Source organism: Bos grunniens, chromosome 20 (genome assembly GCF_055505025.1).
Source record: "Bos grunniens cultivar Pamir isolate PY7600 chromosome 20, Bosgru_T2T1.0, whole genome shotgun sequence".
In the NCBI taxonomy this organism is placed as follows: Eukaryota; Metazoa; Chordata; class Mammalia; order Artiodactyla; family Bovidae; genus Bos; species Bos grunniens.
Window position 1 is genome coordinate 62,418,586 of NC_141184.1, and position 121,896 is coordinate 62,540,481.

General features: G+C 44.1%; 1 protein-coding gene across 2 annotated transcripts; it reads left to right on the plus strand.

The window, feature by feature from the left end:
• Nucleotides 1–27,013: 27,013 nt before the first annotated feature.
• On the plus strand, nt 27,014–120,244 carry MAP1B (microtubule associated protein 1B). Of its 2 annotated transcripts, XM_086361057.1 has the most exons (7): nt 27,014–27,253; nt 35,909–36,010; nt 96,789–96,871; nt 99,307–99,447; nt 105,150–111,636; nt 114,486–114,724; nt 115,872–120,244. In XM_086361057.1, exons 1-7 carry the CDS (start codon nt 27,070–27,072, stop codon nt 116,025–116,027), a joined length of 7,392 nt encoding a protein of 2,463 aa, XP_086217183.1. In that variant the 5' UTR covers nt 27,014–27,069; the 3' UTR covers nt 116,028–120,244. The 2 variants fall into 2 exon arrangements, with proteins under 2 accessions (XP_086217183.1, XP_086217184.1); XM_086361058.1 differs by lacking the exons at nt 27,014–27,253; nt 35,909–36,010 and adding an exon at nt 93,537–93,734.
• The last annotated feature ends 1,652 nt before the right edge of the window (nt 120,245–121,896 follow it).

Sequence of the window (121,896 nt, forward strand, 5' to 3'; positions counted from 1 at the left end):
CTCTAGTTGCAGTGTGCAAGCTTAGCTGCCCTGCAGCACGTGGGATCTTAGTTTTCTGACCAGGGATCAAACCCATGTCCCCTGACTTGGCCAGTGGATTCTTAACCGCTGGACCACCAGGGAAGTCAGAGACACAGCCATTCTCTTGCTGATTTTTCCATTTGGTTGCCAGACCTGCACTTGGGAAAACAGGAAGTGACCCTGTCCCATATAACCGGGCCACTCCACGGCAAGGCTGCTAGACACTGCTTCTTCCCCAACCTCCCCATGCTAATAATGGCTCCCAATTTATGAGCATTTCCTCCGGGCCATGCAGTGTCTGTGGGTTTTATGGGCCTTGATCATCTCATCCTCATAACTGCCCTGTGACATGGGTGAGTTTTATCTCACTTTTACAAGGGAGCAGTCCAAGGTGTAGTGATTAGATAATTTGCTCAAGAAGTGGCTGGGATAAAATGGAGGTTTGGTGCTCACATGAAGCAGAATATTGGGGCTTTTCTTTCTTTTCCTCCTTGCACGTTCTTTTTCTTCCCCAAGGCCCTTGCCTTGCTCTTCAACCCTCTCAGCTTCAACTTTCTAGGGCTGGTGCTTACACTCTTATTGAAAGAAATGATAAACAACTAATTGCCATGAAGTTCAGTTTCTGGGTTTGTGTCAACATCTGGGGGTCAGATGTCTTCTTAGTCAGCAGCTGATGCTGAGAGGAGGGAGCAGGACTTTTTGGTTTATTGGCCGACAATGGTTTCATATTTGAGCTTCTGAGCAAGGCTGAGATGCATTGAAAGAAGGGAATATTTAGAAAAGCCTGAGATCTGAGGGGCCCTCTTTAAAGAACAGCCATCTCCGAGGAGTTTTCAGATACCAGCCAGAGAATCCATTTCCTCCCACAAGCATAGACCTTTGAGAGCACGTTTTAGCCGTGGCTTCTAAGTGCCTATTTTTATCACTGTCCAGTTATCGATGAACTGAAATGTCTTTTATTTTCCATTGATACTGCCATCTTTTGCTCTTTATTTTAGGTAAATAAGATATCATGAGAACAAAATGTCACCACCACATCCACTAAAGAGAATATGAATAATAATAAGGCTCTTTGATTTATTCTCAAGGAGATCTTTTCTTAACTTGTACAGATGGTTGCAGTCCTATTTTGATTTTTTGGGGTGGGACTTTTCAATATCAAAGATCTCAGATGTTTTTTAAAAAAGAGTGTGTGGTTTGCATCTGCATTGTAGCGATTTACATTTTGAAACTATTCTGCTCAGCATCAGGGCTATGTGAGCTGCTATAATTGTGTGTCCTCCTGGCCTGACTCTTCCAGAGGACAAAGATTTCTGCCCAGAAGAGTTGACCAGCCACACTCACAGGTTCAGGCCCGGTTAACCCCTCAGCCCTCGTTGGAGGAAATCACAGAGCAACTGCTCTTCTCCTTGCCGTCCCTGGGACAGTGAGGTGCTGCCAGTCATGACAGCAGCTCAGAGAGGCGATCTGGGGTCTGGCTGGACTTCACTTGCTGGTAACTTATAGTCGCTGCCTGAGAAGCCTGCAGTCACCGTCCTCCCCTCTCCAGGGAAAACTGAATGGGTGATCCAAAAAGCTAAGGTCCTCTTTTCAAGGGTCAAGACACTATGTGCCCTAATTTTTCTTCCTGCTGATTTTGCTCTCAGACAGAATTCTCTCATAGATCATGTTTGTAAGGGGAAATCAAGACGGAACCCTACCCCACGGTCTGTTTTTCCAAGTGAAGGCACAGAAAACGTGGGAAATCATCCAGCTTTGAAGCCAAGAGACCAGATCTGAATTATAGCATAGCAAATGCAGGTGCTCCATAGGTGATGGTTAATCATACTTTATGGTTAACTTTCAAATAGGTCACATGGTCATATGGGTCAAAATTCAAATATGTATACAGCAAAATGTTTCCCACGTCTCTGTGCCTTAGCCATTGAACTTTCTCCTGTCCTGTGTATCTTTCTGGAGATACTCTTTGCGTATACAGTCATCCTTCGGTATCCATGGGGGATTGGTTCCAGGACCCTCAAGAACACCAAAATCCATTGATGCTCAAGTCTCTTATACAAAATGATGTAGTATTTGCATGTAACTTACTTATGCAATCCTCCTGTAAACTTTAAACCATCTCTAGATTGCTGATAATACCTAATACAATGCAAGTGCTATGTAAATAGTTGCCTGTGCATGGCCAATTCAAGTAGTGCCTTTTGAAAATTTCTGAATATCTTTTCTCCAAGTAGTTTCAATCTAATGTTGGTTGAATCTACTGATGTGGAGCCCACAAATACAGAGGGTCATTGTACAAGCAAGACATGTATATATCTAGTTACTTTTCCCCCAAAATAATAACCTGTTGTATTCAGCACCTTGGGGTTTTTTTTTGTTTGTTTGTTTCTCATTTTACAATGTATTTTAAAGATCTTCGATATCAGTACATAAAGAGCCATCTTTTTATGACCACATAGTATTCCACTCAGTGTATGTACTAATTTTTTCTATTGTCCCCCAATGTTGATTAATAATTTTCTGTTTTGACCATTAAAATCTGACTAATCAATGAAAGCATTGAAAAATCTACCTACTTGAAGGTATTTTAAAGTAAGTTCTCATCACACAGCAGTTTGAATGATACCCATGAGACAGTTTTCTTTGACTAGTGTCAGCTGAGGATTCCTGTGAACTTGGACTCGCGAATCCTCCACAGCACTTCATAAGGCACTGGGTGGTTGCTAAGAAGGATTTACCCACTTTTACAGCATTTAAAAAAAAATGAGTGCAAAACATTAATCAATAGCATTTGATAATAACATAGATAAATGTCCATGTGTGCTTAAATGAGGGTTATTCCAATGTTTGCTTTGAAACCACTATAGTTACTATATTAAAATAGAAAACATTTGACATCTGCTCTATTCTGCCATTGCACTTAACTGGGGTAAAATTCCTTTTGCCTTATGGTGTGTATTGCAAACACAGCAGAAAAGGATTAATTGCCTTCTAATTTGGAGCTTTAAAGATTCAAACTGAAGCTATAGTGATTAACTTTAAACAATATTTGAACTATATTTAATTATAGCCTTCAAATCCATTTCCCCCAGTTTTGAAACTACATTATTTATGTCACTGACATAATAGCATCTATTTTTGATAGATCTCAGGACCATGCTCCATCAACCATATTGGGAGAACAAAGGCTCTCAGAACATGTGCTGAGAAAAAAAGAAAGAAAGAAAAAGACCATATGACTGCAGAACTGACAGCAGATAGGATAACTTATCTTCCTGAAATAAGAGTTTGACTTGAAATAAATCACCAGCATGAATGATTGGGTTGGGTTATACATGAGAACACGGTGAGTGGTACTCTTCCCAGGACTCAACTCTTAGGAGCCTGGGAAGTAACTGAATTGTGCATAGGGCCATTCAGAGACTCCAGCCAAGAGGCCACATTACCATGATTCCTTTATGGATGAGAGCTGAGGCCAGGACTCAACTTCCTTTCGTTGTAGCTCCCATGCCAGGCACACTTGGTGTTCAGTGTGTGCTCAATGCACTGAGCTGTGCTCAGTGGCCTCACTGTGGGCATGAGACAGTAAAGGAGTTTATGGGTATTTACCATGTATTGTCAAGCGGGGAACAAAACCAACCAACCAGGGCATAAAGAAGAGGACTTTTTAAATTTTATTATTTATTTTATTTTTATTACTTTTGGCTGCACTAGGTCTTCACCGCTGGGCATGGATTTTCTCTAGTTGTGGCAAGCGGGGGCTTCTCTCTAGTTGCAGTGAGTGAGCTTCTCTTGTAGAGCACAGGTTCGAAGGTGCACAGGCTCAGGGGCTGTGACATACAAGCTTAGTTGCCTGGCAGTATGTGGGATCTTCCTGGACCACAGATTGAACCTGTGTCTCCTGCATTGGCAGGCGGATTCCTAACCACTGGACCACTCAGGAACACCTTAAAGAGGGAGGTTTAACTGAAAAGCTAATGAAGCTTAGATTTCAGGACCGTTCATATGCTCGGCCCCTTCCAAGGTGCTGTGAATATATTTATATCCATCATTTTGTTATGTTTTCTTAAAGAAGGCCTCAAATTTCATAAGCTTCAGATCCATGAGGTCTATATCTTTTCTGGGTACAAAATAGCATATAAACATGATTCCATTTTCAAAGTGAAAATTCTAATTTCCATTCATTATGAAAAATTCTATTCAAAAACAAAATAACGTATATATATATGCAACACACACACACACAAACATACCCACAAGTTAGGAAGGGTATATCCCCAAAATGTTCAAGTCAGTATTCTCTGAAAGTGGCTATTTATTTATTAATCTGCTATTTTCTATTTTACTGGAATGATCAAGTGAATTAGTGCCACATTAAAACTTGCTTTTTCTCCCATATAAAGAAGTACTTCTCTGAACTCACTAATCTTTTCCCACTAAATTTTTACTTCCAGTCTAGCAATATATTTCTCTTCATCTAGCACTAGGAATGAAACTGCCTTTTCAGGTTCCTTGTAATCATAACTCTAACTTGGGGAAGTGAAATGAAAATACATGAGTGAAACTGGCTCCCTCTGGGTTAACATCTTCATATCAGGGAAGGATGTATGTTGCTATTTGGCAGGTTTTTGCAGGAAGCTGATAAGAGTCAAGAGCTTCTGTTTCCCACTTGCCTTGGTTTTGTCTCTGAGCCCCTCACCCACCTGGTCACGCTCTGTCTTCAACGCCAAGTGCCTTCAGCCCTGCCAACTCACATCTCTCAGCATCACCTGGTAAGGAACTTGAAATCTGAAACTCTGGGGTCATAGAGGGGACAGCTGGCCTTCAGGTCTTTGTCCACAAAACTCAGGACAGCAGAGGCTGAGTTCAAGTCTCTATTAGAATGTCTGAGAAAGAGAGTCCTAGAATTACCTTCATCGATAAGAATGGGTGACACGTTATGTTGAGCACTGCTCTTTCTCTCTCTTCCATACCCTCACTCTCAGAGCTCGACCTGTAGACCTTTTCAGCCGTTTCTACATCCTAGACCAGCAAACAGAAGTGGGCAGGAGGCAGTCACAGTTACGTTGTCCTGAGGTCACTACCCTCGTCCTGTCGTATTCTCTGTGACCCCGAAAGAAGACCACACTGTGAGTGGGTGGCTGTTGTCTTGGGGGATTTGACGAGGAGAGGGAAAAAAGCAGAGCTGAGGGTTAAGAGCTGGCTTGGGGACCACAGCATATGTCTATAGAATTTCATTCATTTATTCATTTGCTCTCTCATTCAGTTTTTCAAGCATTCAACAAATACATATTATGTTCTTACTATGTGCCAGAAACTTATATGTTGTGGATACAGACATACGGAGATGAAGCAGATAGAAACATTGCATTTAGATATTCGTAATACGGTGAGATCATTTCCTGGTCATTTTTAGTTTAGTTGTAACTTTTCTAAAAATAGGCAGACATGGAAACATACACCCAATTATACAGGCTAGCAATCTTCTACCTTTCTAGTAAAATTCAATTACAAGTAAATCTGTGCCTCAAAAACATTAGCATGACTGGAAACCCCCTCCTTGCAGTCTCAATTTAGTGCTCTATAGTGGTACCAGCTCCCAGTGAGAGATGAGAGAAAGATAGCACTATTCCAAGAAATGACGGTTTTTTTTTTCTGGAAAAGAAAACACTTAGATAGGCATATAGTGAGCACCTGGTGTCAGTTATCATCTTTGTCTTCATCATTGTTTTAGACAAAAGAGACAGCACGCGCAAAGGTTTGGAGGGAAGAGAGACAGCATGGCGTGTCAAGGAGTTTAAAGAAACTTGTGATCAGCCTCAGTCTGGTGAGGTACTGGACTGGACAGACAGGCAGGGGACAGACCGTGGGGAATGTTGGCCCCGGGGAGCCACTAATGCGTTCTCGGTGTCCTCTACCTCCCCCTCCCCTAAGTAGGCTCTTATTACCATCCCCTTGGACTTCTGCTCAGATGAAATATTACTCGACATCTCTGCTTCCCCTTTCCTTTGTTGCCAAATCCTGGTCATAGCTCTCATAGCTTCCCATCATGCCCAAAACAAGGCTCCCAATGGATCATTCTCATACTTACAAACCTGCAGTGGTTGCCCATTGTCCATGGAATCCAGCCAGCTGTCTCAATGTGACATGCAAGCATCGCTGGACTAGGGTGCAGCTAATCTGTTCAGGGTTCTCTTTTACCATCCTCTGTGTGACCTCTATGACCTTCCCAGGTGGCACTAGTGGTAAAGAACCCACCTGCCAATTCAGGGGACATTAAGAGACACGGGTTCAATCCCTGGGTTGGGAAGATGCCCTGGAGGAGGAAATGGCAACCCACTCCAGTATTCTTGCCTGGAGATCCCACGGAGAGAGGAGCCTGGCGGGCTACAGTCCATAGGGTTGCAGAGTTGGACGTGATTGAAGCAACTTAGCATGCATAACCTCTATATCCAGCCACATGCAGCCTCTTGCTTCCAAATGCCTTCTTGCTTTCAACATCCTCCCTTCTCCATCATTTAGAATCTATGCACCCTTCAAAGCTCTTCTTCAAGCTACCTCCTCTTTGAAGTCTTTTCTTCTTTGAAGATTCCCAATAGGTTGTGTCTTCTTCCATCTCTGAACCTCACTTTATATTTCCTATGAGGATCTTTTATGATTCTGTGCACTGGTCTGTTTCTTGGAGCAATAATATGCCCTCTGAAGTCTTTCTTCTATGGAGGATCTTTTGGGATGAGTACCCTGTAGAACATACTTTAGCAAATACAATGCAAAGATTTGGAACCAGACCCCAGGAAGTGCTCTACCACATCCCCACCACTCTGGTCTGCTTGAGTTTCTGATGAAGGGAGCCTGGGGTCCTCTGGAGAATGAGGCAGGAGATGAGTGGCAAGGGCAGGCTGGAGGCTATACCACACTGCAGCCCACCAGGCTGATCACTGAGGCCAAGGAAATGGCCAGTCCAGGATGTCTTTCAATGTAATAAAGGCTAATCCAGTCATTAGGCTGCAGGTTGGAGATAAGATGGGTGAAAGGAAATTTGCTGAAAGCAAATCAAACTGGTGGTGGTGGTTTAGTCGCTAAGTCATGTCCAACTCTTTGCAACCCCATGTACTGTAGCCTGCCAGGCTCCTCTGTCCATGGAATTCTCCAGGCCAGAATACTGGATTGGATTGCCATTCCTTCTCCAGAGGATCTCCTCAACCCAGAAGTCAAACCCGGGTCTCCTGTATTGCAGGCAGATTCTTTACTGTCTGAGCCACCAGGGAAGCCCTGCAAATCAAAGTATTCCCCCTCATTTTCTTCCTTCCTCTCTTCTTCCCTCCATCCTTCCCTCCCTCCCTTCCTCTCTACTTTCCTTTCTTTTTGTCTACTAACAAGTGTCTCTGGCAGGTGGTTAAAAGCTCGTGGCCCAAGGCCTTGCAGTTCACTTAGATGCTCCAGTTTGTCTTGTTTCTCCAGTTAATTACTGTTATCAACTTTCCAGATTTTTGTAAACTCAACACACTGAATAATGAGGTTAATAAAACAAATAAACTCCTTTGTCATGTACACAGACTATTTCTATAAAAATGTCAAATGTATTATTAGCTCCGATTTAATCATCTTTTCTCGTCTCTTATAAATTTATCCTAAGTAGACCTATCGGCTTTTCAGTGGGGGCTTTACTTATTTGGTGTTAGATTTGCAATTTCTCTGGACTTGATTAGAGTCTATATATTTATAGCTTCCAACACTTCTGCACTGAATAATTTCCCAGTGAATGTGCATCTGGAATCCAACAAATCAGACAAACATGAAGCCCCCGGCAGAAACATTGACTGTCTCTGCCATCCCAGACCTTGGGAAAACCACTTCAACTAAAAAAACTTCGTATTGACCCTCAGTTCACAGGGTTACCAGAAGATTAAATAATGCAAAATATTCAGGTATAGGATTCTTTTTAATAGAAGAATCAGTCTTTAAAATTGCCACACATTCATTCAACAAACACTTACTGGGAGCCTCCTATGGGCCAGACTCTGTACCAGCTCCACAGATACAAATTGAATCAGCCAGATACTGTCTGCAGATCCCCTAGCCTCCCAATGTTTATACACTAATGGGGCAGACAGGCTTTCAAACAGCTTTTTAGATTGCTTTCAGGAGCATAGAAAAAGTAACAATAGATAAGCTTATTTTGGGCTTCCCCAGTGGCTCAGCAGTAAGAATCCACCTGCAATGTAGAAGATGAAGGTTTGATCCCTGGGTGGGGAAGATCCCCTGGAGAAGAAAATGGCAACCCAATCCAGTATTCTCACCTGGAGAATCCCATGGACAGAGGAGCCTGGTAGGCTACAGTCCATGGGGTCACAAAGAGTCAGACATGACTGAAGGGACTGAGCACGCCTACACACAAGGTTATTTTACAAAGACAGAATAAATAGGCTCAAGCCAAACACGTGTTCTAAAAATCGAGTTCTATTTAAAATGCAAATAAACCCTTGAGGCAAAAGATACTTTTTGCTTTTCTTTGGGGTGCAAACTGTCTCTGAAAAATAGCAAATCGTTTGGACTGAATTCCTGTACTACTTAATACCCTGCCAAGAAAGTAAAAACAAACACTGAAGGTCAAAAATGGGGATGTAAAAAATGGAGCATGGATAAGTTAGGGTCATTTCAGGGAGAAAATCAGCAATGACCATGAGTGCTGGGTTTAACAAAGGATCCAAACATAGAACCCATGAGAAACTTAAGGTGGCTGGAAATTTATGGAACACATCAGGCTCTACTCAACTGTGACCAACACGAAAGCCTGGAAATGTAGATGGCTGGGATGTGCAGTCTAGAAATTACTTCCAAGTATTCGGAGAAGGCAATGGCACCCCACTCCAGTACTTTGCCTGGAAAATCCCATGGATGTAGGAGCCTGGTAGGCTGCAGTCCATGGTATCGCTAAGAGTCGGACACAACTGAGCGACTTCACTTTCACTTTTCACTTTTATGCATTGGAGAAGGAAATGGCAACCCACTCCAGTGTTCTTGCCTGGAGAATCCCAGAGACGAGGGAGCCTGGTGGCCGCTGTCTATGGGGTCGCACAGAGTCGGACATGACTGAAGTGACTTAGCAGCAGCATGGGCTAAGAGATGGGCTTCCCTGGTGGCTCAGATGGTAAAGAATCTGCCTGCCAATGCAGGAGACCCATGTTTGATCCCTGGGTTGGGAAGATGCCCTGGAGAAGGAAATGGCAACTCACTCCAGTATTTTTGCCTGGGAAATCCCATGGACAGAGGAACCTGCTGGGCTGCAGTCCATGGGATCGTAGAGTCGGACATGACAGTCTAGAAATAACTTCCAAGTATGGGCTAAGTGATAGGAAACTCAAAGGTACACTCATACGTCCATGATGAGCTCATCATCAAGGTGTAGTGGGGACTCAGTCCAGTGAAAATAGGATGAGGAGAAATAAGCCCTACTGCCTGAGGCTTGCAGAAGGTCCTAAGGTGATAACAGGAGAGATGCTCTCAGCACTTCCTGTAGCTATAGTGATACCTATTGAGTACCTACTATGTGTCTGACACTGTGACAAGCACTTGATTTTTTTTAATGTCATTCAATACTCCTTTGAAATAAGTTACTGTCACCCCTTTTAAGGGATAAGAAAAGGCATAGAGATGTTAAGCAACTTGCCCATGGCCATTTCTGCCATGGATCCATGAACCAGAATGAATTCAGAGCCTCTGTTTATAACCTCTGACCTGCAAAGGGTGGTTGTTCCCTTTCAAAGACTGTATTTTTCATCATGGCATAAAAGAGACACTTCTTGCATTATTTACTCTGTTCTACGGATATGAACATTTCTGAGGTTAGGTTGCCATTGTGTTTGAAAGATAATGTAAAATAAAATGTATCCATTCTCTCTCCCAAAGTGGAGCTACAGCTGGGTAAGTGTAGGGTCAGGGTAAGTTTTATCAGGAGCCAAATGAAAGAAGGATAAAAACATGGGCTGAGGCACAGCCCCTCAGAAAAGGGGTGATCAGGAATCAACAAGGCAGTCATGTTTGATTGGCATGGCCAGTGGGCCAAATTCCCAGTGCACTAGGGCCAAAGGGAGATTCAGAGAGGAGGGTGACATGGGCCCACTTCAGAATCACAGACTCGCAGAGACCTGTTGAGAAAAGAGGTCATTTCAGAGAGTGCTCAGGGCTCAACGTTGGGAAGAAAGGTACAAAAGGACATCAGGGACTCCTCCTGGATACAAAGCCTGCAAAAGGAGAAAGGACTGGGTGTAACCAGTGCCCCAGAGAAATATATCAGCCAGGTCAGGCAAGAAGCCTAGCCTTCCTGGGGCAGCTGCACCTGACGGACAGTCTTTCTACAGGATTGGCATCTCTACCAATTCCACTGCCTGATTCAGGGAGAGTGGGGGGCCTACAGATAACTAGCATCACCAGGAGGAGCTGGGATTTAGATAAAGGGGCCGAAAATTCTGTCTTCTATTCAAGACTTGGAATTGCCTGCAGTAGCCAGACTGCCCCCGAAGCACACATGCAGGGTTACACAGTGTCTTACAGTCAGTGGAGAGGGGTAAGGCAGAAGGAAATGAGTAACAACAGAGAACTGAAGCCTTCATTTTGGAGCAAAAAAAATGTGTTTTCATTTACTCAATGTCTATAGGAGGACTTTTTCCAGGGAAAGCTCTTAGAGTGCAGAGTGGTCCAGAGGGAGGCAGGGGTTCAAAAGGTGGTTCCTCCAGCCCTCTGAGGCTCATTCTCCTTAGCACATACGTACAGCACCAGGGCAGCCCCGCTTGGGATGATCAGACAGGGCCTGGGGGCTGCCGGATGTCCTTCTTGTACCTCCTGTTAATACCGTGTGCACAATTCATTGAACAAAGAGCTAGAGGGCTCCTGGCCTGGGACTAGACATGACCAGATTCACAGTGATCTCTCCTCCTGACTGGGGTTTCAGGTGCTGAGAAGGCCAGACTAGCAATGAAGGACCCTGTTCAAGGTGAGAGACTAGACACCCAGGCCTCCCCTCAGCCCTCCCCTGGGTAAGCCTGCATGGGAACCACTGACTTGGGTGTATTTCTGTTTGAGATTCCCCGTGGGGCAACTGGCCTGGCATGTAGTCTTGGCTTACACAGCTATTCTGTAGCCTATAGCTGTTGACTAGCCGTGTGCTGCCAGGACAGGGTGAGCATATGCGGATGGTTATAAACAGAGCCTCAGAGTCAGCAGGATCCCAGCGCTGTTGACCTTGACGGCACTTCTCTGAGCCTCATTTTCTTCACCCAAAAGACGAGCTCAGGAGAGCGTATGCTCCGTGCTACCCCCTCAGCTTTATCGTGCATCGCGCTCCTCCTCCCTGTGTGCGTCGCACTCCTCCTCCCCGGGTGCATCGTGTTCCTCCTCAGCTTTATCGTATGTCGCGCTCTTCCTCCCCATGTGCATTGCGCTCCTCCCCATGTGCATTGCGCTCCTCCCCATGTGCATTGCGCTCCTCCCCATGTGCGTCGTGCGTGCTACTCTGGCCCTGTCTCTGTTTCTCGTACACCCTGAACTCAGTCCCGTCTCAGACTTCTGGAAGGCTCTCCCCACCATTCTTTCCACCCTGTAGTCTTAACTCAAATATCCCCCTTAGCCATACAGTTATACCCTCCTTGGCCAGACAATCTCAAGGAGCTTCTCCTCCAAATTCAGGGTTGCGTTTTCATTCTGAGCTATTGTCTTCACAAAATTTGCTACTCTTTGAAACTATCTTGTTTACACATTGATTTGGCGCTCAACTCAGTAAGCATTTTCCTTTCTCCTTATCTAAAAGTATACCCCATCTCTCCCCTATTTTTCTTCCCTGCTTTATTTTTCTTACTGATACTTAAAGTGTGATATACTATTTAATCCACTTCTTTCTTTAGTTTGTTGTCTGTCTTTTCCACACTAGAAAATAGCTCTGTGGAGGCAGACATTTTTGCTTATTTGGGTCACTGCTGTATCCTGAGTGTCTAGCGGACACTTGACACATAGTAGGCCGTCAACAATGTTTACTGGAGAGCAGGATCTATTTGTTACTTGTCTGTCCCTCTTCAATTTGCTAATTGTCTGTCCGTCTTCACCAGCAGGTCAACACTACTTAAGCAGGCATTTTATCCCCTGTTCACTGTTGCATGTCACAACTCCATAAGGGTACTCAAGAAATATTTGTTCGCTTCATGAGTGGCACCCACTTCATAGGGATATTTGAAGATTCAAATGAGATAATCCCCATAAACTTGACACAAGTGCCATGCACACTGTAATAGTTTGGTAAAAATTAAGATGTGATTACTATTAAAAATTGAACTTTTGGCATCAAACCCATACAAACTCTTGTGCTTTCTTGATTTGGGCTTCAGAACCCAGGACATGTCATATTTGTACCCTAAGAATTTGCATCACCTTCTGGTTTACAGGAGTTCAGGCAAGATGGGGCCCCTTAAACTTTATCCTGATCTAGGAAATAATCTCTTTATTATTCTTTCGTGGTAAAACACATCTTTTTTGTTGAGTCAGCCTGGAGTATTGAAGCTCAACTGTCAAGTGCTCTGTTAAATTACATCAAAATCTAGGGTTGAGCATTTCCCACCATCTAATAGCCCCCCAAGCCTTGGAAACCTGATTGGTTGTTTTGTTGGGGGGAGGCTGTGCTGGGTCTTTGTGGCTGTGAGGGCTTTTCTCTAGTTGCAGTGAGTGGAGGCTACTCTCTAGGTGCAGCTCAAACCTGTGTGTCTTGCATTGGCAGGCAGATTCTTTACCCTTGAACCACCGGGGAGACCTTGAGTTCACTCTTAAAAGTGGCATTTTAAAATGAGTTTGAAGTTTTATTAATTTGTAACCACCTGACAAAACATATGGCTAGATTTAAAGTAATACAATACAAGCTGAGTTCACAAGTTTGAAATTAAAGAAGTTAAAATTAAAGATGAAGCAAGCCGTGAAGTTCAAGTTCTGTTTAAGAGATCTTCTGTATCTTCTGGTACTCTGGTACTTCTGCTCCTCTTCTCCTGTTCAGATAATTTGAATTTGTTTTAATTATAGCATTTTGAAGAGTTCTCAAAATAAGAGCTGACCTTCATCTCTGTAATAGCAGACACAATTTATTTACCTTAAATTACAAGTTAGTGTATTTTGGAATTTTTCAATCACACATACAGCAAAACTTCTTCTATACAAAACTCAGCTATCCTGAAATCTCAGGGATACAAGGGGTGTTGGGCTCAAGACCATCAGAAAAAAAAAATTTAAAAGAGGCCTCTGGTTAGCCAAATAAATTTTGGAAAATGTATGCACTAAAGCTCATGCACTTTATTTAAGTGGCAACTCAGAATCTATTTTGGCCTTGTTGATTTAGCATTCTAAACTTACTGATTAAATGTTACATAAAAAGGAGGGAGTTTGAGATATTTCTTCAAAGTTATAATATTAATGTCATCAGTAAGTGATGAGCGACAGCTCATCAGCAGTGAAGGAGGCAACCAAACCAAGAACCAAGAACCAATCAGTAAAACTGCCTATATGAAGTAGATACTTGACAATTCATTGCAAGGACAACATCCCAAGAGCTGTCACTGTGTTTCAGCTAATCTTCACAATGAGAAAGCTGAGTCATCAAAGAAAGATAAGTTAGGTTCAGAACACTCTGTGTACAAATGGAGAGAAGTGTTTAGCCAAACAGAAAATTAAGCTATTCGGAGTTATTCATTCAGCAAATCTTTACTGAATGTTTTTATTTATGTGCCAAATACTGTGCTAGGTAGGTCTTGGGAACACACAGCAGTTCTGACTCTCAAGAAACTCACATTTTAAGTCAGGTTTCTAAGTGTGGTCAGGGAACCCCTAGGTCCATAAGATCCTTCCAGGCTATGTTCAAGGTCAAAGTTGTTTTATTATTAATACATACTAAGATGGCATTTGCTTATTTCCCACTGTTTTGGCACTTTCACTTATAATGCAACAGTAATGGTGAGTACGACTGCTATTTCAGCTTGTAACTGAAATAGTTGCTGGTTCTTTAGCACGAATCAAGACAGTGGCACCAAACCTACTAGTCATCAGTGAAGAAAAACACAGGCGCAGTAAAAAAACAAAAACAAATGAAACCCCTGCCACTGTCACTGTAGAATGTCCTTGACAAAGGAGGAACAAATGATTTTATTAAATTTCAACTTGGAATATATCTTTTTAATATTCTGTGTTATGAAATGGAAGTTATGCATGAATCACTTTTGCTGCCTGTCGAAGTATGATGGCTGTCTAGAGGAAAAACACTTGTGGAATTGCTGGAGTTACAAGCTGAAATAGCTACTTTTTTAGTGGTACAAAATTTTCACTTGGTGATTGACATACAAACTGTACAAAGTTGGATATTTGGCAGAAGTTTTGTCAGAAGTGAGAAACGTGTGCTTATCACTTCAACAAAACTAACTATGGTGTTGGTTGCCAGTAATGCAATGTGAGCTTTCAGATGAAGCTTTGAGTTCTGGAAAACTAGAATTTGCAGCTTCCTAAGAATAAAAGACTTGTCTGATGAGAATGGTATCAGGAAGTTGGGTCTTTTAATAGATATATATTATATAATGAAATCATCAGATTAGAATGATGTGTACCTACCTATCAGTGAACCTATCTTTTCCAAATTATCAAAATGTATGTTAGAAAAATCATACATGATTAAAAAAATGCACTCAAAGTGAAGAATAAACCAAGTGGTCTTGTATGTAACAAAATACAAAAATTTCATTGATTTGCTTTCAGATTACACATTGAAAGTAAACTTTGAGAATCTACCATATGTCAAGTTTTAGCATAGTATCAAAGAAGAATATCCACAATTACCTGAAAAGGTTATAAAAATAGCTCTCCCTTTCCAACTATCTATGTGAAACTGGATTCTCCTCATATACTTCAAGCCAAAACAGTTTATCACAACATACCAAATGCAAAGGCATATAGGAGAGTCCATTGTAAAAATGTATGATAATGCCATTTTCTCTCTGAAATATTTGTTTTGAAAAATATAATTTTCATAAAAATATGTTCTTAGACATTAACATCTAATGTTTATTATTATTATTTTAAATGAACTGGTAAAAATATTTTAATAATTTCCCAATTTTAATTTCTAATACAATAAATATCAATACTGATATCCACATTTACAGAAGCTCTTCAGGGTCCTTAATAATTTTTAAGAGTAAAAATCAGCCTCAGTCCAAAAACCTTAAGAATCAATGGTCTAGGGGTTTCCCTGGTGGCTCAGTGGTAAAGAAGCCACCTGCCAATGCAGGACATGCGTGTTCAATCCCTGATCTGGGAAGATGCAATATGCTGCCTGCCTTGGAGCAACTAAGCCCGTGTTCTACAACTACGGAGCCTGTGCTCTAGGGCTGGGGAGCCACAGCTAGTGAAGCCTGCGTGCCCTAGAGCCCAGGCTCCGCATCAGGAGAAGTCACTGTGATGAGAAACCTGTGCACCACAACCAGAGATTAGCCCTGTTTGCTGCCTCTAGAGAAAAGCCCAGGCAGCAACAAAGGCCCAGTATAGTCAAAAACTAATTACTTAATTAAATCACTTTTTAAAAAAGAACCAGTGGCCTAAGAAGAAGACACAGACTTGTAAGTCACTAATTCTAACCTACTACTTTAAGGACTCTGATAGGAAGAAACACAAGATAACATGGGGGGCTAGAGGATCCAGTCCAGTCTTGGAGAGTCAGGGAAAGCTCCCTTGAGAAGGTTATCTGTATGCTAGGACTTGATGGGTGAAAAGTTGGCATAGTAAGAGGGGTACGATGTTCAGGATAGAAGGAGGAGCTTTTGCAAAGGTCCAGAGTAAGTGAGAGTATAGCTCATTTATGAATATCAAAGTTACTTTGTGGAACTAGAGACTAGTTTGTGATAACCTAGACTCTTCTGCTTACATTATCATTTCAATAAAATGAGCATTTATGTACAGTGAAGGATTAAAAATGAACTCTTTCAGGATGTGCTGTCCTCAGTCACTCAGTCATATTCCAACTCTTTGTGACCCCATGGACCGTAGCCCACCAGGCTCCTCTGTCCATGGGATTTCCCAGGCAAGAATAATGGAGTGGGTTGCCATTCCCTACTCGAGGGCATCTTCCTGACCCAGGGATTGAACCTGGGTCTTCTGCTAGGGCAGGCAGGTTCTTAACCACTGCACCACCTGGGAAGCCCCTAGCCCTAACCCAGAAGACTGTTTTGCTTATATCATCATTTCAGTTAAACAAGCATATATGTACAGTGAAGGGTTAAAGATGAACTCTCTCAAGACACATAATCCTAAGAAAGGTGGGAAAGCTGGAAATAGTCTCTGGCATACTGTAAATATTTATGGAAAGTTTAAAAGAACCACCTGAATAAATTGGCACAAATATTTAATTAGAAGTCATAATCTACATTCCATAATGTCTCTAAACATAAGCCAAAATTCAGACTATTTTTTAAAGTTTTTTGTGTTTAAAAGAATTCTAATGAGAGATTAATTTTAAAGTCTGATTTGATTTTGAAATATTACATGTTTAAGTTTAAAGTCTTATGTTCTTTAGAAATACTATTTTCATCCAGATCAGTGGTGGTTCTCTCATGAGCTCGGATCATATCCAACAGTGATTTCCTCTATAAGAGTCATAGATTGTAATGTCAGCTTCTCTACATCTTGGTGGCTTCTTTGCATATGGTCATGGTTTCCTGTTTTTCCGTTTCTGTTCTCTCTAATACTGTCTTCACATCACACTAAAGAAAGCCTTTCAATCAAATGCCCTGGAAACTTCCCCAGGAGTGAGGTTTTGGCAGAAGCCAAGGTAGGCGTGTGTCCCGAAGACCAGTTAATCAGCAACTCTAAGACGTATGTTCACACTCAAAGCCCCTGGTCTATCCTATGGGTTATTCATGAGCTGGAAGAGAGCTTCTGAGAGTAGATTTTTCTCTTTTTTGTAGGAGTTCAGAAGAAGCAGAAACAAATATTTCTGGCTCAGAGGTTAGGCTCAGTATAACTGGTATCTTGGAACAGAAAGCCACCCGCAATCACGTGACTGCCGTCTTTGGTTGGCAGGCTGCTGTTACGTATTATAGAATTAGGATTCACTGTCAGGAAAATGCAGTGGCCAAGGCTGTATTGCTACACTTCACAAACCTTGTTGGAAGGGCTCTATTTATTTAGACACATTTCTGGGGCACTCCAGAAAATATTTAGTTAGCTTCTGTTTGTTAGTCTACTTGCAGGTTGCTTTATCCATATGTCTTCTGCGTTATATGTTGCATATTGTTTTGTTTATTTGTCTATCTTTTGTGGCTCCTCAGAATCTTAAAGGACAAAATAATACAACCATGGGTGGTTTATACTGTGGCATTTTTTATAGTGTATTATACTTTAAGGAAGGGCTTCCCAGGTGGCTCAGTGGTAAAGAATCTGCCTGCCAATGCAGGAGACATGTGTTCAATCTCTGGGTTGGGAAGATCCCCTGGAGAAGGAAATGGCAACCCACTCCAGTATTCCTGCCTAGGACATCCTCTGATCAAAGGAGCCTGGCAGGCTCCAGTCCATGGAGTTGCAAAGAGTCAGATATGACTTAGCAACTAAACGACAGCAATACTTTAAGGTATTATCAAAACAAACCAAAAAAGCCAGCCCGCTACCCAGGAGTGGAGGGCCCCCCTTGGCCTCTCCACTGCTGCTGGCTGCCCTAAAAAAACAAAAAAGCAACAAAAATACGTCAAATCAGCAAAACAAGGTAATTTAAAAGTAAGATCAACTCTGAAACTGTGGTGTGTGCGTGCTCAGTCACTAAGCTGTGTTCGACTCTTCGTGACCCCATAGACTGTAGCTCACCAGGAACTTCCGTCCATTGGATTTTCCGGGCAATAATACCGGAGTGGGTTACTATTTCCTCCTCTAGGGTATGTCCCCAACCCAGGGATTGAACCGGAATCTCCAGAGTCTCCTGCATTGGCAGGCAAATTGAGACAAAAAGAGGTAAGGTAGCTTGTCTAATACACACAGCTAATAAAAGGTGGGGTTGGATGGAAGTCAGGCAACCTTAACCTAAACTCATAGGATTAACCTCTATGCCACACTTGGACAAAATGTTAGTGAAGTTTCTAGAGATGATATATATTTAGGTAACATGACATTTTTCCATCAAATATGATGATTGAATATTTAATAATTATTTTTTAGGATGAGAAGTCAGATTCCAAATATTGGTCTATCTTCCTCACTCTCAGTAATCACTTATTGGAATCATCTCACTGGTGATGGTGAGAGGAATGGTGGATCAAAATCTCAGGGGGCAGCACATGTGGCTCAAAGATTAGCACATTGGCCTTGAGAATGTTAACCTGACCTAAGTAGTCCCCTCTTGCTCACTGTGTGCCCCTGTTTAATGCAACTGTCATGATTAAGGTAACATGCTTTTCCAGATCAAATCAGAAACTTCTTTTACAGTTACGCCTTGGTTTGGTTTGGTTTATTTGTAATCCTGATGATTAATACATTTTGAAATTTCAAATGCTTAAAAAGCAGTCGATTTTTGTATTTGCCACAGGAGGGCATTCAGTTTAAAGGGTTGCGAAACGACAGTATAGTCATGATGCCCCAGGTTATAATAATATCTATCAGTGGTAGTCCCAGTGACCTACCTGCGCCACAGCTTTGCATCCTGGAAAACAGAAGCATGGAGATTCAGAGAGACAATGTTTCTGAAGCCTGCTACAAACCGTGAAGGGAGTACAAATGCCGGGTTACATGTGGACTGTTTTGACTCGGGTTTGCATCCCATGCTCCTTTGGTTCTGGCAGATTCTCCACACTTTCTACTGCCAGTTGGATATTTCTTATGTCACGTCCATCTTCTCACTCCCTGGTATGGATGAAGACACGGTGATTCAAGGGCATTCAAGATGCCATCCCACTCCACACTGAACCTGTGCCATTCACAGTTCTTTCAGCTGCCTTTTGTCCAGGGAACCTTCCTTATCCTCTAAAAAGTGTTTAAGATGCCATTTCTCTCCTTTCCCTGGACTTCTGTATCTGCACTTCTTCCCATCTGGAAAGTAAGCTCTCTGAAGGTAGGGACCAAGCATGCTTTTCTCATCCTGGCCTCCTGGGGATCTACAACAGTATCTGGCACATGGTAGATGGTTATTAAAGGCATGCTGACTGAATGAATGTATGAGTGACTTAATAAAGGGTTAACCCTTTTCTGCACTGATATCAAAACTTGGAAAACTTTCTTTTGTGCTGCTTGTCTATATATAATTTACCTTTTCCCCCTATCACTTTTAAAAACTTCTTATACATACACACAGAAAGAACCCATCTCTGAAGTAACAAATCCATAAGCAACAATGGAATTCTGAACAGAACCAAACTCCTCTCAGAAATGGCAAAACTTGAATACCATCTATTGGGAAATTGGATACTTGCTGACTGGGGATTTGAGAGAGATGGCCCATGGTTTTCCAAAGGGCAATTTTGATTGTATTGCTATTTTAAATCCCAGTGGTTTTCAGGTGTTCTTGTCCAGCTCCAACCTTTTAGAGGGTGAACACCGTGTACCCTGACTGTACTCTCTGAGAAGCACGAAGACATCGTGATACTGGGTCAGACAGTTTCATAAGCAGCCCCATTCTCCCCACGAGCCAGCCCACAGCGTGGGCAGGACTGGGGCACCACCATGCAGGATGCCAGACTCCATGGGAGCTTCCAGACAGGCGTGGCACCAGGAGTTAGGTTCCCACAGTGTTACTTGTGCTAACCAATTACCACCAGTTTAGTGGCTTGAAACAACACACACGTATTATTTTACAGCTTTAGGGGTCAGAAGCCCTAACATCAAGGTGTCAAGCAGAGGTTCGTTCCTTCTGGAGACTCAAAGAGGAGAATCTACTTCCTTGCCTTTTCCAGCTTCTAGAGGCTACCATGTTCCTTGGCTTGTGGTCCCCTTCCTCCATCTTCAAAACTAGCAGAGACCTTCACGTCTCAAACTGTCTCTCTCACTTGCTCTCTCACCTCATCACATCTGTCTTCCGTCATTACATCTTCTTCTCTAACTCAGACACTCCTGTCTCCCTCTTATAAAGACCTTTGTGATTATACTGGGCCCACTTGGGCTTCCCAGGCGGCGCTAGCAGTAAAGAATGCTTCTGCCAATGCAGGAGACGCAAGAGAACCAGGTTCAACCCCTGGGTTGGGAAGATCCCCTGGAGGAGGAAATGGCTCCAATATTTTTGCCTGGAAAATTCCATGGACAGAGGAGCCTGGCGGGCTACAGTGCATGGAGTCACAAAGAGTCAGACATGACTGAGCATTTACACACCCAGATAATTCAGGATCATCTCCCCATCTCAAAATTCTGAACGTAATCACCATCTGCAAAGTCTTTTTTGCCAGGAAAAGTAATATAGTCACCCGTTCTGGGAATTAAGATGTGAATGTTTTGGTGGTGGGGGGCATTATTCTGCCGACTGCCCCCACCCCACCTGCTTTGTTCCTAAGTGGCCTTCAGGGCCTCCCAGCTCCCAAGGCTGAGCACATTCACAGGCTTCTGGAGGCCTCCTGCCACCTCCTTCTGAGTTTTCCTAGTCCTCCCATCTGGATGCCTTCTTCTCCCTTCACGTTCCTTTGAGCAACCTGGACCTTCTTAGTCTGTGACCCTATCGCATATGCTGAAAGGGGGCATGCGTTTTGTACAGGAGACTGCTTGGAGGGTAGTGGATGCTACGGTTAACTCTCTCCTTTGTTCTGTAGCCTTAAGCTAATGCACAGAGAGCAACAGCGTTCCTTTCTGCTTCCTTTCACCACGTCGGAGTGTTCATTTGTTCCTTTCCTGACTGACCTGAGTCAGGAGCCAACCCTGTGCCCTCCTAGGGCCTAGAACACTGCGGCAGATTGTGGGTGCTCAGCTGTAGCTGATGGTGTTCAGCAGAGGACACGTGAGCCACTTCTTGTGGGCCTGGGGCCGTCTGGAGGTTTCCCCCACAGTCCGCAGACAGCACCGCTCACCCCTACCCCAGAGCACCTCTGCCAGGGAGGCATGGCTTCCCTGACCGTAAGCTGCTTGGGTCCAGCTGTAGAGACGACAGTTGTCTCTGAGGAGGGGTCTTTGCCTGTGGCCCAGGAAGGGAGTATGCATTTATGTCTGTCTGCAACTTCCCACCTGCGCAAGCCGGCTTCTTATTGCTTTGCTGTTTGCTATGAGCCCGGTGGTTTTTCTGCAGTGCCAGCTGAGGAGCTCTGTCTCCAGGCAGCCTTGGCTATTTCCACTATAATTCTGTTCCCCTCAGGATGCCATCCTCTGCGTGTGTTGGTATGACTCACTTGGCGCTTGTAATTGGTAAGAGCCTGAGCTTAATGAAAAGGCACCAGACGAGAACTTCCCAGCCTCCTTTTCAGCCACTCCCTGGGTAGGCCTTACCTCAGCACAGGCAGAATCCTACCTCCAGCCATCAAGAAATGCATAAGTAAGAACTGTTTACTTGTCATACAGTAGCTAGGTAAAACTTGGGGCTGAGGTTGAAGTGGGTTAAAGGTCAGGGTAGATGAGGGAATAAAAGCGTGAAATCAAACTTTCTGCTGTTACATACTCAGAATCTATTGGGAAGAAAGAGAGGTTACCAAGTCATTATAAAATTCTGCAAAATCTTCTCTCAGTAAAATGCTGTGGAGTTGAGGAAAAATAAGTGGATATATACCTCCCAGTCTTTATCTGGATAAATCCAAATAATTAAGAATAAAGTCTTAGAGTTCTAGAAAATCCCTGGGAGAATTTTTCTTATATAATCTCAGAGCAAAGGCCATTCTAAATATAACATAGGACTCATAAAGTATAAATGAAAAAAATAGTTAAATTTAACTACATAAAAAATATTCTCCACGGCCAAGGGCTTTAATACATAGAGTCAAAAAACAAGTGTCAAACTGATAAAAAGATATTTATAAATCATATTATAGAAAAAAGCAAAGTTCCTTAATGTGCAAAAGAATACACACAAATCAATAAGAAAAACACGAACCATACAATAGAAAAATCGGCAAAGGGTATAAGGAGACAGTTCATAGACAATGAAATGCAGAAGACCCTTAAACATGTGAAAAGATGGTCCATCTCTCTTATAATAAGAGAAAAAATTTTAAATCAGTTCATAAAAGCTGAAAACAAAATGTAACAATGGAACTTATCTATGTATTTAGTGGCATAATATATTAAAAGGAATTAATTCAAGTGACTTTAAAACTGTATCCCTGTGGCATATATCTAATAACAAGAAAATTGCAAAAAAAAAAAAAAAATCCTAAATTGCTTTCAGTAATCCCATTGATATTAGGAGAATTTTTATTGTCATTCTGAGAGTGTGATCTACAAATTATAAAATAAAACAACAACAACAAAAAACATTTCTGTGTTTTTGGCAACTGGGAATTTTGGTTCTCTAGTATGATACATTCTAAGAAAAAAGTAATTGCAAAAAACTTGAATTGCCTTTAGTAATCATTGTTGGGAAAAATGTTCCATTTTGACCCGGCATTACTGTGAGTATAACTCGTATGTATAATCACTGTTGGGAAAAATGTTCCATTTTGGCCCGGCATTACTGTGAGTATAACTCGTATGTATAATCACTGTTGGGAAAAATGTTCCATTTTGACCTGGCATTACTGTGAGTATAACTCGTATGTATAATCACTGTTGGGAAAAATGTTCCATTTTGGCCCGGCATTACTGTGAGTATAACTCGTATGTATTTCCAGATACAGAAATGAGAAATTATCTGCTTGTCTAATTCTATCACCTTTGGTGTCTTTGAGAACTGAAATTTTTGGTGTAAGACAAAGGAATTGCAGATGTAAAATTGAGGTTAAGCAAAATCTCCAGTCCTTCCTGAAATGGCAATATTGGTATGAACTTATATTTGATCTTGAAAAAAATGTTATTTTCCATTTCTGTTCATTGAAAATATCTAGAAGCAATGACTAAGGTAGTAGCAACAAGCAACTCCTATTATTAGGACTATGGTCTCTAGGTACCATTTCCCTCTTAAGGAACCTTAGTTCCTCATTAGAGAAGTGGCTAATTCTATGTTCTGAGCCAGCTATATTCAAGGTGAGCTGGAAATATCTCATCATATCACTGCCCAATGATGGAAAAGTTAAAATATCAATATGAATAATATTAATATGAATCAAAATATCAATATGAATATAACTTCAAGTTATATTCTTAATGATACAAAAAGTTATTAATCACCATTGGAGGATGTTATGGATGAAAGAGTTATTTTCAAAATTAGTAAATAAAGAGAAAGAATCATGTGTTTATCCTTTCCTTCCTCCATAAGTGTACCTCAGGCTAACCAAGTGACAGGGTGATATTTCTGCTAACAGAAGTCTTCCAGCTGTCAAATGAAGAAAGGATAATAAAATCAGAATATTGTTTTCTGACATTTAATGAAATTAAGGATCTAGGTAATGATCATCAATGGTTGCCAAGATCTCAGGACAAGGTCAGCCAGTCTTTATGTACTTTCTGATGGAAGAACACAATATCACCCAAGAGGTATAATTGCAAAAAAAAAACAAAAAACCTGAAACTGATGAAGCATTTACATTCAACTATCAGTATACAGATAATTCAGGAGATGGAGGAACATGTTAAATACAACAGAATCAATCAGCAAAAATCGGACTGTGAAATTCTGTGGAAAAAATGTTTCTATAATTCAACAAGAAATTTTAAAGGAAAAAAAGAATAGGAACACATAGATTAAGAGATTTAAGACATATCCAGTCAATCAAAACATATAGATCTCATTTGGATCTTGATTTAAACAAACTGTAAAAATCATCTGATTAGAATGATGGGTACATAGAGGTTTCTTATACTATTCTCTCTGCTTTTATACATGTTTGAAATTTTCCACAGTAACATGTTAAATAGTAACAGAAGGAACAGCTAACCCTTACTGAGTACTTATTATATGCATGGTCCTATTTTAAGCACTTTGCATATTTAAGCTGTTCCCCTGTCTGGGAGGTGAGCACTCATCTCTATGATGTGAATGACGAAATTAAGGCACAGACTGGTTAAGCATCTTGCCCAAGGTCACACAGCTAGCAAACTTTGGTGCTGGGACTTGAAAGCAGGCAGTGTGATACAGAACCCAATTTCTAACCTATACTACCTCTCATGAAGGTGGTAGCTTGGACTAGGTTGGGTATAGTCGAAAGAAGTAGGATTGAAGAGATACTTAGGAGGTAAAATTGACCAGACTCCATGCCAAATTGTATATGGGGCTAAAGTTTGCGAGGTGTCCGAGATGCCGGTGGGGTTTCTGGTTTGACTGTAGGATAGGTGGTGATAATGTTTGATGAAATAGGGAAAGTGAGAGGGGACCAGGTTTGGAGGTCGAAGATGATTCGGGTTTGAAGCATGTCGAGCCTGAGGGGCCTTTGGGATACCCAGGTAATGTCAAGTGGCAGCAGGTAAACACCGGCACTCTTATATGTTAGTTTTCCCCTTGCTCCTTACAACTGTTACCTTTTTTCTCTTGAGATAGGGATGGGAGCAACTACTTTTCTAGTTTGTAGTGTCAACATTCAGTTCTTGTTTCAGAGGTGTTGGTAGTTGCGCCCAACGTGATGTCACCTACACATTTTGTAAGATGCTTTCACTCTATTATCCAAGAAACTTGGTCTAAACAGGTCATCAATCATGTCTTGAGTGCTTACTATCTTCCAGCCACTGTATTAGGCATTTACACTCTTATCATGTACTCTTCTTTTACAGAGGTACTCACACTGTTGAAAATGCATTCTTCTACTCAGTATATAGATGAAGAGACTGAAGATAAGAATAAGTCACTTGCCCAAAGTTACAAAGTTGGACAGTAGTAGTCAGCATCTCTAGTCTGTGTTCTTCCATTTCGTCTCTTTTTCAAAGTGTGGGTAATGACTTAAGTGGTTCATTGTCATAGTATGTAATTGCACTAATTCACACAGTAGGAAAGCTCTTCTGATGTTTTCATCCAATCTTCTGTTATGACAATGGAAACAATTCAGGTGCTAGTAATGTCTTCAATACCTTTCTAACACTTTCTGTTTTTAACTTAGGGTATACCTCAGGGTCAGAGTCTTGAGCAAATAACAATAGTGTATAGCAGGAATTTGTGTCATGGTACTTATTTTCATTATGTTTATTTTAGGGATAACTTCTATTTATAGTAATTAGTGTTTCCACCTGTAGAGCAGTAATTTCATTTAAAATAAATTTAAGAAAAGAAATGGAGCTCATGAAAACTGTTACATAAAGAAAAATAAAGATGGTTCAGAGAAATGGAAAGCCATCACTAGCTGACACTGATTTCAATGGCGGAAATCGGAAAACACTGCTCCTTACTACATCTCCTCCCCCTATTATGGCCTTGGTGTTGGCCTCACCTAACAGAAATTGAATACTTTCTCTGTTACCATCTTACTTGAAAACTCATTGTCACTGATCACTGGTGAAAGCAGCTCACCAGTAACTTTAGTCCCCATTGATCAGTCTGGCATATATGATGGGGCCAAAACCATGTCAGGGTTTCAGGAAAGAGATAAGAGCAAAGCGTACATTACCAATAAGTCGGGGTGGTTAGCAGCTAAGACAATAGGCTTTTTGGAAATTTTAGTATATCCAGGTGATTTTTTTTTTATTTATATGCAGTCTAGTATTAAAACTGCTGCTCTAGTTTCCATTCATTCCTCTTTCCTAAGCCTCTAGTTCTCCAGGCTTTTATGATAGTACCATGTTTGACCATTTTGTTCCTTCTTCACCACCACCACTCCCTTCCTGGGACATAAGTTATATTCATTATATTCAATATGTTTGTGAGAAATGGTTGTAGATGGGTTGCCTTTAAACGTTTTTATGAGTTCTTCTAAACATAGACAAAGGCAATAAAATCCCCAATGCTACATGTATTTTAAAAGACGTCACTGTTGCATGAAATAATTTTGCTTGTGTGTTCCCCAAGGAACTGAAAAGTACACTATAGTCACTATAATCCTGCTAGATAGAGACAGTATCTTCTCTTTATTGTTATGCCTGATACTATCTGTTCAGCATATTATTAAGACCAGAAATCTGTATCTGGAATAATAGATCTGTATTCTTCTCATTTCCCATGAGCACTACAAAGCCAGTACTTTTTCATCAGTGGGTCTTGCAGAAGTTCCAAAGCCTGAACAATGGTAAGCTGAGGTTTTGCATTTTTGGTGTATTCTTCATGTGTAGGTGGTGAATACTGGTAAATATGTCTTCCGAAATCCACAACATCAGAGAAAAGACAGGTTCCATCTTCCTGGGCGGGGTACCCTCAGCCCCACGTCAGCTGTGCTAACACAGACCCTGAACACCTGGCTTCATCGCAGACGGCACCCAAGGTAGAGGCCTGGCCTGTGCACCTAGAACAAGGTAAATATCCCGACTCTGAAAATGGAAACCCATCCACTTCTCCTGCACAGGCGGGGTGAGGGTTTGGTGCCGGCAGTGGCCGTGCGTGGGGGTGTAGGTTGGGAGTGTTTTCCCCTCGTCGAGTCCTCCAGCCCCTTGACTCGCGGCCCTGCCCTGACCATTGTCCGCACACCTCGGCCCTCCAGCTTCCGGGCCGCGGGCGAGATGATTTGCTGCAGATGACATCAGCCCTGGGCCAACGGTTGGAAGAGCGGAGGCAGCCACCCCGCGAGGATGTGCCGGGTGGTCCTTCCCTCCTCCTCTTCCTCCTCCTCCCCGGCGCCCTGCCTAGTTTCCATGTAAAAGAGGCGCCGCCTCCCCTCCCTCTCTCACTCCTGGCTCCTCTCCGCCTCGCGCTCTCGGAGAGGGCGGAGGGGGAGGCGGCGCACAGCGCCAGGAGGAGGGGAGACGCAGGGGGCGGAGCGGAGACAGCACCTTCGGATATAATCCTTTCTCCTGCCGCAGACGAGCGGAGCGGCTGGAGCCGGGCACTTCGCCGAGGCTTAACGGGCCGGCAGGATGGCGACCGTGGTGGTGGAAGCCGCCGAGCCTGAGCCGTCCGGCAGCATTGCCAACCCAGCGGCGACCACCTCGCCCAGCCTGTCGCATCGCTTCCTCGACAGCAAATTCTACCTGCTGGTGGTCGTCGGCGAGATTGTGACCGAGGAGCACCTGCGACGCGCCATCGGCAACATCGAGCTTGGTAAGAGGCCCTGCGCCCCCAGGGGACGCGTTCGAGGAGACGCGCAAACGCGACCCCACCCAGGGCACGGCGGCCACCTTTCTCCTCCGGCACGCCCCGCACCCACGCCTTTCCCCGCCACTTCCCGCACTCTGTCCAGATTCCTTTTCTTCCCCCCCTGGGTTCATTTCGGAGAATAATGCAAATTATTAGATTTGCGACCCAGTGGGAGAGTCTCCTAACCTTGAGGGATCCGTCACCAGGCTGGGTCTACAGATTCCAGCTGGCTACCGCCTCTCCCGCTAAATGAGATGCAGGTGTCAAAGGGGCAGAGGCTGCAGTAAAGCCGGAACCGCAGGACACCAAAGGTGTGTGTGGGGGCGGGGGGGGGGGACGTTGCAATTACCTCTTTCATCGCCCCCCACCCCCGGCAAAATGCTGGGATTGCCCATCGTCAGCCGACCCGAGGCTGAAGTACCATGTGTCAGGGCGCGCGTGGGAATCCCTCTAGCCACAACCACCTCAGCCCCGAGAAGTGCCTTTGCTGGCTTAAAACCGCTCCATCTTTTCTTCCCTCGGAATGACTAGGCTAGTCCTAGGGCCACGCCCGCCCCCCCCCTCCCCTCGCCCCCCGGGACGCAGAGATGGAGAACCGCCTGCGCCTCGTTCCCAGACGGCGCCTGCCTCTCTACTGCCCCTGGGGCCTCGGTTGCAGCTTTCAGCAAGGACAATGGGACCCCCAAGTTGCGGGGTGGGGCTTCTCCTTTTAAAAGTCTTTGCCTCGGGAGTGATGGCTTGGGGGTGGGGTGGTGGGTAGGGCCGGCGCCTGGCCCGGTGCGAGCAGTAGGAGCGCGCTCTGCAGAGGCCGAATAGCGGTTCGCTGGGAAACCCTGGGCGGGGCCGTAAGGGTCCAGCGGGCGCAGACTCGGGCGCGCGGACCGACCCGCCCCGCAGCCCCACCCGGGCTGCCGCAGTGCCCCCGCCCGATGCACCTGCCCCCCACACTGCGGCGCCCCCACTGGGCGCGGCCGGCCGGGCGTGCGTTCCGCCGGGGCTTGGGGGTGCTGTGCGCCCTCTCGTCTGCCTCAACCCGGCTTTGTTGCGCTCGAAGTCCCCGGGTGGGCAGCTCTGTCCTCTGCCTTTCCCTTTCCCCCCGGCATCGCAGACCTCCCCTTCTCCCTGACCGAGGTCGCCGGTCCCTCCACAACCCCAGCCCGCGCTCTATTCTCTCGGGGTGGTGCTGAAGCGCGTCTGCCCCGAGACACCGGCTGGTGGGCGTGGTGCAGTCCGCACTGCGGTCTCTACGGCAGCCCGAGGCGGACAAAGGGCGTTCACGCAGCCCTCGTTCCCCACGCCCGCCCTCCACTCCCCATGAAAGACGCGAGAAAACCTTGTTTTAGATGAAAAAAAAATTAAACTCTAGTGGTCTGCCTCTGCATTTGGAAACGGTCGCCTGTGCCCAGAACAAAAGGCTGCAGGGTGGAGACTCGAGTTGCAGACGTGGTTCTTTTGTTTAACTTTAAAGCACTGGTGTTACTTTTTGGCTTAAAAAAAGAAAGAAAAAAATGTGAGCAGAAAGCAGACGTGTTATTTTATTCGGAAAAAAAAAAATGGAAGAATAGGCTAGGTCAATAGTGAAATGCCTCATTTGAGCATCTAATAACCCTTCATTTGTCAAACTATAGTCCTTTGAATTTGATCAGTACTAATTTAGTTTATTTGCACATTTTCTCCTTGGAAAATTTCACACGTACTGACTTTGGGTGTGGCTGCTGTATGAATCTATGACTTTGGATTTTTAAAAAAATATTATTTGTCAGCACTTTTGCTGGGAAGTAATAATAAAGCAGGTGTGTTTCTATGTATAAAAGGTGCATAAGCACCCGATCTGGTGTGAGGAGAGGGACCCTCATCCCCATTTTGGAGATGGGGGCCCAGAGAGGCAGGAAGGATAGGGAGACCAGCTCAAGGTCACACCACTCATAAGTGACAGAATGCCGGCTCTGCAGCATCACTGGTTTTTGGCCCCGTCATGATGTTAGTGCAGGCCAGGCGAACATCACAGGAAGATCAAAGAGCAATTTCTAGAGCTCGCCTTTATACAAAGGCAGTAGTCATCCACTTGTGGGCAGCACCCCATGCAGGGAGGTGGCTCAGCAATCACCTTCCATGTAATTATCTTCCTGCTTTGTTACTCTGCTGATCACCCTTTTAGTGCCCTATTTCTCAGGGGGTTTATTGAAGCTGCTTCTGTTTGAGGATAAACTAGATTCACCCAAGTTATCGGTCACTGTGACGTGGTCTCGACTATTTTTCATGCTACTGGAACTTAGTGATCGAGTTCAATTTTGTCTTCTTGCCCCTTTTCTTTTTTAAAATTTATTGATGTATTATGTAGTGAGGAAAGGCTCAAATCATAAACGAGGAGCTTGGTGAATTTTCACAAAAAGACATACCTGATCCCGATCAAGAAACGGACATTCCTGGGACCCCCAGAAACCCTCTCAGGTGTCCTTTTCAGTCAGCATGCCTTCCTGATTTTTTAGTGCCTTGATTTGGTCAGCTTTTTGCGGGGAACTCTGAAATAGCAGTATTGATCCCATTAAGAATCAACCAAGTGAATGAGCAAAGCCATTTCCTAAGGCACAGTAACCGATGCTGCTTTTCCTCTGGAGATCAACTCTCTTGGGTCCTGGGGTCTTGGATGCAGCTCAAACCACAGGGCCTTCCAGTGCTAAGGGGAAATACTGCTCCTGTAGCTTTTCTGACAGTCAGAGATGACTTAGCAACAGGGCAGGCTGGCTGTTGCTCTGGCCTGATATGATGCTTCCTCAGCTCTCAGGTTCCAGCAGGGCCTCCTCCTCCAGAGGTCACTCTGATACCATGGCTGCGGTGGCTGGTGCCCATGGGACCAGTTGTGTGAAGCAAGATGGAGATGCTCCGGGGGCTCGGCCCTGGTTGTGTGCCGCAGCCTTTCCGCAGGGAAAGCGGTTCATCTTCTGCCCCTCTTGCTTGTCTCCCCTCTCATCCGGATGAGGCTCTCTGAGTCTGGAGACCCTAGCGACTTGGATTTTTGCCATTTGATGATTTAAGGCTCTACGGGAAACCTAGAAAATAAATCTGTAGGAAGATGGCGGAAATGCAAGTACATCAATAGGCCTGAATCAGCCCACCATGGAGGCTGAGTACATGCTTCTTGAAACCTAGTGTTACTGAATCAAACTGAGGCAGCTCACCTGCATGCAGTAAAGCCAATTTACTGACCCCAGGTTGTGGTGAAGGAAAGTGCAGCATTATTGTAAGATGCTGATGTAAGGAGAACGGGGAGCTCGTGCTTAAGACCCCCAAAATCCCCCAAGGGTTTCAGCAAAGCATTTTTAAAGGCAGTGTAAGGGAGGGTGTCCCAGAGTGTGTGATCAGCTCATGCACCATTCTCTAATTGAGAATTAGATTGATGATGAGGTAACAAGACTACGTTGGGCTTCCTTGCTGGCTCAGATGGTAAAGAATCTGCCTACAATGCAGGAGAGCTCGGTTTGATCCCTGGGTTGAGATCCCTTGAAGAAGGGCATGACAACACATTCCAGTATTCTTGCCTGGAAAATCCCCATGGACAGAGGAGCCTGGTGGGTACAGTCCATGGGGTTGCAAAGAGTTGGACATGACTGAGTGACTAGGCACAGCACAAGACTATGTTAATGAGGACTATGTGCGGATGGTCATCAAGTAGTTAATTTCTTCCATTTGATGGTGGTTTTAGCATCTGAAAAATAACTCAGGAAATATACTTCAGATACTAATATCTAGGTATTTCAGAGAGGAACTAAAGCAGAGGGTATAGGGGAGGGGTCTGTCCCAGGAATGTCCCATAAGGTCCTGCTTGGTTACACAAGGACAGAAGACCATCATTCGTTTCTTCAGCTTCATTCAAAATGCATAATGTAGGGTCTGGTCATTTCTTAAGTCTGAAACAACAGTCTTTGCTCAGACTGGTCTAGCTTTATTTAGTTAGTTATGCAGGACTCCATGCCAAACCATTGTCACTCCTTGGCACCTCCTTTGCCCCCTTCCTAATTAGTCTCCAACATAGACTTAACGGTCATCCCCGTTTTTAGCAGAGTCTCCCCTCCTCCAGTTTATTTTGGGATGTAGACTACATACACTCATGTTTTGCAAAACGAATTCTAGAGCCTTGTGAAAAGTTTTCATTGCTTCGTTTTATTTTATTTTTTAAACTAAAACATGTAAAAAACACTAAGTGTCAGTTTGGTTTCACTTGCTGTTAGAGTGTAACTTTCCTCTGGTTAACATTGGGAATCAGCAGGATTTGTTCATCAGAAAGATAGATGTGTGTAACATCTACTGCCCTGGATTTTTAGATGTAAGTTTTGCTAATTACATTGTCATTTATTGAATACTTTCAGTCTACATTGGTTAAGAGAATTAAGAACCCAGGAAAGAGTTAGGGCTTTGTTTCCATTTTGTTTTAACAGGAAAACAACGGGGTGATGGGAATGAAAAGAAATGTTGGGGAATGATATATTTACTATATCCATCCATCTTCATACGTTTCAAAATCAAAAGGCAGATGGATTTCTGCTTGCGCTGCTTAATTGGTATTATCTACTCAAAGAGTTCTATGATCCAAATATAAGCCAGGCCCCAAACTTAAGGTCGTTAAATTGATGAGTCATTGTTAATCTTCTGTAAAGGTGTACCTTTTAAATAAGTTCCAACTTTTACCACCAATAAATAACTTAGTATAAATCATTTCTTTTGCTTGTTTCTAATGTAAGATGCCAGCCAAGACCTAAGTTGTTTATCATCAATGCTTTGAAATGATGAACTCTGTGTAGGATGGGCCTCCCTTGCCTGCATTACATAGAACACATAAATTATGAACATCAACTTGTTGGCTTAAAACAAAGGGGGATAAGCAAATTGAAGGTTAGGTCAAGGGGAAAAAAATAGGAAAATTTTTCTCTAAAAAAGAAAACCTGATTGAATTTAGCATTTCCTTTGTTTTAATTATTTCTTTATGAGTCTAATCTGACTTCAGATCACTATTTAATATAGTTTTACAAATAGAATTTTATGGTTGTAGTTAAATAATTTAGGAAGTTGGGCAAAAAAATAGTCAAAAGTCTATTTCTGAGAGGGAGCAACTAAAGCTCATGGAAAAAAATCAACTTGTCATGGGTCCCAGTAACAGATGGAACCTGGGTACCATTTCAACATGCAATGCACGGCTGTTTCCTCATGCTTTCTATCTGTTGTTTCTTTCAGGATATAGATTTTAGCCTTTAAATGAGAGGCTTTTAAAACAAATGTTGCTTTTATTAAATAATCCTATAAAATGCTGGCATCAGCAGTAAACTTGGTGAAGTCTAACCTGTATAAAGTAAAAGGACATGGCTCTTCCTTATGGTTCACCCTGACTTGTCCTGGGCTTCCTGCCCCCTACCTGCCTGCCACACACACCTTTTTTCCCTCTTTCTTTCATCCGTCAACTTCACGTGCACTTAGCCTTCCCTTTGTGCACTGCTCCCCCTGGAATCAGAACTGAGATGGAAAGGTCCTTTGTTCCCCGCTGGTCATCAGGCTAGAGAGATGGTACTAGCTTCCAGCCCCGGCTCATGCAGGGGAGTTCTCAGGGTGCCTCGCCATAGGCCAACTGCCCACGGGTGGCAGGTGCTCTCTGGGCCCAGTTCAAAAAGTAGAGGTAAGGACTTGCTAGTGGTCCAGTGGTTAAGAGTCCATGCTTCCAATGCAGGGGGTAACAGGTTCTATCCCTGGTGGGGGAGCTAAGATTCCCTCATACCTCATGATGTGGGGGATGGCTGGGCAAAGACGGGTTGATTTCCTCCAACTGGTGGAGTTATTTTGCCCCCATCTGAGAAAGCCAGTAAGGGCATAGTCATGACAGAGATTTGCTGGAGAAGCAAAGGCCCAGGGCAGAACTTGACCTGGCGTCGTTTGGGGAGATAGTCAAAAAAGGGCCAGAAAATTCCATGGCTTGTCTACTTCCCATCAGAGCCCAGGAAGAGCTCCTTCTGAAGGCCTGTTCGGAATCTCTTTACCAGCACCCCACTGTCCCCTCCAGTCATGAACTCGGGGAGGGGTCAATGTGAGAAGGGCCGAAGAAGACTTTATTTTGGTCCTATGAGCTTTAGAGGGTCCGCTGCTGGTTTCCTCTTAGGCACAAAGGGGAGATATATAAACCAACGGAATGCTGTAACAGCTTTCATTGAGAGGTACTATTTCCCTTTACTAACATTATCCAGTAGAAGGTACAAAGTAATTACACAGTATTTTCTTTCTAAAATTGGTATAGAAAGTGGCCTGGTTCCAAAATTTTCCTTTTCAACTAAAATAACCAGTAAATCCATTGTAACCTTTATTTTATAAGTGGTAGTAGTGATTATGCATCCTTAAGATGTAATTTGGCTGGAAATTGCTCCCTTGAAAAAGAGAACCTGAATTTTTAATTTCACTGGGAGTATAAAAAAGAGAAATAATCATTTTATCAGTTGTTTGCTAATGGAACTTAAAAATTACTGAATGGTTTTTCTACTGTTTCATACTTTTTCCACTTTTAAATTGCAAATCATAGAAGCAGAAGTTTATGAAAGAAAAAGCAAACGTTTAATTGCCTGTGTCATGACAAGTTAATTGAAGCCAAGGGAACAATGGCAAACAACAATCTAGAACAAGTCTATGTATAGCCCTAGATGAAGCCATTCAAATAATGTAGCAATTTAGACATTACTTAGAACAAAGGCAGAAAAATCATGTGAATTTAATTTAAATACGTATGTCTCCTTATTAACTTATTGACCCTACTTGACAAGCCAGAAGACAAAGTGGAGCTCAGACCTGGAGCATAGATAATCCAGTCACCAATTTCCAATTAAGCAGTTCAGACAGGGCTTGATGATTTTCCACGCTAGCTGAATATATAGAATATACATGTGGAAGTCAAATATTTTAATGAATTCAGACCTCTTCACCTGTCAAGCTTTCTGTGGAACAAAAAGGAAACCTCTTTATCAATTCTGCGTGAAAAAGAGTCACAAAATCACCATATGCCTTTCATGTTAAAATCTAAGTGTTCCACTAGTACAAATGCAAACTGAGGCTGTTAATGTTTCCAGGGAGACCCATAAAATTTTCCCTTATAATTTAGCCTCTCTTTAGCAATGTTAACTCTTGCACACCTGAATCCTTCCCATGGATTGTATGAGAAATATCTACCTCTATTTAGTGGATGCACATCTGCTTGAAAATATTTCTCATAATTCAGAAAGGTGTTTGGTGCATCATCTGAAGATATTTTAGATGTGTAGTCAACTCAGTTTACAGAATCTTTGTAGTTTGTGTATATACATTGATTCTTTGCAGAATAGGAAAACTGAAGAAGATTTAAATAGGGGTAAATGCAGATATACTTTAAGGATTTAAGAGGTATGTTTAAGTAAAATACTGCCATTTATACTCCCAAGTCTGTATGCATGACTAATGACCAGCAAAAATGATTAAATGATCAAGTGTTTATTTAGAGATAGTTCACCTATGTGATACACCTACATGTTCAAGTTCCTGCCTTTAGTAGATAGAGAATAAATGATTGCCCTTCCAGAGGTTTGTTTCTGGCGGTTGAGGATGCTCCATGCAGGGGTAGAGTCAAGGATACTGTCTACATAATGGTTCTCCCACGAGCCATCTATTTGGGAAGATATAAAAATACACTCCAGAGTCCTGTGATTCCTCAGTTTTGCCTGGCCCTCCCTTCTCTGCTGTTCTCTGGGTTCCCCTCTAGCCCCCTCTTTTGGAAGGTCAGGAGAGAGGAGGGAGGTAGGGCATCAGCACCCCTCACCCCAGCTTCCAGCCTTGTGAACTTTTATGGGAATAGATAGTTCACAGCCCCCAACTCTGTAGAAGTTTATAAAGTATAAAAAGTTGCCACATCTCTTTGCCTCTGGATAAGAAAATGCGGGACAACTAACAATTGTGAATGAAAGAGCTGTCTGCCAAGCTAGTCAGGTAAACGCCTGGGAGGACAGATAGGCCAGATCCGCCTTCTTAGCAAAGATCACACACAGTTTGATTGATATCCAGGGGCTGAGAAATCAAGGTCAAAAATGGGAGGAGTAAAGAAGAATAACCAGATACGCATACAAAATGCACATGCACGCTGCGAAAACCTTTAAAAACAGACATGTGGACTTGAATGCCAGCCCCCATATCTACTTCCCACCCTCATTCTCCGTTTTCTAGCCACGTACAAGTGGACCATGGGAAAGCCAGCAATTGTCTAGTAGCCCCCTAACTGCTACGGAGCTCACCATCTTCCTGTCCTTTCTGCTCCCTCTCAGGAATAAAGCCTGTCATTTCCCTAATAGCTGTTTTCTTTTACTCTTCCAGAAGAGCTGCATTTACATGTTACGAGGGGCAGAAGTTCAGTCCACACTGCTAGTTATCCTTCCCCTGTGGCCTGGTGGAGAGACCTCCCCCGCCCTCCCATTTTGTGGGCATCCACTGCTGGTCACCAAGCTCTTCAGCAAAAGAGTCTCCACTCCCTTCCTGCAAGCCTGAGAAATGCTACAGTGATGTTTTCCAAACCACAGTGAAATGACTAACCGGTGGTCTGTCATCTGTCTTCCTTTCCTTCCTTAGGAATCCGATCATGGGACACAAACCTGATTGAATGCAATCTGGATCAAGAACTGAAACTTTTTGTATCCCGACACTCAGCAAGGTTCTCTCCTGAAGTTCCAGGTGAGGCTTTCAGTTCTGTAGTAGTCAACCTAGAATTCGAAAGAAACAGGCGCTTGGCTGGAAAGCTTTGCCTGGGGCAGGGAAAAGACTTCCTTTTATTGCTAAAGGATTCTCTTGTGTTTGTTATTATCAACTAGGTGACCAAGAAGCCACCTTTTAAGAAAGTCAGCTAACTCTTAAGTTGTCATTGTGTGGGTTTCTATTTCATGGAGTCTTAGAAGATTTTAAGTTCCAGGGTAAATTTAAAAATTTCATACTTATCTCACTGTACTCTGAGCTTAAGAGATTATAGTCTATTTAAATGCGAATTTTACTCACATGAAGTTATGAATACAAATTGGATGCTCCCAGAATTCCGTAAGCACCCTCCCTCTCAAGAAAACGAAATATATGCATTTCTGTATTGTCTATCAATGAAATATGTATCATCATTTCATCATTGCATTATCTCCCACTTAGTGTGGGTAAAAGAGTCTGGAATTCCAAACTACTGTTAAGATAGCCTTTCTTTCAGAGATGAAAATGAATACTACTGGATAATTAAAGGTAAGGACACAAAAATTTGTCATTTATGAAGATTCTGCTGCTAACCAGCTACTTCACTGAGGAGGTAGTCAGACTCACCCACCTTGTCTTCCTCTTGTGAGGGTGACCCATGCTTCTCCCACTTGGGCACATTTGAGGATTATGAACAGTTACTGGTCAGTAAACACTCAACCTGGGGCGTGTCTCTCAAAAGTTCTGCCATTGATCTATCACAGTTGCCATCTGGCATTTTATTTTTTGAATATGACTTACATTTTATGTAAAATAGAGACTACTCTTTTCTGTCTTTATGATTTTGTTGTATGATTGCAAATTTTTTTGGCATTGATAAAAAAATCAGCAATGAAGTTCAGCCTTTTTGACTGATTACTTCATATTCCATTGAGCTTCTCTGATAGCTCAGCTGGTAAAAAATCCACCTGCAATGCAGGAGACCCCAGTTTGATTCCTGGGTGTGGAAGATCCCCTTGAGAAGGGATAGGCTACCCACTCCAGTATTCTTGGTTTTCCCTGGTGGCTCAGATGGTAAAGAATCCGCCTGCAGTGTGGGAGACCTGGTTTCAATCCCTGGGTTGGGAAGATCCCCTGGAGGAGGGCATGGCAAGCCACTCCAGTATTCTTGCCTGGAGAATTGCTGTGGACAGAGGAGCCTGGTGGGCTGCAGTCTATTGAGGTCACAAAGACTCGGACATGACTGAGTTACTAAGTACAGCACGGCAGTATCGTATTCCACTAGCCTTGTGCTTCCCGAGATTTGAAGCCACGTTCAGAATGTCAGCCTCTTCACGCATCACGCTTGACTGCAGCAGTATGCCCATGAGACTGGAATCATTCTTCTCTTTGAGTTTGATCTTAGAATAAAATCCCATGCTTTCCAGTTATCAAATGAATCATAGCTTTCAAGCATGGAGTTGAGTAAATGTGTTAAGAAAAACTTAACAAGAGTTGGTTCATTAAAAGTTAAAATTGCTGCAAAGCCATGTGAAAACCAGCTCTTAAGTAACTTTGCATTGAGGAAAAAAGAGAATGGTCCAGAGCCTATCAGACAGCACATGATTTGCTGAAATTAAGGTATAGTATGTGGTTGTTTATCTCGTTATGTTGTATTTTTATGTCTTGCATATTTACATGACTTTAAAATCATCTTATGAAAAGAAAAATAAGGAAAGTACCCTTTTCCAACAAGTATGTTTCAAAATGTAAAATTCAAGCTTTTATCCTCTCTCTGTAGGTTGTTCTGGCTTTCTTACTATGACTTTTTTTTTTTTTTTTTTGGTAAATGAATCCTATAATGCTCATTGTGTTCATTCATACTTGGATTGACTTTATCGAATGACAGTGTATTGCAAAATGAAAGGCTGCAAGAATTGCTAAAGAATGAACCGTTTTTGAACCAGGGACCTGGCATTACTCCTGTGGCCTAGGAAGTTCTGGTCCCCCAAACCGCTGCTTTAGCCTGTGTACCCCATTATCCCTATTTTTCCTGCTGAAACCTCCAGTAAGGATTGGCTACCTGCCTAGTTGTAGCAGTGCTATGCTAGGCTGTGTGTCCAGAGGTTGGCCCCCGGACACACAGCACCTTCCCATTCTTGCCAACTCTGAGAAGATGTTACGAGTTTCGCTCCCCAGCCTAAAAGAGCACGGTGCAGGGCTGGGCCTTTCCCCGAGGGCCAAGCATCTAGAATGCAGCCCGTGAGGATGAGGCCCTGTGAACCTTCCCCTTCAGCGTGGGGTGAAGGTTTCTAACTCAGACAACCACATATGATAAGAGCACACTTCGGGTTCAGTTCAGGTAAGTGAGTGTGTTTTAGAGAGAAGAGACGTTATCTTGGAGGAGGATGCAAAATTGGGTTGAGCAGAGATCAGTAGGGTGAGTGATCGCTAGATGGACTCAAGGAAGCCTTTAGCTTTGCCTGAACTGGTTGAAGGGTTTCATGGGAAATTTTGAGATCTGTTTTTAAGTGGCTCCACATCTAGTGTCTCTTCCCCACTCCTGGTACTTGTGGAAGCTGAAGCATGAACCTCAAACCCATAAATGGAGTCAGCTGAACCTCTGCATTTAGAGTTGCAAGAATCTAAGTTAACTGAGTTTAGGCACAGAACAAGAGGAAGGTCAAATCTTTAAAAAAAAAAGTAAATAAAGCTCTTCTTTGGGACTTCCTTATGGTCCAGTGATTAAGACACCACATTTCCACTGCAGGGGGCATAGGTTCAATCCCTGCTCAGGGAACTAAGATTCCTCATGCTGCGTGGCCAAAAAAATAGAGGGGAAAAAAGTTGTTTCTTCAGCCAGTTTTAAAAAAGAAAACCTAGATAGCACCTACAGTGTGCCAGGCACTGTGGGATGGGAAGGGTGAACACACAGTGATGAACAACAACAACAAAAACCAGTCACTACGTTGCTTACTCTTATCTTCTTGTGAGAAGAGCAGGCGTTTAACAGTCACATACGACTAGCATAAACTTGCACTCTGCATCATGTCCAAACAGTTTTTGTTTGCTTTTGTTTAAGCTAGCGGAGTTATTATATTCACTGTCCTCTCTGACACCATGTAGTGGCAATGGGAACCTGCACAGACTTGATTCAGGACCCCCGTGGATACCAAAGTCAGTGAATGCTCAAGGCTCTTATACGAAATGGCTTCGTATTTGTGTGTGAAGTATGCACGTCCTCATATTCTTCAAGTCATCTCTAGGTTACTTATAATACCTAATACAATGTGTAATACCTAAAAGCTACGCAAATAGTTGCCAGCCTGTGGCAAATTCCAGTATTGCTTTTTGGAACTTTCTAGAATTAAGTGTATATTTTCAATCCTCAGTTGGTTGAATCTGTAGAGAAGGACCCTGTGGATACGAAGGCCCAGCTGTAGATGGGGAACTAGGATAGCTCTTCTGCCTGCTTTACACTCATGTTATTATACCTCTATTGCTATTTTTAAGAATTGGAGATCCCTTATAAAAGACTAGTGATAGCCTCCAGGGCAGGTAATAGATTGTGCGGCAGCACGACCAGATTTGTGCTCGTATACTCGTTCAACCCGTGTACTAGTTTTTAAATATGGTTTTGAGATTCAGTTGGCCTGTTTCTTGAAGATTGCAGGTCTTGTGGAATGGTTTAGTCATCTTGAATAAATATCCTTTGAGCAGGATGCTGGAATGTGTTACTTTCTCTGCAGAAGGTGAGGGTCATCTACTGAATGATGAGGTCATGAGTCCTCCGGTTCCCCAGAATGTGAGCCCTGGGGTCGCCAAGTGCTGTCTGCCTCTGGCATACTCTATTTCTTGGAATGGCCAGTCATCTAGGGCCATCTTACTCTCTCAGAGCTGTTGCAGCATCAACTCCCTAAAAATCCTTCAACAGATGTCTGTGTGGCAGGGGCTGGTCCCTGCTGGTTAGCCCTGGTATACCACCACTCCTGGCCACATCTAAGGTGGACCCAAGTGAGATGAGTTCTCTTGAGAGAAAAGGTTAGGTATTGTTTGATGAACATGCCCCAGTGTTCTCACTCAAGCCAAAGGTCAACAATTGAGTCTTTTCACAATAGAGCAAGTCTTATATTTCCTTATGTGTCCAAATTCAAATGCTGTCATAAAACTTTTAAATTTTTCCATGTATTTTTTTGTACCTTAATCATGCTGAATGAGAACCATTTTGATAAATCTTATCATGAAAATTGAGCTAGGTTTACCATGCTGAATGGCATTTATTTCACTCTCCATTCCTATTTGTTTCTCTCCCTAACTTAACTTTAGATCTATTTGCCCCTAACTGCAGAGAGGGGACATGGAAAGTGTCCCATGATTGCCTGTGTTAGACATCATTTCAAAACAACAAACAAATACAAATGATTCCTAGGATGAGGGATACCAGAATGAAAATTAATTTCAGTCTCTTTTTTCCCCATCATTTTGCTACATCTGTCTGCTATAATAATTAAACATTTTTGTTAACCCAGATTTTCACCAGCAACATAATGCAGAGTCTAGATCCTAGCTGTAAAAGTTACTTGCTGTAGGATCTCTGACAAGTTATCCAACCATCCTGTGCCCCAGTCTGTTGTTTGTGAAACAGTGATGATCACTTCCACCTCATAGTTTTTATGAAGGTAGAATGACTTAATTTGTATCAAGATCTTGAAACAGTGCTTATCACACAGTAAAACAATACATGTAAACTAGTATTAAAATTGTCTCCCTTGGTGAAAATCTATCAGACTCTTATATTTGCTGATTAGTATTATCTAGGGGAAGTGGTGGCTGTATGTGTTGGCTGGCTTCCTTTTTGTAATAATTAAAAAATTATTTTAAGGTGTTTCGTAGAGAAACAGTTGCCTTCAGCATTATCAGAAGGCACATGGCTGGCGCTGGTTATGTGTAGGGGGCAGCATGGCCGAGTTTATTAACCTCATGCAATTATTAATCTTGCATGGCTGAGTTTAGGAAAGTCCTTTGGGTGTGAGGGAGAAGGCGATGGCACCCCACTCCAGTACTCTTGCCTGGAAAATCCCATGGACGGAGGAGCCTGGTGGGCTGCAGTCGAGCAAAATGGAGGAGATGCGTTAAGGTGCTGACATAGCAGGACCTCAGGGCATGGTTGAAGACGGTTTGCCAGATGGTCCTGTCCCTGCCTATGCTGATGTGAGCAAAGGCGCCAGCTGGCTTTCCTGCTGTGATAATACCTCCATGGTAACATCTTCTGATCCTTCCTATTCCTGTTTCTCTCTTCTCTCCAAACAACAAATGACTATAGATTTTGCCAGTTTTAAGAAGCTGAGATTTCTTGTGGTTTATTTTCTTAGTCAACTGAATAAATAGTGAGACCTTGGCATGTTTACCTTCTGTCACTAGTTTTACAACTCCTAGATCACATTCACAAAAAGCTTTATGTGGTGTGGTTGACCTTGTGATGGGTGTATGGGTGGTTCTGTTTAAGAATCCATGCCTTTTCTCCGGAAGGTAAATAAACCACAGATTTGTGCTGAGTGACTGCTAAAAATATCTGGCCTCAAGATTGCTTTTTGATGGAGAATTGAAATCAAGCCCTTTGAATTTAACTCATGCGAATCCCCTCCTCCCTTTGACATTAATGAGGCAAGGATTTACATTTGCCGGTAGACTGATAAGAAAATACTAAGATGCTCTTAGAAAAGGTCTAAGAATGTTTGCAGTCATCTTCTTTCTCTGTCTAGACTTGTATGTTTAGTCTGTCATTGTACAGAATTATAGCCTAATTGTATGTGCCTAGAATACATCAGCCCTCTATGACAGCCAGTAATGAATGTGTTTTCAGCCCTGCTCCTAACCTTTGAAAGATAAAGCGCACAACTATACTTTCACTTGCATTTGAGAGGCTGACTTAACCCTCAGGGACCCTGTGATTTCTGAGGGAAAGCAGACGCTTTATCCGCCTGTTTTCCCTCTCAGCACACACACAGGTTCAGGCACTTGCCCACAGGCCCATCGGGCTCATCTTTTCTCATTGCATCATCATTCGAGATTATAGGAGGAATCCTGGTCTTAGAAGAAACCTGGCAAATAAAGAGCCTTATTTTTGTGGAAGTAACCAGACCTCTGTTTAACATCCCTTGAGGTCATTGCCGCCCGCCTGGGAAGGGGACTCCCATTTTAATGCAAATTGCTCGCCTTTCTCTGCTCACCCCCTGCCCTCAGCCTTCCCAGCCCCTCCTGCTCCATGCTCCCGCCCCAGTGCCCCCATTCACACGCTGCAGCAAACCTTGCCTGCTTGCCCCCACTCGCATTCCTTTGGAACCGTGAGAGGTCCAGACGTTCCGAGGAGGAGATCCAGAATTTGGTAGTGTATGCAGCACTAGGCGCTAATTCCTGTGAGGTTTACAATTGGCTCAGCTTTGAGATTTAGCAGTCGTTTATATTCATAGATCCTTAGAGTGCACATGATGTTCTCTTTCTGGTGCAGGTGTGGTCAGAGGGATAAAATGATGTTCTGTTGCCCCGTGCAGGCACCTTCATTCCGCAGGGTTGTTAATGAAGGCTTATTCAGACCATCCTAGAAATACCCATTCATCTCACTTTTTTTTAAGTCAAAAGGATGCTTTACTCTGCTGGTTGTAATGGCTCTCGAGTGGTTCCTCATGAGCAATGTGGAGCCACTCAACGCAGGCAAACACAGGCAGGAGGGGAGCAGAAAATTGGCTGCCTGGGCCCAGTAACCATTTGGGGGATCGTCAATAACCCCGCCATTAAATCTGACTAAGTGCATCCGAGAACAGCTGCTCCCGTCACCCACCGAGGACGGCATCTTAACGCTGAAAGTCAGTGCTTTTGTCTTCATTCCCAGAGACCAGAGAGCCCTGGTGTTTTGCTAGGTTTGTTGTTGGGGTGGATGGGTGTTCGTTTGTTTTTTAAAGCTAGCCCCCACAGCCGGCGGCTCAAGCCCCTTCACTTTTTCACTGCTTGCTTTTGTGTGTTCTCCGTAGGGTATTTTGTTCAGCATTTATGAAAACAGGCTAGAAAGAATGGTGGAGGATGAGGAATAAAGCATAAGCTTTTTAAGCTTTTTTTTAAGAAGAACATCTTTTTTTTTAAAGAAGTCAAGTCATATTTTTGAGTGTTTATTAAGAAGCCAGGAATTGTAACGGGATCCACGGAAGAATTAGGTATCCCCACTGGTCATAATTTAGTTAGGAAAATAAGTCATTCACAGCTTAAAAAGAACACAAACAGTGCTTCCTTCATTTAACACGTGTGTGTGTGTGAGAGAGAGACACACACACGGAGGGGTGTGAGGGCAGATTTAGTCCAGTTCCTAAAGAAGAGAGAGGGTGAGAAATGGAGAGCATAGTAGGCATTGCATTTTGATTGTTCAACCATGGTTTAGTCACAGTGACAAAGGCTACCCAGGTACCAGCACCCCCACCCCAGCCGCAGCCCGAGCCTAATTAAATGTTACCCGGGCAACAGCAAGCATCCAGACGTCGTGCCCAGGGCTGAGGCCTTTGGTTTTCTCGGCTGCGGTCTCTGGGTGATTTCTATTGCATGTGAAGTCAGATTTCCTTGGTCCTCGAGAAATGTGAGCAAGTAAGAAGTGTCCCTGGGGAGGAGCCCTTAAAAACGGACCACGGGGATGGGAGAGATGAACATCAACACGAGACGAAAATAAGGTTTTAATAAGCTGTTTCAACCAGTGTCAAAGACTCGCCTCCAGTCAGGACTGGTAAGGGGACTGCTGACCGAAAATGCAACCCTACCTATGATTTAAAAATAAAATTATCTAATTAATAATGAACACTAAGGCCCAGGGAAGGTGGCATTTTGTGGGAGGTTACAGCAGTTTCCCCAGTTAAAGCTTACGTCATTTTAAAGACACCAACTGAATTGCCTCTGAAAAAAAATTACTTTGTGCAGCCGGAGGGGTTGAGTTAAAATATGAACATCCCGAGGGCTGCCTGCATTTGGAAAGCCCTCTAAACCTGCCCTTTGCTGGCCCTTTCTTTCTTAATCAAACTGCTTCTCATTGGAGTCTGAGTAAGTGAGGCACAGTGGAGCATTTTGGATCAAATTCTTAGATTTCCTATTTGCGTCTCCCATGAATAGGTTGGGGAAGGGACAACTGCTCCCCTCAGGGGGCATTGCATCTTGGTTTGCCCCTAGGATGCTCCTCCATATAGATGATGCTTTTTGGTTGCCGAAGTGTCAGTCAATGGAAATGTCACATTTGGAGAAGTACTAGATAGCAATAAAACTGAAGATGAGATATTTAATAAATTCTGCATCTCAGGCTGATGACACTCTCTTGGTACAGAGCTCCTCAGCCTTTGAGCAGTTGTTTTCTGCTTTCTAAATTCTTACCTGGAGGTTAAGACCTGTGTAAAAGACCAGCAAAATAGGCGTGAAAACTGACTGATGGAACTCCTCCCTTTTAATGTTTGTGTGAATGCATGAGAGGAGGAGAGAGATGGAGAGAGGGATACCTTCTCGTAGGGCTTCCCAGGTGGCACTAGTGATAAAGAATCCACTTGCCAATGCAGGAGACGCAAGAGAGGCAGGTTCAGTCCCTGGGTTGGGAAGATCCCCTGGAGGAGGGCATGGCAACCCACTCCAGTATTGTTGCCTGGAGAATCCCGTGGACAGAGGAGCCTGGCGGGCTACAGTCTCTAGGGTCTCAAAGAGTTGGACAGGACTGAAGCAACTTAGCATACTGTAAAGTTGCATCCTGAAGCATGCACGCATACCTTATGTATTCTAATTGATTGGAAAAGAGATAATCTTTTCACATTATATGGTATGTCTTTTGGGAAGGTGCCCTAATATCAGCCAATCTGTCATTAAATATTTACGTGGTATTTCCTGCAGCAAGATGCAGTTCCAGTTCGTAGTTCTGCAGGCCATAAGAAGTGTAAGACTGTCCCTGGGACTTGTGTACAACTGAGCATGAAAATAAGATAAACAGAACAAGCTAGGGTATAATAATATGCAAATGAGACTTTTGCAAGTGAGACCCCTTCTGTAAATTTTTTTTGTTCAAGCTATTTTAAAAAATATACATGCATAAAAATATGCACTAAAATCATATTACCTATACAAATTGAGGCATAAGTACAACAGATCTAATGCAGTGGATTCCCTCTGTGATCAAGGAATTTTGGATTCATACTGAATTAATTATACCCTATTTGGGAGCTACGTTTTAAGGCCTTTAATTATGAAAAGATTGAAAGTTTTAGGATTCTTCTCCTTCCCCTCAAAAAGATCCTGTGAGAACAGAACTGCTGAACAGAATGTAAAGGCTTGGTTTCAAGATTGTCTTCATCTTTGAGAGCTGGAAAATTATCCATTGGCAGACTCAAGCCACTTGGGAGAGATTGTGAAAGTGAAAGGTTTTATGGAAATAAATCTGAAGTGATTGGTTCACTGCCCCAGGCCAGAATGGACAGTTCTGAGAGAGCAGGGAGAGAGCAGGGAGGGGATGTCTGTTGTGAGCCGCTTCCCAGGACCAACCCCTGACCCCCCACCTCCGAGTTCTCTAAGCTTGACCGAGTCAGCGGTTCTGGGCCACACCTGAAGTTACCGTTGCCCGAGTAGCTCTCTGAAAAGTTGCTGTGCAGCCTTTCCCTTTCTCGAAAAGCTAAGGGGCCAGACTAGACTGGGGCTTTCCAGGTGGTTCAGTGGTAAAGAATCTGCCTGCCAAGCAAGAGGCACTGGTTCAGTCCCTGGGTTGGAAGATCCCCTGGAGAAGGAAATGGCAACCCATTCCAGTATTCTTGCCTGGAGAATCCCATGGACAGAGCAGCCTGGTGGGCTACAGTCCATGGGTCACGAGAGTCTGACACGGCTTGGCGATGAAACAACAAAGACTAGATTAGGGAATCTGAAGCTTTGTTCTGTCTGCCGTTAGTTCTGTAAAACTTTAATAGAGAGCCAGCAGGAAAGAATTTCAAGGTGAAGTAAGCCTGAGAATTTATAGCAGATCTCATTTTTTGAGGAGCCATAAAGTATGTAGCTGCATGTCAATAAACTTGTTCAGTTTTCTGTAATCATAAATGTCCTTTCTTGTTTGACCTGTCACTTCTGCTGTGAGTGTTTCCCAGGGATCTTGATTTCTGTAGAACACAATTTGGGAAAGGATGGACTAAGTGATCTCTGAGTCCCTTCCGGATTTCATATTCTGTGACTCATGAACTTTTACTAAATTGTCTCTACTCTGAAATGTAGAAGGGAACTTGTCCTATTTGCTGTTTAGCTTAAGATGGTTTTTAATCCAGGTTTTAAAATGTCAGTGAAAGAATTTAGTTTAGAAAATCTGCCTGTTGCATCTGCTAGGTTTATTCATTTTTAGGTGAAGATACACAGCTTTATGACACTTCAACTAATTTCCCAGTTTGTGAATTCTTGGCCCTTGGTTTTTCCCATCTGTCTGTACCTTGCCAGACAGACCCAACAAGATGGAACTTAATTGTGTTTGCACAGTGCCAAACACCTGCATGGAAAGTATTTCAAAAGTCAAATTCTTGAGTGTGTTGTCTACGTAATGCCAAATGGGAAATAGCTGCATTTTTTCCCATTAAAATTAGAATTTCCACATTGATGTTTGGTGCTGTATTGAGCTTCAGATTATTTTCTTATTCGCACATCTTTGGGAGGAGGCTGAAGACTGAACCTCCTGAGTTCTGGAGATCATCTCTAGGTTGTGTGTGTTAAAAGCGCCAGGGACCTTGTTTGTTCTGGATAATTGAGGATGGCCTGCATTTTAATATGCATGATCAGCTATGCATATCTTGTCCTGTGAACCATCAATTAGCACAATACAATTTCACAAGTCAGTGCATGCAGATACGAACACCCTTGGGAAGCAATGCTCAAATCATTACTGACAGTGTACAGCTTGCATACAGGTAATCATGATCAGAAAGCCATGATTATCCAGAAGGAGAAGTGATTTTTATGGTAATGTGTCATGTGGTTGACTCTTGGTATCTAATACCTTTGAGGTAACAATTTCAGTTTTAACCTCTCCCTAATTCGATCATGTTTGCAAAAAATGTTTAATTCATTCCCTATGACCTACATGTAATTATTATTTTTACAACAAACCTTATAGAGTGTTCTAAACCCAAATGAAATAGTCTTTGTACCAAAAACATTATTGATAATATCTCTATGGATGAGAAGAATGGTGGTGTGGTTAATCAAATATTCTAGGTAAGAGAGACTTGCCAATAATTCCTTATATTCCAATAATAAGAAAAGATTTTACTTTTTTTGTTGCAAATTTTAGAATCTAATTATACAGTCCTTTCTTTAATATATACCCTAAAATGTATCTAGAATTGACTTAGAATTCCTAAACCAAATTTGTTTCCTTAGCTCAGGATATTTTTAAACTATTCATTAAAAACATGCACTTAGAAATCTGTTGTTCCCTTTTCTTTCTGATTATGGTGATATTTTTAAAGGGAGTTTTAAATAACTGTTGTACTTTGGGGGCATATATTAGTATTTTACTGAAGCAAAGGCCACGAGAGTTGCACTTACACAAGAGAACACACTTTGTCTCCTACTTGGAAACCAAACTCCACACACTCCGGGTGAGCTTTCCTTAGATGATTTGGGAGGGAAACACTAGTGGTCACTGCACTGTCTGCATAGGGGTGTGCTGATTAGAAGCAAGTTCTTGTTACTGAAACATGAGTGAGCAAACCTTTTACGTTGAGTTGTCCAAATGGACACCTCAATACTAATATAAAACAGCGATTTCCCTGGAAGTTATACTGATTCTTGAAAAGAGTCGTTGATTCTAAATATTGAAGTGGAACTCCGAATTGCTGTAAAGAAAGAAGGGGAGGTGGAGAGAGGATGGCAAACTTTAGGTAGCTTAAAAAAAATGTGATTTTGCAAAATACACGCTAGCCCACTGCATTTACATTGCCCTGTTACATATACAACCACTCCACTCCTAAGTCCTAACCATTTTTCCTTTCTGCTTCCTGTGTCTCATGATTCGAAAACATGATTTTTTAAATACAGAACTGTCTTCTCCATTATACCATTTTCCTCCTAATGAGCTAATAAACACAAAAACCAGACCAAGTAAAGGAAATGAGAAGTGAGGTAATTTTTAAAGGCTTAATGCCTGTGCTTTAAGGTTATCCAAAATAGCTTTAGATCCTGGGAATAGACAGCTTGCGCAGCTAAGGTTGTGTAACATTTACATGCATGCATGTAATTAATTACATGTGTGCAGCTTCCCAGGCAGTACTAGTGGTAAAGAACCCACCTGCCAATGCAGAAGACATAAGAGATGTGGGTTCAGTCCCGGGGTTGGAAAGATCCCGTAGAGAAGGGCATGGCAATCACTCCAGTATTTTTGACTGGAAAATCCCATGGACAGAGGAGCGTGGCGTGCTGTAGTCCACGGGGTCACAAAGAGTTGGACACGACTAAGGTGACTAAGTATGCACACAGATTTGCTTTTGTATTATTTGAAAAACATCTTTTCCATTTAAAGACACATGCCAACAGCCAAATAAATGCCTTTTAGTGAAAAAGTGACTATTTCATGGGGGTTCACCTCCTTTACTTCTATTTTATCAGCTTCTATTGTTTTATCAGCTTCTATTATTTTATCATCTGTATCACTCAAGCCTTTTTTCCCAATCTAGTATCATCTGTTTCCCTTTTCTTTTTCTTCCCCTTTTTCCTAATATGCCCCTCTCCAGTCTCCAATCACAGTCTTCTTTTCTACCAGTAATGCTGGTATGAGTTATTTTAACACATCTAACAAGATCATTGTCTTGAAAAAAGCATTGTGTATTTGTTATACATATTATTATAACATGTCTTTTTTTAAAAAATTATTTTATATGTAGAAGAGACTATTTGGAGTCTTTGGAATAACATTCCAGCAGATAAATATAAATGAAATAATTTGGCAAATTAACTCACTCTGGGGTCATCTAGAAATATGATTCTGTCATCAGATGGAAATTTCTGTTGTTGGAATCCTTTAGGCAGCAAATGGATTTTCTATGCTTAGTAAGCAGACTCATCAAAAATATGAAACCAGTTGTTAAAAAACAAAACAAACAAAAAACCCAAGCTTCAACTTACAACTTAAGAAGAATGGAAAGAAAACCAACCAAGCAAAAACCTACTTTGACTGAAAAAAATGGAGACCAAAGGCCTTGAGCCAAGTAATTGTAGGGCTAGATTTTTAATCTTTCAGAATTCTAACTTTTCAGAGATGGCTTTTCCCCAATTACAATTGACTGATAAGAGAAAAGGAATGCAATTATGTCATAACCTCAGAACTAAGGCGGCCTTACGCTCACGTCCCTTAGTAAAGAACCACGAAACAGTGCCTGGCACATCGTACTGGCTTAGTGTGACAGTGATGAAGAGGGGCCATGGGTTTGAGAACCTATAATTAGCTCTTAGATTTGATGAATGAGCTGTATAAGAAATCTGAAAATTTGTAGTGATTGCAATTTATTACAGATTTCCTTTAAATATTGAGGTATGGCAAAACGTTTATTTACGAGCTATTGGTTGCTTTCAGAAACTTGGTAGCCTAGAAGCTCTGGTTAACAGTGTCTTGAGAAGCAACAGACAGAATCCTTGGAGGATGGAAGTGGGGGACAGAAAATGTGTTCCAATCCCAGTTTTACTGCTAAGTTCACTCCAGTACTCTTGCCTGGAAAATCCCACGGACAGAGGAGCCTGATGGACTGCCGTCTATGGAGTTGCGAAGAGTCAGACACGACTGAGCACCTTCACTTTCATGCGTTGGAGAAGGAAATGGCAACCCACTCCAGTGTTCTTGCCTGGAGAATCCCAGGGACGGGGGAGCCTGGTGGGCTGCCGTCTATGGGGTCGTACAGAGTCAGACACGACTGAAGCGACTTAGCAGCAGCAGCAGATTGTGCTACTGTAGACAAGTTCTTTAGCATTTATGAACTTCAGTTTCATTATCTCTAAGATTACTTTTATGCTCAGTACTTGTAATATAATACCAACCCATAGTGAAAAGGAGTGATTTATATATTTAAAAAAATGGTGTGCCTGCTAAGTTGATATGCATAGCTAATGTGTAAAGCCAAGATGTGGTGTTAGTATAAAGTCCTTTGGATACAATAACTTGCTTGGCTGAGCAGTGCAAGAAAACATATTGTTGTTGTTTAGTCACTAATTTGTGTCCTACTCTTTTTAACTCCATGGACTATAGCCTGCCAGGCTCATCCAGTCCATGGAATTTTCCAGGCAAGAATACTGGAGTGAGTTGCCATTTCCTTCTCCCGGGGATCTTCCTGACCCTGGGATCAAACCCACATCTCCTGCATTGACAGGTTCTTTACCGCTGAGCCACCTGGGAGACCCTCAGTCTATTCATTTCACAAACAGATGTTGCTTGTCTGATGGGGCTGGTTCTGTGTCAGATACTAAGGTTAACAATAGTAAGCAAAATAAATAAATCCACATCTCCTACAGGGTCTCCCATGGAGCTCTCAGTCAAGGTAGGGAAGCAGATAGTAATCAGTCGTATAAATATGTATCACAATCTGTGCTGAGTACCAGGGAAGAGAAGATGGTGCTATACAAGTATATAAAAGAGGAAATTGACCTATAAGGGGAAAGTGAGAGAACTGTAGAGCTACGATTTGTGATGAATGCTCTTTATTTTATATTAAACATTAGACACTGTATTTATCTTTCCATTTGAATGCAACATTAGCAATTGAGCCTAGTTTTACAAGTTCTAGAGTATACAGATATTTTTTAACTTTCACGGAGGTCAATGTGAGGTTACCATAACACATTTGTTAAGAATAGGAACAATTAAATAGACATGATTTTAAAACGTTTCTATGAGGGTATTAACATTCTTATATGGATTCCACTACTTTGAGTTAAGAATGAAAATAAGAGGACACTATCTGAATATTCACTGACCTCTTAAAAGCATGGGCTTAATTACAGGTTTGCTGGGCTGCAAAAATCCCCATGAGAGGAAACTGAAGCAACTAAAATTTCTGAATCAGAATTTGAAGATTTGTGTTACAAAATAATTATGGTTCCTGGGTCCCTCTGGAACATCCTTCATATACATGGTGCTTAGAGGGTCACTCACTACCATCTTCCCAGCATCTTCCCTGTGCTTCCTTGAGGGATCCTCACCTAGTATTTGCAGGGCTGAGTTAGGCCAGGCATCTCTTACTGATGTTTTCTTCTCTTATCTTTTTTTCTTTAGATCAATTATAAGATTGATTTTATAATTTATAATTTATAATTTATAATATATATTGATTTATAAATTATTATAAATTTCTTGCATCACATATCTGATCATTTGTCCTTTACCTTCTGGTTTCAATGTCCACTTCTCTTGCGTGGCAATTACTATCCCTTGGCCCTACTATAGGAAGTATCTAAAATCTCAACTTTTATGTATAAAAATAATTTTGCTTTAACCTGGAGGATATGACCATAGCAAATCAGCCATGTATTACTTGAAACCAGTGTCCCTTATTGGGAAAAATAAAACCTGACTTTTTTCATTAAGTCTAGTATAGAACAGGTTTTCTTTTTTATATAGGATTTTCTGTGATGGTATTAAAAATTCAGTTGCATGCAGATTAACTCTCTTAGTCATGTGTTTACTCCCAAATCTTGGCTAGTCTTCTGATGCTATCTGAAATTAAAATATGTTGTAAAGAAATGTTGAGACAGAAATATTTTTTGTTATTTATTTTTTCTGACATGCTCTTGAACCCTTTCAGACCGCAGACTTTGGTCTTTATTCAGGTGCAAAGTTCTTTTCCATATCGCCTGGTCATTGTCTCTGTTCCTGTTCTGATTTCAGCCTTAAGAATATATAGAATTCTTACAACATTAATAGTATAACTTCTGCTTATCCTCTGTCTCATAATTTTCTCTTTGATCTTTTCCCACATGTTCTAGAACACCTCACATTTGCCTTGTGCATCACGGTCAGTGTTCCTGCAGGATTTGTTCTTCCCTTTATTGCCGATTTAATTTCTGCTGTTGCATTTTATCTTTCCCAGAATTCTTTTGTTAATTCCACTGGCTGCTTTTTCAGTCTCTACCTATAACTCAGCCCACTCTTATTTTTATTGTTCTCAGTCATCTCACAGAGATGGTGTCTGCCATCTTTGTGCCGAGTGTCATTTTCTAAAATTTTATTTGGTTCCCTATGGAAATTCATGTTTAGAGATGTTTTCCACCAAGCCTCAAGACACTGCTCCTTTTTTCTTGTGCTGTAGTCTTCTCAAAGGTCCCATTTTTTTCTGTTTATTTTCTTCTTCTTATAACACAAAGAAAGGTCTGTCGAGGCACAGCATTTGCTAACAGAGGGTTGCAGAGACTCCTCAGTGATCTCCACTGCCCACTTGGGTGCTGGCAGTTGCACCCTTCCATAACTGGACCCTGGAAGTCGGGTTCAAGTGCATATTCCCACTCTGTGTTTGTGGTCCAGCGTGTGACATGGGATGCAGGCCTAGGAAGTGATGATGTGTCTTTGCTGTCAGAGCTTCTGCCTCTGATCGAGAATTAGATGGGACCTGCGGTTCTGCTTTGTACAGGTAAGATGTGAGATCCACCGTGCACAGCATGGGCTCCTCTGAGTTCTTCCTCTCTTTGCTTCTACTTGTGAGTACTTTTCCTTAGAAGCATTTCAGCTCAGGTTGTAATGCAGGTTGGCGATAGTTTTCTTCCCCTAGTCTCTGAAATTCTGAAGGTGCAGAGCTAGAAGAGGTGTAGGGAGTGGGGGGAACGCAGGTATTGGTTACCGTGCAGTAAGGGACTGAGACTCCTTTTACTGGGCTTTGCCTCCTAGACTTAGGGGCAGATATTGAAAGAGCGAGTCCAGTAAAATGGTGAAGAGCAGAAACTCAGGAGCTGGAGTGCCCAAGTTCAAATCAAGCTCTACCTCATGCTTTAGTTCTTTGTGCCACAGTTTCCTCATCTGCAAACCTACCTTTAGAGGATTTATGTTCTTCGTCTATAAAGATGATTTATGAAAATTTGGTGGTATTAGGGTATGTAAAGCATTGAAAGGGTGGATGGAACATACTAAGTGCTCTACAAGTGTTAGCTATTGTTGATAATATTAATATGTGCTGCTCAGTAGCTCAGTCATGTCCAGCTCTTTGCAACCCCATCTGCTGTAGCCTGCCAGGCTCCTCTGTCCATGAGATTTCTTAGACAAGAATACTGAAGTGGGCTGCCATTTCCTTCTCCAGGGGATCTTCCCAACCCAGGGATTCCTTCCGAACCTACATCTCTTGCGTTTCCTGCATTGGCAGGTGGATTCTTTGGGTATTGTTCAGGAGTGTCGGAAAATGTGCATTTCCGTTCCCTTTGGTGCAGTTCCCCTCCTCCCACTGAACCCCTCTATCCCCCAGCCTTTCGGCACATGGCCATCCATCTCTTTAAATCGCCATGGCCAATTTTCTGATTTTATATATTTTCATGAATGTTTCCAAAATTCATAAATTTGCATAAGGATATATCGGACATTTTTGCTACCACATTAACCCACCAGCCTTCATAACTCCAACTTTAAGTAATAGTTAAGTGATACCGTCTTCATTTGTGAAAATCTATAATGCATACAGGATGTGGTACCATTTTGTTATCTTGGATACTTCAAAATCATATTTTAAAGACCGAGTTGTACATGTCATTTGTACAAAACATATTCTCTGGTCAGCTTGCTTTGTGCTTGCTGTGTGTTGTGTATGGGGTCGGGGGTGGGGGCTGGTCTCCTGTCCTCCACTGCCCCCCGCCCCCTCCAGGCAGGCGTGGCAAGTTGACTGGGTCCCTCCTAGGAAGATTTTCTTTGTTTTTTTTTTTTAAGCACTTTTAGCTGAAAATTACTTTAAAAAAAATACTAGTATAACATATTTGGTAAAGTGAAATATTGGTTTAGAGTACAAAATATATATACGTTATTTAGAATGAGAATGGTATGCTGTTTATCATGAAACCAATCCTTTCATGCTTCCACAAATCCTAATAAACTTTTTCTATGGCCTGGGGGGAAGTAAAATTTTTGTTAACGATTAATGCTTTTGATCTGCTGTTTAAGGAAATGAACTAAAAATGTTAGCAGGAAAAGCTGATTCGTTTTTATGTAATGTTCAAATGGCCTGTAACATTTGCTACTCTATAAAATCTACAGTATAATTCCAGCATGATTTGTTTGGGCTTATGAACAGAGAAGCCTGGCAGGGGTTGCAGAGTTGGACACGACTGTGCAACTAAACAACATGGTTTCTTTATAATAGTATCAGTTCTGTATACTTGACGTTCCCTAGAGCTAAATATTTTTATCCTTCTTTAATCAGGGCTTTATACACTTCAAAAATTTATATAAATCCCTCTCTTCAGTTTGTAGACAATCCCTTCCTGCAATTTCTAGCTTCTGCCAAAATCTTGGTGGTTTTTTTTTTTTTTTTTTTTGGTCACTACATGAAAACCTTGTGAATTACAGCTTTCTTTTTTTACCTTTAGACTCTGCATGTCTGTGAGTGAGAGTTTTATGTCCATACATGTTGTCTTTTGTGACACTCCAGTATGACTCGACTGAACCAGAAAAATGCAGTTTTCTTTAAATGTTCATGTGGGGACAAAAAGTTTGCATCAGAAAATCAAGCCTGAATCCGTAACCCAGGTAGTGCTTTGATTTCTGCTGCTTTTACTGTTGTCCCAGCAAGACTTCATGGGCCCCATTGTATTCCCAGAGAGGGCCCAGTGGGAAGGGCTTGCCTGCACCTCAACAGCCGCCTCCCTCACTCTGCATATTAAGCCTGTAATTACAGCAGACAGTACATTTGTCCCCGGCTTCTGTGGGATGATGTCATTGCCTGTCAAACAGGGGATTAGCATGAAGAGAGAAATCGTACTGACATGTTCATTTTCATTAAGAAGAATTTGGTTTTACTTCATTTTGTTAACAGGAACTGTTATTTCATAGGAGAAATTTTTTAAAAGGAGAAAAAAAAAGAAAAACTTGAGACCGTAGGAGCGGACATGGGCTGACTGCATGAATGGGAGTGTGCTCAGTAGCACTGCTCTATCAATTAGTGAAAGAGTCTGGGACACAAAGCATGCCTGGGAAATCTGCTGCTTTTCTTACCAAAGCAGAATATCATTCTTCTCAAAGCTCACAATGGCCTGGCTCTGGCTGTAGAAAATGTTCCTGGAAAAAAAGGAAGCAAAGACTGTGGCTGGAGCTGAAAGGGTATGCAGGCGGCCGGTCCCACCCACGTCTGAAATGTTCCCCTTTTTCATGATGGCATTGATCAAGGATGTCTTAAAATCTCGTTCCTTACATCTTAGGGGAAAGCTTAGTTCCCGGCCCATGCGGAAAAAATAAATAAATCAGTCAGGGAGAGACCTGTTGTGAAGGATGCTTTGGTCCCAGAGCTGAGACCATGGAAGAACATAATTTACATCAGTCATTTCCAATGCCTCCAACAAAAATAATCGTAGGAAGAAAATCATGATCAGACTTGAGAATGAGAGTCCTTTCTTCTTTTGGAGCAAACTACCGATAATCTGCATCAGGAAAACTGGGTTCAAGTGCCAGCTCTGGATTTTACTTAGCTGTGTGACCTTGGGTGACTGAGTGGCTCTGGGCCTCAGTTTGCTTATCTGTACAGTGGGGTTACATAGCAGTAGTACCTACACCTTTTAGAGTTGTGCCCGGTACCTTCGGGCTGTTTTTCATCTCCAAGAATGATTTCCTTTCAGACGATAGTTCTGAGGTGACCTTATTCACCAGTGACTAGAGGAGGCAGCCTCCTCTTTTCCTCTCTCACCCATTCTCTCAGTGCCTCAGACCCAGACTTAGATTCTCCTCAGTCGAGAGTCCCTCCCTGGAGCGCGGCCCAGGAGCTGTGAGACTGAGGAGGTCGAGGGTCCCTGGATTAGATAGGCGCTGGAATTTCAGTCTTTGAATTTTGCCAAAGCATTGGAAGAATTTTGAAAAGTTCCCACAGATTTTTCTTGGGAGTTTTTCAAACCCTTAGAGTGTTTCTCAGTTTTCTATATTTGGACACCAGAATTTTCTTAGCATCCATTTTCTTTGGAACAGAGTCCTCCTGTGAAGGAGGCTGAATCCAGTCCAAATCAGGCCTGCTGGCCGAGTGATAGTTTTCCATCCACGTTGCCCTGGGGCCTTCCCATTTTCATTTTTATCTTGCTTTGAAAGGCCACTGGTAAGCTAATTCTCTTTTTTCATCGGACTTTTCAGGTTCAATTACCTAGCTGATTGTTGCTTGTTAGAATGATACTTTAGAAGCAAGATCCTGAACCACACTTGACTTTGAGATGTATGTAGTAGTAGTACCGCTGGGTTGGACCAAAAGTCTTCAAGGTCAGTGTGTTCAACTGTCTTGATTGGAAGGGAATCTAGATGTGCCAAGCTCTGTGTGAGTGTTCTAGAAAAATATCAAGTCACCTGTCCTGTCGCCCTTGTGTGGAATGAGAGGAAGGGAGAGGACACCGACTTTGCCTGCAATGTAAAGTACCAGTTACTGCACTAGACGTACCTGGGTACCAGTGCTCTCGATTTCCCGAGTTCCTCTCCTGAACTTATGGAACTTTGCCATTGTTACCTCCACCCCCCACCTCCAGTACTCCTTGGATTATCTGAAATGCACGACAGTGCTCTTACCACAAGTTACCTGAATGTAAATGGAATTCATAGGAGACGTATTACAAGTAGGAAATTGGCAGTTGCTCTTGGAAGCTGAAATTCCTCTCTCTAGGTGGCAAGATGCTCTTTCCTGGGTGGCTGGGGGGCAGTTGGATCATCTTCCCAATGTGTTATGGTGTCTGTCCTCTCCAAGCTCTCAGCATGGTGCTGTCCTTAGACTCATCTGTGGGTTTGGTTCTCTAGGATAAATAGCTGTTATACACCCCACTGCCCCCACCTCCCCAGACCTCATAGCTGAGGTGGTAGGAGGAAGGAAACATTCTCAGTTACCCCAAATCAGACCTGCTCTAATGTTTTGTTCTCTGTACTTAATTGTTGGCCAGACACTCCCTTCCCTTCCAATTAGAGGATGTTCTTGAGTTGTTTTGCATTCTCACCTGATTATAAACTACAAACTTACAGATTTTGTCTACTGAGTCCAAGTCAGTCTATAAGAAAAATCGTGTCCATAGTTTGCTAAGATGAGTGAATAATACATAAATTTTTTTGTTTCTTGCAAAAGCAATAAACATTTATTTTCTTAGAAATATATGAATTTGGTTTTGCGTATTTTACATTCAGTCATTACACATTGTAGAGAGATTCAGATTTCTGTATCTTCTCCCACCCAAAGCACTGAGTACTTGGGCTGTTACTGCAGGCTGTGTCTGTGACGCACCAAATCAGTGAGGTTCTTAGACTGACTGGCATTTTTGTTTACATCATCATTCTCAGGTTGAATGATAGTTCACAGTTCCACAGAGTCAGTTCAGTTCATTCATTAGGATGTCTTTTTACAAAGAAGCTTTTCCATTTATCTTCGTAGGGGTGTCAGACCATTTGGTGATAGATCCTGTAGCTTGGCTGTTGACCTCCATGCATAGGAGTAAAATCAATGACTTCTTGGCCCTCTCATTTAAGTAGTTGGTCATCCTGACAGGCTGTTTCTGTAGAATCTTGGGAGAGGATTGTATTTCACAGATCAATTTCCTTGGGGAAACTTACAGGCAACAGACTGTGCTTCCATAACTGTGGCTTTGCAAAAACCACACATTTGACCTTATTTTCCATTTGAATTACATGAAAACCTTCTGATCTTGAATTGGTAAGACTCATGTTTATCCAAAATGAAGTAGCAGCATCTTCCCTTAACTAACTTGGCCAAATCAAGCCTATATTAATTTTAAGTGATCTAGAACTAGTACATATCATGGTGTAGGAGAAAAAATAATAAGGCCACATCTTTCCATTCATCTAATATTTAAATTTGGGTTTTCAGTTATCATGATTCCTTGTTGTAAAACAAGGGGTATATACTTGTGTCTAAAATTGACTCCAGAGATGGCTTTGAGATGGTTGAGAACTAAACTTCGCTTTCTCTTAATAATAACTAATATGAGTCAAAGCCTTTTCTGTCTAAGTGAAGTAACTTTAAAAATATTTAGTGAACAAAGATTTAGTCATAAGATCCACATGTATAAAGTGTCGTAAATCACTTCAGTCCACCATTTGCCTTTTGTTTCCAATCCTTTAATAGAATCAGCATGGAAAAAGCATTAACTCTGCATCCTATCTTGGAAATGTGGAGAATTGCCCTCTATTTTGTTTTGTTTTTTACCAGCAGGTGGCATGAGTTATTGCTATGCTGGTGACAGTGTAAAAACCAATGTGTCTTGTTACTTTAAATTATTTAATAATTAAAAGTGATTCCCAATTATTTGCTTGAAATAGTCAAAATTTAACATTCATATTATATAAAAAGCTTTTACAAATTAAAAGTAAATTCTTAAATTTCAGTAGAGAAATGGGTAGATAAGAACAGTTTAAACACATGTACACAGATACACAGCAAGGGGTAGAGGAGGGTCAAGAAAAAGTGAGATTAAAAAAAGACCAGTAACATAAAATAAGGTAAAAAAGATACTCCACCTCTCCATCAATTAAGAAACACAAACCAACACAAGGTACAACTTTTTAACCTATAAATTGTAAGGCTTTACTCATGATTGGCAAAGATGATAAGATAGGCTTCATATTCTGTTATTTGGATGTAAATAACCTCTCTGGAATGGAATTTTTTAATATATATCTAGAGTCTTAACAGTGCTCACACCCTTTACTTAGTGATTCCCTATAGGAATTTTTCTATGAAAAATAAACAGAGATAGGCATACGCACACATACAAAAAAAAAAAAAAAAACTGCGTAAAAAGATGCTTACTGCCACATTATGTGTGTGAAAAGCTGGAAAAAACCCCCAAAGTTCTCAATAATAGTGAACGGTGTCCTGAATATTGAGTCATCAGTAGGATGCAACACTTGGTCCATTTTATAAAGCATATGTTTAAAGAATCTTTAGTGATGTGTAATGGTGAGAACACGACTGAAGCGCCTTCGCAAGCAAGGAAGCAAGCCATGGTGAGTGAAGAGTTCAGGATGTATGAACTTTTTTTCAGTTTGATCACAATTTTGTGTGGAAAGAATTTTTGTACATCCATAGACAAAATACACTCAGTTTTTTAATATGGGTAATCACTGAATAATGGGTCAACAGAGTATGTTGATTTTCTTCCTTATCCTCTACTGTATTTTTTACATTTTCTACCATGGATACATGGTATTTTACAGTCACTAAAACAATTTTCAAAAATGGTAAGCCTGGCATTGGAGACACGAATCACTGTTGCTTTTGTGATTCTCCTGGAAATGAGATTCAATAGTAAGTTATGTGTCTGGGGAAAATAGAGCTCATTTGAGTTGGAGGTTGGAAAGCTCTTACAAACACTAACCTCAGAAACCTCAAACGAGTATGTAGTGGAATAATGACATAGCACGCAAAGCCACAGATGTCAGTGTGAGTTAAGGAGTTTAGAGTAAATATATAAAACAGCCACTAGAAGAAAAAACTCACTAATCTCTTCTCTCCTGCTCTGGCAACCTCTAGGGTCAGTCTGTGCCGCTGTATTTAATCTGTATCAAGGTGCATGGCCCTTGGGCTGGGAACTGGAGGCCTGGCTTCTCCTTCTGGATGCTCTGCTAATACATTTTGTATTTAACCTTGGGCAGGTCACCAGACTTTGAGAACTTTTGAGTTTTCTTCCAGGGCTGGATATTGATTCCTTTTTGCAGTTTGGCAGTTTTGCAGTTTGTAATACAGTTTTGAGCCCCATAAGGTGAGTCTCTTGTGGTGTCTGCTCAATGCTGAGACAGATTGAGGCCCCTTTAGGGTCACACCCTTGAAATCAGATGCCTCTGATGTAATCCTGGTCCTGTCATTTTTGAATAAGTTACTATGACATAAATCCCCCAGAAGGATTGAAGTTGAAGTTAAACAAACAAACAAAAAAAGGCAGTTTAACTCTCTCTTGGAGCTCATAAACTGAAAGCAGAGATATGTCACAGAATGTGAACCAACCTGGTATACTTTAATGATATATTTTTTTACTTATGTAAAAATTCAGGTTTGCAGACTGGAAGACATAGAGAAAAGATTTGTGCTTGCCAAGGCGGGGAGAAGGAACGGGGAATGGATAGACTGAGAGTTTGGGACTAGCAGATGCAAATTATTACATACAGAGTGGATAAAGAACAAGGTCCTATTGTATAGCACAGGGAACAATGTTCAGTATCCTGTAATAAACAATAAGGGAAAAGAAAACTTTGAAGTTTGCAATTATCATCAAGTTAATATTCATCCCAACAGTGGTCGAGGTGGTTTTAGAATTGAGACTTTAGGGGCACCAGATCTGCACGCAGTAAGCACACTGGTGCGTGAGGAGCACCCAGTGCCAGAGATTTTATTGTTTAACCCAGACAAACTTATATTCAGAGACATAGAGGAGAGTTCTATAGACTTCTACTTTAACCACAATATAAAAAATATGTGGAGACCGACATGTACATATAAAATTAAAAATAATAAAATTCTCACAAGACAATACCTGTCCTTCCTATTTGCAGTGTGTTAGGGTATTTATCATTTTATTGTATTCTATTAAAAAATACTGGTTGGTGAATCACAAATGTGATTTCCTGCCACACTTAAGTATTGCACACTTCATTTGGAAGAACACAGGTATTATAGAACTTTTTAAAGAGGTGCCCAGGATGGAGAGAAAAACTGTTAACTATCCTTGAGTATTATTAAATACCACTAGCAAATTTCTTTGCAGAGAAAATAAGGAAGGAAAATAGATCCTTTCTGTATTAAGCTCCTTGTGACGAAATAAGGACACAAATAACATGGAAGAACATGTTAAAGGGAGTTTGCACAGATCCAGTAATTTTCAGGTGAGAAGAATGCATCTGAAAAGAGGTTAAAATGGTGCTTATGGAAGCAATGACTTTTTACCTAGGCAGGTGATAGAAATTGCCACCAACTTTAGACAGCTAGGGAAAAGAAAAAGGCTGAGATCTAAGTGGTCCTGGCTTTGTTTCTAGTGTCTGTCTGGTTCTTTTTGCTTTTTGTCTCAATCCCAATGGAGCGTATGGGCCCTTGTGATTGAAAGGGTGACACAATTAACCAGCTCTAGGCAGCCGCTCCTGGGGGTGGGGGAAGTACACTGTCCGACTTCCGTCTGCCTCCTGGACCGCTCAGTTACTGGGGGGCGCACGTGACGTCACCTGCCTTTTCTGGTGTCTGTGTCTCCCAGGGCACCCTCGGCCAGTGTGGTGGGGAGTACCGTACATCCCAGGGATCCACGCCCACCATGTAACTCCCAGCCCTTTCTTCCTGTACACCCTCCTCCTGTCCGTTAACTTTTTTCCTGCTTTCCTCTCATCTTTTCCTTTGATTTGCTGGTGGCACTGGTGACCATGACATAGCTCAGAGCATGGCCATTAAGGCTGAGCACTTGTGACCCAGGACTCCAGGATGTAAGTGGTTGGAGGTCTTTGCACAGGACTTGGTAGCCACAAGTCTTTGATTTTTCACCAGCTTTTTTTTTTTTTTATATATATTTTATTGAAGTATAGCTGACTTAACAATTTTTCAGGTGCAGAGCAAGGTGATGCAGATATCCACATACACATAGTATTTTTCAGATTACGAGATACTGACTAGCGTTCCCTGTGCTACACAGGAAACCTTTGTTGCTTGTTGCATACCTATTTTTTAAATTAGAAATCTAGTATTTTCTAAAATATATATATTATACTGACTATTTGGCCACAATGTGAAGAGCTGACTCGTTGAAAAAGACCCTGATGCTGGAAAAGATTGAGGGTAGGAGGAGAAGGGGGTGACAGAGGATGAGATGGTTGGATGGCATCACTGACTCAAATGGACATGAGTTTGAGTGAACTCCGGGAGTAGGTGATGGACGGGGAAGCCGGGTGTGCTTCTGTTCATGGGGTCTCAAAGAGTTGGACATGAGTGAGTGACTGAATGACAGCATCAATTTATATATATGTATACAAATGCTTCAGTAGGTTTTTAATGGTCTCTGATGCCCAGTTAGAAACAGGTGAAAAGTCCTGAATTCAGAGCCCTTGTCCGGGGCATTTTATCAGCAGGCCAGCCCAGTCTGTGGCCAAACGGGTCTCTTGAAATCATTAATGCATCAAGCAGGGACCAGTAGCCAGACTGACCTTTCCTACCCGAGGCCTGCCTGGAGCTTGGAAAAGTGAAGCTCTTTCCTGTATGAGCCACCCCCAACTCCCCACTCCGCATGACTCAGAAAGCTTGAAGGTGCCCTAAAATGACTTTCTCCATTGAGCTCAAGAAACATTGTGTAGGATCAGCCTGTCTGAAACTCCTTATATGGAGAGGTTCTGAGACTCTATTTTATGTTTGGTTTGTAAGAGGATCATAGCTTTAAAAAAGAAAGAAAAGAAAGGAAAGCCTAAGGCAAGGCAATGATATCATATTACTAAGAGGCCTGGTTAAAAAAGAAGAAAAAAAAAAAAAAACACAAAAACTACCCTTTGCAATCTGTTCCACCCTAATTCTGGATTACCGTGGGGAAGACAGCAGATCCATCACTTGCACTGGTTCTGGCTGACCTTCCCCTGCATCTTGAATGCCTTGGACCAAGGGAGCCCTTCCTGATGAGACACTGTCTGCCCCTGTCTCCAGCTCCGGCTGCAGGGAGGCTGCGAGGCTGGGAAGTCCTGCCACGTGTTTCTGCACATGGGCGGTTTTTATTATTTCTGGAACGCAGCCCCCAGCCCTAAATCTTAGAATGCTGACAGGGCAAAAGCAAAGGAGGTGTGTGGGGGCCTTAACCAGCTACAGTTTGCTGACCCTCTCCAACCTGGCTCCGTGCCCAGAGAAGGCAGTGACAAGCTGGGGGCTGGCTTAGGGGGCTGGGCCACCCTCTCTGTGCCCACCGTGGATCCCCAGCCCTCCTAGCTACCCTGTTGACTGGGGGTGTAGGGCCAGTCAGTGAAGAGCTGTGATTAAAGTCTCTCCAAGGGAAGAAGGGCTCTGCTTATGATGCCGATGAGATTCTAATACCCGCCAGTGGGTAGGGCCTTGCCTGCCAGTGGGTGGGGCCTGCCTTTTCGAATCTACCTCCTCCTCTAGTTCGGGAGGAACATGGTCAGGCTTTCTGCCAGATCTCTCGATGTCCTTTAACAAATGGGGGAGCAAGAGCTGAGAACTGTACCTAGGGGTTTCTAAGCCAGGATATTGGAGCTAATTGACAAATAATAACATGTAAACAAATACAATATCCAACCTTAAATGTTAAAAATGTAGTTAAAGCTGTGCATTTCTGATTTTCAAAGATGATTTGTGGAGACAGATTTTTCAAGTCAAAAGAGATTTGAAATAAAGGAAAACAGATTTTCCAGGGGGAAAAAAAAAGAGTTTCTGTCCAAGTGGAACAAGAGAAATTTTCCAGCATAAGAATCAAAGGCACACATTAGAACTGTTATGGGCCATTTTTATATGGGCTGTAATCACATGGGTTATAATCTATATCTAAACATTTTTAACTTCTAGTTATTTTCTATTTCTTAATAGGTTGGCAGGGTGGAGGTAGGTAGATTGAGGCCCAGAGTTTTTAAGTGATTTGAAGGAAGGATAAAATCATCTTAAGCCAAACTGCATAGTTCACCCTCAGAAGTAAGATTTTCTGGTTCTTGTATGAAATCCATAGTGAAAAGTTTGGTTGTCTAGGTGTCAATATGTTGGTGTTCTAATAAAGGTTTCCTCTGTTGTGTTCTTAGAGGTGTGTCTGTTTGTGTGTGTGTGTGTGGTTTCTGTAGAAACAAAACTATTGACTAAGTGTGGAAAATGTTGGATAAGTTGTATAGTTACAATAGTCAGGATTCCTAGACAAGCAAATGTGAATTGTTGGTCCTGAGAATTTAGTAACAGAAGAATACATGGCCTTGTTGAGATGCCGTATAAAAGAGAATATTCAGTGCAATCCAAGGAGCAAAGAAATACATTTCCTTTTTAGGACTCCAGTGAGGCAGAGCAGTGAGGCCCTGTTTGAACATCCTGAATGGATTTGAGCCTTTAAAATAGCAATTCAAGGTGATCATTTTGAACATCTACAGTTGGATCATGTCTTTATGCCTTCAGTGTCCTAGTGGAGAGGACCTGTTGGTTTTTCCATCACACTAAATGGTCTCAGCTATGGTTTTTTATTTTTTGCTTTTTGCTTTCCTTATGACTCTGCTGGGTCTTCGTTGCTGTGTGGGCTTTTCTCTAGTTGTGGCAAGCGAGGGCTACTGTCTAGGTGCGGTCCTCGGGCTTCTCGCTGCGGTGGCTTCTCTTGTTGCGGAGCCCAGGCTCTAGGGCACGCAGGCTTCAGTGGTTGCAGCTTTCGGGCTCTGGGGCACAGGCTCAGCGGTTGTGGTGCACGGGCTTAGTTGCTTTGCGGCATGCGGGATCTTCCTGGACCAGGGATTGAACCCATCTCCTACGTTGGCAGGTGGATTCTTTACCACCGAGCTATCAGGGAAGCCCTATTTTTTATTAAATTTTTTTTATTGGAGTGTAGGTGATATACAGTGTTGTGTTCATTTCAGGGTACAGTAAAGTGAGTGAGTTATACGTTTACATCTATCTATTCTTTTTTAGATTCTGTACCCAGGTAGGTTCAGCTCTGGTTTTTTAATTCACGGCCTTTTAGAAAATGTACCCATCCGGTCTGCTCCTCTGGTATCATGCTGTAGGCTGTTTCTAAACACTATTCCGTGTTAGTTTTCTACAACTGCCCTAAGGAAGGTTTACAAACTGGGTAGCTTATAACAACAGAAGTTTATTCTTTCACACTGCTGGAGGCCAGAAGTGTGAAATCAAGGTATCAGCTAGGCTGGCTGCTTCTGGAGGCTCTGAGGAAGAATCTGTCCCACGTCTCTCTTGTGGGCTTCTTGTGGTTGCTGGCAATCCTTGAAGTCTTTGGCTTATAGATGGATCACTCCAACATCTGCCTCTGTGTTCTCTTCTCAACAGGACATCAATCATTGGGTTAGGGCCCACCCACCCTAATCTGATATTACCTCATCATAACTAATAATATCTGCAAAGACCCTGTTTCCAAATAAGGTCACATCCTGAGGTTTCAGGTAGACACGCGTTTTGGTGGAACACTCCTCTTCCTTCTATTTTGTTCCTTTGAATCTACAGTAGATTAAAAACCCAGCAACTAAGCCCATTAGACCTTGTCTCTAAAGGAGAAAAAAGGAGGAGAGACTTGATCTTGTGTGTTAAACCGTGAGGGATTTCCCTGGAATAAACTTCCCGCTTGAGCTTTAGTGCTTGACTAGTGGTATCTGTTTTAGAGCTCTTTTTTTTTCCCCCTGGATTCTAGCCTGAATGTCTTGTAGTGGAGATGGCTGGATAAAGACCTTCTGAACACGTGATGCGTTTATGCTTGGATCTTTCAGACCGAGCTTTGTAGGGTACTAGGGGGAAATGAGCCAAGTCATACTTCTGAGAGATAGTCGAGGCCATGACCAGCAACAGGCGAGAAGAGGCTATGTGGGAGAGGTCCTAGAATGCATTCCTTCTTACAGCTGAAGCACAGATGCCTCTTTCTCTTGGCCATCTGAGTTGCTGGAGACCGTTGGGACTTGTGTGTGATTTTAGAGGAGGGCCCATCCCGGCCTCGCTCTAGTGCCGCCTGTGAATTACTCTCTGTGTCAGTGCAGGTCACGTTCTGCACAGCTGTGGGCGACACTGTCTGGGACAAGCTCCCTCCTCAGCTGCATCTGTTTCTATGCTTTGAGAACTACCCTTGTGCAGATTTGGACTGTGGACAGTGAGGGCATTGGCCTCGAAGGAGAATGAGAACAACCCCAGTGGAAAAGGGGCAACCACACACTATGAAGTTATGGGAAGATCCTCCTGGGAACTTGGGAGCCCTTGCAACCGACCTTTTTATTTCTCTGCCGAAAGTAAATACTGAACGTCAGGAACACAAACAAAGAGAATGATATTAAACACAGAATGATTTTAATCTTTGGCAGCGGCCCATGTACTTAAAAGAATTAAAAGAAAAATCCTGTTTCCGTTGTCATGCACCTGTCATTACTCTGAATGAGTTCTTTTTTACTCTTGATGGATGGTGGTCTTAAAAGCTTGCTGTTTTTCATTAGCAAAGTGGAATGGGGTGCCAGTACGAATGTTCTGTCATTTTGATGGAGTATAATGCATGAATCAGAGTCATTATTCAGTGTTTGCATCATCAGCAAGATTTTGGAAGAGAATGTTGCACAACTCAGAAGTGGCCTAACTTCACCTACAGGATTCCATTCAGACTCCGAGGATCTCCTTCAAGAAGCAGTGACGTGTCAGCAGCTCTCCTAAGGCACAAGGCATCTATGATGGGAGACTGATTTGTCTTGGGGCTTCCCTGGTGATTCAGTGGTAAAGAATCTACCTGCCAACGCAGGAGAGGCAGGTTTGATCCCTGGGTTGGGAAGATCCCCTTGAGAAGAAAATAGCAATCCACTCCAGTATCCTTGCCTGGGAAATCCCATGGACAGAGGAGTAGTCTGGTGGGCTGCAGTCCATGGGGCCACAGAAGAGTTGGACATAACTCAGTGACTAAACAATGACAATAAATCATGGGCTAATTATGATAATGCCCAGTGAGGACTTAGAGGGTTTTGCTCTAAATCTCAGATATATTCACCCCTATTGCTTTAGAAATGTCATTTATTTATTATGCATGAAGCATGATAATGGTACCACATGGGTCCAGGGAGGAATGACCAAGCAAGTCCATTAAATTCCATTCAGTTAAGTTAGACCTGAAATATGGTCAGTTTGCCGGGAATCCTGACAGAAAGGCAAAAGCTGAATAAAGAGATTGGCCAAATCAGAAACTCACTGGTAGTATTTTGGGGAAAGCTACATGAGTTAGATGCGTGGTCTTTCTGAAGGAGAGGGTGTCATTTACAAGGAAGGAGCTTGTTCAGCTGAACTGTTTCATAAAGGCTTGTAATGCCTGTTGCAAAGAGGGAGGCTGAGTTTTTCATTAACTCATTTAAGTCAATTTATGTCAGCCCTGAATGACACCAGAACCCAAAAATCTGAACAGTGCCCCAGGGTTGGAGCTCATAGTCCTCCCGCCCATCTAATTTGGACTAGATTGCTTTTTTCATTAAATCTAAAAATACTTCCAGGCAGGCCACCTTTCTAGGGATTTCTGTGGTGAATCGTGTTCTAGGGAAGAATCCTTGCCTTTCTCAGACAGAGCTGGTGGCTTTGGGGTCTGTGTGTGTTCCCCTTTCCTCCATGAAGTCAGCCTGCCTTGCTTCTCATTTTTTTCTTTTTTTTCAATTGAAGTATAGTTGATTTATAATAAGGTGTTAGTTTCAGGTGTGTAGCAAAAAGATTCATTTATATATGTATTTGTGTATATATGTATTAAATATAAGTATACAGACACACACACACGTCACACACACACACACGTCACACACGTCACACAGCCAGTGAGTGGTGGAGATGGGGCTCAGACTTCAGTACTTTGGCACCAGGGCCTACTCCTCAATTCTCAGAACCTTCAAATACCAGGGGAAAGTATTTTCTTGGTAAAAATAAACAAACAACTGCATCCCAAGGCAGATCCTCTGAGTACCTTGTCGGTCAAGGGCAGGTGGATCCCAAGCACAGAAAGTACATACACTTGATATGCAGCATCAGCCCCTTTCTGTGTCACCTAAAACCCTTTTTTAAAAGCAGAGTGTAATGGGTTGGGGGATGTGTTAAAGGATACTCTTCTACACAGCTGATGGAAGCGTATATCGTATCAAAATCCTCTTTAATGAGCACAGTCTGGGATCAGCAGTGCCTGCCCCTTTCTCTGTAAAGTTGTAGCAGAAAGGCCTGTCTTTTGTCCTTGGGTCAACATCTTGAAGAATACGTGTGCCTTGTTGCTGGCTCTGTAGTTGTTAAAAGTCCAGGTTAGGTGAATTACTGGAAGGATCCCTTTTAGTGACTAAAAAAAGAGAAGGGAGGGAAAGGCAGGCTCAGTCCCGGGAAGCCCAGAGCCCAGGCTGCGGCCCACAGAGGACACCCTGCCGAGTGATGGATTGGTTGGTGTTCACGTGACGTGTCCTCCCAGGACTGCCTGTCCTCCCCTCCCACCGCATCAGGTGATCAGTGGTGGGGTGGGAGTGGCCAGTGGGAGGGGAGAACTTGGGAGTGATGACAAGAGAGAGACTGGGGTTGGTGGCTGTTGCCTGGAGACCCTGCTGACCACAGAGTGGACCAGGAGCAGCCAGTTTGCTGTCTTCGCTGGCAGATTTATAGACTGAAAAACAAAGCCTTCTTACCGGACCCCAGTGGGAAGTTAACATGAGAATGAAAAGGGGTGTTCTGGACAGTGGTTTCCTAAATGTCTCTTGGGAACAGAGGAGGGGAAAATCGCTCAAATTAGGGAAATGGTAAGTTTCCTTACATAGAAGAACGATTTCTTATTAAGATGTTATCTAGTTTATAGCAAGTGACCCATGTTAATTATAAATAAATTTTATGGGAGTTATGAGGGGTATGAAAATTTTAAAAACAGGAATTGGTTCGTAAAATACTTATTTCTTTTGCAATGCCCCTGAGAACCAAAGAACACAGCCAGCTGAGTGAAGCTACTTTCGAAGCTTTATTCTGTGGAATTTTTCATTTCACTCTGAGGCTGCAGAATTCAGTTCAGTTCAGTCGCTCAGTCGTGTCCGACTCTTTGCGACCCCATGAATCGCAGCACGCCAGGCCTCCCTGTCCATCACCAACTCCCAGAGTTCACTCAACTCATGTCCATAGAGTCGGTGATGCCATCCAGCCATCTCATCCTCTGTTATCCCCTCTCCTCCTGCCCCCAATCCCTCCCAGCATCAGGGTCTTTTCCAATGAGTCAACTCTTCGCATGAGGTGGCCAAAGTACTGGAGTTTCAGCTTTAGCATCATTCCTTCCAAAGAAATCCCAGGGCTGGTCTCCTTCAGGATGGACTGGTTGGATCTCCTTGCAGTCCAAGGGACTCTCAAGAATCTTCTGAGGCTGCATAGGGCTCCTCAAAGTCCTCTCGCCTTTTAGTGACCTGGGGATTCAGGGGCCATCTCCTCAGCTCCTCTGTTCTGGGAAACCAGTGGAGGTGTGTAAGAGAAGGGCATTCAGGCAAGGAAGTCTTTGCTAGCAGTGTCTAAGGAATTGGCCACCTGCTTCCCAGGTGGCTCAGTGGTAAAGAATCCATCTGTGATGCATGAGACTCAGATTCGATCCCTGGGTCAGGAATATCCCCTGGAGAAGGGAATGGTAACCCACTCCAGTATTCTTGCCTGGAGAATCCCATGGACAGAGGGGCCTGGTGGGCTACAGTCCATGGTGCCGCAAAGAATCAGACACGACTTAGCCACTACATCACCACCACTACCACCTCAGTGTTACCCTGCCAGTTTTCAATATTTCCTTCTTCAAATTAATTGCAGAAGGGCCAGGATAGCTAAAATTTTCACCACACTCACTTGGCAGGGGGATGCAGGTGTGAAACTGCAGATTCCTGAGTCTTGTCCCTGAGCCTCCAAGTGGGACCCAGGAATCTGCGTTTGAAGAAGCTCAGCAGATTCCAGCGCTTATCAGAGCAGTTTTCTGCTCTTCCTAGACTTCAACAAGCAGCATGGTCTTAAGCATCACTGTTCCTTCAAACTAACAAGGAAGAAATTTTCTATTTCTAACCCCGTGATTTCCTCCCTCTTGGGAAAATGTACTCCTTAAGCATGTTAACAGAGCTGGTAAACAAAATCCCATTTCCCCTTCTCAAAATACTGTATTTACTTCACTGGCTACGTTTGACATATATCTGGTGAACACTGCATTCCTGGAGAAGAGTTTGGTAATTCGTTGCTTTTGTTGAAAAGATTGTTAGCTCGTTAGCAAGACTCTGATCCCGCTTCCTAAGATGGGAGAACTTGATTTTCCAAACAGATTGTTGGAAGTCTCCCAGGATGTCCTCCAGACGGTTTGCTCAGTGGGGATGGCTGTGTCCCCTTCTGTCTCTCCTCTGAACTGTTATTCAGAGCCATGGAAACAAGTGGCTCGGGACAGAAAGTGGGCTGGGGGTAGGGGCAGGAGATGGGGAGCAACCTACATATACCCACAGCCGGAAGGGAGGATGTCGGACAGGTGAAATTCAAAAATAAGAATTTAAATTTGTTCCTTAGAGGCAACTTCTCTTTGTATGTGTGAGTTTTTTCCCCTTGAACATTGACGTAGCCACTTGAGTGCACCATGGGAGGGAAATCAGGGCAGGGTTAAGTTTACTTTAGGATTTGGCTGTGTGTGTGTGTGTGTGTGTATATCACATGGGGTCTCATTTTCCCTAGTAGGAGCTAAGTGTATGCCATTTTTGTGTCTTTTACATATGTAGGGTTTCACTCATTTCTTAGTATCGGGCTGATATTTATTCCCAATTAGCTTTTTACAAACATGAGTGTGTTGGTTTAGTATGCAACACAAGCATACTGGCTCAGTTAAAACACAGCCATGGTTTTCTAGGTCTTGATGTTTGCTGTTTTATTTATCTTATTATTTACTATTTTCTGACTCAGAATCCATTTAAGATTTTATACCCACGTTACTCAGGGTACTTGCATTCTCTGTTCTTGTGGTCTGAGATTTTTCTTTGGTGGTCACTGGCATTTTATTCTAAGCATCATTAAGTGACCACAAGGCCAAAATGAACCCAAACATTCTGGAACAACCTGTTGTGGCTAATATACCAGTGAGGAGTAACTTAAACCTAGAGAGAACTGAATAAAAAGACTGTTTTTTTTCCCCCTTCTTAAGCCAACCCTGTGGTATTAACCAAATGGCCCCAGCTTGGATGCACTCTGATGGAGCAGTGGGTGAAGAAAGCCTGTCCAGAGTCCCGGGACTGAGCATAAGAAAACAAAATCAGTCAGGAAATTGCACTGTGGCTGTGTCTGGCGTCTGGTGCTCTAGATTCTGGCCAGACGATAGACAAGTATTTGTTCGGTTACCTGGTATTTGCTGAGTCTTTTCACAGGTTGGTCTTCCTCCCCGTGCCACTGACACGCACGGGACCACGTGTCATCTCTGCTCTGTCGCGTGGCAACAGGCTGGGCTGCACATCCCTCGAGTTCTCACAGGAGGGAGGGGGCAGGAAGCGCGCGGGTGCCAAGCCCACCCTTCATCCCCCTCCACCACCCCCCCCGCCCCCCGGTTCACAAGTCAGCAGGGGCCACCTTTGACTTGACCAGAATCACCCCCTTGATCTTGGGAAGGTACGAGGTCTTTTAATTGGCTCAAGCCAGGAAATATTTGGAGAAGCAATCGTATTTCGCCATTTCTGTGGGTACCAGTCTTCCAGTATAGTCTCACTCAAAAAGGAAGTGAAGACAAGCAGAACTGCGGCCTCAGAGCTGCTGTGGTGGTGATTTATCTGGGCGATTTGGAATTGAATCTGGGCCGGACCACACGCAACGAGCGGGTGGTGTGTGGCTTTGGGGGGTGGTGGTGGATAAACAAGATAGGCAATTAGGAATATAAAGCCTTGAAGATGTCAGAATCAGTTTCCTTCTTTATTCCCTGGGTTCCTTTCTGTGGGTCGTGAAATGAGAGAGAGAGGGTATCCTTTACCCCAGGCTTAGAGACCACAGGTAGACTTTGGCTAGCAGAAGAGAATGGAAACACCCAGAACATGACCAGCTCTGAGCTGTGGGACCCTGTGGGCAGCGCTGCGTGCTGCACGGACTCCCTCCCGTTCACAGTGACTCCCCTGGTGGTCCATCGGCTAAGAGTTTGCACTTCCACTGCAGAGGATTGCGGGTTCGATCCCTGGGTGGGGAACTAAGATACAGCGTGCTGCGTGGTGAGGCCAAATAAATAAATAGAAACTAGGACCTACTGTACAGCACGGAGAACTCAATACTCTGTAATGGCCTGGATGAGAAAGGAATATTAGAAAAGGAGTGGATATATGTACATGTGTAACTGATTCACTTTGCTGTACAGCAGAAAGTAGGACAACATTGTAAGTCAACTGCACGATAATAAAAATTTAAAATAAGTAACACTTTTCCTTAGATGATGTTCAAAACACAAATCCTGACTAAAACTGCAGGTTGTAACTATAGTTGGGAAGGAGTTGTTGATTTAAAGTCCCGCAGGTCTCTCGTATGTTGAACAAAAGCAAAACCAAAGCAAGTATGTTGGTGTGGAATTATTACTTTTTAAATCGTGCATATTTCGTCTAGGGGGTTCATTTTCTTTGTTGTTTCCTCTTCCTCACTCATCCTGGGGTGTTCATCGCAGTGGACCTGACCCCCATCGAATACTCCAGAAACAGTGAGTACAGGGAGTGTTCTCATGAGCCAAGGGGGCAGGGTTTCGAGCCAGGGAATGGGGATATCCCCACTCAGGGCCTGTGTGTCATGCCACACAGACAGAGTGACTTTCTTCCAAGTGTATGTTAGGCTGACATATTTTTGGATCAATTGAGTGTTTTTGGTCCCATTCCAGTTTGCTGTTAACAGCTTTATCTATTTGTAAATAGACGTAGAGGTGGTGTCCCTTCAACACGAAGGGAGGTTTGACAACGTGTAGTTAATTTGGCCGATGCAGATGGGCACAGACGCAGCGGGGAGCCGTGGGCCTTGTGGTGTCAGCTGTGCCGAGTGCCCTGCCTGCCGGAGCTCTCAGCTTTGCAGACCAGGGCTTTCTGAAACAAGCTCAGGGCCCCTAGCAGGTGGAAGGGTGTGTGTGGCACAGGCCTCCAGGCAGCAGTTGTGCCAGTGTCTGAGGCCAGGCTTGGGGAAATGGGGGGTGGCCTCTCTTCACGGGGGGCCCTCTGTGCCCCAGGTCCCCCGGTTCTGGGGTCCCAGCAGGACCGAGTGCTCTCACTGCGCCCTCTGTGTGCTCCTGCTCACACTGTGGACAGGCCTCCTAACAGCTCCTGCCAGCCTCCACACGTCTTGAGAGTGTCCTCTGAACTGGGAATCTTTCACCGGGGGAGCTTTTGCCCTGACAAATCCAGCTGCACTGCAAATTCTTGAATGTCATCAGGGTCCAAAACCCAGACTATTCTAGACTCCAGGTTGGACCATAGATTAGGTATTTTTCTAGAAAGCATAAAAATGGAAGTGCTGGACAGCCTGGTGAATTAGAGATGAATGCATGTCCTTACCCATCGTGTCTCTTCACTGGCCTGGCACTTGATTTAAATATATGATTTAAATATTTAAATAAATAAGCATATTTAAATAATATATGCTAGCATGTATTATTTTCTAAATATTTTAGATACAAAAATCTGTCCTCACCAACTAGGATATTAAACTCCTCAAACATGGTAATTAATTCCATGTCTTGTTCAGGTGGCTCCTGACAGAGAGCAGCTTGGGAAAGGGCTTAAATTCTAGGTCGAGGAGCTTGGATTTAATCCTGAGGGCACTGGGGAGCCATTGGTGGTTGGTTCTTGAACTGTGGACTGACTTAACAAAAACAGTGATTGAGAATATGATTTAGTGAGAGTGTGATGGCTTGAAAACAGAGGTTGTGGTTTTATGTATTCCTGTTCTTGGAAGTTTCTGGTAATTATGCTAACAACAAAAAACATGTTATGGATTCGGTGAAAACCACTGTGTAAGTAGGACAGAGTGTTTAAGTCTGTAAAGGGCAATGTCCCTCATCAAGAAACTGCAAAGCCATCATTTCAAGGCTCACAGGCCACATTCAGGGTCTCCACTCTGTGTTCCCAGCATCAGCAGACTTGGGAGAGCAGTGATGGTCTCTGGTCTATGCTGGCCTTTTTTTTTCCTTTAAAAGCATATATGTGTGTGTGTGTGTATTTATTGAAGTATAGTTGACTTACAGTGTTTCAGATGTACCTCAAAGTGACTCAGTTATATATACATATGTGTGTGTAACTATCTTTTTCAGATTACTTTCCATTATAAGTTATTACAAGATACAAGTATGGAGCCCTGTGTTTATAGTAGGTCCTTGTTGTTTATGTTTTATATATAGTGATGTGTATCTGTTAATCCCAAATTCCGAATTCATCCCTCCCTACCGCTTTCTCCCTTGGTGATCAGAAACTTTGTTTTTCTATGGGTGGCCCTTTTGAAACATGTCCTGAATCACCTTGTTTCTTGAGAGCTTCCCCCTCACTGCTGAGTAGCTTTTCAGTAGAATATCTAATAGGAAGAGTACCGAGGTTGTTGGAGGATTTTCAGGCTTGCAACCCTCCCCACCAACACACACAGACACACACACACTGATGATCACTTCCTCTGCTTTTGAAACACTGCATTTTCTTTATGGGCTTCGTCTGCTACCACACTCACCTCTCCAGGTTGTGCGAAGGCAGCAGCGGGAAGTGCCAGTCTGGGAAGCGGGGACCTTACTCACGACATCCCACCCCTTTCTGCTCCTCAGCCTAACTTTCTTCTCTATGGAGTTTCTTAAGCCCCTCTGGAGAGACACATTCAATTCAGGAGACAAAACAGAAATATGTCTGGCTAGGCTCACATTTACTTGTGGACCAAGGAGACAGTAGATGAAGGCAGGAAATTTTTTAAGAATTGACCTTCTTAAAAATGAAAGGTCACCTGTTCGTGGAATGTAGCATGGCCGCTTGGTGAGAGCCACTGTGTGCGAATTGAAAGGTATAAGCATAAATTATGGCAGAGAGGCTTAAGCACAGTGAAAAGATGAGCTGTCAATTCCTGATCCTGTAGATGATTGTCACATTTCAGGGATGCGAGTGGTCGCTTGTATTCCTACAGTGCTTTCCAACGTGGTGCTCATGTTACCAATCTTGGAATGACTCTGATAAGAATCGTCATTGTTTCCATTTTGTATACCAGGAAACCAGGACCTGGTAAGATTTAGGGCCTTTCTGGCTCTTCTGGTCCCAGCTTCTGTTGCTGTGCTCCGTGCATAGTATGGGAAACAGTGTTTCTCTGACGCACACAGGGACACAGCAAGACCAGAGTTCCTGAGCTCCTCTGCTCCTCTAGTGTGTCAGAGCAGAAAGGGACTCTTGAGAGCAGCCGGGACAGACACCCTCCCCACCCACTCCCATTTACAGATGAGGAAGCCAAGGCCAGAGAGACCTAGTGAGTCAGAACAGAAAATCAGCTGCATCTCATAGAGCAGACCTTCTGCCTTCCTAGCTCCTCATCACTTCGCTCTAGGCTTATTTGTACTGGGTAATGTAAGTTCCCCACACCCACCCTGATTGACAAGGGGCCAAGTGAGCAGCACTTTGGTGGTGTTTAGTTGCCAAGTTGTAGCTGATTCTTTTGTGACAGTAACCCACCAGGCTCCCCTGTCCATGGGATTTTCCAGTTAAAAGTATTAGAACAGGTTGCCATTTCCTTCTCCAGGGGATCGTCCTGACCCAGGGACTGAACCCACGTCTCTTGCATTGGCAGGTGGATTCTTTACCACTGAGCCACCAGGGAAGCCGGAGTACTTGGTCAGTGCTTAGGAAATGTGTGTTGAATAGATGTATGAGTGATTGACTGACTTCAGTTGTAACTGGATTTAAATCAGTACATTTGTTTATCTGTCTTGAGCTAGTTTTCCTACCCAAAGATGTGATTTTTTTCACTCTGAATTAAGAGGGTGATGTTCATAAAAATCCCAGGACCATCAGCTGAGAGGCGCTGTATGTGCATCATGTACCATCAGGGATGCTACTGAGCTGCTTTTCTGTGGTACTGTGGGTTAATCAAAAGCCTTTGTCATTGTTGTTTTAAACACAAATCTCCAATTTGTTATTTAATTTCTTGTTTTTTTATTAACGTATTTGAAATGCAAATAGTAGCAAAACACAGGTCAACAGCTGCAGCTGTGGGTTGAAGATAGCAGGAGGCAAGGGACAAGCTGGAGATGGAATCCCAGGACAGCCCCCGTGGGCTCCCACACCCTCCCGGGCACTGACTGGGCAGAGGAGGGCTTTGATTGCAGGCAAGTGGGGAGGCTCTGGCAGCAGGTGGACAACCAACCTGAAAAGGAATCAATGATTCATTGCCTCAACTTGGAAAAAAATGACTCGAGAGCCTGTACGTGCTCTCTACCTGTACCTGGGATTCATGGTCACCCCCTAATGGTTCATTGCTGGAGAACCTTCTAGTCCAGTCTTCTCATCACCTGGAATCCTGGATAGGTGGGTGGGATATGTTAACACAGTGAAGAGCATTGCTCGGTGCTCACCTCCTGAGGGCTGGTAAGTAATTAACAACAGGCCATCTTTGAGCATGGCTGTGTGTATGAAATTCTTTGTTTTAAGTTGACATACTGTGTTATGTTGTTGATAAACATCAGTATACCAGTGATTTAGTTAACGTCCTGGAGGAAAGAAGTGCCTTCTAGCCTCTCTTAATGTTGGCATTGATGGCTTTTCAAGGGAGCCCTCCTGTCATTGAATGATGGAAATGAAAGGAGCATTTATGAAGAGTCAATAGGATTTCAAGGCCCTGTATGAACTAGCATTTCATACCAAATTCATGTCTGAGCCTGAGTCCAATTTTCAGGAAAACCGTTTTTCTTGAGTAGTGTGAGATCCAGCCTGTTCTCGTGGATGTTTGAACTTGAGAAGTGGGGTGCATGCCGTCTTTGTCCAGAGGAAACACTGCTTTTCGCCTGGTAGAGGATGGGCTCCATCCGAATCATACCCAGTTTGTTCCTTTGCTTCTTCTTCATCTTCCCGTGGTTTCACGTCGAGTCAGAATGTAAGGACTGTTTAGCTTTTGTGAGGGGCAAAAATGTGTTTTTGAACTGGACAAGGTAAGGTTTGAACCCATTCTTTTGTCTTCCTTGTATACTTCCATTTTCACTTTGAGCACAAAGCAGGTTGGGGAAGCAGGAGGGGGGAAGATGTTATTGTGGATTAGAGACAGAGGAAAAGGCAGGTGGGGGGTTGGAACTGAACCCCACTTCCTGAAGCCGTTTCCCAGCCGGTTTTGAAAAGACTCTGAAAGGAGAATAACGTCTTTAATCAAGAGCAATAGTATTAGCTCCTTTACTATAAGTAATACTTTTCTTTGAGCCTATATTTATTTTACCGGGCTAGAAATAGCTGAAGTTATTCCAGCAGCCATGACTATTGTCTAGGAGTTGGATGTGGGCTGGCAATAGACTGGCTGATTACACTGTTTAGAAATAAACCCCTTTGTTGGCCGTCTCTTCTGGTGAGAATGGTTCATAAAGGTCCCTGTGGCTGGTTGTTCCATGGTGCTTGCTTTTATATCAGTTCAGTACCCTCATAATGAGGTGGTCTTCTAGAATATATTATTATAACTCTGTTGCAGAGGGCGTAGGGCTCGTCAGTTATGCAGGCAACATCACAAAGCTTTGGAAGAAATCTCTTAATTAAGTGCTAGGGCTGGTGCTGCAGTGAAGGGATGAATGGACTGAAATGCTTCCATCTCTGAGCGTCTTTTCAAACTAAACGGGCCCTTTGCCGCATCATAGCCAGGAGTCCAGCAGACGGACAGACTGAGAAAGTGGTGGTGGATGTGATTGGTGATGTTCCTGACTTCCTCTGACCTACCCCTGGGGATTTCTGTACTTCACGTCACACGTGGCTCCTTGTTGATGGTATGGTGAAAACATAGGTGTTGAAAGAACCAGAATTGACAGCAGTTCAGCGACCTTTTGGGTCTTCAGGTCTGAGACCATACCCTAGGCAGCATCAGTCCCTCCACGGTAGATGGCACTGGACTTTCTGTGGCGTTTAAGACCTAACGTTCTGTGACTGAGAATGTGGCCTGTCTTGGCCACAGCTGGTACGATGACAAGATGACTATCTGAGTTAGGAAGAAAAAGTGAAGTGAAAGTCATTTAGTCGTGTCCGACTCCATGACCTGCAGCTCTTCTAGGCTCCTCTAGGCTCCTCTGTCCACGGGATTTTCCAGGCAAGAATAATGGAGTGGGTTGCCATTTCCTCCTCCAGATCTTCCCAACCCAGGTCTCCTGCTTTGCAGGCAGATTAGTTATGTGTCTACAATGAAAGAAAGGGTAGAAGCAAATACAGAGGCAGAAGTTTGTTCCCTCCTAGGAAGGTTATTCTTGATCTGGCCATTCAAAGACCTTTTCATTTCCTCTCAGATCTTTTCAAAGTGACTAACCTGAAAAATCTTTGATGTGTGGGCCAGGACATGATGGAGGAAGGCATCTTTTTCTTTCCTTTTACTCCTTGGAAAAGAGATGAAACTAAAAGGGCTCTAAGGGAAAAAAAAATTCTTAAAAAAAAAAGTTAATAAAAAAACAAAAGGTAATAAATAGCTCTTTGTAAACAGCTTACCACCTTACTTCCTGTGGTTACATGCATTACCTTATGGTCGTGATTATGAAAGATTTCTAAAGAAATGTTAGGATGATCACATAACTCCCTCCTCAAGGCGTCAGTGGAGCCCAAAGGCTTTGCTGTTCACGTGCATTGTGAGTGGCCCAACACAGTGGGGACTTTATAAATATCAAATCATTGTCGTTAAAAAACACTTCCCGCTTCACTCTGAGACCCTTCCTTTTAAGGAGTGCATGTGGTGGGGGAGGATTAATGACAGCACAGCGAGTGTGGCTTGAGGGTGGTGACATCACCCGGCTTGAACCCTTCAGTGCCGGGTGAGAGGATTTTCATCTCATCCATCCTCCTGAGTTTGCCACGAGGGGTCTCCAAGAACAGGAAAAGAGGAGTCTGAGGAGAGGAGACTTCTGGACATTCTGTGATAGTCCCCTGGCTCTGTGCCTTATTGTTTTGTAAATAAGGCAGTTATGGTTTCTACTCTGTTGTTTTTCTACAAAAATGGAGGACGTGTGACCAGCAGTGTTAGCCTTCGTGAATGAGATTCTGTGTTTCGGCCATCACTGGTTCAAGTACGTAACCTAAGAGCTGAGCTTAAGTTGCTTCTCTTGCAGCCCATCTTTGGCTTTCAGTAAGGAATCTGAGCAACATTAGACTGAGAATCAGACACCTTTACCATCACTTTACGGGATGCTTCCATTGGCCGTGTGATAGAACGCAGGTGCAGGAGGGAGGCGTCTGGACCCCAGAGTCGTGGCTTCAGGAGGTCCCGTGGGAGCATCCTCAGCCTCTGCAGTGGTCCTACCAGGAGAGGAAGGTGCTTGGGTGTCGGGATACCCATGCTCAACTCCTGGTTCTCCCGTTATCATGCCCTGTGACTCTGGACAAGTCACTTAGCCTCTCTGAACCTTAATGTTTGTATCTGTTAAGACAAGGGTTTGGAATAGATCCGTCCAAATTCACATTTCTGCAGACCTGGGTTACTGGCTGTAGGGCTCTAATTGGACTGGATCTCCTCATCCCTGATAACCTATTTCCAGGGCGTGGGGCCCCCTGCTGTACAGCGTCTTGCTTCATTTTCCCACCGTCTTTTAGCTCCCATCTGGATGCCATCTTCTGTGTAGTATGGAAGCCTTCCTAAACCATCCAGTGACTCCCTTGAACCCTTCCTCTCCCTGCTGAGGTGTGTGTCCAGGAGCCAGGGGCCATCCTGCCCTTTTTGCTGGCCACTGCCCCATGGTTCTGGTCTCATGCCAGGGTTGGCACTCTGTCAGGATGTGGTGGGTTGAGTTTATACCTGATCTTGATGTAAACACATGGCCTCTGCCCAGTCATTTGTTCCTGTTCCCACACTGGCTTCCAGCTCTTTTGTGGACTCTGACTCTCTGCTCTCCTGGCCTCCTGATGGCTGGACATCTTTTCTTTTCCTTCTAGAATGCCACCCCTTTTTTTGTTGTCTAACTTGTAAAAGCCCCATAGATCATCTCCCATTTCAAACCCTTAGAGATGACTATCTTGATATGTTGATAAGAGGTGAACTTTCTCAGAGGAGTTTCTTGTTACAGTGTCAAATGTGGTTATAAATCACTGGAACTTAAGGATCCGTCTGCCAAGCAGGAGACACGAGTTCGATCCCTGGGTCAGGAAGATCCGCTGAAGAAGGGAATGGCTATCCATGCCAGTATTCTTGCCTGGAGAATCCCATGGACAGAGGAACCTGGAGGCTACAGTCTATGGTGTCACCAAAAAATTGGACATGACTTAGTGACTAAACAACAACAACAACAATAAGAGAAGCTTTAAGGGAGGTCAGCCCTCTCTCCACCCCAGCACTAGAACAGTCCCTAGAGCAGAGTCTCCCAAGTCTGCCTGGTGAGCAGAATCATCACCCAGTGCTTTTATTATTATTTTAATATTTATTAAAAATTTTTTTTGTTTGGCTATATTAGGTCTTAGTTGTGGCATGAGGGATCTTTAGTTGCAACATGTGGGATCTAGTTCCCTGACCAGGGATCAAACCCAGGCCCCTGCTTTGGGAGTGTGGTGTCTTAGCCACTGGACCAGCAGGGAAGTCTCCACCCACTGCTTTTAAATCACAGATTTCAACCCTGGCTCTAGAGATTCTGATTTAGTAAGTCTAGGTGGGGACAGAGGATGAGATGGTTGGATGGCATTGATGACTCAATGGACGTGAGTTTGAGCAACCCAGGGAGATAGTGAAGGACAGGGAAGCCTGGCATGCTGCTGTTCATGGGGTTGCCAAGAATCAGACATGACTGAGCAAATGAACAAGTGGGGCCCGCCGTGTGTAATTTTCACAAACTCCTGGTGTGCTCCTCATGGTCAGCCAGCACCAGGAAGCGCCGCTCTAGAACTGCTGACTGGTGGACCATCAATCCTGGTTTCACATCCATCTCTACAGTGGGGGTCTCACTACCTCTTGAGATAACCACCCTCTTTTAGCCAGTCTCTGGAAATGTGCCTTGACTCTAAAATGCTTGAAATGATCAGTTACTTGTATCTAAAACCCCATATTTATAGGTAAAATAAAAAGTCATTTATTTAATGACTAGATTAAGTCAGGTTCCAATTTTTAACAACTTCTCGGGTATTTATGAATAGATGGAATCATAGTTTATGTGGGACACCTTTATGCAGCTATTTAAAAATATCTGACTATAGCTTGTGGTCTGAATCTCTCTCTGTTCCTAGTTGCGTCATTTGGAAAGCCTCTTTTTAATGATTCTACAGCCATTATTCAATCAATACCACTGTAGTCTGTGAACTATGATTTCCATTAAGGAAGCTTTTTTTGGGGCACCGTCATCTCCACTGATGAATAATAAATAAATGCCGAGCATCCATCTGTAAGAAAGCTCAGGCTCCCATCTTGAGACCAGATTTCTGACATCAGAGCGGGCCTCTGCGCCGGCACGTGGGGAAGCTAAGTATGGTGTTTATGATGGTAGGCATGAGTTTCCGTTCTTTGGGGCTTAGGCCCTTCAGGGACGACTCCCCAGAGGTGGTGGTGTGTCACCAAGACCTGAAGGAGCATAGGCGGCTCCCCTGTAAATAGGAGCAGACAAGTCTTCACAACAGAAAAAACCCAGAAAGATGGGGTAGAATAGGTTGAAACGTCCTAGCTGTGGTCTGCGGAACTATGATGTAAAAACTGCACAGTTTATGAGGTATGTCCAAGCACTTTGAGACTCAGAGCCTTTTCCCAAGTCCCTCCCAGAGTCCTGGTGCTTACGGCTCCCCCAGAACCTCACTCTGAGCAGTGCTGCTGTTTCATGACCCACATGGGTGTCCAGGAGATGGGAAGCCTGCGGACCCATTTCTGGCTTTTCAGAGACTTGGCCACTGGAATGGTTCAGTTCAGTCACTTAGTCATACCTGACTCTTTCCAGCCCCATGGACTGCAGCACGCCAGGCTTCCCTGTCCATCACCAACTCCTAGAGCTTGCACAAACTCATGTCCATCAAGTTGGTGATGCCGTCCAACAACCTCATCCTCCATTGTCCCCTTCTCCTTCTGCCTTCAATCTTTCCCAGCATCAGGGTCTTTTCCGGTGAGTCAGTTCTTCCCATTAGGTGGCCATAGTAGAGAGTGTTCCAGGGGCCTGCTCTATGATAGGCATCTGTGTATAAAAAGCATGTGATCATGTGATTTTGGCCCAAAGTGTTCAGTGTGGACTTGTTGCCTCTCTCCTGCTGGACTAGGGTCCAGTAATAACGGAGCAGCGTTCACCCCCTAGAAATCACTTCCAGGCTCCTGGAGGTATCTCCCACATCCTCCCCCTTCCCGGACTCTCTGGGGTGACTGTCTTTAGCTCCTTTATTGTTCGCAGCCAGCAAGGCCTTATGATAACATGAGGCCTTGGAAGCCCTACTGTGCCAAGACTTGTCTCTTTGACTACCCTCTGATAACGTAGAGAGAGACATGCAAGTCCCTGGCATCATTAGTTGGCCAACTTCCAGAGCCAAAGCTGAATTAGAAACTCATTAAATACTTCGAGCCAGTTAGGCTGGCTGGGCTGTGCAGCGGCCGGGAAAGCTGGGAGCAGAGGAGGGGAAGGGGTGGGCATCTTTGTTGGCAAATGGCAGGTTGTGAGCAGGGCAGGGCGGTCCAGGAACCGAGACAAAACAGGGCCGACTTGTCTGTCACACAGGCGTGCTTGTGAGTGTGCTGGTTTGGTACAGACACATAATGTATGCTAATTGCTGTATTTCCTTTTTTTTTTTTCCACGGGAAATGCTCGGTTGGAAAGCTCTGAAACCAAAGAGGCAGTGCAGAAATGCCCAAATGTAGACATTACATAAAGGAGAGAAGGAACAAAGGGAAACAGGGATCTGAATTTACAAAATGGCTTAGCATTCTGCTCTCTCAGCACCGCCCTCTTCCTTCAACCTGATGGAGAAGAACACAGACTGCCTATGTGTGATGTTATTGGCAGCATCTCTCCCAGAGCCTGAAATCTGTTAGATGGAAAGAATATATAGTTAGTGAGATGAGACTCTGAAATAGTTCTCGTGGCTTCCAGCAAATGTGAATAAGTAAGTGTGAGCTGGTTCTCTCTCTGCAACTTTTCAAGGCACCTCTCTGTAGACCACAAGACTGAGACGTGAACTGAGGAGGGCCTGCAACCGAGTTCACTTAACTAATTATCCATTAATAGGAAAGACTCTCCCAGTATCTTTTTCCACATGTCAAAGCATGTAACTCTGGTGTTGCATTAGATACCCTTGGGTGATGGTTATTCATTAAATCAAGTAAGAACAAACCAACATAATAAAATAATGGTTTTTCTAATGAAGCTTATCAGAGTGCACAGACATTTTATGTTGAAAAAAAATAGACTAGGGAAGAGAAATATATTTTCTTCATCAGTGACATCAAAATCCCAAGGGTTGAAGTACTGATAAGTAGACCTCTTATCTTTACCCCAATAATCCTTAATTTTTTATTATAGAAAAGGTATAATTTATTCTTTAGTGTTGGAAACATGAGACGTTTAGGAAATTTCATAATGAATCGATTGCTCTGATAAACAAGGCAATGTAGATATTTTCCAGAACAGTATAGAAAACACATTAAAGCATCATGTTTATTCTTTAAGAGTTGTGAGAAAGAAGTGACATAAATTTAAGCTTCTTTTTCAGATGTTTTAAGCTTCCTCTGTGGCTTTTTGTCCCAAGAGCGAACCGTTAGCCACACGGCACAGAAGATACTGGCTGCATAGTCGCGTGCCAGGGTGGGCAGGCCTCTGTACAGAAATCTCTTCTGGCCCATTTCCCCCTCCCCAAGTCCTGGTTGTCTGAGGGCAGATGCCTTTCGCAGTCTAAATGTGAGAGAAAGAGCATCCTCTTCATCCGGGGCTGTATCTAGTCTGAACGCAGCTAGGACCCTGCTTCTAGAGCTGCATCCACATGCTGATCCAGAAGAGTTTTCTCTGAAAGAGGGAAGACACCAGCGGATCCTGGCACCTCTTCTAGAAAAAGTTCAGGCTTAGAGGGAGGGTATCGGGTCTGCCCGGAGGCTGGATGAACAGTGGTCTCTTCTTCAGTGTGGCTGGCAGAATAACTGTCCAGATTGCAGTAAACTCACTGGCCCTTGCCCTCCACGTAGGACCAACCTTGTACTGAAGACTCTGGAACCTAAGTTGTGGGAGAGCCAGGAACCTTCATGTGTACTGTGCAGCCCCTGTTCACAACCAGCACACTCCAGCCTCACACTTAGGAGTGTGCCAGAATGCGCTGGTCTCTTTTAGAAAAGGTTCCCAAGCCTCCAATCCTAGTCAGGACCCACATCACAAATTTCCTCGGTTCTGGAGTCCTTTTGTCCTCAAAGGAGCTGGAGCCACCGGGAACAAGGTTAGACTCTCCTCTCATCGGACTGCTCACCCTTAGAAAGCGTCAAGCACTGCTCACTCACTCTGGCCCTCATCCCTGTCTAGCTTAGGCTGCTCCACTTGGCCGTGAGCAAAGGAGGGCCCGGAGGTTCTTGGCTTCTGCCTTTCCAACCCTTAATTTTCAATCCTTGCATTTTTCCCCAATATCTGAGTTTACATCCGGTCCACGGTGTCTGCTGCAACCGTCGTGTGCCCGTCTCACCTTTCTAGCTTCTCCAGGGACAGTCTCTACTCCAAAACAAAGGCGTTCAGTGTGTTGTTTTCTGGAGCAGGATCTGAGCTTTCTTTCTTTCAGTTATACGCTGGAGGTCCAGCAGAGGATGTTCTGGGGAGCCCAGTTCTGTCCCTTCTCCAAGAGCTAGCTAGCTTGTTGGGACTTTTCACTAGGGTGAAAGTGAAGTCACTCAGTCTTGTCCGACTCTTTGCGACCCCATGGACTGTAGCCTACCAGGCTCCTCCATCCATGGGATTTTCCAGGCAAGAGTACTGGAGTGGGGTGCCATTGCTTTCTCCAGGAGAGCTTCCCAACCCAGGGATTGAACCCGAGTCTCCTTCATTGCAGGCAGCAGCTTTACCGTCTGAGCCACCAGGGAGTATGTTTTGACTAGGGTCACTAAAGCCAAAACATACTCCCAACTTACAGTATTTCTATCTGTGAAAGGACAGAGAGTAGTGCACTCTAAGAACTTTGCTTAGTGTACACGTGGAAATTACATATATTCCATGTGTATAAATACATTGAAATTAACCAGTAGAGGATAATACAAGATAGGCATGTAGAAGGTGATTTTTATGCATGCTAATTTTCTTATGAGAACCTGTTACTTCTCACCAAAATTAAAATCTGGAGATTTTCTTAAGAGCAAGTTTTCTCAAAGTCCCCAGTTTACCTGACTTCCTCTTTGAACTTATTCTAAACTGGAATTTCAGTCTTTCTTACAAGACGATCGAAGAGGGTAGAAGTGCTCGACTGACTACCTGTTGGAGTCACTTCTGCTTTATAAGGTTTGGGCTGTTTTTCAGGAGAGCTGCCTCCACTGGCTCAGAATACACTTTTAACAATGCCTCGAAAATGCCCCTTAGCCAGATTTAATTGAGTCATGTCAAAAACAAATCTCTGCTAAGTAAATATTTAATTATGTGGCCCTGAATTTACTCCTTGTTTCCTACGTTAAATTTTTCTAAGTCCACGGATGTAGTCATTCACCTTCAATCTCCCCCAGAAGGTCAGGTGTGGTTTGGGGACATGCTGTGGTATCCCGTTGATGGTGACCTTGTGAAGACTTAGTAGATGAGTAGAGCATCAAGGTGAAATCTTCCCAGTGATCCCCTATTTTAATTATTTAAGGAATCACGAGAGGGTGGCTGAAAGACCTGAGGCAAAATTGAGTGCACTTGTGAAAAATACAGACACAAGCAACTTCTGACTTACTTTTCCGCACTAGAGTAGAAGGAATAAAATGGGAGGGGTCTGGGAAGACTTGCCTCTCTCTCACTTAGAACGAGACGAGGAACAAACTAAGGGGAGACACATGTGAGCCAGGGTGTTGGTGTGGGGCCATTTGGCAGAGCATGGTAAGGGATCAAGGTGCAGCAGAGGTCATGAAAGCCTGGCTGGGATCCACGGGTTTAAAGACCTTTGCAAGTGGAAAGAGTGTGCTCTGGAGCCAGTGACGTGTGAGCAGAGCATCTGAGGGAGAGAGGCTGAGGGCCAGGCTCTGTGTGAACCTTCCATGTCCTGGCTCAGCAGACGCGGCACGTAACTGAGAGCAGAGAACAGGAAGGCAGAGAGGCCGCAGAGCTCTAGTCCTGGCATGCTGAGCACCGCCCTTCAGCCCCAGGAGAGGGAAGACACAGGTCAGTCAGGAGTGTGCTTCTCCCTGGGCAGCTTCTGAGTGAGGCAGTCAGTGTATACATAAACGGAACTAACACAAACGACAAAATTACAGCTCCCTTGGGCTGGGCTGTCTTCATACCCCTAACAGATATGACCAGCTTTGCTCATAGCAGCTGCAACACGCGACCAGCGTACCCGCCTTCCCATAACACATGGTGGCAGCCGAGGCACCACTTCAGCCAAGACCAGATCTCAGGTCCCTTGAGCCTCATACGTCCAGGTCAGGGCCTCGGAAGTCCCTTCCTGGCTGATCACCAAGCTGGTTGCTGTCCCCAGCCTGACTCTGCCACTGCAGACGTTGCCCCTTGGGATGTTGCTGGGAAACATTCAGCTCGCGCTGTTTCTCTCTGGTGTATGGCTAAGAGCTTCCAAGGGATTAGTGATTATTAGGTAGTAGCTGTGGTTGTCTCAGCTTCTTGTATTTTTCTTCTTCTGTTTCCTTTTCAATAGCCAATAACAAAAAGGACTGATTTGATTTTCATTTTTAAGGCAGCTGGCTTTGAGGTTGAGTCCTGTGATGATCTGGTTCTGAACAGTAACAGAAGAGGGTGAAAGGTCAACCATTTCCCTGGATCTGATCAATGGCAGGAGTTTGATGGCAAATTAAATGCTAGATAAAACTGTCAAATGATTCTGAGAATCGATGCTTCATGGGAAAAGTTATTTGAACCTTTAATGATCACATTGACTCCCAAGAGAAATAACTCTAGAGTCTTTTCAGACCTTAGGATAGTAACACATAAAAACAATGTGAGGATGATTTAACATAAGATCACTTACATTGTTATTGATCAATAGCATATTCAGCATCTGCACTGTCTGTTTCTCAAGGGACCACATAACCAACCCTCAGATCACCTGAGAGATTGCATTAGAGTCCCAGGTTCCACCCATGCTTCCTGCATCAGACTGCCTGAGTGTGGGCCCTGCAAACCTGCCTTTTATTAAGCGTCTCAGCCGACTGTGAGGAATGTTAGATTCTAAGAGCTGTCAGCCTACAGGCAGATGTCCCCCAGACAGAAAATAAAGCCACGCCCACAGACTAGGGCGAGTATCCCGGTATCACGGCAGTGGATACGTAGTGTGTTTGGGTTGAATTTGTAAAACAGGTGTTGGTTACTACTGGATTATTTTAACATCTTTGGTGTGGGGTGGTTGGAGTTTGCAAATCAGGACAGCACTGCAGTTACAGGTCCCATCAGGGGCTTTTCTCCATCACCTTCACCAGCTCTTTCCTGATTTTACCTGCTCTTTAAATAGTGACATTTCCCAGGACCGCTTTCAGAAAAAGGCTCGTTCTGTGTTCTTCCAGAGCATCACTTAAAATATACTGATGCCTCCCAGATCTGTGCTTCTGACCCCACCTATGGCTTTAGCATCAGATCCATATTTCTGCTCTCCATTGGACAGAGCCACCCATGGGAGAGACCTCAAACTCTGCTGCTAAGTCACTTCAGTCGTGTCCGACTCTGTGCGACCCCATAGACGGCAGCCCACCAGGCTCCCCTGTCCCTGGGATTCTCCAGGCAAGAACACTGGAGTGAGTTGCCATTTCCTTCTCCAATGCATGAAAGTGAAAAGTGAAAGTGAAGTCGCGGAGTCGTGTCCGACCCTTAGCATGGACTGCAGCCTACCAGGCTCCTCCGTCCATGGGATTTTCCAGGCAAGAGTACTGGAGTGGGGTGCCATTGCCTTCTCTGGACCTCAAACTCAGCATACCTCAAATCTAACTCAGTGTCTTCCGTCTTCCCTCCTGACTCTTAAAATGGCTTTTTTGACTAAGACCCTGGGCTCTGGACACTAACTACCCAGGTTCCCATCCTTCATTAATACTCCCTTGGGCTATTGCATAAATGCCTTGTGCCTCGTTTTTCTCATCTGTAAAATGGGAGTAATGATTTCCTCCTAGGGTTCAGGTGCAGATTAAGTGCCATAACGGCACATAAATAACTTAGGTCAGGGCTGGACCCAGGGCGGGTATTCAGTATATCTTAGCCATTTTTATTATTCATTCCTTTATCAAATATTGATAGAGCTCCTGCTGTGTATCAGACACTTCTCCTGACTTGCATTTCCCAAATTAGACACTGTCAAAACTCAAAGTCTCCCCATTAAACTCTTTTCCCTTCAGGGCAGGTCTCATCCATGTTTTAATCTCAATGCTAGTTTATGGAGTTAGCACTAATTTGCCCAAATTAAACTTTAGAAAGGTATGTTCTCTAAGTAATTCACGTTGTCTTAAACAGGGAATAGAACATCTCTTACAAAGGAAAGAAAAGAACCAGTGAGATTAAAAAACATTCTCCAAAACCTCCTCTGACCTCAAGAAAGTGAGGTCTAATTGTTGAACCGTAGAAAAGTGTCATTTAGTTAAGAAGTAGCTGATATTAACTATCTTACGGTTGAACCTAATTCTTGGTGGGGTACCTGGCACATGACAGGTATCCCTGAATACAAAAATAATTCCCAAGCCTAGATCTAAAGTTCTGGGAGTATTCTACAATATACGAAGGAAAATGTATCTTAGATAAACCTTATTTTTAAACAGCAAGGTTTCAGACCTTGTAACCCCCCAGAAAAATCTGGAAAGCACTGGGAAGCAGTGACGGGAGTGGGGATCAGGATCAGACAGGCCAGACTGAAAGCCTCGTTCAACAGCTTATTTTATCTCTATGATGCTGGATATGACAGCTAACTCTTATGAAACAATGTACTTCATCAGCTTCAATTTCCTAATCTGTAAGAAAAGGAATAATTATAACAGTTGATCTTTGTGATTGGGGTCGCAAAGCATCAGACACGACTGAGCGAATGAGCTGACCTTTGTGATGCTCTGAGATAAGTCAAATAAAAAGATTTTTTAAGCCATGGAGTGCATCACAGTGAAAGGGAGTGTTAGTTTTTTAGCATCTACCCCACACATCAGCTAGAACAACTGTCTGCAGTATGCAGAGGAATTGCCTTTGGCAGCTGTACGAACACATCAGTCACCTATGATAGTCGGCTGTGGGGCTGAGGCTCAGCTTTCTCTCCCCTAGAGGGAGGAGTAGGTGGAACATCACCAGGACTCCTTCAGTCCCCCCCATTCTGTGAGAAGAGGACATTTTGATTCCTTCTACCACAGGACTGGCAAGTTCTCAAGGCTCATGAGTAGGAGGTTTTCTCCTTGACTCTTTGCATCTTCCTGGTGGCTCAGATGGTAAAGAATCTGCCTGCAATGTGGGAGACCTGGGTTTGATCCCTGGGTTGGGAAGATCCCCTGGAGGAGGGCATGGCAACCCACTCCAGTATTCTTGCCTGGAGAATCCCCATGGACAGAGGAGCCTGGCGGGCTACAGTCCCTGGGGCCACAAAGAGTCAGACACGACTGAGCGACTAAGCACAGCACACAGCCTTGCATCTTAGAGGCAGAAGGGACTCCTGTCTCATGCATGAGGAGCATATGCAGCAGGTTTTGTTGAGAACAGGGCACTCAAACCTCCTACCTTGTTATAGCCCAGAGCTGCTGCTGCTGCTGCTAAGTCACATCAGTCGTGTCTGACTCTGTGCGACCCCATAGACAGCAACCCATCAGGTTCCTCTGTCCCTGGGATTCTCCAGGCAAGAACACTGGAGAGGGTTGCCATTTCCTTCTCCAATGCATGAAAGTGAAAAGTGAAAGTGAAGTCCCTCAGTCGTGTCCAACTCTTTGTGACCCCGTGGACTGTAGCCTACCAGGCTCCTCTGTCCATGGGATTTTCCAGGCAAGAATACTGGAGTGAGGTGCCATTGCCTTCTCTGGTAGCCCAGAGAATTGGGTCCATAGAATTGGAACATCTTCCTCAAGGTTTAAATGTGGAAACATGAAGGAAAGCACTTCGCAAATGGTAGGATGTTAGGCAGATGTTGATCTCTGGAATTTGCGCCCGAACGGGTTACTGCATTGCCCTTTACAAGGTGTGCTTTTTTTTTTTTAATCTGTAGCATCTCTACATTGTGAAGAAACAACCTTCAGGTTATCTTATCACCCTCAGCTGGTGGCAATATTGGGCACTCCTGTTTTCTCTGTGGATGTTTTCCAGGAAGCCAGCAGACTTTCATCAACACCAACTCTCTTTTTTAAACTTTTTTTTTATTATTTTAATTGGAGGCTCATTACTTTACAGTATTCTAGTGGCTTTTCATCAACACTATCTCCTAAGATTTATTTTACTTCTTTTAGCTGGAGCATAAAGTAGAGAAAAATAAAAAGTAGACATTGCCTTTCTTCCACTTTCTTCCACTTCTAAGCCTTGATAGCCAGGATTCTCATCTCTCTGGCTTGAGACCTTTTAGAAAAGGGAGTGGGGAAAGGGAAGATTACCGAGAAGAATGGGACTGGGTAGGAGAAAGCCTCGAAGGGGGAATTTGGAAAAAGGGTGCCTGAGAACCCTGCAAAAGGAATCGGACCTGTGGTTCCTGGCACCCGTTTCCCCACAAGCTGTACTCCTGGCATGAGCAGCTGGGACAGGATGGTGGAAATGCAAACGAAGGCTCCCCTTGTCCCCAGGAGCAGGGGTGCACACATCTGTGTGTGGTGAACACATTTGGGGTATGAGAGCCTCGGAAGTCTGGGCAGTTTGGGTGGTTTGCTTCTCTGTTGTTGCTTTGGGCATCTAAAGGACAGAGAAGCATACAACAGAAGATGGCAGAGAGCCCAAGAGAACCGTGGGGTGGAAGGACCAGCAGACTTAAGAAAAACCAAATGACAACAAAAAAGAAAACCAGTTCAGTCCAGGAAATGTGGAGAAAAACGGGAAGAGACTCACATTCTGTAATAACTGAATTCTCTGTAATGTAAAAGATATCTAAGGTTCTGAAAAAGAAAAGCTCCCGAGCAATGATATTTATGAAGTCTCCTGAACTCTCATTTATAATGGAATTGGAGTTCTTATTCCCTTAAAAAGACACTGAAAATCTAGAGAGGGACACGACACTCAGGAGCATATATCAGAGCAGAAACAAATGCAGAAACAAAACAAATTTATTTCCAACAGAAAAGAAAGGCCATTTCCAGGAATATCAGGGAGAAGGTGGGAGAGAACTGGGCTCCGATTGTTCAGAGGAAACAAAGAGGGGATTGGCCGGGGGCTGTGTGTGTGGGAGCCAGCGTGCCCTCCGCAGGGCTAGTGGGCAGGCGCTGGCTGGCCAGGGGCTGACCCAGGCTCCCTGTTTACCGCTCACAAACCAGAGTCTTGGCATCATGACTTGAAAACCTTTATTTTGGACAAGGTGGATTGGGAAGAGAGGGAGAAGAGGATTGTGTCCAGCCTTGGCCGTGAGGCAGCACAGCGTGTGACACGGGTCCCAGGCCTGCTCTCCTGTACTGTCTGTGAGGCCATGGGCAAGTCAGGAGACCTCGAATGTTTGGTCCCTCAAGAGGGGAGCAGGGTGTCTGCTCCTATCACTTCAGTGGACAAGGCACCAGCACCCAAAGGGCAAAATGCTTGAGTCCTCCCATGGGCACCCCTGTGATAGGTAGGCATCATTTCTCATGGCCTTGCAGAAGTGCCGGTACCAGTAACCCAAGAGTCCATTCTGGTTTTTCCCAGGGCCAGGAGCTGGAGGACTTGCAGGTGGAAATGGCAGGGCTTGTGAGCCGAGGCCTCTTCTCCTCCTGTCCCCATCACTGGCCCACCTGTATCGGGGATGCAGGGCCCGTCCCCATCCTGACCCACCTGTATCAGGAAAGCAGGGCCCTCCTCGTCACCCACTCCATACTGAACGGGTATGGAAGCAGTCTTGATTCTTCACACCCAATTCTTGGTTATGTTCGCAATTGTTCATTTTTTAGGAAAAGCCAAGTTGTCGGGATAAGGTTCTGCATTGTGAGCATTAATGGAAGTGGAAATTACATATTCATCCTCAAGACATGCAGTTGTCATGCTCTTAAAGACAGTTTGAGAGGTTTTAGCATTGCAAGTTGTTATTTTGACAAGGGCTCCCCCCCAGAGCTCCTGCAGCTCAGCCGGCACTCCATCCTTTGTGCTCGGCTGTTTCATTAAGCAGCTGCTGAGACTGTCGCTGGCGTTGCTCTGGCATCAGGGATGCTGCAGCCTCCTAGGCCGCTGTTTTGGGGCCGACATTCGAGGTGTGTGAGCGAGAAGGGCCAGCTGTGTGCAGGTGAAAGGGCTCTCCGGTTTTATGGGGCTTGGTAATGGCTGTGCCTCGATAGATGGTGCGTGTGTTTTTAAATTTAGCCATAGTCGGCCCTTTCTGAAACCAGGAGAGAGCCTATGTGTGTGTGTGTGTGTATGTGTCTTTAGATGAGTATTAGTTCTGTGGAGACGAGACCCTATAAGCATCCTAAAAATTATATATCTAGAAAATGACATTTTGCTTTCAAAGATTTCAGCATCACCTGGATATAGTCAAATGCAAACCACTGAAGCAGCCCATCCTTAAAAGACATAATCAGTCAGAATCAGTAATTAAAAAAAGGCCCAACAATCGCTGAAACATACAGGCCTACTGAGCTTAAGCAGAGCCTTTGGGAGCACACAGACAAAAGTCTCGTTGTGTGTGAGGGCCCTGCAGCTTCCGGGGTCCCTGGGCCTTCCTCTTTTGGTTCCAAGGTGGAGCAGACCCCTTTTTGTCACATAACAGCCCCTCCCTGCCGCCCAGACGGAGCCTTCACAATTGCCCTGAGTTTCGTAGGGAAGCCCTCAAAGACTTTGTCTTATCACAGTAATAAGTGACCCCATCGGTCCATCTCCAACCCCTGCTTTTGCTTCCCCGAGACGAGGGCTGAGGAGACCTAACTATCCATCTGGGCCCCTGACGGTCCCCGTGAGCTGCTTCTGGAGAATGCCGGCTCTGGGGGCTGAAAGAGGCTGCCACCCTGCTGTCTCTCTTTCCTGGGAACTTCTTTTCTGAAGCAGCTGAATGAGACCTTTGCAGGCGAGGGTGGTGGCCTCTCCTTCAGAATGCCTGGCCTGTTTCCCAGGGTGAAACACTCCCCAAATATGCAACTTTGTGAGCAGCCCAGCAGCCTGAGCCCAGAGCCGCCTGCCGCCAGGAGAGCTGGCATGGGGTGGGGGTGTGGTGCGGGCCCGGGGTTCACCAGATGCCAGGAAGGCCCGGCCCCTGGTGATGTCACCGGTCGTCTGGGGCGAGAATCTGGCCAACAGTTGGCCGTGACGAGAGCTCGAAGCTTTCTCTCTCTAAATCCCCTCCTTCGTTCAAATCTGATCCTATAAAAAGGCTTTTGTTGAAGAAGCAGCCATGGCATCTTGGTGCGTGTCTGTGTCACTGCTGTCAGTATTTCCAAAGATGGGCAGAAAAACCTCCCTTGGTTGAATTCCTGAGCTAACAGGCCCCCAAACTGACTTGGACCGAGTAGAGGTAAATGGCAGCTGTCACATGGCGTTTGTTTTGTTTGCAAGTGATGAAGCCAAAGAGGAGAGGAGCATCTTGAGGATGGTAAGAACCTGCTTCCGGGGAGCTCAGCATCAGGTCTTCATGGCGGGAGGGGGTGGCGCTGGGCTGTGCCTAGACTTGCCCTGGGAAGGGCGTGCTCTGCAGGGTCTGGGTATTGTGTAGATCGCTTAGGAGAGAGAGGAGCTCTGCAGGGGGAGCTGCTTCTGGGTGCCTTGCTCAATCTGCTTTTATGGGCTCCTGCAGAACACAGCCATGACCACTGTCCTACCCTGGTAACATGCTTTCTGAGGCTTTGGGTACAGAAGAGTCAAAAAGTCAGATCAAGGAGATGAACACTCACTTCTCCTTAGTCTTAAGTTTTTGCCTAGTTTTATCTCCACTTAAGTGTCCCTGAAGCTCCTGAAGTCTTTGTTTCAAGGAGGCCACTGATGGAAGGACCTGGAAAAGGGAGGGGTTTTTATATTTTTCTGGTTATTTTATGATTTGTTTATTCAGTTTGATGTTCTTTTGCTTTAGCTTGAAATGCACATGCTTGTCAAAAGCAAAAACAACTAAGCCAGAAAGCCATGTCCAGAAAATTACAGACTTGAGCATTCGTGATAAACAAATGTTCTTTCCCATGGCTTAATTGAATTATTTTTCTCGAGGCTCAGTCCTTCACCTGTTCAAACTGTGTGACATTGTTTCTTCATGTTCATGCGTTTGGAGTGAAGCATCATATACTTTGCCTTAACTTTACCCTTTTTTGTGGGTGCTCTGTCTTCACCCTTTCCCCCCTTCTTTTTGCCAGTGTTCTTCTCCTAATGCTTTTTGAACGCTTACTTCTTTCAGCACATCTGATTTTATTCCTCTGGATTTTCCACTTGGCATTGAGTGCCAGTCTCTCCCCTGGCATTCAGTGTCTGTGCCATGTCTGTTCTTCCAAACGGCGGACTTCCAGGCGGACTCAGTAGCCTGCGTGCAGGGCTTGGCTTGACCACGTCTTAGTTCTGTGACTTGGGGCTAGTTCTGTAGGCTTCATCGTCCTCAACAGTACAAGGAGATAAGCGTGGTACCTATATCACAGAGCTCGTCTGCGGACTAAATGAGTTTGTACTTGTGAAGTGCTTGAGACAGTGCCTCACACCATTATTGTTTAGTTTGGGCTTCCATTTGTAATGTGGGGTTCATTGGTAAATATTAGCTGTTAGCAACGGTAAGACCATGGAAGAGGATGGACTTGTCAGTGTGATGGTGCCAAGTATTTCAACATGTTCTGTTTCTGTTGTACTTCTGGTACTTGATGATATAAAGCAAAAAAGCCCTAACTAAAGCTGCTGTTTTTCTTAACCTCTTTGTTGAGATTAAATTCATACACCATACAATTCACCCCTTTAAAGTGTGCTCTTCAATGGTTTTGATACACTGCATTATTTTTTAAGAATGTCTGGTAAAAATATACAAAAAATATAAAATTTGTCATTTTAACCATTTCTAGATGGCATTAGTTACATTCATAGTGTTATGCAACATCATTGCTATTCCCCAAACTTTTTCATCACTCCAAAGAGACACTTGTACCCAAGAAGCAGTAACTCCACATCCCCCACCTCCTCCGCCTCTGGGAATCTCTGATTTGCTCTCTGACTGTGAATTAGCCTGTTCTAGGTAGTTCATGTAAATGGAATCATATAGTTTTTTGTCCTTTACTGAATTTCACTTGGCATGTTTTCAAGGTTCATGTTGGTTCAACGATCAGAACTTCATTCCTTTTTATGGCCGAGTTATACTCCATTGAATGGAGAGACCATAATTTGTTTGCTTATCCAGTCGTCCACTGGTGGACACTTGGGTTGGCCCCACCTTTTGGCTATCTTGAATAAGGCTGCAATGAACATCGATATACAAGTACCTTTTCAAGTTCTTATTGGATTGGCCAAAAAGTTCATTTGGGATTTCCCATAAGGTGGTACAGAAAAATCCAAACAAACTTTTTGGCCAACCTAATACTTCAATCCACCAAAAAATGGAACTGTTAGGCCATGTAGAGATTCTGTGTTAGCTTTTTGAGGAACGGTTGATGTTTTCCTGGAAAGCAGCTGCTTTTCGGTCATTCTGTCCTCTGGCGTGTCTCCCTCAGACTCCGCCCCGTCTCCTCCTGCCACCAGAGTTTCGCTGTCCTCCCTCGTCTGCCCCCAGCCACGTCTCCCAGCTGGCTGGCTGAGGGACACCCTTCTGCTCCGTCCCCCACTGGCGGTGCGTGTATCAGCCACCCTGACCACACATCTGCCTGGTCCCTTTCATCTCATTGTCTGAGGAAGGACAGGCTTGTAGGAGGTCATCCGTAGGTCCCAGACCACCCCTGCTGGAAGGGGTTTCAGCCACGTGCTGTTCCTAACACCTTTCAGGTGTGGGGAGCCAGGGATGTGGAGCCAAAAGTCCTGCAAGGCTTTCAGCCCTTCTTAGACAGGCTCCTTCATTCTCCCATCACCTTGGCCTCATGTTCTCCATCCGCTTTGCTTTTTTCTTGCCCACCCTGTCCCGAGGGAGAGTTGTTCTTCCGTCTTTATTTGCTCACAGTTCCTGTAGTTTTCTAGGAGAGAATTAATGAATAAATACTGCAGCAGTCTATAACTCGCCTCAGACAGCCATTCTGCTTGTTGGGCTAATTGTTAGCTTGGGTTTCTGGATGTCATTCATTTCACAGTAAGGCTCCTAATTAATCTCAGCACTGTTCTCACCAGAAGAAAGGCTGATATGGAGAAACATCCCCAATTACCATGAGAAAGGGGATGTGGAGAGCCCCGTTGAGTTTTCCTGGCATCCACCCCTTGTCTCAGATGAAACCCGCCCTTCACACACAGGCAGCCTGGCGATCAAGCCTGACAACTAGAGGGTTGTGAGAGCCGGCGGAGCCTCAGACCACACAGACCCAGCTCGGGAGGAGCCTGCCGGGCCTACGCTCTTGTTTAGCAACACCCATTGTGTTTCCCAGGACAGCGGAGAATCCTGGTGCCCTGAGCGGCAATGCCTCTGCTGTCCCAGAGGCAGGCGGGGTGGTTTTAATCCGGAAAAAGCTAAAGGTCTCTTCTTTTGTCTGTGTTTCTGTGCCTGCAGGACAAAAGATCCTTCATCACCGAAGTGACGTTTTAGAAACAGTGGTCCTGATCAACCCCTCAGATGAAGCCGTCAGCACTGAGGTAAGCATGTGGATCTGTGGAGCCTCACACAGTGGACAGAGCCCCAGCTGATGAGAGGGGATGGGGCAGTTGGTGAAGAGGGACAAGGCGGGGGGAAGCAAGTGCTGGGTCCAGGGATGCGTCTGTGTCCCTGGCCAAAGGCTGGTTCTCTGCATCAGCACCACCTGAGACTGCCCCTTTCGATCAGGACAGAGTGGAGGACGCTGGCCAGACCGTAGGGTTCTGTAGAGGTGAGGGGTGTGGAATGCTGGGGGTACCCAGAGGGTGTGCTGCTGGTACGGAGTCTGGCTGGGATGTCGCAGGCTGATTAGACGCAAGCCTTCAGGCTGATACGGCTGTGACCCAAATGTGGAGAAAAAAGGCTTCTCAGACACAAGCTTTCTCAGCACATCCTGCCCACCCCCTGGTCACGGTTGAAATGCAGGATAGCACAGCGGTCAGGAATATGGGCTCTGCCGCCAGACTGCCTGGGTTCTGCCACCCACTAGCAAGTAGCCACAGGCAAGTTATTGACCATCTCTTTGTCTCTGTTCTGCCTTTGTGAAATGGAGATGATAATAGTGCTTGCATTTAGTGATGTGTCCAGAAGTGTCGTGTGATTAGAACTTGGCATGGCACATGGCAACCAAAACATCAATGCTGGCCGTTCTTCTTGTTTTTATTACCACCATATAAAACTTTTGCCAGAGAGCATAACTGGGTATTTCAGAGCCTACTGTAAGGTCAGTAGGCTAACACCGAGAATCTTAGGTCCCCTGGCCCAGAGGAAGTGATGCATCTCCATTCCCAGGGCCTTGCCTGCAGTTTGGCACCTTTGAAGTTGAACTGCTTCTTGGGTGTCAGAACAGCCGCAGACCCAGGCACCTCCACTATCCACGGCCTTTCTTCTGCCCACACTGAGCATCTCTGTGACTGTAGATTGTTTTCTTTTTTTTACATTGAGATACAGTTCACACCCATAAAATCCATCCTTTTAAAGTATGCAGTTCATTGGAGTTTAGTATAGTCATAATATTGTGGAACTGTCATCAACATCTAATTCCTGAACATATCCATCACCCCCCAAAATCCCAAGCCCATTAGCAGTCACCAGCCCCCCATAACCTCTGGCAACCATTAATCTGCTTTTTACCTCTATGGATTTTCCTGTTCTGAATATTTCAGATAATGGAATCATACGATCTGTGGCCTTTTGTGTTGGGTTTACTTAATTAACATAGTATTTTCCAGAGTCATCCACGTGTAGACTGTATCAGTACCTCCTTCCTTTTTATGACAGAATACTATTCCAGTGTATGGGTACACCACGTTTATTTATCCACGCATCAGTTGATGGACATTTGGGTTGTTTGCCCTTTTGGCTGTTGTCACATAGCCTGCTTTGATCCCATGTCATCTTCTCTGGTTGAGCAGGACCTCTTTGATAATCCATGAAGGTACAAGATTGAGGCAAATGATGCTCTCGTGGTCTCCCTGGCTATTAGAATCAGAAAGTAGATAAAACTTGGAAAAAAGCTGGAGGCTGAATGTATGTACAGGCACATCGCCTGTGAGAAATGGAGAAGGAAAAAATAAGGCATTTCTTTGCAGAGCCCAGGTTCACCTGTGGAGCAGATGGGGCTGGAACGATGACTTTGGTACATGTGCGGTTCCTTGGACTGTGGGGTTCGTGGGGACAGTGGGTCACGTCCTGTTTACTTTCCATCCCTCCCGTAGTGCCTTGCATGATGCCTGCCAGTCACTTTGTGCTGAACTGAGTTGGGCTTAGAACGTATAACCTTGGTGCTTGGAGCAGTGGTTCTGCTGAAGGACAGGCTGGCTCCCTGCCATTTAAAAGAACAGAGAGTCCTTTTGTGCAAATGGTTCACAAGTCTGTTTAAAGATTCCCAATCAGGGTGGCCTTTTGTCTATGTTCAAGTTCAGTGTCAGGCACCTTCCTGATGCCAGTGGAGACCGCTTTTGGAGCTGAGTGTCTGGTGTTCGGCTTGGCAGGAAAGGGGTCCTGGGTGGGAGGGGCTGCCTTTGGGCCTTCCTTGGAGCCCTCTGATTCCTGAGGCAGCAGTTGGGGGACCTGCCCTGTACTTGGTGAGTCAGCCTGTGAAGTGTCGTGTCTCACAGATTGCACGCTGCCAGCAGGCACAACTGTGCAACCAACGATTGCCAGCTGTGGAGACTGCTTTGAAAAGACACGGAAACCGAGGGGAGAAAGTCAGCTACTGCTACTGTCTCAGTTGTAGCCAGACTTGGAAAAGGGCATTCGTGGGCAGCTGGTGATCGCAGGCGCTGGCTCTGTCCAACACCCCGGGGCAGTGTGAAGACCGGGAAGTGAGAGATTCTTGTTGGTTAGGAACCTGAAGTGCTCCAAGGGCCAGCCCAGTCCTGCGGGTGGGAGGCCGGTGCCCAGCACAGCTCAGCGCTCCCCTGCTTTGTTTCAGGTGCGCTTAATGATCACGGATGCCGCCCGACACAAGCTGCTCGTGCTGACGGGGCAGTGCTTTGAGAACACCGGAGAGCTCATTCTCCAGTCCGGCTCTTTCTCTTTCCAGAACTTCATAGAGATTTTCACCGATCAAGAGGTAGGCTCCTGTCTGGGAGTATCCTCGCTTTACAGTTGCTTGGTTATTGCTGTCGCCTTAGGCTGATCTTTGAAAGCATTCACGGGAGATAGGAGGAGGGGATGGGGTACTCCTTTGAAATAAGCAAAACCACGTGGTACAGGGTCCTGTGGCTCATCACCAGAGGAATTTAGAGCACTCATCCATATAATTAATTGGAACCATTCTGATTGCCCGATGGAGGCGGGGGTTGGAACAGTCATCATTTTACAGATGGCAGAGATGATGGAGGAACTCGGAATGACAGAGTCCACAAGAAAGCCCAGGTTGCCTGTTTTCTGAAAGAGCACTCCAAAGATCTCTTTAGGGGTAGTATTTAACTGCCTTGTTTCAGTGCATGTAACCTACTTCTCCTGGTCAAATTATTTCTGATTTCTCTTAATGCCTGGCTCCAGTATTTGAGCTTGGGCTGCTTGAGTAGCCCAAGAAAGGAGGCAGGTAGGAAAATGGGGTGCATCCATAGCACACGTCCATGCCCCAAGAGAAAGAGTGTTAGAGTAGCTGGACTGAAGCCTGATCATTAACACATCTAACGAGTATATCTTACTCAAGGTGATACATGATGAAGCATTGAAACTAACAGGATGATAGTATTATTTGGTCAAATCAGATCAAATATTTTAATTTGGTTATTTCTGCTTGAGAATTTTATCTGGTTAGGAAACTTCTCTTTCCAAAATAACGCACCTCTGTCTTCTAGTTAGAGCAACAACTCAGGGCTGTCAGCATAGCCGCTTGGGGCTACCCATAGCTGATAGCAGACTGCTACAGGGAGAGGGCGAGGGACGTGCTGACAGGAGGAGTTACAGCATCTATTTAAAACCATCTTCCTGAGAACTTCCTGAGAGGGCGGCCTCTTAGTCTCGGGGGTGTTGGGAAGGGCCATCTGTCTTTCTGCATTTAATCTTCCTTGGCCCTGCAAATCAGAGAGCTCTCTGTGTACTTTCCATCACTGGCAAGAGCTGTAAATAAACTGCCCAGCTTCATTAGGCTCACCTGGAGGCTTTTTGTAAAAAGACTGGTGGGATGACATCACTGTGTTTCTCCGCTCACTGGGTCGGAATAAAAAGGAACATTTTACTTGGCATTTGAAGCTCCGGCTTTCAGAAGCTGTGATGTCATCTGGGTCCCAAGGCAGATAGCCCAGGCTCTCCCCACGGCAAGGCAGGGCCCCGGGCACCCGCAGAGCCGGTCCCACTGTTCCCACCTCACAAGGGAGGCCTGCGCCCTGTGTCTCTGCAGAGCTGTCCTCTGGCTTCCTCCAGGGCTGCTGGAGTTCAGGCTGCGTGTCTTGATCGTCTTGTATCTGTGGCGTCCACACCTAGGAAAGGCGCGGCACAACCTTGTTCGTGGCATTGAGAAGCCCACGGCAGGGCACTGTCTCCCTCTGCCCACTGCCCTGAGATGGGTGGGTGAGCACCGCAACGTCAGAATCTTTCGCAGGGTTGTGTCCCCAGGTTCACGTTGTGGATTTGTCTGGTAGCTGAGAGGTCACACAGGCCGTCAGCACCTTGGCAAGAGAGAGGGCTGCCGGGGCCTGGAGCCAGCCCCGGGGCCCAGTGCCACGTGCAGGCGGGCCGTTGACTGGCTTCCCCATGTTGGGTTCAGGCCGGCACCCTCAGCTTATTTATGTGCACGTGGGTGCCGCTCCTGCATTCCTGTTTCAGGTCAGTTTCTACCCCTGTGTCACGGGTTTGTCTTTTTTGGCAGTAAAATAGAATTGGGGACATATGTAAAGGAAAGGGTTTGTCACTGCTGGAATTTTAAATCCGGAGGCATCACAACCCACCCATCTGGACCCCAAATGTCTTTAAATAAGGCACAGTGTCGTGAACATTGCTGCTTAACACACATGAAAAGATCTCTAGGATTTTCCCTTACAGACTAGGTCAGTGGTATCGGGGTGCTGCGGGAAGACAGGGAAAGGGGAATACATAGAGTTAAATTTACTTTCTTCCCCTTGTTCCAACCAAAGCACCTGGGCCTTTATCTTTTTTTGCATTCTGGACTTTGGAGGAAGGATGCCATAGCCAAAGTGGATTGGAAACCATGGGACTAGGCCAATGGTTAGCAGCTTTTTAGAGCTCTGATCCTTATTGTTGCCTTGGGAAAAGGTTTTGAGGCCAGAATGACTCAATAACTAATGGATCTTAAAGGCCATTTGGTGTCTACTTTTGTTCCTTTTACTTAGTCCTTGAAACATACCAGTCACTCCAGAGAAACCAGAAACATAATTTGGCAAAAACAAAAATGACACATTAAAAAAAAAAAAAGAAAACAAGAATAGCTAAAAATAAATGGGCTGAATAACAGAATTATCGGTACATTTTAAGCTTCAGCTTTGCAGAGTCTTAGTCATTGGAGATCAACTACAAAACCAGAACCTACAGATAGAACAGTCATCTGGCTAATCCATCCCTTCCTGCAAACTGAGGATGGTGAAGTCACCATCTCCTGGGGACATTTTTCAGTCTCTCTGTTGGAAAGTTTTTCCTTATATGTCTCATCCTATCTTCAAGGAAGGAATGTGATCCCTTTTCCACCTGACAGTGTCTTAGATCTTAGACTTAGACACCCTTTACTGCCAATTTTTTCGCCTTCCAGATTTATCATTCTCAGTTCTCCTCAGTGTTCTTCATAAAACAAGATATTAAAAGTTCCTTATATTCTCTCATCACTGTCCAGTGGTAGGAAGGAGGCACAGGGGTGGAGATGGGTGAAATTCAGGAGCTCAGTCTTGGCACTGTTACCAGACAATTACATACAGGGGTCCAGAGCTTGGGGAATGAAGAGTGGGCTGGAGATGTTAATGTGGAAGCCATCAGCACATTAGAAACAGATGACATAATCTAAAGGGAGAAATGTGTGAGCAGAGAAAGGGGCCCAGGTCTAGCATTTAGAGGCTGAGGCCAAAGAGAAGGAACCAGCAATTATAGTTTGTTTTTGTCCAGTTTCTCTAAAACGTTATGACTCACACTGGATACCAAACTCTGTGGATTGTGAGAGTTAGTGACTTCTATAGTTTTCAATACAATCTTCAATAAGTCTAAAAGTAACTTTTGACCATCACCATCCACAATTAAATGTCAATGAAGAAGGGAGGCTCTGAGGAGCTCTGTAATTAACATAATTTTTTTGGGGGGGGAGCTCCCTTTAAGAAAAAGAAGAAAATTATTGATACACAATTAAGTACAGGACTTTGGGAGGGGACCAGACCACTGAGGAGCCTTGAAATTTAAGCTGCTTTAAGCCTTATGATAAAGGCACTTCACTATCAACTAAAATCCCTGAGTATTTTCTATGGATATTGTTGATACGCCCCCCTCTCCCAATCCTGTTTTCCCAGCTGGTTTATTAGACTTTACATTTATCCCTTAGAATGCCTCCATTAAGAGTTGACTTAGCCATCATCATTCCAAAGTCAAGAGCTTTTCTAAATGTCTTAATTCTGCCATCCCACATTTCCAAGGCCTCCTGTTTTCATGCTATCCACAGATCTGATAAGCCTGCCTCCACCATTCAAGTCAGTACCAACAGGACATAAATGAGCCCACCACAGACCCCTTTCCAGGTTGATGCAAACCAGCAGCTATAAGTTCAGCTATTGTCACAATGTTCAGAGATCCTTTGAAACATCTTGCTAAATCCCAGAGATATGCTGTCTGCTGTATTTCCTCATTAGCCAAGCACATAATCTAATCAAAAGGAAATGTAGTTAGTAGGGTATGGCTTAGAAATTGCACTCTTATTTCATTAATATTATCTGCATAGTCACTTATTTCCTGTATCTTCCTTCCTCTTCCAGTATGCCTGCACTTAATTAGAAAAGGCAATTAACAAAAAAGACTGTCTTTACTCTGAGCAGTATTTCTTCCAGTCCTGTCTCCCATCCATTTTTGTAAGAACAAGGTTGGGGGGTAGCAACCAATGTTCTTGAGAAGTACTCTTGGGTTGTGGTCACTTCCCAAATGTCCACTTCAGGAGGACAGCATGTACTGAATTGGCCAAGTTCAGCACAGTTCAGCAAGCATCTATTGAACCTGATGGTATACTGGGGAAACAAAGATAAAGAGATACAGAGAGAGAGAAGATGTGTTTTCTCCTGTTCAGGAACTTCTGGTATAATGGGCTCTACTAGCTGCCATTTACTATGATGATGATTGCCAAATCCTTTCAGAGAAAGCCTCAGTTTCCAAGTCTAAGACATAGTCACAGGTTTCCTTGTCACTTCACATGTTGTCGGCTCTTCTTCGTTGCTCTCATCTGTTCCTTGGTTGAACGGGCACTTGTGACACCCAGTCTTTGTCCCGAGGGCCCCCTCTCTCCAGCGTGCATGCTGGCACAGGTCTGGAAGTCAGTTCTGGGGGCTGGTCCAAGGCCATAGTACTTACTTCTCCTCCTCCTCCTGGACCCTCTCCGTCTCCTTGACGGGCTAGGTTCTTGTCCTGTGCATAGTGCGCTGTTGCTTCTCCAAAGGAAGTGGATTTTCTATCTCTGGGCACTGCTGACTTTCTTTTGTGCTTTCTCTTGTACATCATAGTTTTACATTCACCAGCCTCTTGGCTGTTTTTTAAGGCCCTTGACTTCCTAAGAATTCTGTGCAGCCTTGTTTTCTTTGGGAGTCATTTCCTTTGTTTCATAGAAGCTCTCTGGGTAGAGGTGAAGAGCCAAAGGTTACAGAGTTATTCCTTAAATCCTTTTACCTTCTGCTTGAGCTTGGTGATTACCTGCTTCACATAAAAAGAGTCAGTGACTGAATACCACCTGTACACAGCTGGATCATATCCTTACCTGCCGCACCTCTTAGCCGAATTTGATTTTAGCCACTCAGGCCCGGCTTGCCCTGAAAAGAATAGGAGTTAGAATGGAGCAGAACATCCCACCTTGGATTCAAACGGGAGCAAATTGGGGACAAATCTGGCTACTTGCTCATGTAATACCCAACTGCTCTAACCATCATGGTTTCAGAGTATCTGTATTTGCAGAAAGTCTGCTGGATGAACCACTCATGCTTTACACAGTGTGAACTGATGCCAGAACCAGTAGTTTTTTGTATTAATGTGTGGTCTATAACTTCCTATCTCCAAGGTGCGAAAAGAAGCCACTAAACTTTTTTCTTCTCTACCTACCAAATTCTAAATATAGACACCATGTGCACTATATCTAAATTCTTTTAATGTGTCATCAGTCCTTTTAGCCAGGCCCAGTGGAATATAAGAAACATTTTATATCAGTGGTGAAATGACTCACCTAACTTTCTCCTGTGATAGTTTATTACTTTTTAAAGGGCATTTTTGCATGGCAAGTACCCAGGGGTGCTGTGCAAAGTGTTTCATAACCACATAGGCACTGATCATCCAGACAGTCACTGGCCTTAGAAGTGGAGCAGAATTCTGAAGATCCCCTGCGGGGCAAGAACAGATGGTGGCGAGGTCTGAGGTGGTGGAGGGGGCAGGGAGAAGGCAGAAGGGAATGGAAGGAGCGGTCAGGACAGAGGCTGTTAGCTTACCAGTATGGAAATATTTACCTACCAACACCTGACATTTGCCCTGTGTGCATCCAATGGTCCTGTAATACCTAGTAATAGATGGAGGGGCTGGATCAGTGATGACAGTCACTTAAACCTTTTCTTTTTTTCTTATGATTTGTTTTTTAAATCCCAGATTGGGGAATTACTGAGTACCACCCATCCTGCCAACAAAGCCAGCTTAACCCTTTTCTGTCCCGAAGAAGGGGACTGGAAAAACTCCAATCTTGACAGACACAATCTCCAAGACTTCATCAATATTAAACTCAACTCAGCATCTATATTGCCAGAAATGGAAGGACTTTCTGAATTTACCGAATATCTCTCGGAATCTGTGGAAGTCCCGTCTCCCTTTGACATCCTAGAACCCCCCACATCAGGTGGATTTCTAAAGCTCTCCAAGCCCTGCTGTTACATTTTTCCAGGAGGGAGGGGCGACTCTGCACTGTTTGCAGTGAATGGATTCAATATGCTCATCAACGGAGGCTCAGAAAGAAAATCCTGCTTTTGGAAGCTCATCCGACACTTGGACCGAGTGGACTCCATCCTGCTCACCCACATTGGGGATGACAATTTGCCTGGAATAAACAGCATGCTCCAACGGAAAATCGCAGAGCTCGAGGAGGAACAGTCCCAGGGCTCCACCACCAATAGTGACTGGATGAAAAACCTCATCTCTCCCGACTTAGGAGTTGTATTTCTCAATGTACCTGAAAATCTGAAAAATCCAGAGCCAAACATCAAGATGAAGAGAAGCATAGAAGAAGCCTGCTTCACTCTCCAGTACCTAAACAAACTGTCCATGAAGCCAGAACCTCTGTTCAGAAGCGTAGGCAATACCATCGATCCTGTCATTCTTTTCCAAAAAATGGGAGTTGGTAAACTGGAGATGTATGTGCTTAACCCAGTCAAGAGCAGCAAGGAGATGCAGTATTTCATGCAGCAGTGGACTGGCACCAACAAAGACAAGGCTGAACTAATCTTGCCTAACGGTCAAGAAATAGACATCCCAATTTCCTACTTAACATCAGTCTCATCTTTGATCGTGTGGCATCCAGCAAACCCTGCAGAAAAGATCATCCGAGTTCTCTTTCCTGGCAACAGTACCCAATACAATATCCTGGAAGGGCTGGAAAAGCTCAAACATTTGGACTTCCTGAAACAGCCGCTGGCCACCCAGAAGGACCTCACGGGCCAGGTGGCCACCCCTGCCGTGAAACAAGTAAAACTGAAACAGAGGGCTGACAGCCGTGAGAGTTTGAAACCAGCCGCAAAACCACTCCCCAGCAAAACCGTGCGAAAGGAGTCAAAAGAAGAAACCCCTGAAGTCACAAAAGGGCTGGAAAAGGCACCCAAAGTTGAAAGCAAAGAAAAGGTGACGGTGAAAAAAGACAAACCTGTGAAAACCGAGACCAAACCTCCAGTGACAGAAAAGGAGACGCCCAGCAAAGAAGAGCTGCCCCCGGCCAAAGCTGAGGGCGCCGAGAAGCAGGGCACAGATGTCAAACCCAAAGTCACCAAGGAGAAGACGGTGAAGAAGGAGACAAAGCCAAAAGCCGAAGAGAAGAAAGAGGAGAAGGAAAAGGAAAAGCCAAAGAAAGAAGTGGCTAAGAAGGAGGACAAAACACCTGTCAAGAAGGAGGAAAAACCAAAAAAGGAAGAGGTGAAAAAGGAAGTCAAAAAAGAAATCAAGAAAGAAGAGAAAAAAGAAATCAAAAAAGAGGTTAAGAAAGAAACCCCACTCAAGGAAGCCAAGAAGGAAGTGAAGAAGGAGGAAAAGAAGGAAATTAAAAAGGAGGAAAAGGAGCCCAAAAAAGAAATTAAGAAACTTCCTAAAGACACAAAGAAATCACCTACTCCAGTAGCTGAAGCAAAAAAACCGGCTGCATTAAAACCAAAAGTACCCAAGAAGGAAGAGCCTGTCAAGAAAGAGGCAGTGGCTGCTGGGAAACCAAAGGAGAAGGGGAAGATTAAAGTGGTCAAGAAGGAAGGCAAGACTGCAGAGGCTGCGGCCGCAGCCCTTGGCACCGTGGCTGCCGCAGCAGCTGTGGCTGGGTTAGCAACCACCGGCCCCGCCAAAGAACTTGAGGCCGAGAGGTCCCTCATGTCCTCCCCCGAGGATCTGACCAAGGACTTTGAGGAGCTGAAGGCTGAAGAGGTCGACGTCGCGAAAGACATCAAGCCTCAGCTGGAGCTGATCGAAGATGAAGAGAAACTGAAGCAAACTGAGCCCGTCGAAGCCTATGTCATCCAGAAAGAGACCGAAGTCATCAAAGGCCCCGCCGAGTCCCCTGATGAGGGAATCACCACCACTGAAGGGGAGGGGGAGTGTGAGCAGACCCCCGAGGAGCTGGAGCCCGTTGAGAAGCAGGGGGTGGAGGACACCGAAAAATTTGAAGACGAGGGTGCAGGTTTCGAGGAGTCCTCTGAGACCGGAGACTATGAAGAGAAGGCAGAAACTGAAGAGGCGGAGGAACCGGAAGAGGACGCAGAGGACCACGTGCGTGTGAGCACCTCCAAGCACAGCCTGGCGGAGGAGGAGGAGAGTGCTAAGGCTGAGGCGGATGCGCACGTCAAGGAGAAGAGGGAGTCTGTGGCCAGTGGTGACGACCGAGCCGAAGAAGACATGGACGAGGCCCTGGAGAAGGGAGAGGCCGAGCAGTCTGAGGAGGAGGCGGAAGAGGAGGACAGAGCCGAGGACGCTAGGGAGGAAGACTACGAGCCCGAAAAGGCGGAAGCAGAAGACTACGTGAGGGCTGTGGTGGACAAGGCTGCCGAGGCCCAGTACGGGTTCCTCACCATGGCCCCCAAGCCTGTGGGAGCCCAGTCTCCCGTCCAAGAACCTGCCTCTTCTATTCACGACGAGACTTTACCTGGAGGCTCGGAGAGTGAGGCCACTGCCTCTGACGAGGAGAATCGGGAAGACCAGCCTGAAGAATTCACGGCCACCTCCGGCTACACCCAGTCTACCATTGAGATATCCAGCGAGCCCACCCCCATGGATGAGATGTCTACTCCCCGAGACGTGATGAGTGACGAGACCAACAATGAAGAGACCGAGTCCCCGTCTCAAGAATTTGTAAACATCACCAAATACGAGTCTTCACTGTATTCTCAGGAATATGCCAAACCTGCTGTGACATCTCTCAACGGACTTTCCGATGGGTCAAAAACAGATGCCACTGATGGGAGGGACTACAATGCTTCAGCCTCCACCATCTCACCACCTTCCTCCATGGAGGAAGACAAATTCAGCAGATCTGCTCTACGTGAGGCCTACTACTCTGAAGAGAAAGATGTGAGAGCTGGTGCCACGCTGGAGATGAAAGACACCATCTCACCAGTTTTGGATGAAAAACTCAGTCCACCCAAGAGCCCATCCCTGAGTCCATCTCCGCCATCACCCATAGAAAAGACCCCCCTGGGTGAACGTAGCGTGAACTTTTCCCTGACACCCAATGAGATTAAAGTCTCAGCAGAAGCAGAAGTTGTCCCAGTGTCTCCTGAGGTGACCCAAGAAGTAGTGGAAGAACACTGTGCCAGTCCTGAGGATAAGACCCTGGAAGTGGTGTCTCCATCTCAGTCTGTGACTGGCAGTGCTGGCCACACACCATACTACCAATCTCCAACTGAAGAGAAGTCTAGTCATCTTCCCACAGAGGTCATTGAAAAACCAGCAGCAGTCCCGGTGAGCTTTGAATTCAGTGATGCCAAAGATGAAAGTGAAAGGGCTTCCATAAGCCCCATGGATGAACCTGTGCCTGACTCAGAATCTCCTATTGAAAAAGTTTTGTCTCCATTACGGAGCCCTCCCCTAATTGGATCCGAGTCTGCATATGAAAGTTTCCTAAGTGCAGATGACAAGGCTCCTGGCAGAGGTACCGAAAGCCCCTTTGAAGGAAAGGATGAAAAAGAAGCCTCTCCAGACCAAATAAGTCCAGTTTCTGACATGACTTCCACTGGTCTTTTCCAAGACAAACAGGAACGGAAAAGCACAGATTTTATACCAATAAAGGAAGACTTTGGTCAAGAAAAGAAAATTGATGATGTTGAAGACATGAGTTCTCAAGCAGGACTGACCTTAGATGAAAGGAAGTTAGGAGGAGATGTTTCTCCTACACAAATAGATGTCAGTCAGTTTGGATCTCTTAAAGAAGACACTAAGATGTCCATTTCTGAAGGCACCGTCTCAGACAAGTCAGCTACCCCTGTCGATGAGGGGGTAGTTGAAGACACATACTCTCATATGGAAGGGGTGGCCTCCGTCTCCACAGCTTCTGTGGCTACCAGCTCATTCCCAGAGCCAACGACAGATGACGTGTCTCCCTCACTGCACGCTGAGGTTGGATCCCCACACTCCACTGAAGTAGATGACTCTCTCTCAGTGTCTGTTGTGCAAACGCCTACCACTTTCCAGGAAACAGAAATGTCTCCATCAAAAGAAGAATGCCCACGACCAATGTCAATTTCTCCACCAGACTTCTCCCCTAAAACAGCCAAGTCTCAGACTCCAGTTCAAGATCACAGATCAGAACAATCCTCAATGTCTATTGAATTTGGCCAGGAGTCCCCTGAGCACTCCCTTGCTATGGACTTCAGTCGTCAGTCTCCCGATCACCCTACAGTGGGTGCAGGCATGCTTCATATCACTGAAAACGGGCCCACTGAGGTGGACTACAGTCCTTCTGACATGCAGGACTCTAGTTTATCCCATAAGATCCCACCAACAGAGGAGCCGTCCTACACCCAAGATAATGATCTCTCTGAGCTCATCTCGGTGTCTCAGGTGGAGGCTTCCCCATCCACCTCTTCTGCTCACACCCCTTCTCAGATAGCATCTCCTCTCCAAGAAGATACTCTGTCTGATGCTGTTCCTCCCAGAGACATATCCTTATATGCCTCACTCACCTCTGAAAAAGTGCAAAGTCTGGATGCTGAGAAGCTCTCTCCTAAATCTGATATCTCTCCACTCACCCCAAGAGAATCCTCTCCTTTGTATTCCCCTAGTCTTTCAGATTCTACCTCTGCAGTCAAAGAGAGCACAGCAGCGTGCCACACTGCCTCTCCCCCACCGATGGATGCAGCGTCTGCAGAGCCCTATGGCTTCCGTGCCTCCATGTTATTTGATACGATGCCGCACCATCTAGCCTTGAATAGAGATTTGACCACACCTGGCATGGAGAAGGATACTGGAGGAAAGACACCTGGAGACTTCAGCTACGCCTATCAGAAGCCTGAGACAACGACCAGGTCTCCAGATGAAGAAGGTTACGACTATGAGGCTTATGAGAAAACCACCCGGACCCCAGATGTGAGTGGCTATTACTATGAGAAGACTGAGAGCGTCACCAAATCCCCATGTGACAGCAGCTACTCCTATGAGACGATGGAGAAGGCCAGCAAGAGTCCTGAAGATGGTGGCTATGCCTATGAGATTACTGAAAAGACCACCCGGAGCCCGGAAGAGTCTGGGTACGCATATGAGATAAGTGAGAAGACCATAAGGACCCCTGAAGTGAGTGCCTACAGCTACGAAAAGGCTGAGCGGTCTCGAAGGCTCCTGGATGACATCAGCAATGGCTATGATGATTCTGAAGAGGGCGGCCACACACTTGGGGATTCCAGCTACTCTTATGAGACCACTGAGAAAACTGCCGGTTTCCCTGAGTCTGAAAGTTACTCCTACGAGACATCAACAACAACCACTCGATCCCCAGATGCCTCCGCATACTGTTATGAGACCCCAGAGAAAATCACTCAAGCCCCCCAGGTATCTTCATATGCCTATGAGACTTCAGACCAGTGCTACACAGCAGAAAAGAAGTCCCCCTCCGAGGCTCGCCAGGATGTGGACTTATGCCTTGTGTCCTCCTGCGAATACAAGCATCCCAAGACGGAGCTCTCACCCTCCTTCATTAATCCCAATCCTCTCGAGTGGTTTGCCAGTGAAGAGCCAACTGAAGAATCGGAAAAGCCCCTCACCCAGTCAGGAGGAGCCCCGCCACCCCCTGGAGGGAAGCCCCAGGGCCGACAATGTGATGAAACCCCTCCCACCTCAGTCAGCGAGTCCGCCCCGTCCCAGACTGACTCTGATGTCCCTCCAGAGACTGAAGAGTGCCCCTCCATCACAGCTGATGCCAACATTGACTCTGAAGATGAGTCGGAAACCATCCCCACAGATAAAACCGTCACCTACAAACACATGGATCCACCTCCGGCCCCCATGCAGGACCGTAGCCCTTCTCCACGCCACCCTGATGTGTCCATGATGGACCCGGAGGCCTTGGCCATCGAGCAGAACCTGGGCAAAGCTCTGAAGAAAGACCTGAAAGAGAAGACCAAGACCAAAAAGCCTGGTACCAAGACCAAGTCGTCCTCACCTGTCAAGAAGGGTGATGGGAAGTCCAAGCCCTCTGCGGCTTCACCCAAGCCAGGGGCCTTGAAGGAATCCTCGGATAAGGTGTCCAAAGTGGCTTCTCCTAAGAAGAAAGAATCTGTGGAAAAAGCAACCAAAACTACCACCACTCCTGAGGTCAAAGCTGCACGTGGGGAAGAGAAAGACAAGGAGACCAAGAATGCCGCCAATGCCTCCACATCCAAATCGGTGAAGACGGCAACTGCAGGTAGGTGGGAGGTGCTGGCATCCTGGAACAGGACACTGCAATTCTACTTTTAGCTACAGCCTCTGCCTTTCCCCCTGACTTTGTACTGGGGAGGTGAGAGAGCACAGCTTAGTGCCCTTCCTTCCTTTCACCATTTTCTTTTGCCACAAGGTAGGGAGACCCACCCAGTGTAGCCCACAGGCCTTGCAGGGAGCTCAGCATATAGCCCAGGGCAGCTCTGATTTCCCAGATGCGGCCCCTGGGTTTGCTCCCTTTTGCAAAACTGCAGCCTTGTCCGAATCTTCAGAACCAAAGATGTGTGTTTCAGGCTCCTCAGGAAGATTCTGTTGACACTGGCTTCAACCATGCTGGCCCCAGAATCAAGCTGAGGTGCCATGAGCCAGGAGCTCCCACAGGCCTAGGGAGAACTAGAGTTCCAAGGCAAGCCTGGAATAAACATCATAGGTCCAAGGTTTAGGTTCCATTTTTAAAAGTAAAAATATTTTAATTAAAATGATAACATTTTTTAAATTAAAAAAATCACTTGGCTGGAGATGCATCTTCATTCAAGGCAGTGCTCTGGTTAATCAACCAGTGAGGTCAGCTGACCACTGGGTACCCAGTACAGATTGAGAAAAGAGCATCCAAGACTCTACTTATTCCATTCTGACCACACTGCCTCACTAATACAGACTCAACATCTTGTTTTAGGTCGAAATTCAACTTGGCAAGAGCAAGCATCCCTGACTTCAGGTTCTTAGACTTATCAAGTTCTCGGCAGTGATCTGGGTTTTTGATGAATCTGGGTTTCTGATGATCCAGCTTCATTTTGTTGCTTCAAAACAATCACAGGGATTTGAATTCATATATTTTATTTGCTTTACATAGTTACTTGAAGGTTTTAGATCACAGTTCACAAACATGTAAAGCAAAAAATAAGCAACACTTTCTTGATTTATTATGGAAAATCTGATAGACGAACCTTTGAAACTCTAAAATTCAGTATTTAGTACTTTAGGAAGTACTAGTTACAAGTTTTTACTTTTAGGCAACGTGAAGCATCAATTTCAAGACTCATATCAGATTTCCTCTTTTTATTTGCACATAGAAAACAAACTGAATTTGTTCATGCTTAGAATTTGTATAGAGCCACCAGATAATAAATCTTGATCTAAAGGACTTGACAGTGACCATGCACTTAGGAGAAAACATGAAATCAATTCAAACAGATAAAAACCCAACTGAAATTTGCTACCAAACTCATGAAACTTACACTATAGCCCACACAATTGATTTTATCACTTTTTTTTTTTTTTTTTGGTCATTTAAAGATAATTTTGAGGGAAAGTGAGTTAATTTGAATTTACATTGAGGATGCTTTCCCAACAGATTTTTTTAAAAGACAAAACTGCACTATTAATTAATTTTAAAACAAACCTGGGTCAACTTCCAGTGGTTCTCTCAGTTTGGGCTTCTATGAGCAATGTTCATTTGGTGTCAACGGGAGTGATTCAAGGTGCAAGTGGAAACTGCAGGCATTTAAAAATATTAGATGAACTGTAACTCACAAACCTCTGCTACAAGTCAGAATTCTTTGGGAGATTTACACATGAATATGTTTAGGACTTTTAGCATAGGTTCATTATAATGGCTGGTTAATCTATTCATGAAATGATTCAGTTTATCCAAATACCAGTTTGGCTGATTCTTACTACCCCCTGCCCTCCAAAATAAAAATAAACCAGTTCATAGCTGATTTTGACTGTGGGATGGCAGTCTCTATACATCCCATGGAGAAAGGCAAGAGAATTAAATTTAGAGGATCCTGCTAGTATTTTAAGTGGTTTCACAGCAGTGGTCTCAAACCAGATACACATTAGCATTGGCTGGGATGCTTTTAAAAAGTGATGGTACCCTGGTCAGTGAAGCCTTACCACAGCCATTGAAGCCAGGGCATCTGTATTAAGCATGCTAAGTGATTCTAATCATGTGGCCAGGAGGAAGAACCACTGCCTTACAATGCTAGTTCTGTTAATGTTTCAACCTTCTGATTAGAACAAATCAGAAAGCCAATTCTAGAAACAAGGTAGCCAGAAACTGAGATTAATCTGAACCTTCATTTTGCCCAGGCTTTCTGACTTGGGGGGAATTTTGGCTGTGACATACCTACCCCTTACCTCAGTCCGGTATGTTCTGATTGGCTAGAGAAAGCAGAGTCTTTCTGAACCTTCCTGTTGCTAAAGTTTGGTATCTAGTCTTGTCTAAAGAGAGACGTCTACCATTTAGAGGACTGTCCTAAGGAGAGAATACAGTGTTTTCATCAGTTTATGCATGAGGCTGAGGTGCTGAGGGTCTTGGAGATCATATGACATTAAGATCTGACTACTGGCTAGATCAAATGTGAGGGGATAATAATATTCAGCTGTGGGCCAAACTGCTTTTAAATGAAATCCTAACATGAATTACTAAGATGACTTAACTATGCTTTACCAAATGCAGATGCTTTCCTTTGTCCTTTAAAATCTATTTCTTAGATCACATTTCAAATTAAAAGACACACTAGCAGCTCTTTTAGGAGTGTTAGCGTCTAGTTCTATCTTTGGGGAAAGCCTTGGCAACTCTTCTTAATTGCTAATGTGTTTAAGGGAAACGCCCCATTCTTCATTTCTCCTGAGATGGTAAACAGTCAAGTGATGCTGTCTCAGACTGCCAGTGTCAAATGCCCTCTGTGAGAGAGGGGAGTGCCCACACCCACTCCCATGTCCCAGAGCGCCTTCTGGGGAATAAGTAGGGAAGGTCTGCTGGACAGATGAGTCTCTTTGCATTTTTGTGACCCTGGCCTTCTCTTTGTTTTTATTTGTTTACTGAAGGGCCAGGAACCACCAAGACGTCCAAGCCCTCAGCTGTGCCCCCAGGCCCCCCTGTGTACCTGGACCTATGCTATATTCCCAACCATAGCAATAGTAAGAATGTCGACGTTGAATTTTTCAAGAGAGTGAGATCGTCCTACTACGTGGTGAGTGGGAACGACCCTGCTGCTGAGGAGCCCAGCCGGGCTGTCTTGGATGCCTTGCTGGAAGGGAAAGCCCAGTGGGGCAGCAACATGCAGGTAAGAGTTCCAGGACGGTGTTTGCACAACACGTGGAGCTGTGTCCAGAGGCAGCAGGAAGGGATCGTGTTTAATGAGGCACCACCGTGGATCCCCATGAGGTGCCCACGGGGCCTGCTGCACTTGGACAAAGTGGATTTCACACACACAAGCTGGTCTAAAAGCATTCGCGCCACCAGCCACCATGGACTTGGAGGAAGGCCACTTTACCACCCTAAAGTATAATCTGCAGAGTGGGCCCAAGATTACACACCGTTCATATACCAAGAAAATTAACCAGCGTAACCAAGTGTCATATTTCCATGTGAGATGGATAAAGATTAGCTTTTACTTGTCTTTCCCAAGTAGACAAAAGCTAGAGATATGGCCATTTAGAAAATCAGCTGTCCACATGAGATTCTGCAGGAGCACTGCTGAAAATGGTCCTCAGCAGGACACTCCCAACACCCAAACATCGTAATGAGCCACAAACCACTCATTATTTCAGTTATGGATTTTATCTAAGTTTTACTTACGGTTTTGTATAGTGATCTAGTAAACTGTATTTGCATAATGTTAAATAGAAATCCTGGTTATTTCATCATATGAAATCTAATGCACTCAGTGGCCTCTTACTGAATACTAGGTAGAATTTAAGCTAGTAATCACTTACCCACCCCACTCCTCTGTCCCCAAACACACACACAAAGACATAAATCTTTGATCTCATGATGAAATGTTAGTTAACATGCAATTAGAAGGTTTTCGGCTGCATTAATAACTAAAGCCCCTTTGTTTTAAATATGCAATATCTTTAATGTAAAACATCAGTTGTGTTAAAGAAAATACAAGAAATTCCACCTTAACTGAAGAACTTCTCATAATGCTAAAGAATTGAAAACTGATACAGATGAACTAACTGGCTAGTCATGACTTGCTTTTGGTTCTAGTCTTCAACTGCCCCAGAAAAACTAATTTTTTAGCAGCTTTATTCTGGTTCCTAGAAAATGTAAGTTGGAAAGTCCTATGGATTTTCTAAGGACAATAGAATATTTTTCTCTTTCCCTTTCTTTTTCTAATGGTCTAATTAATACCTTACTGCTGTTCTATTTTTCCCCACCTCATTTCTGGTTCTGCTCTTCAGCAGCTGTTTTCTCTCTCCCTGCAGGTGACCCTGATCCCGACTCATGACTCAGAAGTGATGAGGGAATGGTACCAGGAGACCCATGAGAAACAGCAGGACCTCAACATCATGGTTTTAGCAAGCAGCAGCACAGTGGTTATGCAAGATGAATCCTTCCCTGCATGCAAGATCGAACTGTAACAACCAAGGTCAGCCGCACCACAGGATTTGAACTTTGTTTCCAGAAATTCTTCGATTTGAAACCACCTTTTCTAAAAAAAACGTCAATTCATCTAAATAAGTCGCTGAACTGTTACCTGCCAAACACTATACTGTGTCATGGTGATACAAGTCACTAATATTTCTCAGTTTTTGCTGATTGCTAAGGGAAGTAGCAGTCTTCCCACACTAGGGTTCAAGTTACTGCAAAATTACCTACCCCAGTTCATCTCTGCTGAACATTTGGAAACCATGCACTAGCAAACCCAACTGACTTCTGCTAAGGTAGAGGCATTTGTCTTAGAGAGAAAGAGAGAGAGAGAGAGTGCGCGTGCACAAGAGAGGGAACACAGGACAGAGAGAGAGAGAGAGAGAGAATGAGAAGGAAAAAAGAATGCAAGAGAAGGAGATGTAATGGTAAAGAGTGCTGGTGAGATACCAGAGAGAAAGAGAGCAGGGTGGGGCAGGGAGGAGAAAATAACCAACAGTCACGTCTGCATTTTCTGTCTATTCTGTTGTCTGCAAAGTTTGTAACTTGTGGCAGTCTGAGTCATCAAAAAGGGTCTTAATTTCCTAAAACAAGTTGGCTGGAAGAAAACAGAAAAGAACAACACTTGTTATGAGGGCATGTGAGATTTTTCACGCCTTAATTAAGCTCCTTCAGTTTGAAGGCTGCACACTGACATAGTGTAGGGAGTGTAGACTGGACATACAAGTGGTTTGAACCCCATTCAGAACTCTCAGACTCTTCAAACACACAAGTAGATTGATCTAAGGCATGTTCCCAGCATCTGTGCACACAGCTAGTCCACTCTGAGTCAATTAACCTGCATGCGGAGACACCCAAGTCCACCCCAATTAACAAGCAAATACCAAAGCAGTTGGGAGTACACAGGTAGACAATTTGCCTTAGGAAGTGACTTGAATGTACAAAGATACTTGATGCACTTATTTTTTAATGTGAGACAGCAAGTTTATAAAACATCCGTGTAGGATTATAGATACTCCAGTTACAGGAGCATGTGTGTGCATGTGGGAGGGGTACTTGGAGCTTACCTGATTGGTGCAACAGTCTGATGCTGAGCATTGTGTTGAATACCACCTCAGGCCCCTCAGCCAAACAAGTTGAGCCTGTCTTAGCTTCTTTACTACTGCAAGTTCAAGACTAAAATGGCTTCTATGATCAGAACTGGGAAAACAATGAATCTTAATGGTGGAAGAGGTTCTCAGCAAGTGTACAGTATTTAGCTTCCTTTGTCTTACAGTGGCTTTTTTTTTTTTTTTAATTTTCCATTAATTTCAGCATAATTATGGGAACAAGTGTACAGAAGAATTTTTTTTTTTTAAGATATGTGGGAACTTTTCATAGATGAACTTTTTAACAGATTTTTTCATTTACAGGAAAATGCACAGAAAATTTTCAAGTGACAGTCCTTTTTTTTTTTTTAAGTGTTTTGTAAGACAAAAAAATGAGTAGTGTTTTTTGAAGTTCTGGTGGAAACTGAAGTCTGATATTGCAGTAATATTTATTAAAAGTCCATCCTACCAGGAATAGTAATACCTCCCACCCCTTGAGTCCCATAACAAAAATCTGGGTATGTGCTATTTGAGAGTGGGGGAGAATGGCTAAACTTTTCTAGGCCTTTACAAGTACATCACCCAGTGGTATCCTGCATACTTCTTTCAAGATCTTCAACCATGAGGTAAAAGAACCAAGACAAGTTCAAAGGATCCTAGCAAAAATTTGCTTTGGGATTTTCTTTTCTGGGAAAAAAAATTCATTGAAAGCAAATGAATTTCCAGCTCCTATGGTTTATTATGTAGAGTTCAGAGATCATGTTCATCATTGTTATCACTGAACTGTGAACCTGGGAAGCCAGTTCATGATTAAAACTGACGTCAAGTTTCAAGTTGCAGATCAGCGCACCCAGTGTTCAGATATGGCAAACTTTTTGGTGACAGCTGTTCCGGGCTCTGTCGCCTTGTGTCTCCTGCAGACTCTTAAGACCTACGGAGTAGTCAACAATCACCTCGTTTTATTTCCTATGTAGTTATTTATTTCAGAATTAACATTTTAGTTTATTTTTGTCTGATAAGTGTGTTTTGCACTGCTAACTACTATGAGGGTTTAAACAATGCTTCTTCTGGGTCCCTTCACTGAGGACCTAATGCAGTCTACTTAATGCTGTGAATTACATTTTTCAAATGTTTAATTTTTTTAAAAAATTAATCTATTTTTTTTAGGCTTCTCTAGAAATGCAGCTTTTATTTATTACCCTGTTTCTTGGAAGTCCTTAAGAACAATGCATTAAGGGTACAAAAAGTGAACACATGATAGGAAACTCATTGACAAAAATGGATTTCAATGAGTATAAACTCATCTACTTCAAAGGTGTTTTAAGAGCCAACCTACGATACTCAAGATAATTCTTAATAACTAGTTGTTAAGTTGGTTCACAGAATTCATTGGAAGAGAAAGAGACTTCCAGCCTTCTTGCCAAATTCAGACCTCTGGTTGATTTTTCTTTGATAGAAGATGGAATTGTTTTCCAATTTCCCACATTAATTTACCATGTATATAATTTTGCTTTAAGAAAAAAACCAAACATTTTAGGAGAATTATAGCCAGTCTTCAAATATAACCATTCTATCCCACTCTTTTTCTTTCTTTTTTTGCTTTGGAATTTAGTGGAAAAAATACACAAAAGCTGTCCCTGATCAGCTGGCTCTTTAAATAGATAAGTACCTTTCTCCATCCATTATTCTCAGTGATGACCACAGAGCCCAAATATCACAGGAAAACCAATATTTACATTATAGGTTGCTCCTGTCCTTCCAGACACCTTTCCTACCTGTGTGACTAACCTAATTTTGCTAGTTCCATAAATACACAATTAGTTTAGAAACAGCCATCACAATGTACCATGTACATTCATGGTGAGAGCTAAAGATTGACACAGACTTCTAGGAGCTTTATTCATACTGATTATGTAATCCAATTGTATAGATTGAATATTTGAGTGGAAGGAATTTACATTCTGTTTAAATGATGGGATTCCATCGAGATATAGCACTCATGATCATGACCTTTTTGGTAGTATTCTTAAAATTCTACAGAGACTAAATGTTAGAGATGATCCTCCATTTTCAATTTTAACTAATTCTATCCCGTTTTTCAAAACCCAATCCTTGTGCATGCTTTTCTCAGTCTTGTGGTGGGACTGGATACAATGACTGACCTTCCCCTTCACCCCTCCCCCAGCCCTTATATGCCATTTCCCATGGAGTTCAAAAAAAATTTTTTTTTAACCTTACATATCATAGTGAATGGTTTCCCCAGTGTATATGAATGTTTTAAGTGTCTCCAATAGCTTACACAGTTTAGGAGCTTTCCAATACTCATTTAATAAGGTTTAATCATTTGCTAATGGAAATTTTACCACTTCCCATTTTCCCTGTTACCAAATTTCAGCTCTCAGGAGCTGTTCTGCAATTCTGAAATTGCTTTTCTTGCCTCTTTAGTCACCTGTCACAGGAGGTTCTTGCTCAGTAATGATATGGTGAGTTAGATTAATAACTTTTTTTTGCACTTCAGATTTAGAAGAAACGATCCTGTTTCCATTTGAAAGGAACTGTAAAGCTTTTTTATCATTTAACCAACTGAACAACACACCAAAAGCAGCCTAGGGATGAGCACTTCTTTGAAGGCGATTAGGTTATTCACCTGGTATTAAAACTATTTACTATGGAAAAAAAAAAATCTATGACTTTATTCATTTTAAAAGGCAGCATCAAAAACTGAAAAGGAAGGGAAAAATAAACAGCTTCTCTGTACTCATTTGGCGCTCCCCCCAAAAAAGGAGCCATTGAGATGGGGCCTTAAGACCAGGCTGCCCAGCAGAAGGCCCTACGGCCCTTCCCCCGGGAGGGTGGGGCCTGGGCCCTGCCGAGAAGCACCTCCCACTCCTCTCTCTCGTCCTGAATGGTGTTTGTGTCGGTCCGCAGCTGTGTATGGTATTACGTCTTATAATCCTGCATCACTTCTATCCTATCCAGTCATATCTAATGTAGAAAATTAGTTTCCAGTGAAAGTAATACGTAGTGCTTTTATGATATTTGTGTGCAATATCCCCTCTTCCATTGAGGATATTTGATGTAAAAGAAAAAAGAATCAGTTCCACAATAAAAATACAAAAGTGGGTGTGTGTGCTGTGCTGTCTTTGGCTGTGTATTGCTGTTGGGCGCGTCGGAGAGTTGGGATCTGCTGCCCACAGAGGTGTGCGTTTGTCGGGGGTTCTTTTACGAGGGTGATTATATTCTTTGCAGAGTGGGTTCCCTGGTTTTTGGTAAACTTCTGAGAGGGCCCTGCTACTATTTTTACAACTGCTGTTGCTAAGTCACTTCAGTCGTGTCCAACTCTGACCCCATAGTCAGCAGCCCACCAGGCTCCCCCGTCCCTGGGATTCTCCAGGCAAGAACACTGGAGTGGGTTGCCATTTCCTTCTCCAGTGCGTGAAAGTGAAAAGTGAGTGAAGTCGCTCAGTCGTGTCTGACTCTTAGCGACCCCATGAACTACAGCCCACCAGGCTCCTCCGTCCATGGGATTTTCCAGGCAAGAGTACTAAAGTGGGGTGCCACTGCCTTCTCCAACAACTGCTGTTGAGTTATCTTTTATAGCTAAGCCCGAGAGGACCTTGGGGACAGAAACTGGAAGATCAGAGAGAGTTAAAATTATTGCTCACAAAGAAAAAGTAGATAGAGCAGTGTAGCTGAAGGAGGATATTGAGAGGGTTTCCTACTAAATTATAATATAAACCCCCAAACCAAGTTCTTATTCCTAGGTTTGCCATACCTGGCTGTGTGACCTCAGTCACTTAATCCGTCCTGAATTTCTTTCTTTACCTGTAAAAAATGAGAAGATTTGACAAGATGGTCAAACTGGATGATTCCTCCAAGGGCTGACTTTCTGGAGCTCTACAAAGCCATCACACTCTGTCATTGTATCTTCGCTTGTTCAGTTACAGAATAAACCCTGTATAACATAATATGCTGTGAATTAGGTTCACACCTTGGAACTAGAAATTGTTTAGGAAACGTGATGATAAATAATAATAAAAAGGAAGGACTCCCTTTAATCATTCAGTGATTATTATACCTTTACTCCATACCCAGCGGTGGGAAGAAAGTGGGGTTTGTTTAAAGGTGAGCAAAACGTAAAGTCCTTCCCTAACTGGTCTCAGTGACAGGGACTCTCCAAATCCAAGGATGAGTGTAGGTGACTGTAGGAAAACCAGCAGACGTGAGGCTAAACTGAGGCCAGGTGCACGTGTATCAGTGTGTTAGACAAAGCAAATTCCAGGCCCAACTGCTCAGAGGAAGGCTCAGGGCATGTTGGGAAGCACAGACTGCCCAGAATGGCAGGATGCAGGATGGGAGGCCCCAACACCTCAACTCCCTCCATAGAAGACATGCCCACAGAGTGACATGCCAATACTTAGTCCTGTCTGTCTTCAGAGATGGTCCTTTGGCCTCAAAAGCCCACTGCAGCCTGTCTGGAGTCATAATGATGTTCATTTGTCACAAATACTCCTTATAATCTTATACTGTGCCTCCAAGTCATGAGGCTGGTAGATGGGTAGAAGTTGCTGTATGCCAGAAGGCATTCTGAAATCCCTCCAGAAGTTAAAAGGTTAAGCATGTGAATGCTCAGGGTGGGAAATCATGACCAAGAGATTTTAATTACATCTGTCAGATTAAACAAAGATAAGTTTTCTATTCTACTGCCAAACGACTGGGTTCCAGGAAGTCTTTCTGGCCTGAACTTAAGAGTGACCAAGCAACCCGGTTTGCC

What these genes read in the sequence shown, in the direction of transcription:
- MAP1B (XM_086361057.1), top strand. Translation starts at nt 27,070, where the DNA reads ATGGCGACCGTGGTGGTGGAAGCCGCCGAGCCTGAGCCGTCCGGCAGC. An exon ending in ATGAAGCCGTCAGCACTGAG is followed by an intron (nt 96,872 to 99,306) that starts GTAAGCATGTGG and finishes GCTTTGTTTCAG; the next exon opens with GTGCGCTTAATGATCACGGA. An exon ending in GGTGAAGACGGCAACTGCAG is followed by an intron (nt 111,637 to 114,485) that starts GTAGGTGGGAGG and finishes TGTTTACTGAAG; the next exon opens with GGCCAGGAACCACCAAGACG.